Here is a 144179-nt window from a genome sequence, read left to right as displayed (position 1 = left end):
TATTTCTATCATGTCGTAGTTTTCCTTTTAAAAAGACTGTCACTGGCAGAAGGAGCTGCAATGGCACGGGGAAGGTTTCTTTAGACGCTTAAACAACAATTTGAGTGTTTTACTTGGTTCCAGCATCTGTTTAATCACTTCTGCTGCAAAGAGATGGGAATCCTATAGTATGAGATGTGTGATAGGAACTTGCTGGAGATGAAAAGGTGCCATCATTCCGCCTTGTTTCTGACACTGTTGGTACACCATTATTCCATAGACGAGCAACCCATCGTCGCTAATTGCCCCTCGCTCCTCTGCCCACATCTGGATCCCTCTGACAGCAGCTTGAAGGCTTCTCTCTGTACAAAATGAGCTCTTGGGAAATGAAGGAGAAGCAGCAGTTTATTAGCGGTTGAAGCAACCTAATAACAGGCAGATGGATTGATCTTGGGCAAATGGATGAAAATAGAGTCTTGGCTGCTCAACAAAAACTTTTATAAACAATGTATTTTGGAGGGCATCACATGTGCTTCTTTTACTTACCCCTAGTTCCAGCTCTGCCTACAAATTCTACTTAGGGTCCCCATACACTATAAGATCCGCTCGCTTGGCGATGTCGCCAAGCGAGCGGATCTTCACCCGATATCCCCACCTAAGGGTGGGTGATATCGGGTAGCAAGTAGCTAAAAAAAAAAATAATCCGATTGTTTGGCCCTGGGGCCAAACAATCGAATTACATTTGCGGCCATGGGGCAGTCGGTTCGGGGACCGCATCAACGAGCCAATGCAGTCCCCGATCCGACTGGATTTTCTAACCTTTCAGGCCAGATATCGGTCGGCCAGGCCGCTCGGTTCTGCCCATACACGGGCCGATTACTATCGGCCCGTGATCATTTCAGGTGGGTTACTAGACCTGGAGCAATCTTTGTGTATTGTTATTGCATTATGTCGTCAGTGTATGTAACCCTATGGGAGGGGGGCTTATCTGTAACCCTATCTATTGTGCCATGCCAATAACAATATTGGGACAGAATGGGAGCAGTGCAGATTTATTGACCATCCAAATAAAGATATTTACAGATATAATAGCGAGACAAATAGATTCAGTAATACAAATGTGACAGGCAAGTAATGTACAGGTATGGGACCTACTGTATTATCCAGAAAGCTTGGTGTAACTGTCCTCGGATCCTTGGAAGACTTTAAGAACATACCACTGGTACAAAAATAACTTTCTTTATTGGTAACATCATCAGGATAGGGAATCAGGAACAAAGATGATCAGTTTTATTAATATTGTTGCGATATACGTGCAGTAAGTGCGCATAGAATGCGGTAGAATGTGGTAGAAAGTGGTAGAACTAGGGGCAAACATACAAAAGAAGTATTCAGTATATTCTAACATATAATCAATAACATTGTCATTAGCAGCATTAATCAGAATACATAAACAAAGATAGCTCACCTATTTTCGCCTCATAGGATCTTACGGGCAGTTTCTTTACTCTGACATACTCTCTGAAGATTCTGTCTCTAAGATGGCTGCTGGCTGTCTGGCTAGGTTCTAGAGCTCCCAGAGTGAGGCTGGGTTCTGATTGGACTAGACTGTCAGGTGACTAGAGTACTCAGATTGACCCTGTAATGACCTGTGCTTAGCTGGCTATATTAGCTGATGCTGCTGGCTGTTACTCTACACACAAATGAACTTTAACAGCAGGACTAACTTTTCTGCTTACAATACAACAGAGCATATAAAATTATATATTGTTCTGTACTGCAAATTTGCACTAAGTTGCTATAAACTTCTCTTACATTAACAGTCACAATGAATTATGCAGCTCAAATGTTAGGTTGGCTTGGGCGGGCAGCTACACTCCCACCAAATTACCTTTAATTTATGCATTCGTTGTTGAGTTGGTTTGCATAGATTAAGGGAATTTTACTTATTATTATTATTCTCGATAAGAACAACCAGTTTTTGGATAGGACGTTCTAGGATGAGTGGAGTAGTGAGACGTTCTCCTCTCTTACTTAATTTGGAATCTCCCATCTGTAATTTCACTCTTCTTACCAATCCGTCATTGTCTTTCTGAACTTCAAGAACTTTAGCAATTCTCCATCGATTTCTGGGTATGTCCTCTTCTTTAACGATCACTATGTCGTTTATTTGAACATTTCTCCTAGGAGTATGCCATTTTTGTCTGAGAGTGAGATTAGCTAGGTACTCCCTCCTCCATCTGTTCCAAAATTGTTCGGTCAGATATTGCACACGTCGCCATCTCTTTCTGGCATACAAATCTTCCTCGAGGAACTTGCCGGGTGGTGGCTGTATGGGAGTGGACTTTAGGTGAAGCAGATGATTTGGAGTCAGAGGATCTAAACTTGTTGGGTCATTGATATTATCAACTGTCAATGGACGACTGTTCACAATGGACATAGCTTCATAAAATACAGTCCTCAGAGAAGCATCATCTATTCTTCCAGCACTCTGCTTTAGTACTGAACTCAGAACATTCCTTGCGGTTCTTATCTGACGCTCCCAAACACCTCCCGTATGGCTTGCATCTGGAACATTCATGTGAAAGTCACATTGTCTCTCTGCCAGAAACATGGTTATCCTTTCTTTGTCTACTTCTTCTAAAGCCTTTCTCAACTCATTCTTAGCTCCAACAAAGTTAGAACCTTGGTCAGATCTGATTTCTCTTACGGTGCCTCTAATGGCTATGAAGCATCGAAGAGCATTGATGAACACATCAGTTGACATATTCTCCAACATCTCTATGTGGATTGCTCTGGAGCTTAGACACGTGAAAAGTAGACCATATCTTTTGTGCTCCTTACGATCTTGCTTGGTGTAGAATGGACCAAAACAATCCATGCCACAATAAGAGAAGGGAGGCGATGGTTCTACACGATCCATGGGTAAATTTGCCATTCTTTGGTCTTCTGTCGGCCTTCGAGTCTTCCGACACAGTACACACTGTTTTATGTGTTTAGCTACAGTTTTACTGCCATTCACAATCCAGTAACCACCATCTCTCAAGTAGCTCAAGGTTAGACCTCTGCCTTGATGTGAGGACCTTGTGTGATGATGATCAATTATCAGGCTTGTAAGGGTAGAATCCTTGGGAAGAATCGCTGGATGCTTCACTCTGAAAGATAAAGGTGCATTTTCCAATCTTCCTCCCACTCTTATTATACCATCCTGTAGGATAAGATTAAGTTGATGCAAAGGGTGGTTGTTGGGGATCCTTCCAGGTTCTTGACTGAGCATCTTTAATTCTTCTTTGTAAAATTTCTGATGAATGAGTTTTATAACTGTATCCTCAGCTCTCATTCTTTCTTCAACGTTCAAGGGTTCAAACTTCCTAGTTCGTCTTGCCAGACGCTGAATTCGAGCAACTACATTTACTACTGTAGTCCAATTGGAGAATCGTGATAGTCTTTCGAGCATATCGTCCTGGCACTTGGTTGTTGTGTTTAAGGCTTGAATGACCTTCACTTCAGGATCACACATTGATAGCTCTAGGCAATTTTTGATGGGTACTATTTCCCTTTCCCATAGGAACTTTGGGCCTGTAAACCAATTTGAGTCCTTCATTTCTGAAACTTTAAGACCTCTTGAAGCATGATCAGCTGGATTCCTTTCTGACTCAATGTAGTACCACTGGTCTGGATCAGTAATTTCTCGAATTCTTTGAACTCTGTTCGCCACAAAGACATGAAATCTTCGAGCTTCATTATTTATGTAGCCTAGAACCACCTGTGAATCTGTCCAAAAGTACTCTTCATCTACCTTGAACTCTAATTCGTCTCTCAGGAACTTGCTCACTGAAGCAGAAACTACGGCAGCTGATAGTTCCAGTCTTGGTATTGTGAGGACATTGGTAGGTGCAACTCTGGTCTTGGCCATGACAAGGGAGCAATGTACCTTTTCATCTCTTATCACCCTGATGTAGGAACATTGGCCATAACCGTAACTACTAGCATCTGAGAAGTGATGCAGTTCAATTCTCTCATACTTTCCAAAATCGTGGGGTGCAAAGCCCCTTGGTATTCTGACTCCGTGCAGATGTTGTAAATCCTTGATCCAACTCTCCCACCTTGGCCTCAGTTCTTCTGGCATAGAGTCATCCCAACCTAGCTTCTGTCTGCACAGCTCTTGGAGTATTCCTTTTCCTCTGAGGATTACTGGGGCTAAGAAACCCAATGGATCATACACAGAAGCTACCGTGGAGAGAATATTGCGTCTTGTTGCTGGTTTCTCTTCAATAGAGACCTTAAAGAAGAACTCATCATTTTCAACATCCCATCTCAGGCCAAGTGCATTCTGGACTGGAAGATCATCGTAGTTGAGGTCTACGTTTTCCATTGCTGATGCACGTTCAGATTCACAAATGGATTCCAACACTTCTCTGCTGTTTGAGATGAACTTGTGAAGGCGCAGATTTCCCTTTGCGCACAACTCTTGAGTTTCTTTCACTAATTTGATTGCTGAGTCAGCTGATTGCAGGCTTACAAGTCCATCGTCAACATAAAAGTTTTTCTTAATGAAGTTTGCTGCTGATGGATAGTTTCCTTCATTTTGATTGGCAAGGTGTTTCATACCGTAATTGGCACAACCTGGGGATGATGCTGCTCCAAACAGATGAACCTTCATGCGATATTCTACAGGCTCTGTATTAGTGTTTCCATTCTCCCACCATAGGAACCTCAGGAAATCTCTATCTTCCTCTTTCACATGAAACCTGTGGAACATCTTTTCAATGTCACACATGACAGCAATGGGGTATTTCCGAAATCTACTGAGAACACCAGACAGCATATTTGTGAGGTCTGGTCCCGTTAACAGATAATCGTTCAATGCAACACCATCATACCTTGCTGAGCAGTCAAACACCACTCTTATCTTGTCTGGTTTCTTCAAGTGATAGACACCTTGATGTGGAATGTACCAAACCTTCCCCGGGTCTGGTTGATGGTCGGCTCTTTCTGCATCTCCGTCTTGTATGATGCCTTCCATAAACTTGGAATAGTCGCCTTTGAACTTTGGCTCTCTTCCCAGCTTCCTCTCTAAACGTCTTAGTCGTACTAAGGCAAGATTCCTGTTGTATGGAAGGTCAGGGCGTTTTTTGAAAGGTAAGGGCATCTCTAGATGGCCTTGTTGGTTTTGCTGAATGCCTCCTTCCAAGATGTGTAGGAAAGTTATGTCTTCTTGAGATATACTCTTTTCCTTTGAGCTGGTGTCTGCAAAGTCGGACTCAAGAATCTTGATCACTGCAGCAGGACTTGGGGTTAGTGACGTCTTGACAGATATGCGATGACATAACCCGGTTACTTGTCTTGAGCTTGCAGCCTGTTGTGGTCCTCCAATAATGCTCCATCCCAAATCAGTTTTGATCGCATATGGTTCATCATCACCTCCTGTTATTATTTGTCGTGGCATCAGTGCTTTAGAACAGTCATAACCTATCAGGAGCCCCACACGGTACTCCTTCAGAGGGGGTATTTCATGAGAGATGACTGATAGGTGCTTCCACTTTTTGGCTGTTTCACAGGTAGGTATGTGTTCACGATCAAGGGGTATGAAGTCTCTTGTATAGACCGGAGGTAGATCTATGGTGACATCTGAGCAAAGTCCCTTGACTTTTACTCCTGTGACTCTTTGACTATCTTCCAATGAGTCTTTTCCCATAATCGTTGAGAGCTTAAGCTTCACTGGCTCCATTGCCACTTGCAATTTCTCACAGACCTCTTGGTCAATAAATGTGTTACTGCTTTGTGTGTCTAGTAATGCATAAGCAAGTACCTCCTTGCCTTCTGTTCCTGGAGATGAGATACACACTGGGATGATCATTGACGTATTCTTACTCTCACTTTTAACCATACAGCAAGATAGTGTGGATATGATTTCTCCCTCAATGAGTGTACTGTGTGTTGAAGCTCTATCCCTTTTTGGGCGATCCTCATGTAATGGGGTTGGGTGACGTCCTTTACAAATGCCACAGGTGGCTCTTTTACAGTCCTTGGCACTGTGTCCCTTTCTTAGGCAACCAAAACAGAGTTGGTTATCCAGTATGAATCTTTTCTTCTCCTCTACCGACCTTTCCTTCATTTGTTGACATTTGTAGATGGAGTGGTTCTCTCCACAGAACATGCATTGAAGAGGTGTGTGACTCTCTGTCCGTGCTTTCTCTCTATTCAGTACATCAATGACCTTAGGCTTACTCTCATTGGTATCATGGTCTTTAGTCATTGTATCGACTGCAAATGAAGTGACCTTTGCACGTTTTATTTCTCTCGTTGGCTTTCCTTCCAAAGGTTTCAGAATGTGGAGAGATGACACTGGATTGCATGCTATACGTGCTTCTGAATTGACAAATGAAGAGAACTCTTCAAAACTGGTATACTCCTTTCCTTGGTCTAACTGTTTAGTTACATGACGATTCCATCTTGAGGTCACCCAATCAGGCAGCTTAAGTAACATTTTCTGATTTTCTTCACAGTCATTCAGTACTTGCAAACCCTTTATGTGAGGAATGGCGTTGCTACATGCTTGCAGGAAGTCACCATACTCTCTAAGCCTAACATACTCTTTAGAGCCTATCTTTGGCCAACTGTTAAGTCTTTCTCTAAAGGCTCGCTGTACTACAAAGGGATGACCATACCGTGTGTTCAGCTTCTCCCATGCTTGTTTAAAGGCTTCTTCATCCTTCCTGTAGAAGCTACCTTCAAGAGCACTCTTGGCTTCTCCACTAACATACTTCTGTAGGTAGAACAACTTGTCTGCTGGATTGGAGCAGCGACGTGCAATAAGTGCTTCAAAGCTTGTACTCCACTCTATGAACTTCAATGGGTCTCCTGAAAATACAGTTGGTTCAGGAGTTGGAAGTCTTGTAAGAACCATTGTCTCATGTATTGCTTGGGCAATAGCTGCAACATTTCCTTGGTCACTATGATGACTAGTGGGGATAGAAGGACAGGGATCTGTTCTCTCGGGAAGTACTGCTCTGGATCTATCACCATTTTCTTTTATTTCCTCTTCAGCATATACTTTAAGTTTAGCTTCTATGACCTCGATGTCTCTTTGGTTTTTCAACTTTTTTAATTGTTGACGTTGTGCTTCGATAACAGCTTCCATCTCAATCTCAGCTCTTTTAGCGGCAAGTTGTGCAGATGCTTCTACTCTTTTGGCTGAGGTACTGGTGCACTTAGATAAGTGGCTAGAATGTTTGCTAGAAGATGCTACTCTTGAAACTGTGGACCCATATACGGACTTTGCATAATCCCTTTTATAAAGTTCTAGTAGCCTTGTTCTCTCTGTCTCTGCGTCAAAGTCGTTTTCAATTGATCGTATTCTCATAAGCCCTAATAAATCTGCTGTTATTGCAGTGCATGTATCGATCTTCCTTTTAATGTCCTGGGAGGGTACTGTGTGAGACCTTAGCTCCTCATATGTTGTCTTCATATCTAACTCGTGTTTCTCTACAGCATCCATCATGTTGGATAATTCATCCTCTGTACACTCTTGTTTTAGCTTCATGCGAACCTCATTAGTGTGCGTTTTCCATTTTATGTACATTTGGTTGAATTTCCTTTCTCTGTGTGCAGCCTCTTGTTGCATATATTCTAGCATTTTTGGGGTAGGTCTTCTCTCACGAGATGACTGTCTCAACTGGCTTATCTGCTCTGAGACTGCTTGAGACTCCCTAAGCTCAGCTTCTAATTTCTCTATCTTAGACAGGTACTCTTTTATGTCACAATTTATCCTTTCTATCTCTTCAGGATTTATCTCTGACTTTAAGGTTTCCCTCAACTCTAATACTTTCTGCTGTAGGGAATATCTCTCACTATTTAACACTTCCCCCTCTATCAATGGCATTGAATCACTATAAACAGACATTTTGACCTGAAAGAGTTAAGGTTAAACACAAAGGAATAAATAACTTTATTCAAATTCACATAAAGTCCCTATAATGCAAATATCTCTGGATTCTTTCAAAGTTCTTATTACCTTTTAGTCAATACCTCTTAATGTGTCAAAGTCAGCACATGACCATCAATAAGGAATAAACAGGATACCTTGACCTTAATGTGAAGAGCAGGATACAGTGACTTGGCTTGCTGATTCAAATTAAGCGTCTCTCTATAGAATTTAGGAATCACTCAGGATCAGTCTTTGCAGAAGTAGATGCAAGGTAAGGGACTTTGGCTTGCTTGCAGTTGCTTACAGGATGCTGACGGTCTGTGTGTTTACTTGCAGAGATGCAGCTGTGAATGTCTGTGGCTTGCTTGAGTTACTTTCCGAATGCTGTCTGTGACTTTACTAGCCGAGATGCAGCATTCAGGATTGTTGCTCTGCTTGTGTGCGATGTCTCTAGGTGAATTGCAGCATGTGGTTGTTTCACTCTGGTCGGTAACACACTTGTCGATATGTGCGCTCTCGCTGTGGCAATGCTCTGACTCTGAAGGCCGCAGGAAAGGCATACATCTACTTGGGTGCAATACTGGGCTCTATTTGTACTTCTTCTGTGGTATTTTGTCAACTCTTTGGCCACAGAAAGGGCAGGTTAGCTTTACAGTGCTGTTTAACTTTTTAGTGCACTGTCTCTTTAAGGGCTTGAAATTACACTCTGAGGCACACTTGATATGACTTCTGCTGTAGCTCTGATGAGGTGCGTCTTCTCGCCTCCTCAGAGGGGAATAGTTCTACTGTAACTGTCCTCGGATCCTTGAAAGACTTTAAGAACATACCACTGGTACAAAAATAACTTTCTTTATTGGTAACATCATCAGGATAGGGAATCAGGAACAAAGATGATCAGTTTTATTAATATTGTTGCGATATACGTGCAGTAAGTGCGCATAGAATGCGGTAGAATGTGGTAGAAAGTGGTAGAACTAGGGGCAAACATACAAAAGAAGTATTCAGTATATTCTAACATATAATCAATAACATTGTCATTAGCAGCATTAATCAGAATACATAAACAAAGATAGCTCACCTATTTTCGCCTCATAGGATCTTACGGGCAGTTTCTTTACTCTGACATACTCTCTGAAGATTCTGTCTCTAAGATGGCTGCTGGCTGTCTGGCTAGGTTCTAGAGCTCCCAGAGTGAGGCTGGGTTCTGATTGGACTAGACTGTCAGGTGACTAGAGTACTCAGATTGACCCTGTAATGACCTGTGCTTAGCTGGCTATATTAGCTGATGCTGCTGGCTGTTACTCTACACACAAATGAACTTTAACAGCAGGACTAACTTTTCTGCTTACAATACAACAGAGCATATAAAATTATATATTGTTCTGTACTGCAAATTTGCACTAAGTTGCTATAAACTTCTCTTACATTAACAGTCACAATGAATTATGCAGCTCAAATGTTAGGTTGGCTTGGGCGGGCAGCTACACTTGGGACCTGAGGTTTTCTGGCTAAGGGGTCTTTCTGTAATTTGGATCACCATTAATTAATAATTATTTATACTAAAAAATAATTTAAACATGACATAAACCCAACAGGACTGTTCTGCCCCAATAAGGGGTAATTATATCTTAGTTGGGATCAAGTACAGGTACTGTTTTATTATTACAGAGAAAAGGGAATCATTTAACCATTAAATAAACCCAATAGGGCTGTTCTGCCCCAATAAGGGGTAATTATATCTTAGTTGGGATCAAGTACAGGTACTGTTTTATTATTACAGAGAAAAGGGAATCATTTAACCATTAAATAAACCCAATAGGGCTGTTCTGCCCCCAATAAGGGGTAATTATATCTTAGTTGGGATCAAGTACAGGTACTGTTTTATTATTACAGAGAAAAGGGAATCATTTAACCATTAAATAAACCCAATAGGGCTGTTCTGCCCCAATAAGGGGTAATTATATCTTAGTTGGGATCAAGTACAGGTACTGTTTTATTATTACAGAGAAAAGGGAATCATTTAACCATTAAATAAACCCAATAGGGCTGTTCTGCCCCCAATAAGGGGTAATTATATCTTAGTTGGGATCAAGTACAGGTACTGTTTTATTATTACAGAGAAAAGGGAATCATTTAACCATTAAATAAACCCAATAGGGCTGTTCTGCCCCCAATAAGGGGTAATTATATCTTAGTTGGGATCAAGCACAGGTACTGTTTTATTATTACAGAGAAAAGGGAATCATTTAACCATTAAATAAACCCAATAGGGCTGTTCTGCCCCCAATAAGGGGTAATTATATCTTAGTTGGGATCAAGTACAGGTACTGTTTTATTATTACAGAGAAAAGGGAATTATTTAACCATGAAATAAACCCAATAGGGCTGTTCTGCCCCCAATAAGGGGTAATTATATCTTAATTGGGATCAAGTACAGGTACTGTTTTATTATTACAGAGAAAAAGGAATCATTTTTCAATTCATTAGAATTATTTGCTTATAATGGAGTCTATGGGAGATGGCCTTTTTGTAATTTGGAACTTTCTGGATAATGGGTTTCCGGATAAGGGGTCCTATACCTGTATTAAAATGGAAAAACAACTCGGAAATTGATAAATAAATCTCCCCGACTGTCCAATATACATTATTACTTATCCTTACAAACTCCAGTCGGCTTTCATTGCTTTTAGTGCTTTTATTGCAGAATCGCTAGCAGCAGCCGCATCTGTACAAGAAGTTTGGAATGTTTTCAAAGGAAACTGTTCTGCAAAGGAACTTCCCACGTTCCATTCTGCAGCCCCCCTTGAGGTCAGACAAACAGAGAGGATCTAAGAGCTGCCTCCCCAGTACATTCTATTCCCTTCTCTCTCGGCAGCAGAGAAAGGCCTGAGCACAGCATGGGGGTACAGGGCAGCCGCGGCTTGTCAGGGGGAGAAGAAACTGAATTTTTACCTGGCTGAAATGAAAGGAATTGATTTATGTAGTTGAGGTTTGCTTGGGCTGAAATTCTTCACTTATTTCCCAAGCTATAGAGCTAAATGCAATGAGGTGTGCAGTACATGTAATGATGGTAAATGATACTTCCCAACACTGTCATTTGTATTCCATCCGAGACTGATTACAGGTAAGAAAATGAATAAATAGACAAAAGCTCTGCTGCTGGGTTACCCACAGTACAAGCCTTCCGCTGAGGTTTTACACTACGTGTGGCAAAAACGTTTTTGTGTATGTGACAAAAAGTCACTGGGGTGCATCCCTAGTGTAAACTTATGGTACTTTAGGTACTTGCAAACCATAAGATACACCAAACTTTACCCAGAATGAGAATTTTCTCTCAGACATGAGCCCTCACATAGGTTGGAGGCCTTTGTTTTGTGTAACTCACAAGTTTGGGTGCTCTAGCAGGAACTTATTTATTGAACAGACCCAAATAGGGAGTTAACATACAACAATGCAGGTTTCTTGCACATCATAGGTCAGACTTATACTCACAGTAGTTGGTCACATTGACTCTATCCCCACTGGGCAACAATAAGGTACTCTCGGCTTTCAGGTTATACTTCCCCCCAGTGGAACACAGACAATTCCCTGTTTAGTCTGTACACTGGGAACGCTATTCTGGGCAACAGTATACCCAGGGTAATAATCCGAATAACAACAATGATCCTTGTCGGAGCCAGAGCTGCTCACTAGCTAGCCCTAACTTTCTGTCACATCTAGTGCGACTTATAACAGAACTTGCCTGACCTGTCTGGGCCTACCTTGTAGCCAAGTTCCACTCTCTATCCACACCTGCCTGCTCTGGTGGAGATCTCTAACAAAATAGAGCCCATCCACATGGCTGCTAAGCCTTTTATATTGTAACATACTGCCACCTTGTGGCAAAACTACAAGGGTCATGCTTTGACCCAGGAAAAGGGACTCACTTCTCATCTAAGTTAAGGACCCCATAGGCGTCGAAATAACTAGGAGACTGCCAGTAGAAAAGGGACATCATTTACCAGTCCCCCATATGTGAGTAAGGTTGCCACCTGTCAGGTTTAGACCCGGACAGCCCGGTTTTTGGAAGGACTGCCCTTGTCAAAACCTTCTGCCCAGTTTGTCTTTTTTGTTAAAGTTTGGCTTTTCACTCTATTTCTCTCTATTTTGCACACGCACTGGGTGTGTGGAAAGAGAAGGAAGAGGATGGATCACTTGCATGTACCCCAGGCTAGTGCAGAAGAACATTTAGAACCCCCCCCCCCCCTGTAATTGCATCTCCTTTAATAGGAGCAACATTTATATCCATTTTAGCACGACTGAACTTGCAATAAGTTCTAAAATCAATTGACGTTGTACCATAAGCATTGAAGCAGTATCCTTGGAAACAGGATGTTTTGGTACATAGGTAGCTAGAATCTCCGCAGATAGGGGTGCTTAATGGAATAATATATACCAAGTGCAACAAAGCAACCCCCTAAATACAAGCACAAACAGGGGTTCAAACTAAATAACTACATTAGTGCACAAGTTAGCCCTTGTTTTATAACATCAGAGCTCCAGAGCTGTAACCCATAATAACCAATCATCTGGTTTCATTATTCTGATTGAATGAGAATAAAGGGAGTGTATGCCTGCTCAGCCGCCATTATTTTCAAGCAGAAGAATATATATAATTTAGGTTTTAATGTTTGTTTGTTTCTTAATATCTTTTCTTCCTCAGTCAGTAAGTTCTTGCCCTTCCATCCCTAGATGATACCAAAAGACGTTTTGTTCAATTATTTCAAGCATTCATTCTATCCCAGACCATTTACTACTCTATTATTAAACAAGCCATAAAATGAGCACAGCTCCCGGTTCATCTCTCGCTGGTGCCCTACAGCCAGTATGGAATCTAATCCATTCTCTAGAAACCTCTATGGGGCAAATAGGCAATATAAATACACTGAGACATACAGAGATTGTTTTCATTGCCCATTTAGGATGAAAGCACTGATTGGTACCAATCCCCATCTCTCCCGTTAATGGCTCTGAATTGAGCTCTTGTGTGATTCCAGGACGTTTGTTTCTGCCGTCGGCTGGAGTATCTCATGCATATTTTGCTTCCGGCACATTTATCACTCACGCAGCGGGCCCAAAATCCATCCACAAAAGAAATTAAATAAAAGCGGATTCATTTCCCGAACATCAAGTGAACACAATGACAATGAGTCAAATAGCTGAGCAGGTGAGTGGGTTGGTTCTGATAACCAATTACATCTGGGGCATTGTTCTAATTACTGACAGCCCAAATCTAGCAGAACATGTTGAAGCCTTTTTGACATATTCCGACAGCCAAATAAATCCCATGTATTATCCAAAAGTCCTTCTTTTGTTTCCCACTAAGCAAGCAATTCAAAATGCATCAAAAACATGCAAAATATAAAAATATCAACTAATAATGGAAAAATGTTATTTGCTGTGATAGGGAATTGCCTACTGTATTTCATACCATTGGACTGAATTCACAACATGGTACATTCAGCAGCAATATATTAAATCAGTGCGTATTTTTAGTGGAACTGCCAACCTGTGCTACATCTGAGTGATGGCTGATATTGTAGCTATGATTTAACTTTTAGAATGTCCTAGAATGGCCAGTGCTTAGCAACTTTTCAGTTGGTCTTTATTTGCTTTCCTCTTCTGACTCCTTCCAGCTTTCAAACAGGGTCACTGACCCCGGCAGGCAAAAAATTTGAGGCTACAATTTTATTGTTATTGTTACTTTTTATTACTTATCTTCCTATTCAGTCCCTCTCCTATTCATAGTCCAGTTTCTCATTCAAAAAACTGCCTCATTGCTAGGGTAATTTTGACTCTAGCAACTATGCAGCTGCTAAAATTTTAAACTGGAGAGTTACTGAATAAAAAGCTACAACAAACAGTTGACTCACTATGAGCAAAAAGTTGTGGACTGCACCCGTGGCCTTAAATGCGCCCTACTGACTGATTAAATATATTTGTTGGTTTGAAACTGCAGTTTGTACTACAATTAGGTTTGTTATTTCTCTGCAGTCCTCAAGAGATTGAGTTAACTGTTAGTATGATGTAGAGAAGGTTATTCTAAAACAATATGCAATTAGTCTTCATTTTTTATTATCTGTGGTTTTTTTCATTTATTTCACATTTTCTTTCAGCAACTCTCCATGTTAAAATTTTAGTGGTTATCTGGTTGCTATGGTACAAATTACCTTAACAACCAGGGAGTTGTTTGAATAAGAGACTGATATATGAATAGGAAAGGAACTAAGTAGAAAACTAAGTACAGGTATAGGACTCATTATCTAGAATGCACGGGACCAAGAGTATTCCGGATAAGGGGTCTTTTGTAATTTGGATCCCCATACCTTAGGGCTCTGGCACATGGGGAGATTAGTCGCCCGCGACAAAACTCCCTGTTCGCGGGCGACTAATCTCCCCGAGTTGCCTTCCCCTGCCATCCCACCGGCGACAATGAAAGTCGCCGGTGGGATGGCACATGCAGCGGCGACTTACATGTTCGCCGGTGGGATGGCGGGTCATGGCAACTCGGGGAGATTAGTCGCCCGCGAACAGGGAGTTTTGTCGCGGGCGACTAATTTCCCCGTGTGCCAGAGCCCTTAAGTCTACTAAAAAATCAATAAAACATTAATTAAACCCAATAGGATTATTTTGCATCCAGTAAGGATTAATTATATCTTAGTTGGGATCAAATACAAAGCACTGTTTTATTATTACAGAGAAAAGGGAATCATTTAACCATTAAATAAACCCAATAGGGCTGTTCTGCCCCCAATAAGGGGTAATTATATCTTAGTTGGGATCAAGTACAGGTACTGTTTTATTATTACAGAGAAAAGGGAATAATTTAACCATTAAATAAACCCAATAGGGCTGTTCTGCCCCCAATAAGGGGTAATTATATCTTAGTTGGGATCAAGTACAAGGTACTGTTTTATTATTACAGAGAAAAGGGAATCATTTAACCATTAAATAAACCCAATAGGGCTGTTCTGCCCCCAATAAGGGGTAATTATATCTTAGTTGGGATCAAGTACAGGTACTGTTTTATTATTACACAGAAAAGGGAATCATTTAACCTATTTTTTACTAAATACTTTTTACAATAGTCTGTCACTAGAGATATAAAATATGATTTTCCTATAAGCAACCTGTTTATTGTATTGTGTATTGTATTATGTACTGACATTACTGTGCTATAAATAAAGAATGAGCCTCCTTTTCACTGTTATTTCCCCTTCCTGTTTGAGGCCTATAGCAGAAAGCAAACAGTTTAGCTGAAAGGAAAGGATCGACACTCATTAGATTAGCTGCACGCAGCCCCTTCAGATGTAAAACCACTGAGCAGAAATAGAAATCATTAAACAAAAACCTGTGCCAAAAATCTTTTATTGCAATAAATGATTTAACCTGTTAAGTGTTTAATCACAGAGGCACAACCTGCATCCCTCAAGCTGCTCTTAGGGGATGCTGGGAGTTGTAATTCACCAGCTCCTTTGGCCCTTTGTAGTGCTGATTGATCAATGGGAAGAGCAATGGGCCTATTACCTGGGGAATCAATGTATATTATTTAATAGCTGAAGGAGAAGACAAGAGGCTATTCCTCTCAGTATTCCTGATCACAAGGGAGCCCAAGGCCCACACAGATCAAGCTTCCCGGAGCCCAAGTGCTAATGAAATGCTGCATAGTGTGAGCCGAGAGCTGATTATATGAGCAAGCCGGGGCAGCACCCATGTAGAGGAATACAGATGAGGGAAATATTTAAATGTGTCATTTTGGAGACGTTTTCAAACCTGACATGAGCACAGGAAAAGTTTATTAAATTGCCCGAGTTCATTTATATTAGCAGATGCCATTCTGCCCTTTCTGGGCTGCCTGAGAGCTGATCTAATCTGAGTGAATGACAACTGTATTTAAATAAGGGTTTTGTACTAAGAATTCATTTTATTGCTTCATTCATTCACAGACTGGATTTGCCTTTAGATACCAAACAGAAGATTAGGGTTTCTGAGTGGGCCCAACCACCATCTACTGACCCCTTGGTGAGGACTGGACTGAGTTGTTGTTCCTCAGACCTACATGTGTTTTGCATTTAGGGAGTCAGTGTGGCCTTGAAATTCAAATTAAGCTCTGGCATTCCAAGTAAACAGAGGCCCAAACAGCCCCCTATAGGCCCAATAAATAGTGACTGTCTATGGCATCTTACAGCAGCCCCTCTGGCATTTGCCCAAACCCACAGATTGCCAGTCCGGGCCTGGTTGCATCCTAAGCACGAGCTTCTTCTGCCTACCCTTAGTTCCGGCCCTGTTTATCGATGAAAGTGAAGTGTCCAAAGGGCAGTTAAGATGCAATTTGTCATGTTTATTACCCACAATGCAGCATTGCCCCTATAATTCTAATATAACCATGGCCTCAAAGGAAGTTGCACCTGACACATTACAATAAAGGCAATTTGGCTTGGATTTTGATGCAAAATTGGATGAAAGTTTTAGCTAAAATGTTCATAATGGGGACTAAGTCACTTTTGACATGTTTAAACATTGTTAGATTGTGATTCTTTGGGAGTAAGTTTGCAGCCCCTATTGATACAGCACCCTGGGTGTAACCATGGAATTACCTCCATAGTGAAGGTGGCAGTAGCTCTATGGTTCTACACTTGCACTTGCAACTATACAGAGGTGCAAGGAGTATGTTTGGATGCAATTTCAGCTATAGGACCTGCTATCCAGAATGCTTGGGACCTGGGGTTTTCCCCCAGGGATCTTTCTGTAATTTGTATATGGAGCTTTCTGCATAACAGGATTCCCAGATAACAGAACCCATATCCATTAGTTACTTCAATATGTGGAACAACTTGTCTCCATTTTAGCACAACTGCATTATATACTGCACAGTATCTAATTGCTAAATTCATATGAGAATGGAAATAAATACCATTTCACATAAAAAAATAAAGCGTTAAACAATTTTTGCATAAAGAATTAGAGAAAACTATTTTTACTGGGTTATTCTGCATAATCTATTTGCTTTTGCTAAATTACATTTGTAAGCGGTGCATCATGCAATATATATTTGTTACGCTTGCCATTTGTAGAACAAAACTCATTATGTTATTAGATTTTGTAATTTGCAGTAAAATGAAATAAACTAAGGCAAATCCCTAAAGGACTCTTTCTACTGAAATAAAATCAGTGCTTTTAGAGTTCTGTAGCCGCGTGCAGTACATTTTCCCCTCAACTAGGATTTCATTGGTTCTGGTCAGGCCTGTGGGGGCTGGGATGTAGTCCCAGGGAGTCCTGCAGCGGGCCGGGTACCTGCTGGTCACCCACAAAATAAAAAAGCAGGTACCCCGCGGGTTGCAGGTAGGATTTTCGGATGCAGGTATAGATGCGGGTGGGTGGGTCGGGTAGGGTTGCAAATCTTATCCATATTTCTTATATTATATTACCTATATTATCTATATTTTACTCCATTAAAAACTTTTTTTAAATATTTTTTTCTTTCCCCCGCCCTTTTTTTGATGATGTCATTTCTGGTTTGCAGCAACAACACTTCCTGTTTAATGGTGCAGATAAGGCAGCTGTGGGTTGGGGCGGGTAGCAGGTCAAAGCAAGTTAAAATGTGGGATGTGGATCCAGGTCTCAAAAATCGGTTCCACGCAGGACTCTTATACAGGGTGCATGTATGTATGTTGCTCTGCAACTTCAGGATGCCGTCACATCCCTCCACAATATATAGATTTGAAAAAGATGCGCCACACAGATTATTTGCAAAAAAGTGTATTAAATGTGATGTGATTCTTTTTAATACACTTTTTTGCATATAATCCGTGTTCAGCATCTTTTTCAAATCTATATATATATATACACACCCATACATACACCCTGTATATTGAGAAAGGTCCCAATGGGGACCAAAACGTTATCTTGGCTGTTCATGCTACTTTAAATATACATTTTCACAAGAAATCCCGCTGTTGCTGGTCTTTTTTTTAACTATATACAGGTATGGGATCCCTTATCCTCCTCTCTGTGCCTTTGGTAAAATGATCCCTTCCCTACACGGCACCAGATGGAGAGGGAAATGATCCCTGTGAGTTCTGCATATTCGGTCATTTTCTTTATCTCGGGGGAGTGAAGCTGCCATGTAGGATTATTCTGAGGATCCCACACTAATACAAATCTGTAGCAATCTGCTATAGGGTGAGTTAAACAAGCCTGGGTGGGGGGGTGAAATGTGTTTTATACAGAGAAGCAACTCATTGGCTGCCTGACCTGCCCCCATATTGGCTACCTGGTCAGATCCTGAGAGTCCGATGGGACGATGCTCTCTTCTGAATGACATTATCTGCATTTGTTAAGGCAAACACAATGAGATTGCAATAAACAGCCTCAAACAAGGAAAGGGTAAGTAATTGTCAGGGACAGGGGTTTGTAAGAAGGATATATCTCTGTCCCCGGCGGTGCCTTAGTGATGCACGGCAAGTGTTTTCTTTTAATAAAATCACTAATAATTTGTATCTTCTCCCTGATGGACACAAAGTGAAGCACATTCTGATACAGAGAGACAGGCCGCGCGCAATGATGGATGCACTGCTGCCTCTCGGATCAATTTTTGGGCTCAAAAGCCAAGCAAGAAGGTCCTTTATTCTATCCTTTGTTATGCCATGTAAAAATCATTTGTAGTACTGGGACACTGGCAGGCAAAATTGGTGAATTTATTGTTAATCATGGTTTTATTTGGAGCTCAGTTAAAGACATGTGATTTGGGAATGGAGAAGTTACATAAAATGTACAATATATATTATAATTCTGGGGGGGTTTCATTTAATTCATGTATTTATTTCCTCTGTTTGTGATTGAGGGGGGCTAATTCAAAACATATAAAACAAAAACATTCATTGAATGAAAATGAAACCTGTATGTAAATTCACACTGCATACACCACGTTTACCAGTGTAAAGACATCAACATTAGTTTAAAGGACAACTAAAACTTAACAAAGAGTGCTATACATTATGCTTTGGGATTCTTTACCAGCCCTAAGTGACCACAGCCCTTTAGCACATGTTCTGGGCTGCTGTCAGTTACCTGGGCTTAGGGGCACAATAAAAGGCTGATTTTCCAACAACCCCTTAGCTTACACTTAACTCACCCAGAGCAGACGGAGCATGTGCAGTGCCACTGACACTCAAAGATGGCCTAGCAAGATCCAAGATGGTGAGCTCCTATGAACAACTTTGGATCATGTTTGTCATAACGATGCTGAGCCTCTCTGCTTTTATAGTAAGTTCAGTGTGTAAAATACAGCATTTCTAGTCATTTATTTATTTAGTACAAGGAAGTGGGCACTAAAGTCAGCATGGGTTTTAAAAATCATAGGCTGCTGTATATTTTAACTTATCTGGAAACATTACCCCTTTCTACATTAGATATTAAGCCAATTGCATGAACAACAGCGGAGGTCAGCAGCTTAAATCATAGTTGGAAATGCCCAGCTAATGTGATGCATAAACTACTGCAGCCATAAAATACCCATTGTGCCAACTGCCTAACTGCCTGCTGTGCTGTTACTCGGGGGAACCAGAGCCAGAAGAGAAATTTAAGATGAGACATAAGACACCATGTTCCCTGGGGAGTCAAAGTCGTGGTTTATTCTGGGCACTTTATTTTATCCCTTTCACTATGGAGATTCTATACCCTCAGTTTTTATTTCTTTTACTACGTACAGGGGGTTTCACACTGGGTTACACCTACTGTAATGGAAACAGCTCCTAATGATTTGAATTTCTAAGACTAACACTATGATCAAACAAAATACATTTGTCTATATTGTACTTGTTGAAAGAACAGGTTTTAGGGTTGGGCAGGGAGAACTGTGGCCTTTCCATCTGTGTTACCTTCTTGCCTGTTAAAAGTATCAGCATTTTATCAGTACTCAGATTCTGCTGAAATTATTATACTTTTTGTGATATATGAATTTATAGCCTTTATTTCTGTTAGAAGCAGGGCAAGTACCATTGCATGACTAAGCTGATGCACCATTAGGCTAGGGCACAGTTGGACTGGGCCGCCGGGACACCAGGAAAAAAACCCAGTGGGCCCGGCGGCACAGACCTAATCCCCCTCCTGCCTCCCCCGATGCACTGACTGCAGGGGGTATGAAAGGCTGTGGTGGGGGCCATTGGGGGGTGCTGGGGCCCCAGAGGCAGAAGCCCTGGTGGGCTATCTACCCCCCACTCCAACCCTGGGCTAGGGGCCTAGAAGGGTTGGGTTTGAAAAAAATGTAATACAAGGCAGCAGCCTGACAGACCTGACTTGCTGGAGGAGACTGACCTTTGCAACATCGTTTAAAATGTAACAACCAGGAATTCAGCAAATGCTGCTTTCAATAGTAAATACATTTACAAATAAATAATAATAATAATAATAATTTGAAAGCACTAAAAATTGTCAATAAATTCACATTGGAAAGTTGCTTGAAATTATGTTTCTTTTATTAGGCCAAAAATTATTTTGGGGGTTGACATGTCCTTTACACCTTCTAATTACTGAACCCAATGTAAGGTGGAAATACCAATAAAGAATAATGATAAATGGATTATATCACATCCAGTGATGATGGTTGAACAACTATAATCCACACATACAAAGATGAATGATATATGGTGAATGGGAAATAGCCAGACACTAATTCAACCCATTCAATACACTGGATTATAAGTGACACACAGGGTTCTTTATTGCCTGAAGAAGAAATCTCCTCTCCTGTGGGCAATGAAGCTCCTGACAATACTTTCTCCTTCATTTTCAATCACTGCATGTCAAACACATTACATTACATGCAGTGATCCCCAGTAATTGCCCTAAAATGCAGAATGATCACCACATATAGGGGCACATTTACTGAAAGTATTATTAAAACTCGAAAAATTCGATTTTAAAGAGACATTCGTTTCCACGAATCCTTTTTAGTTTTCCCAAGCAGGAATTACTCCAGCAGCCATTTGAGGAGCATTGGCACTCATTCTTGGAAAACAATAATGTGTTTAAGTTTCACTTGAAACTGGGTAAAATAGAAAATAATGAGGGGATTAACTTCCCTTTGAAAATGTGTGAAATAGAAAACAACGAGGGGGATAAACTTCTCCTTAAAAATGTGTCAAGGGCAGGCAGTCACAGATCAAACCTGTTGATTTTTTTTTTTTACAAAACATTAATAAATCACTAATTATTGGAGTTATTTTGAAAAACTGCAATTTTTCAGGTTTTTCGAGAAACAATATCAGAACTGGCAAAAAACCATTTGTCAATCTTGAAAATATCTAGAAGTAAAAAAAAAATTTGACTTTTTCTCATAACGGCTTAGTAGTGATGAGCGAATTTTTTTGGCTGGCATAGATGCGTAGCGAATTTCCACATTTCACCATGGGCGAATAGTTTTGCGAAACTTCTGAGAAAATTCCCCACCAAAGAATTCGTCTAAATAGGTGCGTAAAAAAACCACGGGCGCATCAGAATTGCTGCAGGTGACAAAAAAAGACACGGCAACAAAAAAATATTGCGTGGCAACCCTGTTTCGTAATTTTTTTGCCATTTCGCGAATTTTGCTGTCGTTTTGCGAATTTTTCGGCGAAGTGAAATGGGACAGATTCACTTATCACTATTGCTTAGTAAATGTGCCCCATAATGTTTTAAATGTGGACATGCAGCCATTGAAACCATATTGAAAGTGAAGTATTGCCGAGCACATCATCGCCCATGGGAGAGGAGATTTCCTGTTGAGCAATGAAGTGCCCTATGTGTAGATTGTAAGCTCTTTTGGGCAGGGCTCTCCTCACCTCTTGTATCGGTTATTGATTGCTTTATATGTTACTCTGTATGTCCAATGTATGAAACCCACTTATTGTACAGCGCTGCGGGATATGTTGGCACTTTATAAATAAATGTTAATAATAATAATGTGCCTGCAGCCTAGGGACCAAATCCACTCACTGTAAACAAAACAGGATATGAAATCCATTGTGACAGTTCACAAAGTCTATTATACAAGTCTGTAGCCCTTACAATACAGAACTTCTTCATCTGTATAATGGGGATACTGTAAAGGGCTGAACTGGATGGGTGTGTGTAGTTCGTCCACCCCATCCACTGTCTTTATTATGTACAGAAGGACAATGTCAAACACAAAGACTGAGAGCCCAAATAACTTCTCAAGCGTTTAGACATTTGCTACCTTTTGTGTACTTAAGGTATCTATAGCCTTTATAACTAGCCCCGGTATAGGCTTCTTCTTCTAGAACAGGAAACTAATGGCTATTCCACCATCCAACCAATAGCTGATGGTTAATGGGGATTGCTGAAAGTTGTCAGATGCATTTGGTAGATTGCCTGTTACCCATAATGCCAAAGATGATTTTATTCACTTCAGATGAATCGCACATGGATAGAGTCCATGAATTTACATTCATTGAGTTTTACACTATATGGAATTAGGGAATTGTGCCTATAAAATGATTGAATTATTGCACAATAAATCTGCAGTTCACCAAATGGAATGCTAAAACTGAGATGCCATGGCCAGTTATTGGCATGAAAGGCATCTCAGGCTCATAAAATAGTGGACAGATAGACATATCTTAGCTGGAAGCCTAGTGTTCCAGGAGATTTCCATACCGATATTTATGAGAGGCCATTAAACATAAAGTCATAAATCATGAATCATAAAGTCACTGTGCCATTATGGGGCTGAATGATGATGATTACATTAGGGAGGCTGTGTGTGATCTATGTGTTAGAAACAGGCACATTCAGGATATCCCCTCAGCAGAGCTGTCTTTAAGGGGTACAAACAGCACTGAGCACCCTGGGCCCCAGTCTTTAAGGGGCAAAGCCGCAGGGTTGGTTTAGGACAGGGCAGTAAGTGCATTTGCCTTGAGTCCCTACCATTACAAGGTAGTGGGGGGTGTAGATAAAAGCAAAAAGGTTTGATTGTTCATCCTGCAGCCCTCCAGCTTCTAACCTAGAGCTCCGAGTAGTTACCAAAACTGCCACCAGGTAGGTATCAGTGGGATGCAGGCTTTTGGGGTCCCATTTAGTGATGAGCGAATCTGTCCCGTTTCGCTTTGCCATAAAATTTGCGAAACGGCGAAAACCCATTTGTTGCGAGATTTTTTTGTCGCCTGCGTCTATTATGGTCGCCCGCGTCTTTTTTTGACGCTTGCACTTTTTTGACGCATCCATGGTTTTTGTTGACGCACCTGCGCCCTTTTTTGACACAACCGCACCCATTTTTGACGCAACTGTGCTCATTTTGACACTACCGTGCCCAATTTGATGCGTTACTACATTTTTTGAAGTGCAACAAATTTTTCAGTGGTGAATTTTCACTGAAGTTTTGCGAAACAATTCGCCAATGTCGAAATACGGAAATTGTATTTGAATCTTAATTGCCAGTGCCTCCTACTTCTCTAACACTGGCCCTAGTGGTACGGAATAGGCAAGTAATGTTCCTTTGTGTCCCGGTGAATCTGCCTGTAGGATAGTGGGTATAGTAATGGTGGTCCCAAAAACATTAATCCCTGATCTGCAGCCTCCAACTGTATACATTGTACAAATCCCAGCATGCATAGCGGATCCCTCACAGTATCACTGAGTTAATGAACACTGTAAAGGACAGAGCACCTTTTTATATACAAATAGCTGGGGTCTTGGGTAACTGTTGTCCTGAATAGGATATTCCCATTCGTGGCTGAAATTAATTTTACACTAATTGTGTTACTGTCCCTACCCAGGAGATCCACCCTCTCGCTGTGTCATGGGGCACGTAGCAATAATATTCATTATAGGCCGTGTGGATAATGTATTTATATTCGCCAGGTGCGCAGGAAACACTTTCATGAGGAATTACGGTCGGCAGGTACTTAGATAATAAAATATTTATGAACACAGTTATATCTGCATTAAATACCCCAATTACTCCCAGTGCTGCCTCTCATTCGCCTCATCTGGTTCATTTTAGGATCGAGTAATGAACGTGTCCAAAACTGCACAGGGGGTCATAATTCTCTGAATCATTTTGCCATTATTACCTTTATATAAAGTGTTCATTACCTTCTGTATAATCCTCCCACCTTGCCTGCTTCATTAATCAGCACATTCAGTAATAGTAATATCGTTTTGTTTTTTTTATCGGTATCTCTTACTCTCGATCCCTCTCTCTTTTATCCCCCCTCTATCTCTCATTATCCCCCTCTCTACCTCTTTCTACCCCTCGTTGCTTGCTTCAATTAAAGCTAACTTTTAATATGATGTAAAGTGTAATATTCTGAGACAATTTGCAGTTGGTCTTCATTTTTTATTATTTGTAGTTTTTTTTAATTATTTCAATTTTTGTTCAGCAGCTATCAGGTTGCTAGGGTTTAATTACCTTAGCATCCAGGGAGTGGTTTGAATAAGAGACTGGTATATAAATAGGAGAGGACCTAAAAAAGTAATAAAAAGTAACAATAACAATAAAACTGTAGTCTCACAGAGCAATTGCTTTTTGGTTGCTGGGGTCAATGACCCCAATCTTGAAGTTGAAGAGAGTTAAAAGAAGGCAAATGATTCAAAAACTATAAAAAAATAAATTATGAAGACCAGTTAAAGTTGCATAGAGCAGGCCATTCTATTACATACTAAAAGTTAACATAAAGGTGAACCACCTCTTTATGGATTAGTTTAATCTTAGTTGGGATCAAGTACAGGTACTGTTTCATTATTACAGAGAAAAGGGAATCATTTAACCATTAAATAAACCCAATAGGACTGTTCTGCCCCCAATAAGGGGTAATTATATCTTAGTTGGGATCAAGTACAGGTACTGTTTTATTATTACAAAGAAAAGGGAATCATTTAACCATTAAATAAACCCAATAGGACTGTTCTGCCCCCAATAAGGGGTAATTATATCTTAGTTGGGATCAAGTACAAGTACTGTTTTATTATTACAGAGAAAAGGGAATCATTTAACCATTAAATAAACCCAATAGGGCTGTTCTGCCCCCAATAAGGAGTAATTATATCCTAGTTGGGATCAAGTACAGGTACTGGTTCCCATATTTTGGGAACTTTATGGAAAACATGTTTCCGGATAACTGGTCCCATACCTGTATAGGGCTTGGTCCAGATCCCAGACTTTTTATATAAACTGACCAGTATCTGCAAGGAGTCTGTATATAGAGGCTAAGGATATCAGTTGTATGTGGCAGGACTGCCTATGCAAAGGGGCAATATCTCATCAGTGAGACATCTCCTTGTATTTGTCGCTCTTTGATATGGAAGTGACAGATACAAGGAGATGACACAGTTTCCCAGGCAAATAATCAAAGGACCAAAGCTGACCAAAGAGAAACATGTCGAAATCTATAGCAGCCCCGACATTATTAATCTATGTCAGAATGGCCACGACGTCAAGAAAAAGAAGCAAAGGGAATTTTTAACTACTTTTGCTGAAGAATAATGGAGGTTGCATAGCAACCATGTTCCGGATGCACTTGTTGGGACTGAGAAGGCTCTTGGCACAGCTTCAAGGCCTGGGAAACCTAATGCCCTCAAGTTTTCCCTTCAATTAAATCATAAACTGTTCAGCAGAAGCCTGGCAAGGGGGCCCCGCATCATTAGGGAAACTGCCATCAGTGTCACAGCAGACGGAATATTGTCGGAATACTTTCAGAATAAGGCAAGAACATGAAGTCTTACAGCTGGAATGTTCTAGCTTTCTGTCTTTATTAGAAAACCTGGCGTTACCATTGTGCGGGATTTCACCCATTATTCTTCTCTTTAATGGAGTCTAACATTACATGACAAGTGGGACTGTCCCAGTTTTCTTCTCCCAGAAAAAAATCCCTCCATATTAGATTGTTTTCCATACTTTCTATGGGGGACTAACATAAAGGGGCAATATAGGGATGACCCCTACCCATTTGGAGTAATTTAATATAACAGGCTCCAAGTTTGGTCCTGGTCTAGTAACCCATAGCAACTAATTGCCACATTACGTTTATAACTCCCCTTAAAAATGTATATATTTTTGCAACAACCACAAACAGTTACACAAAGCTATTGGTACAGTCATGGGCAGAGATTCCTAGTAAATTGATACGCACTGGGCCATGACACCTTCTAATAAGAACTTATAATAAAATATGAAGGCAATGGGAGATTATATGGAAGGTTCTGGCCAGATATCTAGCAAACAATGGCATCTTTTACCAGACTGAAACTGAAAGGCCTTCACAGACCCTAAAGACAAGCAAAACCAGACATTATTATTAATAATTTACCCCTTAATATCTGATTAGACAAAGGAAATTAATTGGAAGAGGAGTTTTACATAATAACAATTATACACAGTCAGAACAAACAATGCAAGGTACTGCCTTATCTATGGCAATTACAAATGCAAATAACTTTTCAATTTATCTGTAAATAATATTAATTATAAAGCTGCTTAGAATTACATTTGTTTTCTTGATGTTTTATTTTATTTATTATTTTTATTTTACATCACCTTTAAGGTATATCAAATCAAATCAAATCACTTTTATTGTCACATCACGTTACTGGTACACAGATACAGTACATATGAGTGAAATTCTTATGTGCAAGCTACACAAGCAATAGTGGTGAACAATTTTAAGAAAAAAAATATGTATGTGAATAATACAGTAGTATTAGCTTGAGCAAGTATTAAAAAATACTTAGTGACTATAAGTGACCGTGTAATGTCTATGAGACCTATTGGTCAGAGTTCAGCAGTCTAATGGCCTGATGATAGAAGCTGTCCCTCAGCCTGCTGGTTCGGGACTGGATACTTCCATACCTCCTGCCTGACGGGAGCAGTTTAAATAGTATGTTACTGGGATGACTGGAGTCTTTTATGATCCTCCTCGCTTTCCTCAGGCACCGATTCCTGTAGGTGTCATGGAGGGAGGGAAGTTCACCTCCAATTATTATCTCGGCACACCGCACCACTCTTTGCAGAGCTTTGCGGTTGTAGACGGTGCTGTTGCCGTACCAGGTTGTGATGGATCCAGTGAGGATGCTCTCGATGGCACAGCGGTAGAAGGACCTAAGGATGCGGGGGCTCATGCCAAATCTCTTCAGTCTCCTGAGAAAGAAGAGTCGCTGCTGCGCCTTCTTCACTGTTTTGTCAATATGAACTGACCATGCGAGATCATCTGCGATGTGAACACCCAGGAAACGGAAGCTGTTCACTCTCTCCACAGCAGCACCGTTGATGATGATGGGGGAATGTGCACCCCTACACCTCCGGAAGTCCACTATCAACTCTTTGGTTTTTCCGACATTGAGGGAGAGATGATTATCCTGGCACCAATGTGTCAGGGCATTGACCTCCTCCCTGTATCACCGTTGGTGATGAGACCCACCACTGTTGTGTCATCCGCAAACTTCACAACAATGTTGGAGCTGTTAGTGGCCGTGCAGTCATATGTGTAAAGTGAGTACAGTAGAGGGCTTAGTACGCACCCCTGTGGAGCACCAGTGTTCATTATGACGGAGGATGAGGTGATGTTGCCCAGTCTGACCATCTGGCGTCTATCGGACAGGAAGTTGAGAATCCAGCTGCAGAGAGAGTTGCTCAATCCTAGATCTTGTAGTTTCCTGTCCAGTTTCGAGGGAACGATGGTATTGAATGCAGAGCTATAGCAGCATTCTCACATACGTATCCTTCTTCTCCAGGTGGGTGAGGGCCGTATGTAGAGTCAGGGCAATGGCATCATCTGTGGACCTGTTGTGGCGGTATGCAAATTGTAGAGGGTCCAGTGAGTCCAGTGAGTATATTGGCCTTAGTGTATCTGCTTGCAATACAATCTAATACCACCCTAGCACAACTGCAGCAAAGTTGCAAGTGCAGCTAAGTTTGTTTTGAAGGTTTTGGTAGCATCTTGTGAGAATATACTGCGGGTTGTAGTTCAACAACTTCTGATAGGGTTCCAGTTATTAGGGCTCATTTACTAATGCAGCCACGGTAAAATGGATCCAAATGTTGCACTTATTGGTGCCAATCATTAATGGTACTTGCCTCCAAACACACTCGTTAGTTGCCATCCTAAATCCTATTTTCTTTTAGGCAATAACTCACAATTTACTGGCTTTTTTTGTGTTTATAATCACATCAACCCTTATATAGTGAGGGTATTTATGGTCAAATATCGCCCTTTTGTGACCCGGGCCATAGTGGATATAGTGGCCGCATATTTTCTCACAGAACTCCATTGTTGACTCTATTTCTTATATAAGTATTATCCTTCCCCCTGATATCATGCAGAAAGTGTTTCATACCTTTGTAAATTTATGTTAAGTAGCTTGCCGGCAAAGCAGAATTACAAACACTGTGCTAATAAAACCGGGTGCCTTTCAGCTCAAAGGTGCCTTTGAAACACACCATGAGAAGCAATGTTTAATATCCCAGTAGGGAGCCGGAATTCAAGTTTTACATCAAAACTCCTAGAAAAGAACTGCTCATAAATGATGTTTTTCTACTGCAAATAACTCCATAACAAACAGCATGATGTAAGATGGCTGCCTAAACTATGATGATTCCACTGCTTGTCTTCCCACTCCATTACTCCATTACTCTATTACTCCATTACCATTTCTAATATCTACAGTTAGTATTAATGTTTGTGTATATAGTTTATGTATGTGAGTGTATAGATTGGTCAGTATAGGCTGTGGGTGCTGGGTTTACTTGGATGGGTTGAACTTGATGGACTCTGGTCTTTTTTCAACCCTATGTAACTATTTGTAACTCTTTCTGTACAATTCATGCTCAAGCCAAAGTCTTAGGGGCCCAACCATGAGACCTCAAACCAAGGTTAGGGCTGGGCTGCCGGACCTGATCCCCTGGGTGTTTCCTGATCCCCATTTTCCTTGTTTAGCTCAAGAAATAATGAAAAAGAATGGTTTTTGGTTATTATAACAAAAAGTATGCCCTCTTCATTGAATGCTTGTTGAACAAAAGGGTATACTGTCCCTTTAAAATTCATGGATCAATAATCAGTGGGCACTGTTGAGAAGCTGAGCTTTATTCCTTGTATCAACAAGCAGAAAATGAGGTCCTTACAGGGTGGGACTGGGGGGTGCAGGGCCCACTGGCGGCTGTGTCCCCTAACCCCCCCCCACAGGGTCCTCCACCTAACGTCTTCCCCTGAGCATTTGTAAATTTAACGCGTCAGAAAAGGAACATTTAGGCAGGGGGAGCGCTGGCAAGGGTTGAGTCTGGGCCGCCGTGGCCCACTAGGGAGGCAACAGGGCTGATTAATACATTCTGATGAAAATTGTGCTGGTTTCTGAGCTGCCAAAATATGAAAATCTGAATTAACTAATAATTAGCCTTTTATATATATATACAGTATAGTGTGAGTGGGCCCCTAAGCTCAAGTGACAACAGCACAGAGCGGGGAATCAGCAGAAAAGAAGATGGGGGGCTACTGGGGCATCTTTGGGGGCACAGATCTTCCCCGCTAAAGGGCTGTGGGTGCCTTGGGCTTGCGTAGACCCCCATAACATAATGAGCAGCATTTGTATCCTACTTGTTTGTTTTGCTTTAGTTTGCCTTTAAGCCAAATTTTCAGTTCTACAGTATTGTTCATGGCTGAGCAGTTACAGTGTGGAGTCTCTGGGGGAGCAGGATATAAACAGCCCATCGTATAAACACTTCATTACAGCCTCCTCAACCATCCACTCTACCAGAAATATTTATGCAATTATCTACTCAGTTTTGGATAAGGGTGGCACATAAAGATCTCATTAAGCGGCTGAGTGACATCCTCTCTATGACTTCTGCCTAAAGCCCATACTGAGTAATATTCCTGCAGCAGGAAATGTCCCATACACATCTCCGGAACAAAAACAACTCCTCCAGATAATGTTTGCAAATTCCTTTCTGGGGGCACAGCACTTGGGAACAAGATGGCCGCCTGCAGACGTAAGTGAGGATTACCATTAACTCCAGAAAGGGCCATTTTAGGCATATTATAAATGCTCATTAATATAATGAGCACTGTTAGCAAATTGTACTTCTATTTTGGTTGCACAGGGGGTGCATCATCCATATTATGTATAATTATTACATGGTACAGGATGAGTCAGAAACAACCCACTGTTAAAGGAATAATATATAACCAAGTGCAGGTTGGTAGGCCCAGTCAGGAGAGAGAAAGAGGGCTGGTGGGCCCAGTCAGGAGAGAGAAAGAGGGCTGGTGGGCCTGGTTAGGAGAGAGAAAGAGGGCTGGTGGGCCTGGTCAGGAGAGAGAAAGAGGGCTGGTGGGCCTGGTCAGGAGAGAGAAAGAGGGCTGGTGGGCCTGGTTAGGAGAGAGAAAGAGGGCTGGTGAGCCTGGTTAGGAGAGAGAAAGAGGGCTGGTGGGCCTGGTCAGGAGAGAGAAAGAGGGCTGGTGGGCCTGGTCAGGAGAGAGAAAGAGGGCTGGTGAGCCTGGTTAGGAGAGAGAAAGAGGGCTGGTGGGCCTGGTCAGGAGAGAGAAAGAGGGCTGGTGGGCCCAGTCAGGAGAGAGAAAGTGGGCTGGGGGGCCTGGTCAGGAGAGAGAAAGAGGGCTGGTGGGCCTGGTCAGGAGAGAGAAAGTGGGCTGGTGGGCCTGGTCAGGAGAGAGAAAGAGGGCTGGTAAGCCCAGTCAGGAGAGAGAAAGAGGGCTGGTGGGCCTGGTCAGGAGAGAGAAAGAGGGCTGGTAAGCCCAGTCAGGAGAGAGAAAGAGGGCTGGTGGGCCCAGTCAGGAGAGAGAAAGTGGGCTGGTGGGCCCGTCCAGGAGAGAGAGGGCTGGTGGGCCGGGTCAGGAGAGAGAAAGAGGGCTGGTAAGCCCAGTCAGGAGAGAGAAAGAGGGCTGGTAGGCCCAGTCAGGAGAGAGAAAGAGGGCTGGTGGGCCTGGTCAGGAGAGAGAAAGAGGGCTGGTGGGCCTGGTCAGGAGAGAGAAAGAGGGCTGGTGGGCCCAGTCAGGAGAGAGAAAGAGGGCTGGTAGGCAGGCCCGGATTTGTGGAGAGGCCACAAAGGCCCGGGCCTAGGGCGGCAGAGAGGCTGGTGGGCCTGGTCAGGAGAGAGAAAGAGGGCTGGTGAGCCTGGTTAGGAGAGAGAAAGAGGGCTGGTGGGCCTGGTCAGGAGAGAGAAAGAGGGCTGGTGGGCCCAGTCAGGAGAGAGAAAGTGGGCTGGGGGGCCTGGTCAGGAGAGAGAAAGAGGGCTGGTGGGCCTGGTCAGGAGAGAGAAAGTGGGCTGGTGGGCCTGGTCAGGAGAGAGAAAGAGGGCTGGTGGGCCCAGTCAGGAGAGAGAAAGTGGGCTGGTGGGCCCGTCCAGGAGAGAGAGGGCTGGTGGGCCGGGTCAGGAGAGAGAAAGAGGGCTGGTAAGCCCAGTCAGGAGAGAGAAAGATGGCTGGTGGGCCCAGTCAGGAGAGAGAAAGAGGGCTGGTGGGCCTGGTCAGGAGAGAGAAAGAGGGCTGGTGGGCCTGGTCAGGAGAGAGAAAGAGGGCTGGTGGGCCTGGTCAGGAGAGAGAAAGAGGGCTGGTGGGCCTGGTCAGGAGAGAGAAAGAGGGCTGGTGGGCCCGGTCAGGAGAGAGAAAGAGGGCTGGTGGGCCCGGTCAGGAGAGAGAAAGAGGGCTGGTGGGCCCAGTCAGGAGAGAGAAAGAGGGCTGGTGGGCCTGGTCAGGAGAGAGAAAGAGGGCTGGTGGGCCCAGTCAGGAGAGAGAAAGAGGGCTGGTAAGCCCAGTCAGGAGAGAGAAAGAGGGCTGGTGGGCCTGGTCAGGAGAGAGAAAGAGGGCTGGTGGGCCTGGTCAGGAGAGAGAAAGATGGCTGGTAGGCCCAGTCAGGAGAGAGAAAGAGGGCTGGTAGGCCTGGTCAGGAGTGAGAAAGAGGGCTGGTGGGCCTGGTCAGGAGAGAGAAAGAGGGCTGGTGGGCCTGGTCAGGAGAGAGAAAGAGGGCTGGTGGGCCTGGTCAGGAGAGAGAAAGAGGGCTGGTGGGCCTGGTCAGGAGAGAGAAAGAGGGCTGGTGGGCCTGGTCAGGAGAGAGAAAGAGGGCTGGTGGGCCTGGTTAGGAGAGAGAAAGAGGGCTGGTGGGCCTGGTTAGGAGAGAGAAAGAGGGCTGGTGGGCCTGGTTAGGAGAGAGAAAGAGGGCTGGTGGGCCTGGTTAGGAGAGAGAAAGAGGGCTGGTGGGCCTGGTTAGGAGAGAGAAAGAGTACAAGTAAATGGCTTGTGTGCAGACACATTGGCTTGAGCGAATCCTTCGTCTTAATTGTCTGCTTGTCTCTCCTGTACTGCTGCTGGCCCCGACAGCTCTAAACTTCACATTAACTTTTTCACTCCTTAACCTTTCCAGCAGCCACCACCTCTTTGTTCGCCTGACTGCTTTCCGGCAGCCTTCGACTGTGCAAAAGAAATGAACATTGTCAGATGAGAGAGAAAAAAATAACTGAGCAGTAAACCCTTTCCCAAATTCTAAGAAAGAGAAAGATAAAGTTGCACTTTGTTATAGTTGTTTTCCATTATCAACACCAACAAATACAGATACAAATACTGGGCAAGTCTGTCCACCCAACTTATTAATCTATTCTACAGTACATTTGTTTTCATTGTGCTCATTTTAGCGACCCTGAGCAATCTCTATTTCAGGCTAATGGTCTAATGAATGGGAAGCAGCTACAGGTAGGTAAGGGTGCTTTACTGCTCGAGTTCTCCCTGAGAGGACTGAGGCCCTTAAATGCACAATGTGCCATAAATGGGTAAAGATAAGCTGCATACTTGACCCCTTAGGACCTAGTCAGTTGCTTAGTGGCACATGTATGGGGCCAAACTGGCTGCCTGCCTAATAAATAACTGCCCGAAAATCAGCAGGCTGTCTATCAAGCTTCTGATGCAGAGACCCCCATTATGATCTGATCAATAGCCCAGCAACCAAAAAATCAGATTAGCTCAATTTGGCCCTGCACATGAATGTCCAGATAGCAGAAAGGTCCAATTGTTGGGCAACCTTGCCAAAGCAGCTGATCTTTATCTTGACACCCAGCTTTAAGGTGGCCATATACGTTTAGATTTCAGTCTTCGTTCGACGGATATCAGTTGTACATTAAAATGGAATGATCTGAAACTAACATTCAGACTGAAATTGTAGGATAAAGCACCAGAAAACCTTAGCCCATAGGCCCTCTCTCCAAACTATTTTTCCTCCTTTCCTCACTCAACCACTTTATTCTCCAAGTCTCTTTTATTTTCATGCTAGCATCTATCCTTTCATCTATTTCTCCTCTTTGTTCAGAAATAGGGAATGACCATGACATAGGCCAAATGGCTAGGGTCAGGAGGGCCCACTGACCCTTGAGCCCACCTGGAATTTTCCTGGTGGCCAGTCTATGGCTACATTTGGCAAGAATAACGATTTGGTCTCCTAGATACACCTGAAAGCCCAGTGTGAAGACCTTCTATGGCTACATTTGGCAAAAATGATCATTTGGTCTCTTAGATACACCTGAAGGCCCAGCATGAAGACCTTCTCTGGCTACATTTGGCAAGAATAACGATTTGGTCTCCTAGATACACCTGAAAGCCCAGCATGATGACCTTCTATGGCTACATTTGGCAAAAATGATCATTTGGTCTCTTAGATACACCTGAAGGCCCAGCGTGAAGACCTTCTATGGCTACATGGCAAGAATGCCAATATGGTCTTCTCGATACACCTTAAGGCACACTGTAAAGACCTTCTATGGCTACATTTGGCAAAAATAACAATTTGGTCTCTTAGATACACCTGAAGGCATCGTGAAGACCTTCTATGGCTACATTTGGCAAAAATGACAATTTGGTCTCTTAGATACACCTGAAGGCCCAGTGTAAAGACCTATGGCTACATTTGGCAAGAATAACGATTTGGTCTCCTAGATACACCTGAAAGCCCAGTGTGAAGACCTTCTATGGCTACATTTGGCAAAAATGATCATTTGGTCTCTTAGATACACCTGAAGGCCCAGCATGAAGACCTTCTCTGGCTACATTTGGCAAAAATTATGATTAGGTCTCCTAGATAAACCTGAAGTCCCAGCGTGAAGACCTTCTATGGCTACATTTGGCAAGAATGATGATTTGATTGGCAGACACCAGTCGTATAAAAATGACTTCCATTGTAGGTCCCCAAGGATATTGCACGATACACAATACATTTGCAGATTTTTTCATTAGCCGACAGAAATTGTCTAACCTGGCTGATTGACTAAACGACCAATCACCATGGTACGAAAACTATCAGGGTGATAATTAGGAGCCCACTCATGGGCCGAAAATAGGTTTCGTATGATTTTATCAGTACGTGTATGGCCAGCTTAAGCCACAATAGAATTACATGACTGACAAGGGAACTCATTATCAAATACTTTTTATCTTTAAGGAGAACTAGACCCCAAAATGAAATGGTGTAGAAATGCTGTATTATATATACTACACTTGCTCCACCAGCCTAACGTTTTAGAATCTCAGTATCAGTAGTGATTCAGCCATTCAAAGTTGTATACTGGAGGTCACCACCTTGGATTTTTTTTAGGAGTGTCAGTGTCACCACACATGCTCAGCGCTGCTCTGTTGGGAGGCTACTTGGGGGTTGCAGCAAATCATCAAGCAAAAAGTTAGGTTCACATGTCATAGAAGCTGATGCTTCAGGGCTGATTATTAAATGCTGATGCAGACTGCACTGATTTATGAGCTACAATGTAGAGAATCTGAATTAAAAATGAATCAGGCTTATATTGTGACATTCTTTATATGTAGTGTATTGTGTGTCAGTCCCTTAGCTCAGGTAACGGAAAGCAGCACAGAGCATCAGCAGGAAAGAAGATGGAGAGCTACTGGGGCATATTTGTATTTACAAATCACTGCTAAAAGGCTGTGGGTGCCTTGGGCTGATACATAAGCCCAAAACATAACGTGCAGTATTTCTATCATACTTTTTCTTTAACTGATAATATCAGTAACCACAACATCTGCCAATGAACAGTGCACAGAAGCAGGACATTGTGAGCCTGGGATCTATATGTACAGTACACACACATATACATCCTATATGCAGTACAGTATCATAATGTCATTATACAAGGACTGCATGCGTGGAAAATGCCAGAAGGTAATCAAGTTAACTGAATATAGAGATGAGTTTTCTCTGAAGTAATCCTCCTAAGAGGGCATACTTCACTCTGTAACTAGAGGTTTGCATAGGAACAGATGGCTCGGAGAAAACATTTTGGCTGCCCCTCCTGCTGTATGTTGTGCTGAACTCCATTAATGAAGCCTAAGGATTCCTTGTGAGTGATCACGGGACAATTAAATTCTCCTCTGCACAAAATAATTAAGCAGTCATTCTGTCGAGATATTGGACTGTGCTATTTACAAACACGGAAAAAAAATCCTGATGTGCGCTTAACACAGTAAAGAGATCAGCCATGCATTATATTATCTTATTGATTGGAGGAAGGGTACAGCTACTTTAAGCCATCACATTGCTGGCCTCTTGCAAATAAATTCTACTCTCAGCTCTTTATAAAACTGAAGCTTTAGAAATGAGGTGCTTTAGATGTGATTCTGGAACATCCAACATTGGCTGATGGTTGATGGGTTTCTCTTTCATGGCCATCCTATGTAATGACTAGTCTAATGGCCAATTAGGGTGTTGTATTAGAAGTTCATGCAACTATAGCAACGTGATCATTATATTAATTGAGGTAATAATAACAAATACCAAAATCTCTGAGAGGCAGGTTGTTTGCTTTCATGTAACCTATAGTAATGGGCAATGGGATTAAAATCAAGTGGAAAGGTGTAGTCGGAGGTACAGGATAAAGGCATGAGAGGGCAGAGTGCTATTAACAGGAATAAGTTATGGTCTTTGGATGTAAGAAGAAGGATTTTGCATTAGAAAGGGACATCTTGACTGGTGGCTTTTAGAAAGTTTTTCAAAATGTTTCCCAATACTAAAGGCATAAGAGAGAGAATGGCCTGTGATGTTAATAAGAGATATCTAGGAACTTGAGAAATGATCAGGCTTATAAATATGGCAGTAGAACTAAATGATGTGCTTTGAAGAAAAGAAGGGGATATATTGGATGTTGGGTTTTAGAGAATTTTTAGACATGTTCCCCAAAATACTGAAGGAAAAAGTAATCCCAAGCAATGTGTTTAGTCTGTGGAAGATTGGAAACAGGTGTCTTATACCAGTTGGTTGAAGTTTACAGTAGCCCAGATGGTTCAGTAATAGGTTTAAGTTAGTATAAGAGCTATAAGACAATGGTATCTTAATTAATCAGCTTGGCACTCTGGCCTGTGTGTGCCATACTCTGCCTGCCCTACCCTGCCTGTTTGCCATACTCTGCCTGTCCTGTACTGCCGGTGTGTGCCATATTCTGCCTGCCCTATGCTGCCTGTGTGTGCCATACTCTGCCTGCCCTATGTTGCTTGTGTGTGCCATACTCTTCCTGCCCTATGCTGCCTGTATGTGCCATACTCTGCCTGCCCTATGCTACCTGTGTGCCATACTCTTCCTGCCCTTTGCTGCCGGTGTATGCCATACTCTGCCTGCCTTATGCTGCCTGTGTGTACCATACTCTGCCTGCCCTACCCTGTCTCTGTGTGCCATACTCTGCCTGCCCTTTGCTGCCTGTGTGTGTCATACTCTGCCTGCCCTATGCTGCCTGTGTGTGCCATACTCTGCCTGCCCTATGCTGCCTGTGTGTGCCATACTCTGCCTGTCCTATGCTGCCTGTGTGTGCGATAATCTGCCTGCCCTTTGCTGCCTGTGTGTGTCATACCCTGCCTGCCCTTTGCTGCCTGTGTGTGCCATACTCTGCCTGTCCTATGCTGCCTGTGTGTGCCATACTCTGCCTGCTCTTTTCTGCCTGTGTGTGCCATACTCTGCCTGCCCTTTGCTGCCTGTGTGTGTCATATTCTGCCTGCCCTATGCTGCCTGTGTGTGCCATACTCTTCCTGCCCTATGCTGCCTGTGCGTGCCATACTCTGCCTGCCCTATGCTGCCTGTGTGTGCCATACTCTGCCTGCACTTTTCTGCCTGTGTGTGCCATACTCTGCCTGCCTTATGCTGCCTGTGTGTGCCATACTCTACCTGCCCTACCCTGTCTCTGTGTGCCATACTCTGAAAGCATCAGGGAATGGAGTGGAACACTCCCTAGGCTTTCCTGTAAATAAATCTGCCCATGTTTGGGACACAAAGCTCTTGTGTAAGACACCAAGTTGCCAGGCTCAGTAATTTACTTGCAGGGTAAAGCACCTCCACATATGGATTTGTTCCTCCTGTTATAAATGAGCCCCCACATTTGTGAATGATCACTGTCAGATACCAGCACATCAGGCCTATATTTATCCATGGCGCCCAAACATTACAGCACAGAACGGCATTCATATTGTTAACTCAGGGCTCACTATTTTTCTCTGCCGCAATAAAAACACACACATCTGGGCTTTCATCTTTGTTTTTATTTTCCCAGCCTAACTTTCATCATGTCACATTTGATTGACTTCTTTGCGCATTCCCTGCAATGATATAATAAACCATATTTTTTTTTATTTCATTGTACAAAGGCACAGACAGAATGCACTGGGGAATTAAAGGCACCAGACAGATTCAAGGGAGGCTGAAGGAGAGTCAAAAGGCTAAAACAAGCGGAGATTATTTACTGGATCTGCTACACGGCTAGCCGGGAAGCACTTGTTGACAAAACAGAATTTGTAAGGTTTGCTGAGGCTATGGAAACAAACTAAAGGTTTCTCACTTTCCTTGAAGAACATCATCATTAAAAAAGATACTACTATACAGATAAAAAGATTGTATAGGGAAATAGAAAGAAAGGAACAGCAAATGTTGCTTTAGCTATAATATAGATATAATACACAAGATCCACAAATATCCTGTAAAATAGATCTTTATCAATGATTCTTAGTGATGTCATTAGTTATATATCATAGCTTAGTGATGTCCTCTGTGTCACATGAATAAAGGCAAATCTCCTTGGAGTTCCATGACCTTTAAAAAAAGGACTCAGTCTTCTACCTTTTGGCTTGATATGGTCATGGACCTTTATGGCCCCCAGTCTGCTCAAGGGCCCCACAGACTTCATTGTATGACATCTTCACTTTAATATAACATTAGGGATGAGCAATAACTGTCCCACTACATGTAATAAGTTGGATGCTTTTGAGAGTTTCTTGATATAAGTAAAAGGATTCTTAACAAGTGTGCTCAGATTCTGTGCATCAGAATAGCCATCAGAGTACTGGCAGATCAACAGTAGGAGCTGCAGTCCTTAATAGGGCCTCAAAAATAAATGTTATTATTGTGCATAGGGGTCCCTAAATGATAGTAGCATAGGGCTTCTATGCAGTAACACATGCTTCTTCAGTTATACTCCCCTATTCTGTGGCAGAACTACAATACTGTATAGTAGTATCCCCAACCCCTATGCTGCCTTAAATTTTGCAACCTACCACACCAGGCGTAAGCGGTGCACACCAGGCTACCCTAAAGATTTTTTTGCAGGGGGGCCCTGCGCTTTCAAGTTACACCACTGCCCCCCACTCTCCCTCTGTGTTCCTCCTACATTGTGTCCTCCATTAAAGGTGGCCATACACTGGGAGATTGGCAATTGGCCAAATGATAAAATTACAACTGCGGGCATAGGTGCTGACCAAAACAACAATCCAATGTGGTCCCCAATCCAACGGAAAATCAAGCCTGCCCCATCGAGATCTGACCAATTTTAGGCCAGATCTCGGTCGGGTAGGCCTGTCAGGGGTGGCCATACATAAGCAGATAAGCTGCTCAAATCTGCCGTGTATGGCCTCCTTAATCCTAGAATGTGGTGACACAGCTTGCCCCAGGGACCTACCTGCACCATCCCTCATTTCAATGGTACCCCCACCTATGGCCGCATACTCTTCGTTGTTGAGCTACATGTGTATTTGTATGGGATCTTTATTAAAATAGACAAGAAGTCATTTGCATTAAAGAAACATGCAGTTGCCACTAACTTTATCCCAAAATGTCTTGGAGCACAACTTAGGAGATATCTGCAACAACAATTAACTGGGAAAGGCATAGCCTGGGATACCACTGTAGGATAAATAAGGCTATCTATATACCATGCTGGTGCATACCCCTATCTTTTAGTCATATGTTTAACTCAAAGTCACTTTGGTGTTCATCGACATTATGTATGCCACTGTGGGACACGCTGGTTTCTTTAAAGCCAAAGCTGAGTTGCCCTCTTACCCCCAATCTCTGGCTGTCTCTGTTAATATGGAAGTGATGTTTAATGTCAAACACCAAGAAAATGTACAATTCATACAGCCCAGTAATGATCAGTGTATAAATATGCAGTGTGTGTTTCAGGCAAATTTAATTTAGTTCTTTGGCCCTAAATCACAAATCTGTGTCAAACACCATGTCATACGGTCAGGCGCTTTGTGTGCATTCATTAGAGGTTTAATTAACAGCACGTAAATGGCGCATGATAGATTAACCATTACTTGCTTGGAGTTTGAAAATCATACTGGGATAAATACAGAGCCTTTGGACAAACTCTCTTTTGATCAGTTAGAACAGGGGATGGAACCCTTGTTTCTCTAGCTGTTTATGTCAGGATTTGCTGGGAGTTGAGGTTTAACTGCTAAAGGAAGGGCTGAAGATCCCTCAAACAGAATAACATTTACATTTTATTCTACTGCTGCACCTGTGAACTACAATTCCCATCATTCTTAGCCAGTCCAACTCTGCCTAATGGATCAGATAAATTTATTTTCTACTGTCATTTCTCCTTCTGAATCTTACCGTGGTCTTTGCTATTTGTCTTCATTTCACATATATTATTGCAAATGTTGGAGAGCCATAGCGTTAACTTTCCCTTACTTCTTAAGGAGTCTCGGTCAGACACCTATGCCCTGTGGGAGGGAAGTATTCCTCATTCGCCCAAGGGTTTTACATCAGTTCCTGGTCTCCTAGTCTATACAAGGGAATGGGGGAACATGTAATCGCTCTCTCTGGACTCCAGAATAGCAAGAGGTGGATCTGCCTGAGGTGGAAGTAGGCCTCAGTATGGGAGTCCAAGTCCTAAGGTAACTAGGCTTCTGGGCTAGCTCCTGTGCACCCCAGGCATGTAAGATAGTCAGGGTCAGTGAACCAAAGCAGTCATGTGCTCCACCAAGGATAAATAACATGGGGTTAATATTCCCCAGGCAACACCTACCTTAGTGTAGGGACCACACTGGAAAGAGACTTGGGCTATCACTTAAGAGGACTTACTAGAGGAAATCCATTTCACTGAGATGTCCATCTTGTTTAGTGAAACTACACCTTCTTCCTATTCTATCTCCTATATCCTTTTTTATCACTTAGTGCCCCTATCACTTTCCGTTCTGGAGACCTAAGGTGCCTAAGTCTAACATTAAAATCAATACTGCGTGTCAGTGTGGAAAATCACGAATCCAGCTGAATACAGAACTGGCCTGGAAACATTTAAACAAATATTACTGAGTGCAAGAAATCATTTGGTCAAATAAGTACAAAGAGTTCTTTGCCTACAGGCTGCTGGCAGTTAGATAAGTAGTTATTTTGTGTACTTTGCTTTTGCTTTATTGGACGGGTTTTTATGAATTCCTCTTGAGTATAGCCCCACCAGGTGGAACAAATTGGATTAGCACATAAGAAGTACAGCAGGCTTTGTACCAGCACATTTAGGGTAATGTCATTTCCCATAGTTGGAAGTGTTCCTCTGGGGTTATGCTTTGTGAAGTAATCATTGTAATGCTGGCTGATAGATGGGTTTACAATTGGCCCAGCTATCTTGGGGCAAAATACCTTGCACAGACCCAGTTATTTATAATCTAACCTGTAGCTTTCTAACTGATATTTAACTGCAATAATAATAGGTATTGTAGCTCAATAACAGATGGAGTCTGCAACTTGGACAGCCCTGAAGTAATGCATCATGAGCACCATCTTGCCTTACTATACACACAATCCCACCGTTTCAGCCCCGTCACAGAATGCGGTACGCACTGGAATGTATTTATTTCCTTCTGTATCAAACTGCTGCTTTGTAGGACGGCACAAACACATGATAGCTGCTCCTGCTAAAGGCAATAGTGCTATGTAGATGCTGCACTTACTGCTGTATGTAAATAGCTTAATCCTGTATTTTGTAAGAGTCTGCAAGTTATTACTTTGTTCCTTATTGTTCCTTTATTTTGTTTCCCGTGTCAGATGTTGGCACACAAGGATTGATGCCCAGTTGGGTTATTTAATAAACTTGCCACACAGATTTATTAAGTGCCATTATTCAGACCTGTCAGAACTAATGGAATGTGTTTCAAGCTGTAATTTTATTTATAAATGTCCCCCGTGGGCAGTTTGTGCACACAAATGGCACAGAATTTGTATCCATATCCCCACAACATGTCTGCCAATGCTTAGAGCAGGTATGATGATCATATTTTCCCCTCTTTTTGTTTACCCACTAGGGCAGCCCCACCCCTTCCTGCTCCACTGCTGCCCACAATGTTATGGCTGCCACACTTCCTGCCTTTTATCAGCTTCCTGTTCCTCTAACTTCTAAAACTACAATTTCTATTAAGCCCTTACCCAACTTATGCTTTATTCATCCCAAAAAGTAATGCCCTGTTCTTGTACCCTCTCCCAGCTTTGAGGGCCCCCTATCTTGTTGATAAGACTGGGCAAATGTGCCAGAGGCAGAGGCGCTGCCGCCATGAAGTGAGCTGAGAAACTCGCCCCAGCTGGCAGCGCCTGGCATATTACCAGGGGTGGCAAAAAGCCGCACCAGGTTACCGTAAAGACTTTTGGCTCTTCTAGTGCAAAGAGAGCTACTGCGCTTTCTGCACTAGAGATGCGGCTCCCCCTCACCCCCTCTGACGCTAAAAAGCTAAACGCAGGGGGAACAAGGGTGGCGGCATCAACTTGGCCATCTCAGTGGGCTAGGACCCTTAAGGGGGCGCTGGCTAGAGGGCAGTAACCCATGGCAACCAATCACTTTGTAGCATTCGTTGTTCTACCTGCAGCTGGATAATAAAAGCCAATCACTGATTGGTTGCTATGGGTTACTGCCCAGGTGCAAATTTGGCCAGTGTTGATAAATAAGCACCAGTTACTATAGTAATTCTGCAGAATCCAGAGACAGGAAAAAGCTACCTGGTGATTAGGGGTAGGTGAGCTCACATTTAAATCAGTTCATAACTCTGCCCCACCCTACATCTCTGTACTTATCACTAGATACCAACCAACCTGCTTGTTACGCTCCTCGACTGACCTACTTCTCAACTCCTCATTACCTCCTTACACATTCCCAATCAAGACTTTGCAAGAGCTGCACCCCTTCTCTGGAATTCATCCCACAATCTCTCAGACTTTCTCCCAATCTTCCTGCCTTCAAAAGATCATTAAAGGAGACATATTAGATAAATGAAAAAAAAAAACCCTTTTGTAGGAAATTATGAATAATATATGGTGCTGATTTCACATTGGTCTAAAACTGAATACAGTCTGTAAAAGTGACCCCTTTATTGGAGCTCCCTATAGATCCTTTTAGGTCTCTGTCTGTGTTTGAAATGAAGGGTGGGCGTGTCCTAATGGTCCCAGACAGAAGCACAGTAGGAGGGGGAGAGCCAATCACAGCCCTGCACTCACACAAGCAAAGACAGGCTTCAGTTCCCTATCAGGTCAGCCTAGCTGCTGATTGGTTCCTATCCTACAGTGCAGTGTACTGAGTGTCTCCGGATCCCCAGCATATCCAGTGCATTCATCCAACAGGAAGTGGAACAGATGGGCGGGACAAGTGGGGTTTTGGTGGAATTTCTCAATAAATCAGTCCAAAACACAACTTTTTTTAAGCACAATCCTTCTATATTTAGAGGAGTATAATTCACTAGTACATACATAATTTTTATATGATATGTCTCCTTGAAAAACACATTTATTTAGAGAAACTTACCCTCATTTAGTTTAACATAACCTTAGTGTGCTACTAAAAACAATACCCTGTGCCACACCTCTCACATTGCTTAATTCTGATCCTGCCCATTCCCACACCTTGTGTCGCAACCCTTTCTCTGAAGAGACTGAAGCTACTCCATGTTTGGTCTTCACAAGGTAGATAATTAGATTTCCAGTGCACAGGTAATCACCCTGCTAACAAAACAGCCACAACAAAGGGGGAAGAATTGTACACTGGTAATCTGTTTATCTACATCGCAAGGACCAAGCATAGAGTATCTTCAGTTTCCCAGTTTGCCCTGTTTAGCTCAAGAAATAACAAAAACCATAGACTTTTTCCTGATTCAAACATTAGGCAAAAAGAATGTTTGGCAAAAGATCCATTCATTGCGCTCACGTTGAACGAGGGGGGGTATACTGCTCCTTTTAGGGAAATGAAAGAGGGATCGGGAAAAGGGATTTAAGTTGAATCAGAGACTGATGAAGGGCAAATTGACTCATTTTGCAGAGATAAAAGCAGTGAGATCCGGCATTTGAGCTTATAGTGCAAAAGAATGAGTGGATTAAAAAAGGACCCCCTAAATAAAGTGTAACCCATAGTCAGTCTTGCTGCCCTCTATGTACTGGTGGTTTGTAACAGCTAAGGGGCTCCAATTTTGGAATCTCTCTAGGTAAGAAAAGTTCCTTGGGGAATAAAGCATACTGGCAGATTCAGCGGAAAGGTGTCATTACAGTGGAGAACTCATATCATTTATTCATTGCAGGAAATCATTGTATTCCAGAGGCAGCGTGCCTGGCGTCTGCTGGGAATTCCCTCGGAGCAGTATTGTACTGATGGGAATCCTACAGTATAACATGGCATTGTTACAAGCCAGCCATGGAGACCTTCCAGAGTTATTTTAATTCAGGGCAACGTGCAGCCCTCCCAGCTACAAATCCCAGCATTCCCTGACAGCCAAAGCTGTACGCCATGACAATGGCCATACTGTGCCTCAACATTTGTTTTTTTTTTGCAGAAAAGCAACCCTAGCCTGTACACATGCAGTTGCAATATACCCTACCATGGGCATCTCTTGCAATTGCTATTACCCTTGCAGTCTGTGTGTGCCGGAGAATGCTCTGCTTTAGAGAACAGAGACTGCTGGAAGGGTGGGGGGCTGCACTGGAGGACACAGAGGACTGCTCTAGGGAAACCAAAAGACCAGTAAGGGGGTTTGAGAAACTACACAAGGCAGCAGGTAAAAGACAGTATGGATGGAGACAAAGACCCAAGGGGATGTTGCAGGGCTGGGATTGACTAAAAGGGGTATAAGAGGAGAACAAGGCTGCCCTGTTGCGTAGGGGTTAGAGCTAGATGGGGCAGTTAAGAGGAGGAGGGAGAAAATACACTTAACACTTGCCCCTTCTTTTGGCTCTTTATGGATAGAACTTTCCCAAAACCAACTGTTGCTCTTCCCATAGAGAGAGTAGCAGAGCTCTGGGCAGACACAGAGACACTGGGCAGAGTGCCAGAAAATCAGCAGGGCAGCCCCCACTCCCCAAGCACACACCCCATAATAACCATAACAACATAACCATGTGTTAAAGTTTGAACAATGACACAGAGACATTTCTGTGGCCAGATATATAAAGGCCAAAGGCTTTATTAAATTGACAAACACATAATATTGCTGCTCTATAATAACCATTACAGTGATACTGACACCAACAATATGTTTTATATTTATATGTTCTTATTAATTTCAGTTTAAAACTATTTGCCTCACCTGAAAAATAATTAACAGCATGTTCCACTATGATCCTGTCTGAAGGGGCTGCCATGTTTGTATCTCTGTAGTTTGCTGCTGTCTCTGATCACTATCTGTGTGCGCGGCACTTTTTCTACATTCTACATTCACCTCAAAGCCATGTTACACCAGCTGTGGATATTAGCCATTTGTTCAGCAGCTCGAGTTTGGTATTTCAGCAGCTATCTGGTTGCTAGGGTTATTTACCTTAGTGACCAGACATTGGTATGAATTAGAGATTGCAAAAAGGCAGAAGAGGAAGGTAAATAATTTAAAAACTACATGAAATAAAGAATGAAGACCATTTGCAAAGTTGCTAGGAATAGGGGCCTCTAAGCAAAAATAATGTAATTATCTCGCCACTTACAGTGGCACTACAGGTACTGCAGACCCTGCGGCTGTCAGGTCCCAGAGGGAGAGGATCGCATTGTGCAAAAAAGCCCCAATGGGCCCCCACCAATTGCAGAGCTCCCCGCAAGTGTTAAGGTGCAAGCAAGAATCAGAGGGGTGGGGGAATCACAATCATTTAGCCTATTTATTTGAAATAGAGTTATTGCCCTTTGAATATTGAGTTACATACATAATATAAATAGCTGTGTCAGCTACAGGTCTCAGACCCCTTATCCAGAAACCCATTATCCAGAAAGTTCCGAATTATGGAAAGGCCATCTCCCATAGACTCCATTGTAATGACATAATTCACATTTTTAAAAATTATTTCATTTTTCTCTCTAATAATAAAACAGTACCTGTACTTGATCCCATCTAAGCTATAATTAATCCTTATTGGGGGCAAAACAATCCTATTGGGTTTATTTAATGTTTAAATAATTTCATTAGCAGACGTAAGGTAGGAGATCCGAATTACGGAAAGACCCCTTATCCGGAAAACCCCAGGTCCCGAGCATTCTGGATAACGGGTCCCATACCTGTACTATAGGGTTATTGTATCTCTGGTGTCTTAAAGCAATACTGACACCCTATATTAGAAATATAACTGGACTGGATGTACTGGGGCTGCACAACTGTACCTATGGAATTGGGGCAGCCCAGATACACAGCCTCACACTCACTGTCAGAAGTCACAGCTTTCTATGGGACAACCTGGCATCTAGTGCTATATAAAGTGACAGGACTTGGTTTTTACTGTTGAGAGGAGACTGTGGAACTAAACAAAACCTTAGCATTAGTTGTTGTTCGGTTGCCTTTCCTTGGAATTAATAGCCTTTTCCCCCATTTGGTAGCCCCCAGCCCTGTTGCAGTATGAGAGGTGAGGCATTGGCTTCCCAGCCATATTGGCGGGCTTGAGTGAAACTTCCCGGTGCCGCCGGGGCCCCCCTGTCCCTGTCACCCAGAGCTGCTACTCGGTCCCTCCGTGTCTGTGAGGGAACAGCAGCGATTTGTTCCGGGGAAGCTTTACCCACAGAGAGCCGGGGATTCTGCCTATTCTTTTCCCACTCCCCCTTACCTACTCTCCACCCTCCAGCCCCTCCGCACTTACCGGCACAGCCTTCCTCTCCTCTCCCAGGGCTCCCCAAGCAGTCTCTCCCAAGCAGTCTCTCCCAAGCAGTCTCCCCTAGCAGTCTCTCCTAAGCAGTCTCTCCTAAGCAGTCTCTCCCAGCCCTGCAACGTCTCTCTGCCTCAGGATTTGTGTGCTGTTCCTATTCCCACCCCATGCTGTCTCTTCCCTGCCTCCTTGTGCAGTCTCTCAGCCCTGCAACATCTCACCCTGAGTCGGCGAAGTCTCTCAGCCCCCCTACATCTGTGTGTCCCCCAGAGCCGTCATTCTGCCCCCAAGTGCCCCCCTACCTGTCTCTCTGTGCCCAGAGCAGCCCATTTCCACAAAACTCTTCTTTCATTTTTTCCTGCTGCTGCTGCCGCCAGTGAAGTCTGTGCCAGTACCAAGGTGGCAGTGAGTGGCAAGGTGGCAGTCAGTGGCGGTGCCAAGGTGCCAGTCAGTGGAGGTGCCAGTCTGATGCCGGGGCACCATGAGGGCTGTACTAGAGGAGCTGGGCATCCGGCTGCTGCTGTTCGGGGTGTTTGTGTAAGTACCTGGGGGCCCCCCCATTCCATATGTTTGTCTGACAGCTGCCTTTCCTTATTCAACTTTTATTCTTATTTTATCCAGTGATGTACAACCTGTGCCCTACAGATATTGCTGAACTACAACTCCCATCCTCACTCTGCTTTGGACTATCAGGGAGTGATGGGGGTTCTATTTCAGCATTAACTGGTGGGCCACAGGTTTTAGGGTGAAGACACATGTAGTTAGTAGTAGCAGCTACTTGTCACCGCTACTAAAAGAGACAATGCTGATCATTTACTGATAACAGTCTCAACATGTGTTTTAGCAGAGGCAATTCGCAGTATTGTCTATGGCAGGGGGTTTTTTGGTGTTTAGTAGCTGTGAAAAAGTAGCTGCTACTAGTAGCTCTGTGTGTCTTCACCCTTAGAGAGAAGACACACAGAGCTACTAGTAGCAGCTACTTGTCACGGCTACAAAAATAGACAGTGCTGATCATTTACAGATAATTGTCGCTATATGTGTTAAAGCAGAGGCAATTCTCAGTATTGTCTATGGCAGGGGATTTTCTGTTGTTTAGTAGCTGCTACTAAGTAGCTCCGTGTGTCTTCCCCCTTATGTTTGTATTAGCTCTCTGCCCTCTTTTTACTCGTGTCTTTACCTTGAATGATCCCTGTGTTGCCGGGGTACCGCTAATGTAGTTAATCGCTATTTATTTATGTATATGAGCACAAATGGCAGAGCAAAGGGAAGCTGAATTGGAGCAAAGTGGCACCAAGTGTCTCACACCACTAACTGCATTTCCAGTGTGTCGTGTTCTGATTCTGCATCGCACCTGTGGGAAATTACCGAGCAAGTGGCATTTTATTAAAGTTATATTATTGCCCCCAGAATATTTGTTGTGATGGTTCCGGATTCACTTTATTCATTTCTAATTAGATCCAGACAATTTTCTGCTAATCACTTTAGAGAGATTTCCAAAGGAATTAAGAAGAACTATTTACTGTAACTGCAGTGCAGATATTGGCTTTGTGTGCTGAGTCTCCCCCTTTTAGTCACTCGCTGAAGGGTTCCCAGTCCTGCACTTGTGCAAATGCCGGCTCTGTATAGCAGATCTGAGTACATAAAACACACATGGCATGTTCTCTGCTGCCATTTTCTGCCAGTGGTGACAGGTGGTTCATTTAATGCACATGATAGGCAGGATGTTTGGGTTCTTCTCTGGCAGCTGAAAAAAATCCACCAAAGAATATGCCACTTGTGCCCTGAGCCTAAGGGTTAAGGCACACATTAGGGCTCACTTACAAATGCAAGTGTATGGCATTAAAGGGATGCAAAATGATTCGCTCCAAGTCATTTTGATCCAATACACTTTGCAGAAAGCACTGAAAGTACAAAGTACAGGTAGGGGATGCATTAGCCGGAAACCCATTACCCAGAAAGCTCCAAATTATGGGAAGGCCATCTCCTATAGGCTCCAATTTTTTAAAAATGATTTCCCTTTTCTCTGTAATAATAAAACTGTTCATTGTACAGGTATGGTACCCATTATCCAGAATGCTCGGGACCTGGAGTTTTTCGGATAAGGGGTCTTTCCTTACCTATCTATAAGTCTAATAAAAAAATGATTTTTTAATAAGTAATTAAACCCAATAGGACTGTTCTGCCCCCAATAAGGGGTAATTATATCTTAGTTGGGATTCTCCGAACCCCAAATACTTAGTGAAGATTCGTCCGAATACCGAAACAAATCCTTTGAATTAGGTTATGAAAGGGCCAAAGAGAACCACTGTGTGTGCAGTGTGTGGTGATAAAGGTTCAACTTCTGTGTTTATGTGACAAAAAGTCACATGATTTTAAGGATTTGGATTCAGCCAGGAGCGTGGATTTGGGCGAATCCAAATCCTGCTTAAAAAAGCTGTATCTTGGCTGAACCAAATCCTGTCTTTGGTGCATCCCTACCTGGAATTAACACCTGCCTTGAAGAGATGATAGTTTGGGGGTCACATTAGCAAGTGGCAGATAACAGTGAAGACACACAGCTACTTAGTAGCAGCTGCTTTTTCATGGCTACTAAACACCAGAAAATCCCCTGCCATAGACAATACTGAGAATTGCCTCTGCTAAAGCACACGTAGAGACAATTATCAGTAAATGATCAGCATTGTATATGTTAGTAGCCACACCAAGTAGCTGCTACTAGTTGCTCCAAGTGTCTTCACCCTAAACGTCTTCTTAGGCAAGCAATCTAGTCATGCTATAAGCTGAATGCACCGTCCCTATTATGAGTAGGTTTGCTTGTTAGACTCTCTGCACTGATAGGATTTGGATTGTGTATATGGCTGACAAGTTATCTAATCTCCTGTGTCTTTGAGCTGGGGAATTATTATTTGCTAAGCCTCTTAGCCCTTGTCTTTCCATTCTGCATGGTTATTCTTAAATTGAAATAATTTTGCTGTTCTGTATAAGAGCAGATATATTATATATAGAATAGATAAAGTATATGTGCTGTGATGCGTTTGTAGGAGGCTGTACAGCCTCTGTGGGAGTCAGTGAAACTGGGAGTTGTACTACGATAATAGCTGAAAGTCCGAAATAAAGGTGGCCTTATACATGCTGACCCATTCTCTGAATGGGGGATGGAGAACATATGAGGGGCTTTACACATGTATGTCCACATTTGTATCGTGCCCTTCCATCAGGGCAACAATGGATAAGTGGTACAGAACACTGTTCATGTAATAGAGACTCATCCAGGGCTGCCATACACACTATGATGGATTTAAGGGTGAAGACACACAGAGCTACTTAGTAGCAGAAACTAAAGGCCAGAAAATACCCTGCCATAGACAATACTGAGAATTGCCTCTGCTAAAACACATGTAGGGGCAATTATCAGTAAATGATCAGCATTGTCTATTTTAGTAGTCATGACAAGTAGCTGCTACTAGTAGCTCTGTGTGTCTTCACCCTAATAGAAAAGATTCACTTACAGAATAGCATTCTGGCAGAACAAAGTGTTGTGCCTTTGGGCGCTAAGGGCTCTGGCACACGGGGAGATTAGTCGCCCGCGACAAAACTCCCTGTTCGCGGGCGACTAATCTCTCCGAGTTGCCTTCACCTGCCATCCCACCGGCGAAAATGTAAGTCGCCGGTGGGATGGCACACGCGGCGGCGCGATTTCGCGCAAATTGCCAAAAAAGTCTCGCGAGGCAACTTCGCGATTAGCGCGAAATCGCGCCGCCGCATGTGCCATCCCACCGGCGACTTACATTTTCGCCTGTGGGATGGCAGCTGAAGGCAACTCGGGGAGATTAGTCGCCCGCGAACAGGGAGTTTTGTCGCGGGCGACTAATCTCCCCGTGTGCCAGAGCCCTAAAAGCTAAAGGAATTGGCGCAAAATGCATAAACATGGTGCTTTGTGTCAGTTTTTTTCACTTTATGCCATGCCCCGTTTATGTAAAAGAGGCCTTTTTCTGAAATTTAGTAAATTAGTGAAATAATGTCAGTTTCGTTCTGACCTTTGTTCATGGTGTGGTTACCTCTTGCCACATTTCTGCCACAGTGATGCCCTATGCCCACCTGGCTCCAACAAGCAGCCTCCTCTGTGCAGGATAAGTATAAGCCCCCACTAGTCATTTTGCACTCAGAATGCTCTTGGCATGCATTTTTAGATACACTTTGAAGTAGTTTCCTCTGCCCCCAACACCCCCTACCCCACGTGCCTTTTGTGGTGACAGTCACAATTCAATGGCAGAAGGGGCTAGAGAGTATGAGTTCCATACAGCACACCCCACAGCCCCTCACAGCCCAGGTCCCCCACCGCAGTCACAGGCTGTATGCTAGGTATGCCACTAGCTGTGTTGGAGTCACTTATTCTTGATTTGTGCACTGAAAAACACAGGGCCACAAACTGCGAACACATAAGAGGATACAAACAGTTGGAAACAGCCCCAGGGATTATTTCCCAAGAGCATAGTGGGAATACCAATACTAGCTATACATGGACTGATACATACAATTCCATTATTTATGTATGATTACTATATTTAGGTCACATACAGTAATAATGTAGTTGCCCAGAATGCCATTATTATACTGCCAGCCTATTTAGAAGCACTTGACAGACAATGTAAAATCATTTCCATCAGTCTGTGCCCCAGTGGAGCTCACGTTATAGTTTCCATATCTGGGTTACACACAAGTCAGCAGTAATAAGAAGTGGGCCACTATGCTGGTGCTTCTGGCCCAGGTATGGCTTTATTAGCCAATCAATGCAATTAATCTTATGCTAAACCAGGTGGGGGGAATACCTGGGTGTTCATCATCTGCACATTTGCTGATCACTGAGAAGAGGGGAGAAGCTCATATCCAATGCGTAGGGCATCAAAAGACCTAAATACAGTCATGTGTGTGCCCAAATTCTACAGTATCTGCCAATCAGCTCACAGGCTGATGAATTGGATAGTCTGTTTGTATGTATTTATGTATATTGCACCACAATTTATAAGGCATAGACACAAACAGGGGTACAGATATAATAAATTAGACAGTGAGAATAAATAAATCAGTACTTAGGTGATTTCAATAAATGCAGGGTCAGACTGGGGTGTGCAGAGCCCACCGGGGCTGCTACCCCAGGGGTTCCCACACCCGCTCTGAGGGAGAGATGGGGGAGGGCAGCTATGGATCTGGGTTGACGGTCCCACAAAGGCTGGGGCCCACCAGGTTTTTTCCCAGTCCCTGTCTGCCCAATCTGACCCTAAATATACAGCTCAAATGATGTCCCTGCCTGAAGAGCTTACAGTCTATTAGAAAGAGTAGACAGAAACAAAATTAGGTGGGCAACAAGTGCATAGGTGTGTGATCCACCTTAAGGCAAACTGTGGGGCTGGGCACTCTGGCAGTGGCAAGAAGGGCTCAGTCTGAAGGCTTTTTTGTGTGAGATTTAGGAAGAATGGCTATTTGCACCCCTACTGAAGGCCCAGCTAGGAGTTCATTTGGGGTCAGATTTGGGATGAGAATTTATATTTATTGAGGCGGCTCCAAGTTGCCTGTCAATCAGTAAAACAGTTGCAAACAAAATACCTTTGTGCATGGGAGCCACTCGCTCTGCTGTCAGTCTGACAGTAATACAAGGGAAATTGCCTATAGGAGACCGATGAGACAGCTCCCGCATCATCAAGTGATCAGTGGGTCTATAAGAATGTTTATAGATCTGTCATTTTATGGCTTGCAGTTTATACTGTGCCCGTTTATCACTATCACTTTATCACATAAACAAATACTGGGCCAGCTTTTAGTCAGCAGAAAGGATTAAGGTCAGTCCTGGCGGTGCCAAGGGTACGTGTGGCCTCACAATTCCATATACACCTGCACTGCCCAACCTGCAGCCATACAGGTGCTATTTAGCCACAACTCCCAGCATCCCCTGTGGACCTAAGTTTAATAACACTTTGATCAAATCTTCTATGAAAGGCTGAACTTGAAAGGCAGATGTCAGTGTCACTGTCAATCACTATAGCGCAGTTGTGCCAAAGCATAGTTTGCACGGCAAACAGCAGAAATGCCATTAACCAGAATTTTCAGTGCAGTTGTGCCCAATTATTCTCCAAGTACAACTGTGTTAGATGCATTGCCCACAGTTTTGCTAGGTACTGTACATCTCCCTGTGGCTGCCACAGAGAAGCTGGAATTATAGGGACAGCTGTGTTGTAGAAAAAAAACCCATGGCAATTGTGCTTGAAATTGCACCCACTGCACCACAAAATAGAAAAGTGTATATTTTTTATGCCTTGTTTTGCCAAAAATGTGACGCTGTACAATAGAAGGGTGTGTACATGTAATATACAGATTGCATACAAACGCTGGCCGGTACAAATGGTACAGAGGGCCCAGAGCGGCTGAACTCCCCGGGCACCTTACATTGTGCCAGCGGGTACATCATTTCTCTCTGTTATTCCCTGCTGGTTCTGAGACCTTGTTCCTGTGGCAGTTCAGTGATACACAGGGTGCTTGTCTATCCTCCCTAAGCCAGTGTGACTCAATCATTTCTCCTTATAGAGACTCCCAAACTGGCCTGCCAAGGCAGCACCCACGCGCTTACACTCACTACAAGGCTTTCCTTGTTAGCAGTAGTAGAAGGGGTGCATCTGGGTAGAGCTGGCAGTGCCAAATGGCACTGGGAAAAAAAACCATGTAACAATATCTCATCACCATTACAAGACAAATAGACTTTAATAGCAGTGACATCACCATTTAATGATTAGGTGGTGGCATGAATATGAGATGTGAATATGCCCCCCTCTGTCTCTGTCCATGTAACGCTAATTGGCACATTTCTAATGCTTTGAGGCAGAGATCCGTCAAAGACTGTTCCTCCTTTTCTATAACCATTTTATTACTCCCCCTGGTCTCTATATTAGGTACCTGCATATCAGGGGGCCCCATAGTACTCCTACAGATAACCTGCCCCCCCCCGGATGGTGTGCCCTGCCAAAAAGTAGAATTGAGCTCCAGTAAATTTCAGCAGATATCTGGTTGCTAGGGTACAAATTACCCTGGGAAACAGGCAGTGGTTTTGAGACACTGGAATATGAATGGGAGAGGGGCTAAATAGAAATATAAGTAGTAATAAATAACACTAACATTAGAATTGTAGACTCATAGATCATTAGTTTTTTGGCTGTCAGGGTCAGTGACCCCAATTTTGAAGCTGGAAAGTCTTAAGAAGGAAAAAGAAGACCAATTGAAAAGTTGCTAAGAACTTGCCATTTTATAACTTAAATTTGAACGACCCCTTTTAGATAAACAGAAATTGGTAGCAGGGACACTATCAGGGAGTACAGAGGGTTCTGCAGTCAGGGGCCTCGTGGCAGAGAAGGGCCCTGAAATGCAAGGGTGGGATTTGTGGGTTGCAATGGGGGCAGGGCTTGAGGTGAGTGGGGAATCATGGGCAGAGTTTTGGCATGATTAAGGAATGGCCTGGATGGATTAGGGGGCATGCTGTGCATTTTAAAGGGCAGTTGTTTAACTTGAAGGTGAACTATCCCTTTAAGAAATGAAAGCAGAGCAGGCAGTAACGCTTCCAACACTTCCCTTCACACTACCTTGTGTGTGCCTATATATATTAGACACCTATCTAATGGCATAAGTCTCTTATATCAATAGCGGAATTGAGAGCAGGGCAGGAACTAATCCTCCAACACTTCTGTGTTTGTCCTTATATGCACCTATCTAGCCGTACCAATGCTATACCTGGCAGGGGGGATCACCATTGTAATTGAGGCAACTGTACTTGAGGGCTTACTATATAAAGGAACGTTTAATACAGAGCATGCTTTATTCTCTATGAAATGTAGCATCCATAGGGCTGATAGAAAGGAGGTGTTAGCTGCTAGGGGGCAAGTAGGGAAGCCCATGTTGGTAGCCTCAATCCCTGGCCCTGTCTGCCGCAGTGAGAGAGCCCCCGTGCCAGCCTTTACATTACCGTGCCACTTTCCTTATCACACAAACGAGCAATTCCCATCAATCAACCCGTAGCACCTCCTGACTCGCTTTCCACTTTTGTGATTCTTGTATTAAATTATTGGAGCCTGCTGCTGTTTTATACATGATCATGTGTTTCTGCGGTGAGATGATGCATTTCTGTAGCAAAAATCTAATTCGGATATTGTAAAATATTTTTTTTCATTACATTGTTACAGAGCTCTGAGATTTGCAAAAATCTATGTTATCATATTTTTGTCTGTGATTATGCATTGTACCTGGGGTTTGGGTATGATGGGTAATTATATTAGAGAGTCTTAGCATTCATTTTAGGAAGACTCCTGAGTGGGGAAGAGTTAGGATTTTACAGTACGTGCTGTGCAAGAGAATTGTGGATATAAAGAAGAGTGAAACCCCTTCGTATCACTTCAGTCCCCTGCAGAGGCCTCACTCTCCCTACCACCCATGTACCCCAACAGGGCCCTGTTCCCCCATAGCTTATGATAAAAGACAGGGTAGTGTAGTGGGGTTGCTGGCCACCAAAGCTGACCGCTAGACTTTTTCCCTGGCTTTGTGGGACCTAGACGCATGTGAAACCAAGACCACCCCAGGGTCCCTCTGATGCAGGCCTGGACTAATTACAAATTGTTTTAGAATATTACACTCTACATCACACTAAAAGTTAATTTAAATGTGAACTACCCCTTTTAAGGGTGAGTAGATGCTATCCACATGATTTACCAGCACTTTCAAGGCATTTTGTGCCTGTGCACAACTCATGCCGAGCATAATTCTCTCTTAACGCGTTTTTGTGCGCGTGCGCACTTAATCATAGGCTGGGTATTATTACAGGACATGAGTATTATTACAGAGAGTGGTTGTTATTACAGAGAGTGGGTATTATTACAGAGAGTGGGTATTATTACAGAACGTAAGTATTATTACAGAGAGTGGGTATTATTACAGAGAGTGGGTATTATTACAGAGAGTGAGTATTAATACAGAGAGTTGGTATTATTACAGAGAGTGGGTATTATTACAGAGAGTGGGTATTATTACAGAACGTAGGTATTATTACAGAGAGTGGGTATTATTACAGAGTGGGTATTATTACAGAGTGGGTATTTTTACAGAACGTGGGTATTATTACAGAGAGTGGGTATTATTACAGAGAGTGGGTATTATTATAGAACGTAGGTATTATTACAGAGAGTGGGTATTATTGCACAGCAGTTCTGTAAAAACGCCACATTGGAGAAACAGAGAAACCCTTTGCACCCAGACCCCATTAAGAAACAAACCCCACAAGCTTTGCCATCCACCCACCACCAAAACAATCAGAGAGCATAAAACTTTGTGGCAGTGGCACAGCACTTGCCCATTACCATTAAAGGAGAATAAGGAGCCTTATATTGGGAATTTGCCCCATTTTATAGAGGTTAACAAATAAACACTTGACAGAGGCAGTGTCAATTTTATAGGTCAATTTGTTTACGATAGCAGCTGCCATTTTAGCTTGGTCTAACTTCACTTCCTTTCTGCACCTCTGTGCTCAAATTACAGCATAGAGGGGAGGGGGAGAAGCAAGGGGGAGAGAGGATAGAGGAGCAAACTGAGCAGGCTCATGCCTTGCCCTGAAGAATTTTGATGATAGAAGGAAGTCTGACACAGAAGACTATGGGGCACATTTACTAAGCCACGAACGTCCAAAAAGCGTCCAAATGCGTTTTTTTCGAAATGATCGGTATTTTGCGACTTTTTCGTCACCGTCACGACTTTTTTGCGAATTTCCGCAAATTTTGCGAGCGCTCAATACGAAAAAGTCGCAGCAATTCGCGAAAGTCGTATGAAAAAGTGGCGACGACAATTCACGAAAGTCGTAATGGCTATGAAAAAGCTGCGACAATTCACGAAAGTCGTAGGGCGCAACGATTGAGGGGCGCCAGGCAGGAGCCTCTCCTGCCTACCCCATGTGCTACTTTGTCATTGCCTCCGCCGCTTAACATTAGCGGCGGAGGCAATGACCGATCTTGGCCGGTGGGCGGAGTTGGCTGACCGGGTTGCCTAGGGCACCCGGTCGGCTTGGCCCGCCCCTGTTGTAATGGCTATGAAAAAGTCGCGAAAATTCGCTCAAGTCATAACGGCTATGAAAAAGTCACGACAATTCAGGAAAAAGTTGCGGCGGTGATGAAAAAAATTGCAGAAAATACGAAAAAGTCGCAAAATGTTCGTTTCCAATCTGATTTTTTTCCATTCGGGATTCGGATTCGTGGATTAGTAAATCAGCCCCTATGTGTAAAAAATAGAAGGAAATACAAGCGGTGTTTCTATTAACTGAGGACTCAGAGCAGCAGTTCATGGCTGTATTTACATAGATCTTCTGATAAAGCTTACTTATATTTTACCTTTCCTTTTCCTTCAAATTTACATAAATAACAACCAACATATATTGACATTAGTTAAGTTTAACTCTTTTACTGCCAAGCACGTATGGCATACGTGCTGGCAGTAAAAGGGCTTAAACGCCAACGACGTGTCTCATACGTCGTTGGCGTTTAAGCGCTGCCCTCTGCAGCGGCGGCATGTGCCGCCGCTGCAGAGGGCTTCTAACAATGACAGCCCCCCTGGGCAATGTGCCAGGGGGGCTGTCATCAGGGTCCTGCGAGCCGATCGCTCGCAGGACCCTCCAGGAAGCAGCAGACGCGATCGCATCGCATCTGCTGCTTCCTGCTTCCTCCCTCTCCCCCAGCGCCGGCCCAAATGAGGAAGGAGGCGATCGGTCTTCAGGAACAGGTAAGGAGTTTTTTTTTTTATTGCATTTACACACTTTTACACACTTATACACACATTTACATACATTTATACACACTTACATACATTTACACACACTTACAGTACACATTTTAGCATTTTTTTTTATTTTTTTATTTTTTTATTTTTTTCATTTTTCACACTTTTATACACTTATTTACACTCATATACACACTTACACACTATCACACAACTTTTACACATGTACACACATGTATACACAAACACTTTGGGTTTTTTTTGTTTTGCTTTTTTTTTTTTTTTTTTTTTCATTTTACCACTTTGTTTTTATTTTCTTTTACCTAAAAACTGTTTATTTTGACAGCGTAACTATTGGATCAGATATTCTGGCCACTAATTACACTGTCATGTGACTTATTTTGTTGTTTCACTGATTTGCACAATTTTTGTGGTTTTATCACATTTTATCCCTATATAAGTGTTCCTGATCTGTTTTTAGCGTAGCTTTGCCAGGTGTAACTTTGGTGTACAAAAATAACTTTACCTATTTTGAATTCATCAGAATGTGTACTTTCCAAAAATATATGGTTTTCTGGGGGTCACTGTATAGTTAGGGGGGGTTACTGCACATAATACACTGACAGGGGGCTCTGTGTGCAAAAGCTGAGTTGGCAGGCGAGAAATCCTTATGCGCTATTTTCATTTTGGGTTCAGTACATACCGCAGACTTTGGTATATCTATGCATATTGGGCATCAAACTGTTCAGTAGGCCTCTGGTGTTCCTATTTGGGGTGAGCTGCCTTTGTACGCAAGAAATTGTGTGAGATAAATGCGGCAAATTGCAACATTTTTAGGCGATTTTCTGAAATGTCATAAAAACCGATAACTTTAGGAAAGCTTTGCGGCTTGGTACTTTGGTGTAGAAAGGACTCTTTACCCTTGTTGGATTTGTCAGAATGTGTACTTTCCAAAAATATATGGTTTTGTGGGGGTCTCTGTATAGTTAGGGGAAGTTTTGGCACATAATACACTGACAGGGGGCTCTGTGTGCAAAAGCTGAGCTGGCAGGCGAGAAATCCTTATGCGCTATTTTCATTTAGGGTTCAGTACATACCGCAGACTTTGGTATATCTATGCATATTGGGCATCAAACTGTTCAGTAGGCCTCTGGTGTTCCTATTTGGGGTGACTTGCCTTTGTACGCAAGAAATTGTGTGAGATAAATGCGGCAAATTGCAACATTTTTAGGCGATTTTCTGAAATGTCATAAAAACCGATAACTTTAGGAAAGCTTTGCGGCTTGGTACTTTGGTGTAGAAAGGACTCTTTACCCTTGTTGGATTTGTCAGAATGTGTACTTTCCAAAAATATATGGTTTTGTGGGGATCTCTGTATAGTTAGGGGAAGTTTTGGCACATAATACACTGACAGGGGGCTCTGTGTGCAAAAGCTGAGCTGGCAGGCGAGAAATCCTTATGCGCTATTTTCATTTAGGGTTCAGTACATACCGCAGACTTTGGTATATCTATGCATATTGGGCATCAAACTGTTCAGTAGGCCTCTGGTGTTCCTATTTGGGGTGACTTGCCTTTGTACGCAAGAAATTGTGTGAGATAAATGCGGCAAATTGCAACATTTTTAGGCGATTTTCTGAAATGTCATAAAAACCGATAACTTTAGGAAAGCTTTGCGGCTTGGTACTTTGGTGTAGAAAGGACTCTTTACCCTTGTTGGATTTGTCAGAATGTGTACTTTCCAAAAATATATGGTTTTGTGGTGGTCTCTGTATAGTTAGGGGAAGTTTTGGCACATAATACACTGACAGGGGGCTCTGTGTGCAAAAGCTGAGCTGGCAGGCGAGAAATCCTTATGCGCTATTTTCATTTAGGGTTCAGTACATACCGCAGACTTTGGTATATCTATGCATATTGGGCATCAAACTGTTCAGTAGGCCTCTGGTGTTCCTATTTGGGGTGACTTGCCTTTGTACGCAAGAAATTGTGTGAGATAAATGCGGCAAATTGCAACATTTTTAGGCGATTTTCTGAAATGTCATAAAAACCGATAACTTTAGGAAAGCTTTGCGGCTTGGTACTTTGGTGTAGAAAGGACTCTTTACCCTTGTTGGATTTGTCAGAATGTGTACTTTCCAAAAATATATGGTTTTGTGGTGGTCTCTGTATAGTTAGGGGAAGTTTTGGCACATAATACACTGACAGGGGGCTCTGTGTGCAAAAGCTGAGCTGGCAGGCGAGAAATCCTTATGCGCTATTTTCATTTAGGGTTCAGTAACATACTGCAGACTTTGGTATATCTATGCATATTGGGCATCAAACTGTTCAGTAGGCCTCTGGTGTTCCTATTTGGGGTGACTTGCCTTTGTACGCAAGAAATTGTGTGAGATAAATGCGACAAATTGCAACATTTTTAGGCGATTTTCTGAAATGTCATAAAAACCGATAACTTTAGGAAAGCTCTGCAGATTGGTACTTTGGTGTAGAAAGGACTCTTTACCCTTGTTGGATTTGTCAGAATGTGTACTTTCCAAAAATATATGGTTTTGTGGGGGATCTGTATAGTTAGGGGAAGTTTTGGCACATAATACACTGACAGGGGGCTCTGTGTGCAAAAGCTGAGCTGGCAGGCGAGAAATCCTTATGCGCTATTTTCATTTAGGGTTCAGTACATACCGCAGACTTTGGTATATCTATGCATATTGGGCATCAAACTGTTCAGTAGGCCTCTGGTGTTCCTATTTGGGGTGACTTGCCTTTGTACGCAAGAAATTGTGTGAGATAAATGCGACAAATTGCAACATTTTTAGGCGATTTTCTGAAATGTCATAAAAACCAATAACTTTAGGAAAGCTCTACAGATTGGTACTTTGGTGTAGAAAGGACTCTTTACCCTTGTTGGATCTGTCAGAATGTGTACTTTCCAAAAATATATGGTTTTGTGGGGGTCACTGTATGGTTAGGGGAAGTTTTGGCACATAATACACTGACAGGGGGCTCTGTGTGCAAAAGCTGAGCTGGCAGGCGAGAAATCCTTATGCGCTATTTTCATTTTGGGTTCAGTACATACTGCAGACTTTGGTATATCTATGCATATTGGGCATCAAACTGTTCAGTAGACCTCTGGTGTTCCTTTTTGGGGTGATTTGTCTTTATCTGATCTTTATCAAGAAATTGTGAGAGATAAATGCGGCAAATTGCAACATTTTTATGCGATTTTCGAAATGTCATATAAATCTGCAAACTTAGGAAAGCTTTACAGCTTGGTACTTTGTAGCAATAAGAAATATTTACCCATTATAGATTCGGGGGGATGTGTATTTTCCAAAAATATATGGCTTTCTGGGGTGAATGTACTTTTTTTGTAGCATTATCCCACATAAAGGATGTAAATGTGTTGATTTTGCAGGAGCTGAAATGATAGATCATATGGGGGTATGTTCCCATTGGGGCCCCTACATGCCACATACTTAGGTAAACCTATACATATTGGGCATCAAACTGTTCAGTGGACCCCTGGCGTTCAAATTTAGGGTGTTTTATCTTGGTACCTAATGCTATGTGGGAGATAAGATGCTGCAAAGTGGAAGCTTTGAGGGGATTTTTGGAAATGTCATCAAAATTGCTAACTTTAGAAAAGCTGTGCGGCTTGGTACTTTGGAGTAGAAAGACATGGGTACCCATTTTAGATTCGGGGGAATGTGTACTTTCCAAAAATATATGACTTTCTGGGGTGAGCGTACTTTTTTGTAGCTTTATCCCACATATAATGATGTAAATGTGTTGATTTTGCATGAGCTGAAATGACAGAAATGACAGTATATATGGGGGTATGTTCACATTGGGGCCCCTACATGCCACATACTTAGGTAAACCTATACATATTGGGCATCAAACTGTTCAGTGGACCCCTGGCGTTCAAATTCAGAGTGTTTTATCTTGGTACCTAATGCTATGTGGGAGATAAGATGCTTCAAAATGGAAGCTTTGAGGGGATTTTTGGAAATGTCATCAAAATTGCTAACTTTAGAAAAGCTGTGCGGCTTGGTACTTTGGAGTAGAAAGACATGGGTACCCATTTTAGATTCGGGGGAATGTGTACTTTCCAAAAATATATGGCTTTCTGGGGTGAGCGTACTTTTTTGTAGCTTTATCTCACATATAATGATGTAAATGTGTTGATTTTGCAGGAGCTGAAATGACAGTATATATGGGGGTATGTTCACATTCGGGCCCCTACATGCCACATACTTGGGTAAACCTATACATATTGGGCATCAAACTGTTCAGTGGACCCCTGGTGTTCAAATTCAGGGTGTTTTATCTTGGTACCTAATGCTATGTGGGAGATAAGATGCTGCAAAGTGGAAGCTTTGAGGGGATTTTTGGAAATGTCATCAAAATTGCTAACTTTAGAAAAGCTGTGCGGCTTGGTACTTTGGAGTAGAAAGACATGGGTACCCATTTTAGATTCGGGGGAATGTGTACTTTCCAAAAATATATGACTTTCTGGGGTGAGCGTACTTTTTTGTAGCTTTATCCCACATATAATGATGTAAATGTGTTGATTTTGCAGGAGCTGAAATGACAGAAATGACAGTATATATGGGGGTATGTTCACATTGGGGCCCCTACATGCCACATACTTAGGTAAACCTATACATATTGGGCATCAAACTGTTCAGTGGACCCCTGGCGTTCAAATTCAGGGTGTTTTATCTTGGTACCTAATGCTATGTGGGAGATAAGATGCTTCAAAATGGAAGCTTTGAGGGGATTTTTGGAAATGTCATCAAAATTGCTAACTTTAGAAAAGCTGTGCGGCTTGGTACTTTGGAGTAGAAAGACATGGGTACCCATTTTAGATTCGGGGGAATGTGTACTTTCCAAAAATATATGGCTTTCTGGGGTGAGCGTACTTTTTTGTAGCTTTATCTCACATATAATGATGTAAATGTGTTGATTTTGCAGGAGCTGAAATGACAGAAATGACAGTATATATGGGGGTATGTTCACATTCGGGCCCCTACATGCCACATACTTGGGTAAACCTATACATATTGGGCATCAAACTGTTCAGTGGACCCCTGGTGTTCAAATTCAGGGTGTTTTATCTTGGTACCTAATGCTATGTGGGAGATAAGATGCTGCAAAGTGGAAGCTTTGAGGGGATTTTTGGAAATGTCATCAAAATTGCTAACTTTAGAAAAGCTGTGCGGCTTGGTACTTTGGAGTAGAAAGACATGGGTACCCATTTTAGATTCGGGGGAATGTGTACTTTCCAAAAATATATGACTTTCTGGGGTGAGCGTACTTTTTTGTAGCTTTATCCCACATATAATAATGTAAATGTGTTGATTCTGCAGGAGCTGAAATGACAGAAATGACAGTTCATATGGGGGTATGTTCACATTGGGGCCCCTACATGCCACATACTTAGGTAAACCTATACATATTGGGCATCAAACTGTTCAGTGGACCCCTGGCGTTCAAATTCAGGGTGTTTTATCTTGGTACCTAATGCTATGTGGGAGATAAGATGCTTCAAAGTGGAAGCTTTGAGGGGATTTTTGGAAATGTCATCAAAATTGCTAACTTTAGAAAAGCTGTGCGGCTTGATACTTTGGAGTAGAAAGACATGGGTACCCATTTTAGATTCGGGGGAATGTGTACTTTCCAAAAATATATGACTTTCTGGGGTGAGCGTACTTTTTACTAGCTTCATCCCACATATAATGATGTAAATGTGTTGATTTTGCAGAAGCTGAAATGACAGAAATGACAGTTCATATGGGGTATGTTCACATTGGGGCCCCTACATGCCACATACTTAGGTAAACCTATACATATTGGGCATCAAACTGTTCAGTGGACCCCTGGCGTTCAAATTCAGGGTGTTTTATCTTGGTACCTAATGCTATGTGGGAGATAAGATGCTTCAAAGTGGAAGCTTTGAGGGGATTTTTGGAAATGTCATCAAAATTGCTAACTTTAGAAAAGCTGTGCGGCTTGGTACTTTGGAGTAGAAAGACATGGGTACCCATTTTAGATTCGGGGGAATGTGTACTTTCCAAAAATATATGACTTTCTGGGGTGAGCGTACTTTTTACTAGCTTCATCCCACATATAATGATGTAAATGTGTTGATTTTGCAGAAGCTGAAATGACAGAAATGACAGTTAATATGGGGTATGTTCACATTGGGGCCCCTACATGCCACATACTTAGGTAAACCTATACATATTGGGCATCAAACTGTTCAGTGGACCCCTGGCGTTCAAATTCAGGGTGTTTTATCTTGGTACCTAATGCTATGTGGGAGATAAGATGCTTCAAAGTGGAAGCTTTGAGGGGATTTTTGGAAATGTCATCAAAATTGCTAACTTTAGAAAAGCTGTGCGGCTTGGTACTTTGGAGTAGAAAGACATGGGTACCCATTTTAGATTCGGGGGAATGTGTACTTTCCAAAAATATATGACTTTCTGGGGTGAGCATACTTTTTACTAGCTTTATCCCACATATAATGATGTAAATGTGTTGATTTTGCAGGAGCTGAAATGACAGAAATGACAGTTCATATGGGGTATGTTCACATTGGGGCCCCTACATGCCACATACTTAGGTAAACCTATACATATTGGGCATCAAACTGTTCAGTGGACCCCAGGCATTCATATTTAGGGTGTTTTATTTGGTTACTTTATGACCTGTAGGAGATAAGATACTATAGACTGGAAGCTTTGAAGCGATTTTTAAAAAAAATCACAAATTTTGATAAAAACCAATAACTTTAGGAAAGCATTGCGACTTGATAGTTTGGAGTAGACAGACAGTTGTGCCTATTCTGTATTCCCCAGAATCTGTTCTTTCCAAAAATGTACAATTTTCTGGGATAAACCTTCTGTTAGTGGAATTTTGGCCTTGAAATCCAAAGTATGCAGTTTTTTTGGAGCAGTGCTTTGGGAATTTGGTAGTGTACTGCTGGGAGTTTTTGACCTATACAAGTGAGAAATCTCCATAAAACTATATATATTTGGTATTGGCACGTTCAGGAGACATGGGACTTTCCAAATCAGTTGTATATTCGTGCATAAAATAATTTTTGTTTCTAGTATGTGTGATTATATTATGGAAAATTTGTTTTTTTTTGCATTTTTAGACATTTAGAAGCCTATATCTTGTTACAGAATTGGAATTACACAAAAATTCTACCATATTTTGAAAGCTTAGGTTGTTCTGAAAAAAACGATATATTGTTTTCCTTGGTAAACTAAAAGTCCCCCCGAGGAAAGGCCCCTAAAGTGAAACAGTGCAAAATGTTCAAAAACTGTCTGGCAATACAAGTTCCGCTTTGACCAAAATGGCTGGCAGTTAAAGGGTTAAGGCCAATGTAAACAATGACATTTTTATAATATTTAATAATTAAGTTTCTTGTAACCTCCAATAGCCGCTGAGTAAGGGTCCCACCTGTTGTCACTCCTAGACGTGGCTATCCTCCATATCTCACTCCCCTTTCCCCAGGCCCCTTCAGTCACTTTGGCCCCAGGCCTAACCCCTGTTACACCCTACACATCATACCCTGATCCCCAGCTCTCAGTAGGGGAGCCCCTCCCACTGGGACTCTACACTAATGCCACCCCCTTACTCTGCTACCACCTTGCTCTGGGGAAGGTAAAAGAGAACGCCCATTCACTTCCTTCCTCCTTTAACCCCTCATGTCTCTACCAACCCAATCAACTACAACCCAATCAACTGCAACTCATAACTCCCAACATAAACAGCTTCAGTTCCCTACTTCCCAGCCCTGTTGTTCCCCAGTTCCCGGCTCACTCCCCACGGGCATTCTTTATATTATAGTATATTCTTTATAGTAAGAGCTTGGTTTGTGTTTATACCATTGTGTCATTGTCAGCTGTGGTAATGAGAGCCCATGTGTGCAGCAGGAGTTCTTGAAAGCACTGCCTCTCATTATCATTGTAGGGAATAACAGCTATGCAAAAGGCGAGAAGGTATTTTCATAGCTTAGCGTGTTTGCCTGCAATAAACAGAACACCCAGCTCTGTACTGTGCGTACTCATTTAGCCAGCAGATACCTGGATATGTTTCAGCAAAGTAATATCAATCTAAAGAGCCGGCTGCATGGGAATGTATTGCAAGTACCTTCCGATAGTGCCAAATGGGAGCCCAAAGTGAATGCATCAGGATCATATCTGAGCTCCCTCTGACTAGAGAAATGCAATTAAATATGAATTTGGTTTCACTTCCACTGTCAGATAAGGTATCTATAAGTGCCCCAGGCTAGAAATGTAAAGAGCAGCAGGGAAAAGAATCAAATTTGCTGCAGTTTCTAATTCAGATGCGCTAATGTTTATTCTGCACTTTACTGCTGTGTTCTGCATTGTAGCACAGCCATATGGTACTTGGGCTTTATATTGCCATATTACCATGTATTGTTATTGTGCTTTATTTTATATAGTGCAAGCATATTCCGAAGTGTTTTATAGAGATTATATATCATTTATATCATTCCCTGCCCCAGGGAGCTTACAGTCCAAGGTCCCAATCACACAAGAAATAAAAAAAGAAAACCAATGAATACCTGTCTATGCCATACTAAAACTTAGTTTAAAAGTGAACAACCCCTTTAAGAGTAAAAAGGAATCAATTAAAGGTCAGGCATAAAAGAACAGTGGGGGTTCAGTTATATGTAATGATCTGTGTCAATACGTGGACCTATCTCTGTCTGAGGTATAGTATATCCAGTGGCCCCTATCTCATCATATTATTTGATGTTTTTTTAAATAATATTTAGGGGCTGATTTACTAATCCACGAATCCGAATCCCGAATGGGAAAAAAATTGGATTGGAAACGAACATTTTGCGACTTTTTCATATTTTTGCGATTTTTTTCGTCGCCGTCGCGACTTTTTTGTAAATTGTCGCAACTTTTTCGTAGCCGTTACGACTTGCGCGTATTGTCACGACTTTTTCGTAGCCGTTACGACTTGCGCGTATTGTCACGACTTTTTCGTAGCTGCTACGAGTTGCGCGAATTGTCGCGACTTTTTCGTATTGAGCGCTAGTAAACGGGGCGGGCAAACCTTTCCGATTTTTTCGCGATGGCTACGAAAAAGTCGCGACAATTCGCGCAAGTCGTAACGGCTACGAAAAAGTCGCGACGGCGATGAAAAAATCGCAAAATACCGATCATTACAAAAAAAACGCATTCGGACGCTTAAGATCCGTTCGTGGATTAGTAAATCGGCCCCTTAGTCTTTTTTTTCTTCATTCATAGACTTTAATCCAACCCTTCATATATATATATTTATAAATATATTTATCAATATGCTGATTTCTGCATTCTGCTACTAGGGGCTCAAGCAATGGAAACTAACAGCAGAAAACACTGCTGCCATGCTTGGAATATGGCATTGCTGCAAAGAATCCAGCTATAAATAGAGAAATGCTTATCTCTTCCTATTAGGTAAGCTCCAATAGCTTGGAGAACATTGCCTCCATAGTCTGAACCTGACCTGAAGGAGACTGTGGTGGGAGAAGATAAGAGACACCTGGCTGCTGTGTTTGCAGATAACATTCAAGCAATAGAAATACAGGTTAAGGGCAATGGCACGGGGGATATCTCAGGTGTATTGCCCCTCGCATTGCTTCCCTTACTAAAAATGCAGCATCAAAATGCCATGTGTCATGTGAATAGCCCTAGGGAACTAATGTATATACTCACTCTGATAATTAACCTGTAACACCGAAGTAACTGGAATGGCATTACAGCTAGTCTTTATTTTCTGTTGTTGGAGTTTTATAATTAGTTGTCTTTCTATTGTCTTAGCACTGACCTTGTTAGTAATGCATTTGAATACTGCTGATATATATATATATATATATATATATATATAGTTATTGTCTACATGTTTATGTGTGTATGGCAAAAGTATTGTGCCACAAACTCTTAAATGTTCTTGGTTGAAACCATTGAGAATAACAGGGTTTTTATAGGTGAGAATCCGGACTCTTTGAGATTGATGTGTTGATCCACGCCCCCACAACGTCATATAGTCCAGCCCATATGACATCACTGTCCTGCCCAGTGACATCACGCCGACCCCCTGCTTGGAGTTAGCCACCGCAAAATGTTGCAACCCTAGCAGTTGCACTTGTACTTAGGAGTACAATTGTGTTGAAGTTGTCCATGTCCAGTTGGGCCATTTCTGGTGAGAGATTCTTTAACCGCATTGATGCAGGGCACTGAGGGAACCCTGAAGCTACTGCCTGGTCCAAAGATGGTGGTAGTTCCAGGGTTTCCCTTCATTAATAGACACACTTCACATGTTTTGGAACAGGTGCACATTTTGAGGACCAGACTGGGTTGGCAAATGCCAGGAAAACACTACCTGACTGAATGCATAGTGCCAGCTGTTTATTGAAGGAGGAATAATGATCTGGGGCTGATATTTATTGTTTGGGCTAGGGCCTCTGGTTCCACTGAAAGCAATTGTACAGTGTATAATGAGTGTCATTCCTGACATCCATGCTTTTTTTTTTGTGGCAACAGTTTGGGGAAGACCTATTCCTGTTTCAGCACAATAATGGCCCATACACAAAGTAAGGTCCATACAGACTGGGTTTGTAGAGATGGGAGTGGAAGAACTTTACTCGCCTGCACAGAGTCCTGACCCAAACCCAACTGTCGGATGAACTGCAATAGCTAAAAACCTCAATGAAAGGAATACAGTTCCACCAAAAACCTTCCCAGAGCAGTAGAGGCTGTTATAGTAGCAAAGGGAGGACCAACTTCATATTAATCCCCTTGGTTTGGGAATAAGATCCGAATTGTGGGTTGGATCTCCCATAGACTCTCTTTAATTAAATAATTCAATTTTTTAATGGATTTCCTTTTTTTCTGTAGTAATAAGATAGTACTTTGTACTTTATCCCAACTAAGATATAATGAATCCTCAGTGGAGGCAAAACAATCCTATTGGGTTTGTTTAATGTTTAAATTATTTTTTAGTCGACTTGAAGTATGGAGATCCAAATTACGGAAAGATCCCTTATCCAGAGAACCCCGGGTCCCAAGCATGCTAGCTAACAGGTCTAATACCTATATATATATATACATAACGCAAGGATATTAGATGTCACAAAGCAGCTCCATACCCATAGAAAGTTCTGTTGAGAATATCTCTTTTTTGATAAATAGTAATAATGTTTCTCTGCTCATCAATTCCTCGTTTGATAGTTCTGTTCCCCTTTGGCCTCCTGGTTTGTTGATATGCATGAATGTTTCCTTTCTCAGCCTCTATCACAAAGACCTTCTTCTGAGGCGGCATAAGTGAACTCCCTGACACAGACTCCAATTAGATGCTTGTTTTATAGTTGCTTTTCTTTAGAAGAAAAATAAATCTCAGCTGCTCTTATTGATTACCCTTTTTATTTTAGGGAATGCAATAAACCACATCTAGTCTATCATGTCTGGTGCCGCACGTGGAATACAGACATCTCACCTTCATCTGGAGAGTGAATTATACAGACCGCAAAAATCAAATGGCTTATGTCTTTGATAAAAGATGTTCTCTGAAGTTGCCTTTTCAGTTTGAAGTTTTCAACTGAAACCTATGGTTGCCTTCTAGTGGGAAATAGCCAAGTAAGGCATTGGTCTAGCCCCCCTCAGGGGTAACAGGGGGTAGCAGTGGTGTATTTATTGAGCCTGGAGGCAACTCCTAGTTGGGCCCTGGCTAAGGGGGGAAAACTCATGTTGGATAACAAATATGAGCTTGAAGCCATTACCTCCAAAGACCTCCACTTTAAAGTACAAAACCTCCACCTCCAAGTACAGGTATGGAATCTATTATATGTTATTATGATATGGACAGAGAGCCGCACACACAAGGACTTAACAATAAAGTGAAAAAATGTATTAAAAAAAAATCCAACGTTTCGAGTACTGACTGTACTCTTCCTCAGGGAAGGGAATTATTATAAACCCATTATCCAGAAAGCTCCGAATTACGGAAAGCCTGTCTCCCATAGACCCCATTTTAATCAAATAATTCAAGATTTTTAAAATTGATTTCCCTTTTCTTTGTAAAAATTAAACAGTACCTTTTAATTAATCCCAACTAAGGTATAATTACCCCTTATTGGGGGCAGAACAGCCCTATTGGGTTTAATTAATGGTTAAATGATTCCCTTTTCTCTGTAATAATAAAACAGTACCTGTACTTGATCCCAACTAAGGTATAATTACCCCTTATTGGGGGCAGAACAGTCCTATTGGGTTTAATTAATGGTTAAATTATTCCCTTTTCTCTGTAATAATAAAACAGTAATTGTACTTGATCCCAACTAAGATATAATTACCCCTTATTGGGGGCAGAACAGCCCTATTGGGTTTATTTAATGGTTAAATGATTCCCTTTTCTCTGTAATAATAAAACAGTACCTGTACTTGATCCCAACTAAGATATAATTACCCCTTATTGGGGGCAGAACAGCCCTATTGGGTTTATTTAATGGTTAAATGATTCCCTTTTCTCTGTAATAATAAAACAGTACCTGTACTTGATCCCAACTAAGATATAATTACCCCTTATTGGGGCAGAACAGTCCTATTGGGTTTATTTCATGGTTAAATGATTCCCTCTTCTCTGTAATAATAAAACAGTACCTGTACTTGATCCCAACTAAGATATAATTACCCCTTATTGGGGGCAGAACAGCCCTATTGGGTTTATTTAATGGTTAAATGATTCCCTTTTCTCTGTAATAATAAAACAGTACCTGTACTTGATCCCAACTAAGATATAATTACCCCTTATTGGGGCAGAACAGTCCTATTGGGTTTATTTCATGGTTAAATGATTCCCTCTTCTCTGTAATAATAAAACAGTACCTGTACTTGATCCCAACTAAGATATAATTACCCCTTATTGGGGGCAGAACAGCCCTATTGGGTTTATTTAATGGTTAAAAGATTCCCTTTTTCTCTGTAATAATAAAACAGTACCTGTACTTGATCCCAACTAAGATATAATTACCCCTTATTGGGGGCAGAACAATCCTATTGGGTTTAATTAATGTTTTATTGTTTTTTTAGTAGACTTAAGGTATGAAGATCCAAATTATGGAAAGACCCCTTCATCCGGAATACCCTTGGTTCCGAGCATTCTGGATAACGGGTCCTATACCTGTACAAACCCTTCTTCAAAAAGAAAAAAATAGGAATGGCAAGTCTGTTGCCTACAGATAAAATATTATTGGTTGTAGTTAAATCCGTACACAATTCTCTTCAAGCTTTTTATGTATCATTATATCCGGAAGATAAGTCTGATCCAAACTTGTTTCACACCTGAATGGTTTTTATTTCAATTATTTCATTTGGAAATTAGGGATTTTAGGAAGAAAATAATAAGTCTTGATTGTAGATGGAGCAGTTCTTCACATTATTCAGATGATGGTGGGTAATAGGACCACTATTGTTCTGAAACATTCAGGTAGATTTGTTATGGGGAGGTTATGGGAAGCGCTAAAGCAGGGAACCCCAACCTATTTTTTCTTGTGAGCCCCACTCCCAATGTGTTGCTGAGCCACACAAGCTTAAAGATAATTCTTGGGGGATGTCAAATAAGGGCTGTGATTGGCTATTGTAGCCTGCTGGCCTGCAGGAGGCTCTGCTTGGAGTAATACTGTGTCTATATGCCTCCAAAACTTGCCTCCAAGCCAACAATTAAAAAAACATCAAGGGAGGTGGTGAGCGACATGTTACTCACGAGCCACAGGTTGGGGATCACTGCCCTGTCTCTGGTATAAACCACTCCCTGTGCTTAATGACCTTGTGTCTACTGGGCTGCACGCCGACTTATTTTAGTAAGATTATAAACACAATAGGAGCCCTGCTTCAGTTAATAAGCTTATGGTCAGCCTGCCAATAAGGCAATAACTTAGTAGACATGGGTAAAACTGCAAGCTGAGCCAGTAACGCTTGGGGAAATACAGCAAATAGAAGTAAAATAAAGTTCATTTTAGTTCATCTTGAAGGAGAACTAAAGCTTAACAAAGAAGTAGGCCAGAAATGTTTCACATTAAGGGGCAGATTCAGTTCAGTTGAAAAAAAGGTTTATCATGGAGGAGATTCCATTTGAGATTCAATTCAGAGAAACTTATTGTCACGATCAGTATCCCAAAACCCAGAACAGACTCCAAGGACCCGGTCTCGGCTCACGCTTCTGCCTATAACCGCCGCCTTTCACGTCGGGAGGAGCCCTTCGCTACTCGGATGCCGCCAGGACTTGTTGTGAGAGACCCGAGGAGAGAGTTCTGAGCAGGCACGGGAACTAATTGTATGACAGGAAGGTGGGGGAACACAAGCGTAGTCAGGACGGGCCGGGGTCAGCAACAATCGGGCAAAGCGGTACAAAGTCAGGATCCAGTAGAATAGTCGGTCAGGCAAAGGTAGGTCCAGGCAGCAGGCAAGAATAATCAGGAACAGGCAAGGTCAAATACAGGCAGCAAACAAGAGAAAGTCGGGTACAGGCTAAGGTCAAACACAGCAGGAACACCAGAGAAACACACCCAGGAACTTACAGGAAGCAGAACCTACGTTGGGCAATGATTTCAAGCTAGAAGCACCTTAAATATTTGAATTTGGCGCCATCGTGACGTCATATGCGCGCGCCGAACGTAGACGCGCGTGCGCATGCGTAGAGGCGCCGGACGCGAGCGCGCATGCGCACAAGGCAGAAGCCTTAAAGGGCCGCACGTCGCGCGCGCCCGCGCCTAGAGAGAATCGGCGGGCGTCCCCGCAACGGAGGAGGCGGCGGGCGTCCCCGCCGCCCCACTAGACCACCAGGTACCCTTACACTTATCTCACGGTTTATCATGTGAAGACTCTAAAAAAGTCTGGAAATACCGAAACTAAATTAAAGGGTATATCAGTCCCTTGGACCTATTCGGCAGCTTATCGGCCCGTGTAGGGGCAGGAACGAGGGGCATGCCCGACTGACATCTGGTCTGAAATTGGGCAGATATCGATCAGGCAGGTTAAAAGATTCAGTCGGATCGGGGACCGCATCGGCTCGTTGATGCGGTCCCCGAACTGACTGCCCCATTGCCGCCTATATAATTTGATCGTTTGGCTCAATATTGCCACCCGTAGGTGGGATATCGGGTGAAGATCAGCTCGCCAAGCAAGCGAATCTTAACGTGTATGGGGATCTTAAGACGTGAATTGAATCTCTCCATATCTACCTATATTTGGTTTTAGGATTTGGTTCTGCTTTAATATTTCCATTTAGGGAAATAAAAACATGAAAGTATAATGGCCCTTTAACATCATAGTAGTTTTTTGAGTAACATTGCTTTCGGAATCATTGTGTGTCCTTGTGTTGTCTCACTGCCCTATATGTCTCTATCGCTTTGGGCCAAATCACTCAGGTTCTGCATTTATCAGAGGCTTTAATCCCATCATGCCATTCTGTCTTTCTGTGAGAGTTTCCTTTATCCTGGGTGAGATTAATCTTTGTAAAGAAGAAAAGTAAGCGGATTCTTCCTTACAAAACAAATGCCAAGATCTTGTGATTCAAGTAAACAAAGTAGGTTCATCAGTGTTAGAGGAGAAACTTTGAATCACATTTCTTTGAGGACAATTATATCAACACATTTTTGTGATTTATTAAATGTAAAACCAGGGAGAAGACAGAGGGGGCGATTAGTCAACTAACCCCCCCCGCTAAAGTAGCTGCAACTTCCACAGCAACTAATCCCCCCGCTAAAGTAGCTGCAACTTCCGCAGCAACTAATCCCCCCGCTAAAGTAGCTGCAACTTCCGCAGCAACTAATCCCCCCGCTAAAGTAGCCGCAACTTCCGCAGCAACTAATCCCCTCGCTAAAGTTGCCGCAACTTCCGCAGCAACTAATCCCCTAGCTTAAGTAGCTGCAACTTCCGCAGGAACTAATCCCCCCGCTAAAGTAGCCACAACTTCCGCGGCAACTAATTCCCCAGTTAAAGTAGCCACAACTTCTGCAGCAACTAATCCCCCCGCTAAAGTAGCCGCAACTTCCGCAGCAACTAATCCTCCCGCTAAAGTAGCCGCAACTTCCGCAGCAACTAATCCCCCACCTTAAGTAGCCGCAACTTCTGCGGCAACTAATTCCCCCGCTAAAGTAGCCGCAACTTCCCCAACAACAAATCCCCCTGCTAAAGTAGCCACAACTTCCGCGGCAACTAATCCCCCCCCCCCGCTAAAGTAGCCGCAACTTCCGCAGCATCTAATCCCCCCCGCTTAAGTAGCCACAACTTCCGCGGCGACTAATCCCCCCCGCTAAAGTAGTCGCAACTTCCAGGGCAACTATTCCCCCCCACTAAAGTAGCCGCAACTTCCGCGGCAACTAATCCCCCCGCTAAAGTAGGCGCAACTTGTACCTTGTGGGTACCTTTGCACGTGGCAACTTGCATGTTTGAGAAAAGAGGTAGCATCGGGGCAATTAGTCACCACGACTGGATAATTAGTCGCGGCAACTAATAGCCTCGTCTGTCTTCACCTTACAAAACTTTACATACAAAACTTGGCCATCTAAAAGCTGTTCAGATCATGTAGAAATCAATGGGAGCTGGATTGTAACAATCTTTATTCAATTTCTACTTTTAGAGGTTTTTTTTTAATACTATACTGCCCCAATACATACAGCTGAGAGCTATATGCCTTACAACAGTGATCCTCAACCAGTGGCTCTGAGGCAACATGTTGCTCCCCAACCCCTTGGATGTTGCTCTCAGTGCCCCCAAACCAGGGAGTTATTTTTGAATTCCTGACTTGGAGGCAAGTTTTGGTTGAATAAAAACAAGATTTCCTACCAAATAAAGCCCCTGTAAGCTGATAGGGTGCATAGAGGCCCCTAATAGCCAATCACAGCCCTTATTTGGCTCCTCCATGAACTTTTATGGTGCTTGTGTTGCTCTCCAAGTCTTTTTACATTTGACTGTGGCTCACGAGTAAGAAAGGTTGGGGAACCCTGAATTACAAGGTATCTTGTACAATCTATTGTTTTTTCACTAGAGTTGTAACAAAAGGGGCTAAGGTCCCCAAAGACCAGTACTATTAAGATCAAATATGGCCAACTAACATCAGATATGTTCCTCCATGGGATTTGTATTACCCCAATCTATTAAGGGCTCCATCTGCTTCATATTACACAATCATTTAAATATAATATGGCCCCTTTTTAAGGAAAACTATACCCCCAGAATGAATACTTAACCAACAGATAGTTTACATTATATTAAGTGACCTATTAACGTTGTTGTATTGTTATAGAGACCTACACTGTTTGGGGGCTATAGTTCCACTTTATTATGCAACATGGCAAGTAACAGGCCCACTAGCTGTGAGTAGCTGAATAACTCAGTAATAAAAATCTTTTACATAAAAAAATGGATATATTTTTTTTCTTTAATTTACACTGCTTTAACAACAGAAAATTAGCTTTGCATAAAAATATAATTATACTGTAGAGTAATGTTTGAAGGAAGCATGGAAAGCATCAGCAATGACTGGGAATCTATGGATAAAACTTGCAAATATCATAGAGTAAAATGTGAGAATAGAGATTGTACTGCAGAGAAATAGCAGCCTGTTATTCAGTCAATACCAGTCAGAATGGGGGCAAAAGCTTGGTCAGGGTCTCATTAAAAGCGGATAGAGATGTTATATTTAGGGCAGCATAAGCAGGGTCACCGTCGGGGGTACTGGGGTAAGGGGCCCGGTAGCAGTGATAATGAAATAAATGGGGCATGACCAGGTCAGATCAGCGGCACCATCAGCAATAAATGGGACCCCATGTTACTTGTTTTTACAGCCAATTAGGTGACATGACCCCATAATTATTGATGGTAGATTGGCCACATTAGTGCCACCTACAAGGCTATATTTATTCTGCAGAAAGCTTTACCATACCTGAGCAAACAGCCCTAGAAGCTCCCTCCGTTTGATTAAGATTGCAGCTGCCATTTTAGCTTGGTCTCAGTAGCTTCCATGCTGTAGCTTTTGGTAGCTAAGATCACTCATTGTGATGAGAGGGGGTGTGAATTATTATGAATTCTTATGGGAGGGGGAGAAGGGAGAGGGGTGTGCAGACTGGGCTGTGAATTTAAGGATTTTTCTGAGAGAGGAAGTCTGATATGGAAGAACATGTTTGCACAAAGGAAGACAATAAATCCTGTGTTTCTTTTGATAGAGGACTCAGTGCAGCGTTTCTGTGAGTGCTTATGGCTGTATTTACATAGACCTGTCTGATAAAGCTTACTTAGTTTTTTCCTTCTCCTTTAAACCTAAACATAAATGTGTTTGCCCTCTAGATTAGGTCCCTCCTTATCTCTGGTTCCTTTTACTTCCACAATGCCCTATCCACTGACCAAGAAGGAGAATTAGACTGATGCCACACGTGGCGTTTTTACGCTGCGTATTTTCTCAGCCTAAAAACGCCGCACAAGCCACACAGCCCCTGACTATGGCGTTTTTCAGCCTAGTACTGGTGACGTAGCAAATCCCGTTTCCATGGTGCTAATAGTGAGAAATAGTAAAAAACGCAGCGTATTTCCGCTAGGTCTGCCAGCTGCCTTTGTATATACATAGGAATAACTTGCTTTGCAAATAACGGCGTATTTCGGCAAACGCTTGAAAAATCCGTGCTAAGGCGTTTTCTAGCGTAAATACGCATTGTGTGGTTTGCTTCGAGTCTTTTTAAGTTATTTCTATGGATGATGATATCGTGCGTTTTTCAGCCGCCGAGAGAATTAGAAAATATGCAGCGTAAAAACGCCACGTGTGGCATCAGCCTAAGCAACTGCCCAGGCCAACAAGATGGTATGACAAACTGGCCAGGGTAGCCGTAAATGCCCATACGGCTGATCAGTAAGGGTGAAACTGACCAAACCACCTCTTTATAAGTGAATATTTGTATGATTTGGATAATATATTTATATATATGTATGTATAATATATTTGGATAATATTTTTACACATGAATAAGAGCAGGTTTCCAGCACAGAAGAAAATCTTTTCTAAAATCAGATGCCAGTGTCAGCTGCCAGTCTTCATGCCAATGATAGGTACAAATACACAACATTAATGTGGTATTTGCTCAACAAAACGCATGCAACGGCGCCATAAACAGCTCACAGAGTGCTTTTAGAGTTTATGTCCTTGTCACCTGAAGCTCTCGCTGTAATTATAACCTTTTAAATCACTTATAGTTATCATTAAGTCTAAAGTGTAACAAGGCCGCCTTCGCTTCTTTGGGAAAATAAAACATGCAAATTCTTTATAATGGCGTAAAATGATGGGGAATAATTATTCAGGCTCAGTGCCATTAGCAGCTGTGTTACATTTCACAATAAACAATTTCTTTAGAAGCCAATAGAAGTCTGCAACTTGCTAGTGGAAATTAAACTTTTGAACAGGCTTCTCTGTTTCCCCTAAGATATATTATACATATGAGAGTGAAAGCAGCTATTTCCAGCTAACAGCATGTGTATATATTGTTCTAGGGGTTGTTTGTGGGAGTGCCAGGGAGCGCGGATAATGATACTGCAGGGCAGCTTTGTAGCCGGAATGCCTGCGATGTGAAATGACTGGCTGTAAGTGCTACAGATTAGACTGTCATTTTATAGAGTGTCACAGTGGGACTGATTGGAAGTTCTTTGTTAAATAACAAACAGGAAGAACCAAACTGAGTGATCAAGAAGTTACGAAGGAATAAGAAACTGGATTTGGGTTTAAATGATATAAAAGCCGGGACATTTGAAATATATGAATATCCTGTAAATTATATCATTATAAATGGTGATTAGTGATCATCAGTCATCGGTCTAATTTCACATGACTCACTGAAACTTGTATTATAATAAATAATTTACCCCCTGTTGTAAAATACGAGGATATTAGAAGTCACCTCGGAGCTCCAGGAGTACAGGAGTGCAGGAGTACAGAAATCCGGCGCTTCCTACAACACTCCCCTGGGCACAAGTGCGCTTAGAAGGGGCGAGCTCTTGCTCCCAATAATACACTTGCACCCAGGGGCTATAAAGGAGCGGAGGAGGGATGGAGGACAAAGGGAATGGGGTGCACAGAGGGTGGAGGCGGAGGATGGAGGACAAAGGGAATAGGGGTGCACACAGGGTGGAGGCGGAGGATGGAGGAAAAAGGGAATAGGGGTGCACACAGGGTGGAGGCGGAGGATGGAGGACAAAGGGAATAGGGGTGCACACAGGGTGGAGGCGGAGGATGGAGGACAAAGGGAATAGGGGTGCACACAGGGTGGAGGCGGAGGATGGAGGACAAAGGGAATAGGGGTGCACACAGGGTGGAGGCAGAGGGATGGAGGACAAAGGGGATAGGGGTGAACACAGGGTGGAGGCGGAGGATGGAGGACAAAGGGAATAGGGGTGCACACAGGGTGGAGGCGGAGGATGGAGGACAAAGGGAATAGGGGTGCACACAGGGTGGAGGCGGAGGATGGAGGACAAAGGGAATAGGGGTGCACACAGGGTGGAGGCGGAGGGATGGAGGACAAAGGGAATAGGGGTGCACACAGGGTGGAGGCGGAGGATGGAGGACAAAGGGAATAGGGGTGCACACAGGGTGGAGGCAGAGGGATGGAGGACAAAGGGGATAGGGGTGAACACAGGGTGGAGGCGGAGGATGGAGGACAAAGGGAATAGGGGTGCACACAGGGTGGAGGCGGAGGGATGGAGGACAAAGGGAATAGGGGTGCACACAGGGTGGAGGCGGAGGATGGAGGACAAAGGGAATAGGGGTGCACACAGGGTGGAAGCGGAGGATGGAGGACAAAGGGAATAGGGGTGCACACAGGGTGGAGGCGGAGGATGGAGGACAAAGGGAATAGGGGTGCACACAGGGTGGAGGCAGAGGGATGGAGGACAAAGGGGATAGGGGTGAACACAGGGTGGAGGCGGAGGATGGAGGACAAAGGGAATAGGGGTGCACACAGGGTGGAGGCGGAGGGATGGAGGACAAAGGGAATAGGGGTGCACACAGGGTGGAGGCGGAGGATGGAGGACAAAGGGAATAGGGGTGCACACAGGGTGGAGGCGGAGGATGGAGGACAAAGGGAATAGGGGTGCACACAGGGTGGAGGCGGAGGATGGAGGACAAAGGGAATAGGGGTGCACACAGGGTGGAGGCGGAGGATGGAGGAAAAAGGGAATAGGGGTGCACACAGGGTGGAGGCGGAGGATGGAGGAAAAAGGGAAAAGGGACGCAGATGCACACAGGGTGGAGGCGGCATTAGAAGGAAAGTGATAAGAATATTCCCTTCAATGGGGTAACGTGATTTAACGTCAGTTAAACTTGTGTTCCTTGTATAAAAATGTTGTTCCTGTATAAAAGCACTCAGCCTGGAGCTTTTATATGGTACTGAAACTCCTCAGTGGCTTCTAATATCCTTACATTTTACAATAGGGGGTTACATTATTGATTGCATAAGCAGTGCTTAGTGATGTCATTTTGTGCCACTTGAATTTCATTTTGTGTATTTTGTATATAAAAAATAAGGCACTACCTCGTACCTAGAAACTTTGGGCAACTTGGAGCGACACATTTGGTTTCCCGCTGGCAGTTTACATTATTATGTATAATACATTTGCAGGGGATTAGCCACCCCCTCGGTAGAGTAGATTTATCTCAGGCAACTAATCTTCTGGTGTGCCATCGCCTTACGAGTGAGAAGTGGTGACAGGGCAGGTTAATTGGCTCCTGATAAAACCCCAGTGTGTGTGTATGTGATAGGGCCCTTAGATTGTAAGCTCCACTGTATAAATAAAGAATAACAACAGGATTCAAGGAGAGATGAGAAGGGAGGGGGCATCTAGACTGGCATAATGATACACAATGTCTGTGTGTTCTAATAAGATACAAAAGGAGCTGTTTTGGCAGCTCTAACAAACGTGCAATAGCAATACCTGTCGCTTTTAACCTCTGCCTGTCTAGCTGTGTGCTGAAGGGCAGCTGTGTTGTCTGAATCTCTATTTCCTAATCAGCCATCAGGAAATAGCTTCCCCTTTAGTGTCAGGATTAAACTTGACGCCCTCCATGCTCCATGTGTACTCTGTTTCTCGCTCTCTCTGTCTCCCTCTTTCTTATTTGCAGGCCATGTCTGCAAAATCAGGGTCAGACTGGGGGGTGAAGGGCCCACCGGGGCTCCCATCTCAGGGCCCCCACACTCCCCCAAGGGCCCCCGCTGCTCGCCTCACTCCCCTCTGAGCGTGCCTACTTTAGTCTTACCTTAGGTGTGACAGGGGAGGGAGCGCCACGGGATCGGGTCTGACCAGGGTCGGACTGGGCCACCGGGACACCTGGAAAAAAACCTGGTGGGCCCCGGTGGCCCAGACCCGACCCTTGCCGGGGCACCCCTGGCCGACTGTTCCTCCCTTGACGCATTAAACTTATGTGCGCTCAGGGTAGGACTTTGGGTGGAGGACCCTGCGGGGGGTAAGGGAGGCTCAGCGGGGGACCTGCGGGGGGTAAGGGAGGCTCAGCGGGGGACCTGCGGGGGGTAAGGGAGGCTCAGCGGGGGAACCTGCGGGGGTTAGAGAGGCTCAGTGGGGGCCTTTGCGGGGGGCAAGGGAAGGTCAGTGGGGGCCCCTGCGGGGAGTTAGGGGATGTGGGGTCTCAGCCGCGGGGGGCATCTGCAGGGCCCCTGGGGCGGCACCCCCCAGTGCAAAATATATACAATGTTTTTCTGAGCATAAGTAGGCTCTTGATGGAGGCTGGAGGTGCAAATTGAATAGTGCACTAAACTCTGTGGCTCTCCATGATGTTGGTTTGTTGTCTGTTTGACTGACTGATTGTTTGACTGACTGACTGACAAGCAGGCATCCGACACTTAAGAGGAGGCATGGCGCCTCAAAGGGTTGGTCACCTTTAAGTTAACTTTTAGAGAGTAATAATAATATGTAGAGAGTAATAATCTGACATGATTTGCAATTGGTCTTCATTTTTTATTATTTGTGGTTTTTTAGTTGTTTCACTTTTTGTTCAGCACTTCTCCAGTTTGGAGTTTCAGCAGCTATCAGGTTGCTAGGGTCCAAATTACCTTAGCAGCCAGGGAGCAGTTTGAATGAGAGGCTGGTATATGAATAGGAGTGGGACTGAATATAAAAAAAATTCAAAAAAGTAACAATAAAACTGCAGCCTCACTGAGCAATCGTTTTTGGCTGCTGAGGTCAGTGACCCCCATTTGAAAAGGATCTGGTTTGAAAATAAATCCCTCCTCCCCAGCTGCTCTACTACCTGTGGGCAGGGAATGGGGGACACCAGGGACAAGGGCATGTGATGCGGGCAGGGGCAGGTAGTGGGCTGGTGGGGGCCAGACAGGAGTCTGTGTACTGGGCACAAACACCTGATCCTTTAGGCCAGTGCAATTAGTTCAGTATATAAAATATGACATATTGCCATATTTGTTGTTAGGGTTAAGTTCTCCTTTAACTGTTCTATTGCACAGAATATGGGTCAGTTACAGGTGTAACATATAGGCCTCCCTTACAGCTGTGCACTGTACCTTGTGTCTGACTTACAAATCAACCAGGTAAATGAAAAAAAAAATCACAGAAAAAAACATTCCCCCTCCCTAACTATGAATTTACCCACCATTCAGGCCATGACCCTAGTATTCCCTATGGTCATTCCCTATTTCTGAATGAGAACAAAGAGAAATAGGAGGAAAGGAGGAAATATAGTTTGGAGAGTGGGCCTAGGGTCTAAGGTTTTCTGGTGGCCCCTGGGGTCCCAGTCCAACACTGATGGGGGGGGGGATTTTCATTAGCCCCAAAATCACTGTTCGTGCCCAAAATACAGTATCCGGAGGGACACGTTCCTCTAACTTTTCAAACCTCTAATTTCAAATTAATGATGTTGGCAGTCTCCTTGCCAAGAGGGTTCATACACATTGTTCTATAAAGTGACATGTTTTGAGAACACAATATAATGTGCCGAGTCCCTCTCCCATCCATTCCCTCTCTGAATGCTGTCGATGGCCTATGTTTCATTTTTTTGTAGGGCTCGCAGCCAAGTGTCCCAGCTATGGTTTGGCAACAGCCTCGATTACTAAATCAGGACAGGCTGACAGTTTGATGCTGGAAGGTGATGACTGATAAAACAAATTACGGCGCTACCCGGTGAGCCTTAATGCACAGCTGGTTCTCCCTAAGAAAAGCCAGTCTGTTTCATTCAGCGACAGAGCCCAGCCTGTAAGTGACACTGCAATCATTGCTGTGAGAAAGATCCTTAGCTCGGATGTATAAAACCATCATAAAGCTGTCGGCACAGATCTCCTTTTTCCTCCCACACGTTTCCTTCACCAAATTTTTTTCCCAACCGAAATCCGAGTCCCTTATCAGCGTTTGATTTGAGCAGCTTCCATCTCTGATGCTTTTTATCTGCCCACAGACGGCGGGGTCATTAGTGCAGTTGTGCCCACACAGGCAACGGGCAAATAAATTGCAAGTAATGGAATCTGCTCAAATTGGCGGCTAGTAACGTCACTAGTCTTATTAAACAAAGAGTAAAAAAGGGAAAATCCGCGGAAAATCCGCTTGTGGGGGAACCGCTAAACTCCTTGCAAAAAGAGTTTCATAGACACGCCATAAACATATTGATACTTTGCAATAGGGATGTTAAAGGAACAGTAACACCAGCAAATGGAAATGTATCAAAGTAACTAGAATATAATTACAGTTGCCCGATACTGTAGTGATGTGTGGGTTGACCCCAACAGCCAAAGACAGAAGCTTGACATAGTAAGGTCACGGGCAGGGTGGGTGTAGTGTAAAGTTCAGGCCCTAACGCAGCGGTGGGCAAACTACGGCCCGCGGGCCACATCAGGCCCATTGGTTTTTTTAATCCAGCCCGCCGACTCCGCAAGTCTCATCACTCGAGACTTGGTGTCTGGGCACTGATGAGCGGAAACGCCTTAACGCCCATCTGTAAGTCAATGTAGCCCCTGAGCCAAAGATTTGCCCACCCCTTCCCTAACGTGACCGCAAAAAGTTGTGTAGATGCTGGCCCAGACCCACCAGACCTGCAGGTAAACCCACAGTAAAGGTTGTGTGCTTGCTGTGAGTTGATATAAACAAACTGTGTAGCCAAGGGGCAGCCATTTCAATTTAAATAGGGCTAAAGGGCACAGCTTGTATAGTAGATAACAAATAAGCTCTGTAAAACACCATCATACTGTATTCTACAGAGCTTATCTGTTATCTGCTATGTAACCTGTGCCATTTAACCCCATTTAAATGGCTGCACACAGGGTCGGACTGGGCCGCTGGGGCACTGGTAAAAAACCCGGTGGGCCCCGGCGACCCTGACCTGATCCTTGTCAGCACGCCCCCGGCCGCCAGTGTCTTTTCCCTGACGCGTTGAAAGTAAGTTTCACTTACGTGCTCTCGGGGGAGGACATTGAGCAGGTGGCGGGGGACACATCAGGGGGGGTGCAGGACCCCTGGGGCGGCACCCCCCGGTGGGCCCTGCACCCCCCATTTCGACCATGGCTACACAGCAGCTTTGCTTTTATATACTATAGTAGTCTTTCTGAAGCAAACACACAACTTTATTAGTGCATTATATAGCACATTATTTTATTTATATAATTACTATAAATCACTTTTATATTTTGGTGTTACTGTTCCTTTGAATACTGGGCTACGTGGGAGCAGCAAACAAAGGTGTAGATGAGACCTACACTGCTCATCCGTCACAAATGTAAAGTGTATGGTGTGTGTCAGGAACACGCCACTCTCAAACGCACATGACATCGGGACGGGGAACCAAGGGGTTACACTCAGTCACCTTTCACACAGGTTAGACTAACATCAGGCACCCCCAAACACACCACCGCCCCAAATAACTATTCACTGCCACCATCTATCATTAACAGGCGATAGAAACCTAATACACCACTGTAGCACACACTGTCTCTCACTGTAGTTGGGGTTACAGTCAAACACACTCTCCTGCTAGCAGCCAACTAGTTAATTAGCATTTACACAGAACTTGCCCTTCACAGTTACAGACATGAGGTTATAACATTCTAGGCCCAAACATTTATACCAGGTAAGTGAGTCTTAGAGCCAAAGGACATAACTTATTAAATTTTATTTTTAATATTACAAGGATTAACAGTGCATTTAAAAAGATTTTACAAAAAGAGACATACACATACAAACAGTAAATAAAATAAAAGGAAATAAAACACAGAGAAACCCTATGTACGTTACCGAGTAAACGGAGTGTCCTCCTGGAGGTAAGAGTTTGAAGGCCTCAGCCCACACCCCAACGGAAATTGGGACCTCCAAAATATGAGCTAACGGGTACCTGGGTCTGTTGCCTTTTTATTCCCAGCTGGGACCCTCCCTTATTACCGTATGCATGAGGGGGGAGTGTCCAGGAACTTGTCCCTTGGGACCCCCTGTAGAGAGCTGTACTTCTCATGCCAGTTTCTTGTCATATAATATTGGTACTTGCCAGTATCCAATATTATTATGAAAATATGGGCTTGTTTTAACCCATATGTGGGCGATCAAAATGAAACCAAAATGAGGGGTGTCTCTTGTTCCAGTCCCCCAGAAACTATCCCTAACTGGTGGGTATAGGCAGCCCCTGTTTGGTATCATTGGGAAGCATGGGGCCTCCTCATAACCAATATGTGATTTATGAGGATGTGAACCATAAAGCAAAGGAGATATGGACCCCTTTCTATAATCCAAATTTTCTCCTAGCTGCACCCTCTGCTGTTCTTAGGTCCACAATTGCCTTTCTTTGATCAACAGATCAAAGAAACCAATGGTCCCAAGCTCCCCTGCCCCAAATGGCTGGCCCCGCATTGTCTGATGTTGCCAGGTTTAGCCCTTTACAATGGCAGGGCACTACTGCTGGCATGACAGTGTGCTAAAAGGCTCAAATACACACATAAGCACATCACAGCTTACATCTGTCAGCCCGTAAATGAGCCCTACTATATTATACCTGTCTAATGAGCAATGTTACAATGCAAAATGCTCTTAATTCTTAATTTTGGTAATTTGTATTTCTGTTACATTCTCCAATCTGTATCTAAGTTCCACCTTCCAAGAAAACGCCAGTTATCCAGCAGTACACATGAGTTATGATTCTGTAGATCCAGACAAGAAATGGCTGCTCACAAACATCACATCCATCATTAGGTGCTAATTTAATTGTAACAGTGTACATTATTTTTCCTGTTTGATGGGAAACTGAGCCCTAATTATAAAGTGTCAAAGTATAAGGGGCTTTTGCGCCTTGATCTGGCTTTTGCGCCTTGATCTTGCATTTGCCCCCAGGGATCATGGTATATGACCCCTTTTAAAACCTATTCTGATCAAAATATTGATAAGATAGACACTGGTGCTGGAAGCCTAAAGGACACAAATGGCACCCCTTAGTACCCATCCACCAGTATCTGTGGCTGCAGTTTGTCTGGCCAGGTGGTAAGTACAGAGCGCCATAGCACCTAGCACCCATTGGTGGTCCCTAGCCAATCAGCACCTCATGAATACAGTGCTGCTGAACCTCAGCAGTGTTGTGTTTATAAGAAAGGCAAAGACCTTTGTGTTCATTGCCAGGCAGAAAAAAACCCGACAATCCCGACAATCCCTTTTCTTTCCCATTTGTTCAAGTTGCCGCTTGTAAAACATATTCCATGCAGCAATTTGAATGAATGCAGAGGGGCAGGTATTGCCTATCTGCCAGCACCCTAAGGGCGCAACTGTCAGGGCAGTTTGTAAAGAAGCCCCTTGGAGAAATCTAATTTGTTCTTGCTGGTGGATGAAGAACTACATTTTTGGCAAAATAAGAATTGTATTACTCGTGACTGGGCAAAACATCTTTGCTCAGACTCAGGCTTTTTCTCATTTCATCACATTGCTGAGGGTGGGCAACAAAGAGAAAAGCCTTTAAAAAATTTCTAGAGTCACATTAGAGCTGCTGTTACACCTACTACTACTACTAATAAAATAGTTCCGGACCATTTATAGCAGGTCTTTATTGTTCTGCTGGGCCAATATCCAGTTTGAAAATCTTACCTGCTGATGTACCATATCTGCTAATGTATGGTGTATTGGCAGATAAGGAGAAGAAGAGGAGCCGCAGCAACCACAGATTGTCTGCCCAAACAATGAAAAGATAGCCATACAGTTGGCTGACCAGTTGGATGCCAAAAATGTCTAAAGGTGGCCATACACAGGCAGATTTTAGCTGCCGATTTTGGTCCTTTAGAGACTGATTAGGCAGCTTATCTGCCTGTGTATGGGCACCCCAGACAGGCCTACCGGACCGAGATCTTGCCTAATACTAGCCAGATCTTAATCGGGCAGGTATGATTTTACATTGGATCGGGGACATTGCCTATGCTCCCCGGTTTAATTCAACTAACTTGATCGAATTAGCCCAATATCACCCACCGTAGCATATGGAGAGAAGATGCGCTCATTTGCGGACCTCGTCAAACATGCAGATCTTACCATGTATGGCCACCGTAAGAGCCCTTCCTTTGTCTTTCCCATCCCCAAGACCTCAGCAAGCAATGTGGCCGATAAATGCAATCTGATATGGTTGCGGAATCACTCATGTCGGCCAAAAGTGGTCTGGCAAGTGTAAAGCACTGATATGGCTAGGATAATGTGCTGTCATGTTATAAAGGAAAACACTGTCACACTTTTCATATTGTATAAAGATTCCCAAGACCCTCCTATAGCAAAGGACCCTAAAGTAATGCTGTGCTAATAACCCCCAAATATTTAGGCAGTTTGAGAAGAACCGCAAGCAATCCTAGTGCTTATGTACGCCCTCTAGTGGTCCCTAATGCTATTCTATTTCATGGGTAGCTGGGGAATGATGATCACAGTGTCATTATTCAAATCAAACACTGCAAGGCCACATTGGCTGCAACTCGCTCTCCAAACTGAATATAATCTCACGCCATTTAAGTCCGACTGAAGACTTATCTTTTCTATGGTTTCCTTTGTCCCATGTGTCCCTCCGGCTACAAGTTATTCTTGATATTTATATGTTTTATGGTTTCCTTTTTCTTCCCCCTTTTCCATTGTGCAGTTCTCCTCTCATGCTATTTCCCCTGGAGTGGAACGCTGCCTCTGTTTGAAATTAATTTTCCTTTGCTTCACGGCTATGAATTATGCAGCATAGAACAAAAAAAAAAAAAAGTTTATTTCCACAAAGTTTAATTTTGGCGTAGCCAGAGAGCAGGTGCCGGAGCTCAGCGCATACAGATGAAGGGCTCTCAAAAAGCAAATAATTGCATCTTGTATAATTGTGTTCGGGGGAAAGATGAAAACAAATTGCAGAAGGGTTTTTTTCCCCTGGCATTTAGAGAGCAGAAAGATAGAAAACCTCCTTATTCCCCCCGTCTGTTCCTGAAGGCAAAGCTCTTTTTATACGCAGGGAGCTGCCGACAGAGCAGTTCAGAAGAGTTGAGTCCATTTTAAAAGTTAAACCCAATGGACTGAAGTGGCAAAAAGCTATAGGGCTACCGGCACACCGTAGGGCTCATTTATCAAGTAGTAGTGCAAAAATGGGCGCAAAGTTTCCGATGTTGTTCTTGGTCCCAAGCCGAGGCGGAGAATCAGGAAATGCTACTCAGCATCTAATAGCAGTTTGCCCTTTTAAATAGCAGTTTGTATTTATTTAACAAGTGTCTGACTGTCACTGCGCAAGCCAATTATCACAAAAAACACTTCTGACTGATACTAGAGAGAAATCTGCGGACATAATCATAGTTTATCATTTCAGCAAATATCCTGAATTGTGCATGGAAGGTGATTATGCACGTGTATGGCCCCTTATATGGGGTACATCTATTCAGCCCACAGGTTGATCGGTTCGATTCTGTGATGGATTCTGTGATGGATGGCCTAGTGTATGCCCACCTTAAGACACTTATCTATAGTCTCATATCGTCTTCAGTTACTGTACTTGAGTTCCAATAACAGCTCTCATAGTGGACATCCATAGCAGAGTGCCAGGAAAAAAACACCTTAAGGTGGCCATACACAGGCAGATTTAAGATTCTGATTTGGGTCCGTCAGACCAATTCAGCAGCTTGTTTGCCCATGTATGGGGCCCTCTGTCAGGCCTCCCTGATCCGAATCATCCTCATAGGTTCATTGATGTGGTCCTGGCCCAGACGGCTCGTATCCCCTTCACTGAAATGCAATTGTTTGGTCCTGAGGTATCGTCCAAGGTGAGAAAGATCCACTCGTTTGGAGATCTTGCCAAACAAGCGGTTCTTATAGTGTATGGCCACCTTAAGTTTACACATTTAAATCCCTAAAAGGGTACATTTAACCCTAAACTAAATTCCATGGAGCCAAAGCTGTTTACTAAATTACTTGCAAGTTCTATCTCTCCACAAGCTAGTTTTGTTTCCTTAATTTGTCCAATACTTTGTGGGAAAGTAGGGCAACATCATTTCTGCCATCCCAGGTGGCAATGAAGACAGAAGCTCCACCATTCTGAGGTCTATTTCCTTGGGGTTCCCCAATCTCTGTAGCCTCTAAGCTGTGGACCATATGCTCCTTCTTGCACTGAAGGGTTCTTAGAAAAAGAAGTTGACTCTTCCCCTCCATTTCATGACTGTGGGACCATGTCCAAGCTCTCCCAGCCTTCTATACTATCCTGACCCGTGGTTCTATAATATTCTCTTTATGTGGAAGGAACAGACGGGCACATATATTACATATATTTTTCAGGATAACACATAATGTGGTTTTGGCCTTATGGAATATGGCTGGTTGGGCAGCCAGCCATTATATAGAGAAATTGATTTGTTCTTTGGCCATGACCCTTTGATAGTTGATTGGATGGGGCTGTTCTATGTGCGCTCTTTATAATGCTGCTAAGCCCACGGTATGGAGACTTATGAAAAGCTGAATCTGCAGCCTGAGTCAGTTACACCTTCATTGAAGCCATAAGGAAAACAAACCAAGGGGGGGGGGGGGAATATTTATAATTTCATCTATTCTTTTGCATAAATACAAAGGGAAAACAAAGCTGAAGGTAAAAGTACCATCTCCTTCCCTCAGAGATCTTATCATGTAAATTGGTTTCCTGGATGAATAAGTTTGTTAATGCAGATTGGCATTTCTAGAAAGCTGTTTTGCTGATGGTTCAAGTAAAAGAAGAAAAGACTTCATGAATCTTGTGTTTTTTTCAGCCAGGACCAAAGTGCAGAGGCAAAGCTTACAATTTATGCTCCTAGCTGGATATTGCCTTGATGGATTATGGGAAGAAGGTGCAGTCTCCGCAGTATATCAGAGCCATGTGCTCACAAGCCGCCAAGACACAGCAGGAGGCTATTTTCTAATCTATTGATTTCCCATCATTGTTTAAGTGTGCAGTAATGCTGAAAATTGACAGCGGGCAACCCTAAATAATATGATCTTTACAGCATAAATGGCAATACTGGAAAGAAACACAAATGAAAGTAAGAAGTGCTAGTCCGAAGGTCAGCTGGATACCCTTGCACAAGCCCAGATAATGATGGGCTATTGATATAACGGGATGGTGACTGAGCTTGTGTTATAGATGTATGGGCCCTAGGCTGCATGAAAGCTGGAGCCCCTATCTAAAGGGATTCAGGGGTGTCCAACATGCAGCCCTCCAGCCATTTGTTAACTACAGCCTATGGACATCCTAACTGGCAATAATGAGTAGGGGGATGAAGATATCACATTGCAGTGTGACATATGGATACATGGATGGAGGTGATGTCAGGTTGACAGTACACTTGCATAGCTGTGAACGTACCATAGCTGAAGTGTTAATATTATTATAGGTGTTAATACAGTTCTATTAATGGAGATGATATCAGCAGGCTGAGGTACATGCTGTGAAGAGGCCCTATATTTGGCCACTGCCTGGCGATGAACATGTGGGATACTGAGGAACAGACAGGGTGATGGGGAAAAGGAGGAGTAAATACATATGGTGGCATTGAGAGGATTGTGTAAAATGGTTTAAGGACAAATTGAGCCAGGAGAGAAAGTGAAAGAGAGGCTGAGGTTAGAATGGTGGAGCTGAGGTGCTGGTAGGCAGTGCTGTACAACTAATTACAGGTAGTAGGCCGATTATTGCTCATATGGTGCATTCGAGGGCAGGGTTAAATTAAAATGATAATGTCATATAATTAAGTCTGTGGAGCCTTTTAGCAGACTGAGGGCCATAGAAATTCCTTTGGAGGGCTGCATCCAGCCCATGGGCCTCCAGTTGGACAGCCCTGCTGTAGGGCATAGGGAAATAGTGAGCTGGGAGAGAGAACTAAAGAGAGGTAGAGAAAGGTTACAGCAGGGGAAATATCTGGGGGAGAATAAAGGAGAGACTGGGGAGATATAAGGGGGTGTTGGGATGCAGAGCGAGATGGAATAGAGGGAAAGATGAATTGTAATTAGTGAGATGTGGAAAATAATAAGGTTTGGAGATAAAATAATTAAGTTTAGAGCTGAGTTTTAGCAAATTGTATATTAGCAATGTGCATTTCACAGAGATTAAAAGAGAAGTAAAGTCTTATAAAATAAATGTACATACTGAATTTACTGTACCAGCCCAAAGTTTTAACAGCCCAATAGTAGTAATGATCCAGGCCTTCAAAGTGTTTACAACAGCGCCCCCTCTTGGATCTTGTTAGGCCATCTTTTGTGTCAGTGGCACTGCACATGCTCAGTGTGCTCTGGGCTGCCGCTGCTGAGAAGCTAAGCTTAAAGGGAAACGAAAGGTAAAGTCACTTGGGGGTGCCAAAATGTTAGGCACCCCCAAGTGACTTTAACCGCTTACCTCGTACCCCGGGCTGGTGCCCCTGTTGGGAGAAAACAGCACCAGCCCGGGGCACCTGGAGCGCAGCGCTTCCGTGTTCTGGCTTCCTCTTCCTGAATGCCAGCGGTGGGCGCATGCGCAGTAGAGTGAAAAGCCGACTTTAATGTTTAAGTTCGGCTTTTCACTCTACTGCGCATGCGCGCGCAGCGAAACAAGAGGAAGGAAGCGCCGGCAGCTACCCCGGGCTGGTGCTGTTCCCTCCTCACAGGGGCACCAGCCCGGGGTAAAAGGTAGGTGGTCAAAGTCACTTGGGGGTGCCTAACATTTTGGCACCCCCAAGTGACTTTGACTTTCTTTTCCCTTTAAGGGTTGCTGGAAATCAACAAGACACCCCCACATGTAATAGGTGAGCAGTAAATGTTTTCTGCTGATTGGTTGCTGTGGGCTACTGCTCCTGGGCAGACTCTTGGGTATTTTATAACATAACCCCCAATGAGAAAGTACAGTTGGAGCCGAGCAGTACAATTGTGTGTAGCAGGCCAACTCCATATGCCCCATTAAGGGGCAGATTTACTAAGACAAGAACGCTCAGAGTGTTCATTCAAATGCTCCGAGCGTGTTTTCGCTGAATTTTTCGTACGCGTGCGGAAAGGTTTTCTCGCTGTTTACAGTCGTTCGATAAGAAAATTTTGTGACTTTCGGATCGCCGATACGATATTATCGTGACTAATACGATTTTTTCATAAGCATTTTCGTGATATTTGCGATCTTCAGAAATTTTTGTATCCAATCCGAATTTATCCCATTCGGGATTCGAACTTGTGTTTTCTTGAATCTGCCCCTTAGTGTACTGGTACCTCAGCCCAGATCTGCAGATTAACCCATTCCTGTGTCTCTCTCCCCAGATTTACAGAGTTCTTAGATCCTTTCCAACGCGTCATCCAACCGGAGGAGATCTGGCTGTATAAGAACCCCTTGGTGCAATCAGACAATATACCTACTCGACTGATGTTTGTAAGTAAGAAACAAGCAACGGATACAAGATATTAATGGAATAAAATAATAATGCAGTGATATATCCCTTTACAGCATACTCTATCCAGAATTAAATATTTGATGGAATTGCACTGTGGCTGAAAGAGAGAAACCACCTCCTAAGCAATATTAAAGAGAGACCCTTCCTGTAATACACACACACACACGTGGAATTCCAATAAAATTGATTCATGTTTGTGGCTGTAATGTGACAAAATGTGGAAAAGTTCAAGGGGGCCGAATACTTTTGCAAGTTACTGTATATATATGTGTGTATATATATTTTTGGAAATACATTCATATATATATATAAGGTTTTCTCTGATTGACTAGTGGCTGGCACATTAAGCTTTTTATTGCAATATACAGTATTATTGCTGAACATGTACATTGCAAAATTTAGGGTGAAATTGCTTTGGAAAAGAGCTTTTTATTAAACAAAGAGTGTGCCAAATCAAGGCAGAAAGGATGCAGTCGCTACACAGCATTTACAGTGTTTGTGGTAAAGGGGTTAGAGCAGGGGTGGGCAAACTATAGCCCTCGGGTCCCATCTGGCCCCTTGGTGTGTTTAATCCGGTCTGCCAACTCTGCAAGTCTCCTCACGCAAGACTTGGCATCTGGGGACTGATGAGCAGAAACGGTGCAAACGGCGTAACGTTGGCCCGGCCCGACAGTAAGTCAATGTGGCCCCTGAGCCAAAAAGTTTGCCCAACCTTGGGTTAGAGGAAAGCTATACCCCCAGAATGAATACTTAACCAACAGACAGTTTATATCATATTAAACTGCCTATTAAAAATCTCAACAAACTGGAATATATATATCAGTAAATATTGCCCTTTTACATCTTTTCCATTGAGGCGCCATTTAGTGATGGGCTTTGTGCTCCCTCAGAGATCAGCTGACAGGAAATAATGCAGCTCTAACTGTAACAGGAAGTAGTGTGGGAGCAAAAGGCAGAACTCTGTCCATTCATTGGCTGATGTGACCTTGCATGTACGTGTGCCCTTGGTTTATTTGTGCATCGTATGATCCCAAGGTGCGGCATATTTGTATGAAAATGGTTTATTTGGGCGAAGCATGGTTTTACAAATGAGCTGGTTTATCCTATATATTTTCCTTTAACGCAAAAAGGGCCAAAATGGAAATTTGAATGCTAGTGGGTGCCCCCTAGCAGAGAAAAGTGGAATTAGTATGTTTCGTGAAACAGTGGCCCAAACAGGATAATGCTAGGTCGGCTTGGTGGCCAAATAAGCACAGATTTGCTATAACAGATGATATGGATGGACTGAGTGGCTAGAGAATTATGGAAGCTGAATGTACAGAGGACAATCTAACATTCTCCATTTGCTCTGTTTTACCCACAGGCCATCTCCTTTCTGACTCCCCTTGCTGTGATTTTCGTGGTGAAAATCATCCTGCGCACGGACAGAACGGAGGTGAAAGAAGCCTGTTTGGGTAAGCGCCGGTCCCTTCCGAAAGTCGTGAGGGGAAATCAGAGCATCCCTGACAGCAGCAGTTTTGCCTAGTGCAGCTCTCAGTACCAGTGTTCTACTGGAACATTCATTCACCCCAAGGCAATGAGAGAACTGGGACCTGCGAGAAAATCATTTGCTCAATAAAGAAAGCCTTGAGCATTGTGCAAATAGCTTGCAAGCAGTAACATGTAGCTCTTGTGCCAATACTAGCGATTTATTGCTATATACCCTCTCAACGCACACATGTACCCAAAGGCTTTTGTTATACAACATGCAGTAGACATCTCCCATAATAACCCGCTGCATTGCATGTTAGCCGGTACTGATTTATTGATAGAAAGCCAGCAACACAATGGGCGAGAAATAATTTACCCTAAATGAAATCATCTATAAATAAAGACCTATTGATGCATTTGCAGTAAGAATAAAAGGTCGTGTTAGACAAATATATAGATTTCTGTATGTACAGGGATAGATCCTGTCTCACATGTATAATAAGGTTTGTTATACAGAACCATGGAATTGTACAAGTACCTGCCAAATGTTAACCCAAAGGTCTTCATTCACCGCAACCCCATTATTGAGTCCTTCTCTGTGACACTTGATGTCATTGCCTGTTCAGGCCCTAACTTAAGGAGAGAGGAATTCTGTTCACCTATTTTGCATTGTTGAATGAGTACCCATACAGCTCAGGAGAGGGGCATGCACTTTATTTTACTCTAGCTTTAGATGGTGATCTCTTCCAATCTTTAAACCTACTTTTCCACACAAATCATGCCTGCCAAAGTTACTTTAACAATCACCCCTTTCTCTTCTTAAAGCCATTTTATCCATGATTGTATCCTAGCTTTATTGGGTAGAAAATTGGGACCACATCATCTAAAAGCACCTTCTCTCAGGGTACTTTGCTCTTGTGTTCCCTTTACTGTGATAATTATATAGTGGAACAGTCCAAACTTGGAGCCCTATGGTACAACAAAAAGGGACCAGTTTCATATTGTGCACTGGGCCCTGTCACAATGGTTCTGCTGCCCCTTTTGATTTCAGGGCATTTTGATCCAATGTGGTAGTATTTCCACAGTTGGCCTAGGGTTGCCACCTCTAGTAGCTTAGTCACTTTTTGGTCATTGCTTTAACACAGTGACACAAGTAAAGAAGCCATGGTAACCCCTCCCAGCATTGGTGACCAAATGTTGGTTAGAACTTTAGAGCTTTCAGTTGGACCAGGCCATGCTGTGGTTGCTACTCTTACCACCCAAGTATTTACACAAAAGTTGATCAGAGGACAGACCTTTAGAGGCCCTTTTGCAGTTTAGGTGGAACTAGATGTTGTTGGTTGACACTGGGGAGTGATCTGGACAGAACAGGGCATGGTTGGGGCAGAATGGGGCATGGGCAAAATCACCCGTATTGGGGAAAATGATGTTCTTGGAATAATGCAATAGGGGTTCATGCTGTATACACCTATGTACATGGTACACAAACAGTAGTCTATGCCTGATACAGGACCTGGTACGCAGGCATATAGATGAATAGCATAAGGAATGGATAGTTAATCTTCAGCATTCTATCTGTTACGGAATTCTAGCTCTCTAAACTGCCCTTGGAATTTTGGGAGCTGTAGTTCTGCCACAGCCAGGAAGCTCTATGTTCAGCCTTGGCTAAGTTAGTTGTCCATAGTAAGACTCAAACACTAATAATATTGGATAATTCTGCTAACTGCTTACTTGTGATCTCCCATGCAGCTGTCTCCTTGGCATTGGCTCTGAATGGAGTTTGCACAAATACCATCAAACTCATAGTGGGAAGGTAAGTTACCTGTTCTCTTCTCCATCCCTACCCCCCCCCCCCAAATACCAGAATGCAAAGGGGCTTAAGATTGCTTTGTGCCATCCAGACTGCTCAGCCACCCTAAACCCATTGCTGCAGAGTGCACCAGTGCCACCCTGATATTATTGCTGAGCAGTACCAACCTAAATCAATTGCATGACAGTGCCATTCTGGCTCCTTTGCAGCACAGAGCCACAGAAACGTCATTGCTTTGTAGTTTCACTCTGACTTCAGTGCTGCACAGTCTTGACTTGTGTTTGTTGCTGCACCCTTATTATGTATGTATGTACGTATAACTTTATTTATAAAGTGCCACAAGGGTACGCAGCACTGTACAATCTTACAGAATACAAGATTACACTCAGGGGTGACAAGGGATATAATAAATAAATACAATAAATATATATATATATAAGTGCCATGTGGTATGAGGCACAGTAGGAAGGAGGTCCCTGCCCCGTAGAGCTTACAATCTAAGTGGTTGGGTAACATACAGGCACAAACTGTATTTGTTACAGTCCCACCCCGATGAATTTGTGCTCACTGCCACTTATGGCTGGCACTTGAAAGCATTTTGTTTGCATTCCGCATTGACTGAACATGGTCTTTTGCTGGGATGACTTGTATTGCACGTGGCTCCTTTTGGGTGACTATGTACCGTGCATTTGGCCTGGGATGATCAAACAGATTCCAGAGTGTTGGTAACCTGCAGGCCTGGATTTCTGGAAAGGCCACAAAGGCCCGGGCCTAGGGTGGCTAGTTTTTAGGGGAGCTGCACTGGGGACAACACTACTCGTATTCTTCTTGTATCATAATGTGCATGTGTGGTTCAGGGGAGGGTCCTTAGAGAAGAAAAGACTCTGCTCCTGTGCTGGTCAGAAGGTCATGGTGGTGGGTAGTGGTAGGGTTGCGGTGGTGGGTGGGCGGTGAGGGGCGGCCTGGCCTTGGGGTGCAAAGATTTTAAATCCAGCCCTGGTAATCTAGTAACCTCCAGGAGATGAACAGTTTCATTTCTTTCAGACCTCGTCCTGATTTCTTCTACCGCTGCTTTCCTGATGGAGTATCCAATGAGGAGATGCATTGTACTGGAGATGCCAGCTTGGTGTCTGAAGGCAGAAAAAGCTTCCCAAGCATTCACTCCTCCTGTAAGTACTTTCAGGTAATCCAGATTCTGTTATTTGCCAGTTGCAGTGCAATGTGGGACATTAAGCTATGGAACTTTAAAAAAAACAAGTAACAAAAAAATGTTTCCTTAATTTTATGTAGTATGTGCAGTTAAAAGGGTAACGTCACCGTATATTTTTTAGTACAAGAACTGTCCGGCATACATTAATTATATATGAGACGGTGTTCAATTGAGTAGCATTCCCAGCGGTGACAAAAGGGGCAAAGGGGCGTGCCGATGCCATTTGGGGTGCGACCCGTGATGTCTGGGGCGGAACCAATGATGTTAGGGTTGGGCTCATTGGGTTTTGGGGCGTGGTTAAGACATATTGGGGTGGGGATATGACATCATGGGCAGGGTTACTGCACCGCTTGGGCACGATTAGGTGGCAACCCTATTATGATGGCAACTACAGTGTGAAAAGTGCAGTTCCCATAATGGTTTTTTTTCCGTAGTTTTATTCCCAGTAATGGAATTTATGGCACTCGATGTTAAATTGACAATTGCATGTGATTCCTTAGCAATAAGCCTTCTGTGACTATTGTAGTATGCTATAGTAGGGCCCTGGAATTACTGCAAGGTGGCAGTGGCTACAGAATTCATCTGGGTCATTAGGGGATCACTTGTGCAATTCAGATAAACCCCATGTGATGCTACCCCTAAAATGAAAATGGCTAAAAATGTCATATTTTATATACTGAACTTACTGCACCAGCAGAAAATGCCAGCATCTTAATAGCAGCAATGATCCAGGGCTTTACAGTTGTCACAGGGACTCCCCATCTTGGAAAGTGTCAGTGACACTCACGTGCTCAGTGGGCTCTGGGCAGCTGTTGAGAAACTGAGCTTAGGGGCTGTCGCCAAATATCAGCAGAAAATTAGGTTAACCTGTAGTAGAAGCTGATGTTACAGGGCTGATTATTAAATTCTGATGCTAATTGCACTGGTTTCAGAGCTGCCATGTAATGTGAATCTGAATAAATTTCTTATCTGTCACATCTCATGACATTTTAATTTTGTATATACAGTATATTGTGCCATTTATATTCTATATATACAGTATAGTGTGCCATTTATATTCTATATATACAGTATATTGTGCCATTTATATTCTGTATATACAGTATATTGTGCCATTTATATTCTATATATAGAGTATAGTGTGCCATTTATACTCTATATATACAGTATATTGTGACATTTATATTCTATATATACAGTATAGTGTGCCATTTATATTCTATATATACAGTATATTGTGCCATTTATATTCTATATATAGAGTATAGTGTGCCATTTATACTCTATATATACAGTATATTGTGACATTTATATTCTATATATACAGTATAGTGTGCCATTTATATTCTATATATACAGTATATTGTGCCATTTATATTCTATATATAGAGTATAGTGTGCCATTTATATTCTATATATACAGTATATTGTGCCATTTATATTCTATATATACAGTATAGTGAGCCATTTATATTCTATATATACAGTATAGTGTGCCATTTATATTCTATATATACAGTATAGTGTGCCATTTATATTCTATATATACAGTATAGTGTGCCATTTATATTCTATATATACAGTATATTGTTCCATTTATATTCTATATACACAGTATAGTGTGCCATTTATATTCTATATATACAGTATAGTGAGCCATTTATATTCTAAATATACAGTATAGTGTGCCATTTATATTTTATATATACAGTATAGTGTGACATTTATATTCTATATATACAGTATAGTGTGTCATTTATATAGAATATAAATGGCACACTATACTGTATATATAGAATATAAATGGCACAATATACTGTATATATAGAATATAAATGGCACAATATACTGTTTGTGCCATTTATATTCTATATATACAGTATATTGTGCCATTTATATTCTATATATACAGTTTAGTGTGCCATTTATATTTTATATATACAGTATATTGTGCCATTTATATTCTATATATACAGTATAGTGTGCCATTTATATTCTATATATACAGTATATTGTGCCATTTATATTCTATATATACAGTATATTGTTCTATTTATATTCTATATATACAGTATAGTGTGCCATTTATATTCTATATATACAGTATAGTGTGCCATTTATATTCTATATATACAGGATAGTGTGCCATTTATATTCTATATATACAGTATAGTGTGCCATTTATATTTTATATATACAGTATATTGTGCCATTTATATTCTATATATACAGTATAGTGTGCCATTTATATTCTATATATACAGTATATTGTGCCATTTATATTCTATATATACAGTATATTGTTCTATTTATATTCTATATATACAGTATAGTGTGCCATTTATATTCAATATATACAGTATAGTGTGCCATTTATATTCTATATATACAGTATAGTGTGCCATTTATATTCTATATATACAGTATAGTGTGCCATTTATATTCTATATATACAGTATATAGTGAGTGGGCCCCTAAGCTCAGGTAAGTGACAGCAGCACAGAGTATGTGCAGGAATCAGCAGAAAAGAAGATGGGGGGCTACTGGGGCATCTTTGGGGGGCACAGATCTTCCCTGCTAAAGGGCTGTGGGGGCCTTGGGCTGGTACAGAATCCACAAACATTATGAACTTGGCATTCATGTACAAGTTTATTTAATTTGAGGAGTCAGCTTTTGATTCCCCCCTCCCTGTAGGAATGTTCTAGTTACTAGTTTCCAGGTACTGTGAGAGCTGGCCTGAATAGCCTGCTTATATTGTGCCTGTACACAGCACTTTGGGAAGGACAGAGTGACATTAGAAGCGCAAGCTTTCTGTACATCACTTGTTGCTCCCACATCCAATCACATAAAACAGGTACAAAAGGCTCCTTGCTTCTCTTTTTTTTTAATGTCAGTTAATTGGTAAGATTTTTCTTTCTTATTTCCATGAAACTGGTGGTGCGTGGCACCCTGTGCGTCCTGACATAAAGCGCTGGCAGTATCGGAATATTTCAGATTTCTAAGTGCTCTTCACGCAGTCATGCATGGCTAAAGTTCTGCCATTGAAGCCTGTGCCTGGAAACTTCAGCTGCCAAGAGAAAAACAGCTTTTATCTCTCACCCGCTCCTCCTTTGTCTCCTTTGTTGGCTTTTATTTCCATCAGCAACTTAGAAAAGATGCCGCTCCGCGTGATTTCATGACCAACTGTGACTTATATTTATACTGCACCGTAACATAAGAACATTGGTTTTTATATGTTTTTAGGACAGTACAGAATGTACTATCTGCACATTTTAACAGCTACGTGGCCATAAACATGAATATAGGGAAGCAAAATGAATTCTAAGAATTTTTCCAATATACATTAAAACTTAAATATCCAATTTTAACAAGGTATTGCTGTTGCAGTTGCCCTTTGTAATTCTCTGCACTGTTGGTCCTGACTACATGTACAACATTGCAGTAGTCAGCTCCCCAGCAGGTAAGATTTTACTTCCCATGATTCCTATTTTTGTTGGAAGTCTTTTGTTACCCATATGCAACCCAATACTTATATAATTTCATCTAAAAAAACTAATTGGTGCTCATTATCAGAGACCCTGGGGGCAATTGCAACAGCACTAAGGGGTGCTGGGTCTGATTGTGCTCTGCATGAGGGGCAGAACAGGCACTCCCTAGGAGAGCAAACAGGGAGCAGGGATTTATAGGCAAATGGGCAGCGGAATGCATCAGGTTTAGGACGCGTCAGGGCGGGGGGCCGAGTGAGTTTGCTACTCTGCACCGGGCCTTTCTGAAGATTTTTCTGCAGGGGCACTGGCACAGAATAGTTACGCCACTGGGTCTCTGTGCTCTGTTTGGAGCACAGAGCCCTGCAAAAACTTTTCAAGGCAGTGTTGTAACAATGGAAGAAACAGCCCCCCACCCTGGGGACATGGGGGCCTTCCTTTTCCATTATTGCACATAAATCCCCGCTTCCCACAGCCTCTCAAGTAGGAGAGGCGGGCCGGGAGACGCATCCGGACAGGGGGAAGGGAAGTGGGTGAGTTTGCTACTCTGTGCTGTGCCCCTCCAAACATTTTTTTGCAGGGGAGCTGGGGCAAAGTGGAGAAAACATAGTGGATTGCCCCCATTTTTGCACTCTGGCCTGTACATGATAAATGACCACTATTGCATGATGCCTTACAGTGTTCTGCCTTGGATTGCAGATGAGGGACACAAAAGCCAAAGGCGATTGTCACCCCCTACACGTATTTTGCCAGCTAACAGCTGCCTACGCCACGAACAAACCCCCTTCAAGCTGATATGAATATCTCAATGTCACTATTATTGTGTCATGGGATCTGCCTCATGTATTGCCCTCCTGTCACACTAAGGGGGGAATACATTTTCCTGCAGATCTTGTCATTCTAGTTCAGACATGAATCTAATTGGCTTAGCAGTGATTAAATCAAACTAATTGATGCAGTATAACATAATTAGTGCTCACACTTTTTGCATCCAATATGGCAGTTAGTGTTCAGCACATTGTTTACAAGGCAGTCTAGAGCGTCACCCCCTGAGACCTTCCGGCGAGGGCTGAGAGCAGAATGCGGTTCTTGGAAGGACCATATCTTGGCTTTGTAATTAGAGCTGAAACCTTTTCAGTAGAGTTTCTATAGGCAATAAATATCTTTTAGCCTTTTGAGATTTTACCAAAGGCACATCCTTAACAATAAATATGTTGTTTTTACTTTTGTTTAAACAAGTCTAAATATATATTGTATGGCATGAATTCTAATGACTAGTATCCTAATACTGACATATATTTACTGCATTTATATCTCGATATCAGCTCGGGGTTTTCAGATTGTATATTATCACTGCATTTATTACACTGTGGTTGAGATTTTTTGCTCTTTTTGGCCACCCTAACCTCACTTGATCTTCAGTATAGTTACTCTCCAAGTCCTACGCCTTGAGAAGCCATGTTCCAGTATCTTCCCCTATAGACTCATCAAGATCATAACAGGCTGCCTGAATCTTCGGCTGTATCTGTGCTACTTAACCCTGGGTTCTTAATATATAGTTGGCGGCAAGGACATAATGCATTCAATTCTGCTACAACAGTGGCCCTGGATAGTACGGACCTACGATCAGTAGGGGATTCCATGGGGTTGTGGGCAGAGTCGGACTGGGCCGAGGGGACACCGGGAAAAATCCCGGTGGGCCCCGGCGGCCCAGACCCTACCCTTACTTGCGCTCCCCCTGTCCGACCGCTCCTGCCCCGACGCATTAAATTACGCGCATTCCGGGGAGGACATCGGGTGAGGGGCCCTGCGAGGGGGGTCAGGGGGGCCCCTGCAAGGGGGGGAGGAGGGAATTAGGGGACACAGCTGGCAGGGGCACCTGCAGGGCCCCTGGGGCGGAAGCCCCGGTGGGCCCTTCACCCCCCAGTCCGACCCTGGTTGTGGGGGCATTGGGGGATTACAAGTCAGGTGGGAAGAGCAGATTGCAGCATTATTGGGTGCAGGCCAGGCTTGTCCTTACCAATACCTACATACAGTGCTGACAAACAATAGAATATCCCATGCAGTTTTGGTCTCTAGTGTTCAAACCAGATATTATTAAATTAGAGAGAGTCCAAAGAAGGGCAACTAAGCTGGTAAAGGCATGGAAAGTCTCAGTAATAAAGAAAGACTGGGGTTGTTTACACTGGAGTTTTGGTGCTTATGGGAGGATGTGATAACTATGGATAAATATATAAGGGGATCATATAATAACCTCTCTAATGCTTTATTTACCAGTAGGTCATTCCAGCAGACATGCGGCCACCCATTCTGGAGGTGTTGGATGACTTTTTAGCAAATGAGTAAATACAGGGTTATTGAAAATAGCTATTATTACAAGATGACCCAGGGAGCATAATTGTGTGTGTTATTTTATTACCCCAAGTAGAGTTGGTGAGACATTAGCTGGAAGTATTTGTTCTACAACCAATCATCCATGGAAATACACCATCATCGAACCCCTGGATCAATGGCCAAATTGGCCTTAGGCATTTTGGGTCAAATGAAAGGTTAGTCATGAAATGGGAATTTCAAGCATGCCTGCTGATGGGCCTTTGATTGTCAATTGATTGTGATGATGATGTCTGAAGACATGGACCTTAACAGGCCAATTTGTTCAAAATCAAATACAAAACAGTGTAGGTCTTTGGTTAACTTTGCAAAGAGCTAAAGTACTGCATAGAAATTAAAGATTTACTTACTGGATAGTTTGTCTTTCATAGAGGGCACCTATTTGTCACCCAACTCCTAAAGTGCATTGCCGCATAAATCCCCCCCCCCCCCCCCCCCCATCTGCAAGGATAATTTGTAGCACCAGATCCAGCTAAGATTAGTAATCGGATCGCCACTCTGGGAACTGTATAAATCCCGCTCTCCTTTTTATGAGATGCCTGGGAGCTGTAGGAACTACGAGATTAATGAGTCGCTACATTGTCTGCTGCGGTCGATGTCACGGGAGATGGAGTAATCTACTCGGAATTTAGCTGTTCCAACAAACACAAGATGAATAGGATCCTCTTCCCACCGCTTCTTGTTCTAATTCATCTCCTTTATATGCTGGGCAAGGTGCATTTGTCACCTGAAATCTCTGCTACATTAAAAGAATATTAACCATACTAAAAACTGGTAATAAAAAACATATATTTAGAAATACAGACTATGACTGTGCCATCCATATTGAGCAGGTATATGCATATACTATATATATTTTTCCAGTTTTCTTTTAATATTCTATAATTGACAGCCCCATGAAACCACCGTTAACTCGAATTACCTTTTGTTTCTGTATCGGAGCCGGATTCAGTGAAAGTTTTAAGGTGACTATGTGACTGAACAACTCTTGTATCGGTCACTTTTGACAGAATTGGTAGACACTCATCTCATAAAAGGGACCATTATAGTCGGGTTTCCATTGGTTCTCCATCTGAGGTTTGTTCATGCAGGTGGAAAGTCCCATTGTCAAAAGAGTAGGTAATTGCCATTGTGGGCAATAGGGGACTTAAGGGGTGATTTGACACCACACCCTGGGCTATTATATGTAGTGGGCAACATTGCCCCGTAAGCCATTGCCCTTAAGTGCCAAGCTATCAGCACGTGTCCTATATAACTCAGGGGCACTAAAGAGCCTGAAGCCACTAGGCAGTCTTCAAATTACAGCAACGTCTGGAAAAAAATAACTTTTCCCATGGCTACCTTTGGTACCAGGGTATAATGGTAGGAGCACAAATGATTCTGCATTGTTGGGCGCTTTATCGATATCCTTGTGCTTTTACGGCCACCGAATTTCAGTTTTATGCGCGCTGCTTGTCAAAAAGTTAAATTAAATTCCTTTATCTTGGATTTGCTCTGCAAAGCAAAAACCAATGCTTCTTATACACAAATCACACCCTACAGCGAACGCCACAAACATACACTTGATATTCCAGGAGAGTAGGTGGGATTAACAGAGATACAGAAATGATGTTAGAGATGTTTGTTTTGTTTTTAATGAAAGCCTTTTGGCATACTCTGGGCACAACAAAGGAGACAACAGACCTATTATCTGCTGTGGGAAGAGGGGGGCAGAAGTATTGCCTTGTCTTGAAGGGATACTGACTGATGTAGAGATTTAATACATGTTTGCAAGACAGATCATTTCCCCCATTGCAGCCTTTGGCTGTCAGCGGCACGCTGAGATTCGCAGTTTAACATCAGCAGGAAGGCTGCAAATTGGGCAAGGCTGATATATCCTGAAAGCAACTAACAACTGTTAGGGTAATGTCCCATGGAGAGATTAGTCGGCCGTGATAGATCTCTTCTACCGCAGGCAACTCATACTTCAAAATGCCTTTCCACCAGCAACAAAGGGAATCGCCGGTGGAAAGGCCTACGCCTTGCTTCAGTTTTCTGAAGTCCTCCTGCAGGCAACTTTGCGTGACTTTGGAAAACTAAGCGCTTTAGGGCCCTTAAGGTGGCCATACACATGCCGATAAAAATTGCCAACGGTCTGAGTTGCGCTGTGTATAGGGTCCGCAGACTAGCCTGTCCGACAGATATCTGGCTGAAAATCGTATAAGTTATGTTTGGGCAGGTTTCAGAGTCCTATCAGGGTGAGTAGCGCATCGGCTCGTTGATGCAGTCCTCGTCCTGACAGCCCAACAATCGTATCAGTCTGATATTGCCAACCTCAAGATGGGCATATCAAGGAAAGATCCGCTGATTTGGTAACCTCTCCAAACGAGCATATCTTTCAGTGTTTGGCCAGCTTATACATGGGTGGTTACGCTTCCCATTCCCATTGGGTGGCATTTAAGACACGACATAGTACTTCTCACCTGTGTTTGTTGATTCAGCGCGGTGCCATGGATAAAGGCAACATAGGATAGAATCAGGTCTGGTATGGGATTCAAAATAGGCTGTGGTATTTCCTGTACAAGAGACCCGAACATCCCCCCCCAGCCCAATAACTAGTGACTGCCTATGGCACCTTACTGCAGCCCCTCTGGCATTTGCCAGAACCCACAGTTTGCCAGTCTGGGCTTGGGTAGAATGTGCTCTGTTAACTCATGTATTCCTGTGCAGTGGAACACAACAAAGAACTCCCCACCCAGGAACATGAGAGTAAAGGTTGTGTGCAGGGGCCATTAAAGTGACATAACGATAAGGGTTTGGATTCAGTTCAGATGATGGCGTTAGCACCCTAAACAATGTATATTCACATTAAGGTAAAGCTGGGTGTGAATTTTCCTCCTTTAAGGTTCCCTCTGCAGTCGCAGCACGGCAGTGACAAGGACGGATTGCTGCACGCCCTGAGAACAGCTATTAGGAAGGTTTCAGCTTGGCTGCCTAAAAGGCTAACGTGTTGCATGGATAAATGGGTAGCCACAGCCGCTGTGACTGTCAGCACATTTATCTCGCAGTCGGATCATGTTTCTTGTTGTTATGAAAATATGACTAATTTCCAGAAGACGACAGGACAATTTATGTCATTCTGTAGCGCCAGGAGCTGTGTTGTCGCGGCCAGTCTCCGGACTCTTACTCTTCACTATATTTGGCTGACAAATACCGGGAGCAGATTTTGATCTTCTTTACTAGTGATTAAAGACTTTCTTGACTGTCACTTATATTTCAGGTATATTTGTAAAATGGCAGCTCACTTGGGAGCTCAGATCCTGGCCATCCATCTCTTGCAAATGGCACCTCCCTGCTTCCCGAGTCAGCGTCTGGCTACTGGAGGATGTTGGGAGTTGGGCCGATCCACTTATAGCACTACCAGCACTCACTGGCAATTAGGGGACCACTTTCAAGTCCAACAGGGGCATGTTTTCTTAGTGGCACTGCCCACACACATGTTTCTCTTTAGTAGAAAGATCATAACAGAATTTTTTAATTGTCATTGATCTAGGGTCAAAGGACTTATTATGCAGAATGCTTGGGGCCTAGAGTTTTTTGGATAATCTGGATCTCCATATACGTCTGCTAAATATCATTTAAACATGAAATAAATCCAATAGGATTGTTTTGCCACCAATATGGATTCATGCAGCTTAGTTACCATCAAGTACAAGCTACTGTTTTATTGTTACAGAGAAAAAGGAAATCATTTAACCATTAAATAAACCCAATAGGGCTGTTCTGCCCCCAATAAGGGATAATTATATCTTAGTTGGGATCAAGTACAGGTACTGTTTTATTATTACAGAGGAAAGGGAATCATTTAACCATTAAATAAACCCAATAGGGCTGTTCTGCCCCCAATAAGGGGTAATTATATCTTAGTTGGGATCAAGTACAGGTACTGTTTTATTATTACAGAGAAAAGGGAATCATTTAACCATGAAATAAACCCAATAGGGCTGTTCTGCCCCCAATAAGGGGTAATTATATCTTAGTTGGGATCAAGTACAGGTACTGTTTTATTATTACAGAGAAAAGGGAATCATTTAACCATTAAATAAACCCAATAGGGCTGTTCTGCCCCCAATAAGGGGTAATTATATCTTAGTTGGGATCAAGTACAGGTACTGTTTTATTATTACAGAGAAAAGGGAATCATTTTTTTTTTTTTGCTTTCAATAATATCTTTATTGAACATTGGAGTAGACAGTCAAAACAAGACAAACAAGGAAAAAGACATTTGTATAAATGAGTGCCGGTACTAAAGAGATTTCAAGTCCTGAGGGTTTTGTATGGTCAAGATCTTTGGGGGGTTTACTGAGGGGCGATGGCTAGAGAGGGGGGATCATCCGGGGCGAAGGGGACTGGGGGGCCAAGGCAGTCTGTCCAGTGTCTCCAGGTTTGTATGAAGGTGAGTATTTTCCCTCTTTTATCCAGGATTGTCCGTTCTTGTCCATGTTGCTAGAGCGAGCAGGTTGGGGGGTGAGGGCCCTTGTCAGCTTGTAGTGCGTTAACCACTGCGCAGGTGGAAGGTGCCTGCTGTTGCACAGTTGTTGAAGGGGTATAACTTGGTTGTCGGCCCAGACATTCCCAATTGTGATAAGGTTGAGCGTATACCAAATTCTGGGGGGGTTATGTGGTGCCAGCAAGGGGAACTCTAGATTGTGCCAGAGGGGGGTTTGGGGTGGGTATTGCTCCATTTTCACTAACTTGTGTCCAGCTCGTAGTATTCTGTTTTGGAGTACCAGTATAGGGGAGGCATTCTTAGGTAATTTCTTGGTCAGTAGCGGGGGCCAGGGAGACTCCTGATTACTAGATACCAAAGCCCACAGTTGGTATAGTGGGGGGGAGATGTCTGGGTGAACCATAGGAGAGATATGTGCTTATTGGGCAGCCACATAATAGATGTACATGTCTGGGAGTGCCAGTCCCCCCCCATCCATAGGTTTCATAAGTGTGGTTAGGCGTAGACGGGGCCTGGAAGTGCCCCATATAAATCTGCTGAGGAGTGTATTTAGTTGGGTGAATACCTTCTTTGGGATATATACTGGGGAGTGCCAAAGCGCATAGAGAACCTTTGGTAGCAAAAACATTTTGATTAGTTGGATTCTCCCTGCTGGACCTACTGGCAAGGCTTCCCAGGTTCTAAATTTGTGTTGCGCCCACTGGAAAAGGGTCTCTATATTGAGGTTATGGTATTGTGAGATCGGAAGGGCTATCTGTATGCCCAGGTATGTGAACTTGTTAGAAATCTGCAGTGGGCAAAGATCAAGGGGTTCGTTGGGTTGTTGTTTGTCCACTAAGAACAGTACCGATTTAGTGGCGCTTGTTTGCAGCCCTGAGATCTTTCCAAACCCTTGGGTTAGTTCAATCAGTGCCTTCAGAGAGGGACCTCTATCCCCTAAGTATACTAGAGTATCATCGGCATATAATTGTACTTTTTCAGTAAAGCCTGGGTATTCAAAGCCCTTGATCTGGGGGTGTGCCCGTACTGCCTGCGCAAAGGGCTCTATGGCTATGGCAAAAAGGAGGGGCGACAGCGGGCATCCTTGCCTTGTCCCCCTAGTTAGGGCAAAGGCAGGGGTAGTAAGGGAGTTAATGCGGATGCTGGCCGTGGGGTATTTGTAAAGGAGTTGTATCATTTGGATAAATTTTGCACCAAACCCAAAGTGAGTGAGCACTTGCCATAGGTAGGGCCATTCAACGGTGTCGAATGCCTTGGTGATGTCCAGGGCTGCAATGGCCCTGTTTCCCGGACCTGTGGGGGAGTGAGCTAAGTTTAGGTACAGCCGTCTGGTATTCAGAGCTGCAGTTTTTGCCGGAATAAATCCTATCTGATCGGGGTGAATTATTTTAGTGATCACTTTACTCAGTCTACGGGCTAATACTTTGGCGAAAATTTTTACGTCAGCTGTGAGAAGAGAGATTGGCCTGAAGGATTCGCACAGCTGTGGATCTTTGCCCTGTTTGGGGAGGAGAACAATTGCCGCTTCATACAGAGATTCAGGAAATTGGCCCAGTTGGAGTGCTTCTTTGAATAGCTTAAGCAGTAATGGGGTTAGTATCTTAGAGTGCCTCTTGTATATTTCTATAGGGAGACCATCTGCCCCCGCGGCTTTACCCAGTGGGAAGGAATTTACGGCCTCTTGTACCTCTATCTCGGTGAGTTCAGAATCTAAGTACTCGCTGTACTCTTGGGACAGTGTCGGGAGAGCGAGTGGGGCAAGGAAGGAGTTAATTTCAGGCTCCAGGGCTGTCAGTTTGGTTTTGTATAGGTCCGTGTAGAACGAGACCAGCATATCTTGGACCGCCTGGGGGTCTGTGTGTAGGTTGCCTGAGGGGTCTCTAAGTACTGGGACTGGGGGGGGAGTAGTGTGAGCTTTGGCCAGGTGGGCGAGCATTCTCCCTGCCCTCTCGCCCTGCTCATATATATTTGTTTTGGTAAAGTATAGCTTATTCAGTGCTTTTTGCTTGATAGTTTGTGTGTAGTTAATTTGTGCTTCATTAAGAAGTTTAAGGTTCTCCGGAGAGGGGGAGGCAGCAGCTACTGCGTCTAGGTGTGAAAGTTGAGACTCGAGGGCTTGTGTGGCTTTTTGTGCCTGACTTTTGTAAGCCACTATTTCGGCATATATAGCACTCCTTATGTAGGATTTCAAGGAGTCCCAGAAGGGGAGTATGCAGTCCGCTGTTTGGTTCAATGTTGTAAAGTCATTTATGTAGTCATCTACTGTTTTGGAGTTGTCTAGGATGTTTAGCCATACTGGGTTTATGGAGGGGCGTGGGCGTTTAATCTTGTGTGGGAGCACAAGTTTGAGCTGGAGTGGGGCATGGTCCGAGATACCACGGGGGAGGTAGTTTGTTTCGACCACATATGGAATTGCGGTTGTGTTAATAAAGGCCATGTCTATTCTGGATAACGCTAAGCGGGCAGAGGTAAAGCATGAATACTGAAGTACCCTGGGGTGAGTTTCTCTCCATGGGTCTATTAAGGCTAAAGAGGTCATTAGTCTAGAGAGCTGGGTGCTCTTGGGGGGAGCCCTTGTAGGGTGCTTCCAGAGTCTGTCCAGTTCAGGGAGCAGGACTTCATTGAAGTCTCCGGCTATCAACGTTAGTGCTCTCGGGTACAGGGCTAACTGGTCCGCCAAGGCTTGAATTACCTCTCCGTCAAACGGAGGGGGAATGTAAATGTTGGCTAGGAGTATTTCACAAGAATAAAAGTAGCAATGTAGAAATATAAATCTGCCTTTAGGGTCAGTCCTGACATTGTCGAACCTGAAGGGGACAGATTTGCCTATGAGGATGGACACCCCCGAGGAATGTGTGGAGTAGGTGGCATGGTATGCCCATCCCACCCACGGGCGCTTAAGAGCTAAAATTTTGGAGCCTGTCAGGTGCGTTTCCTGGAGGAAGGCTATTGAGGTAGAGTGTCTTTTGAGGAAGTCTAATACTAATCTACGCTTGATTGGACAGTTGAGGCCTCTCACATTCCAGCTTGTCAGCCTAATCGCCATGATTTAGGGTTAGGTAGGTAATTAAGGGTATCCCTACTTACATACACTGCATAATACCATAGATAGAAATGCATATTGACATTATACCGACATTCATATTGAGAATTAACACATAAGGTAAATTTTCCCATAAACTTGCCCCCCTCCCCTTCCACCCGGTTCCCAACTTTGGGTAGAACTTGTCCCATAACTAACACTTTAACTCTGATCAGTATTGGGGTGGGTCAAGCCACTCCGTTAAGCTTTAAGTAAAAGAAACTAGTGTGGTAAAGCTTAAAGCAACTGCTTAAGCAAAATGCAAACAGTTAGGCTCGCTGTGCCCTTACTATGGCCGGGTGTGTAACCCGCTTTATATGACAACCTGGTCCGGCGCAGGGTTGAGAGGTGAACCTCAGCAGGGGTGTCGTTGGGCCGATCGTTCAAGGGCCATTAGGGATGCACTCCTCTAGCATCCAGCCATGTGCTGAGCTCCTGTGGCGTTGTAAAGAAGGTAAAGCGGCCTTCAGCTTGCACCCGGAGTCGGGCAGGGTAGAGCATCGCATAGGGGAGACCGGCCTCTCGCAGTCTGGCCTTGCAGCTTTGGAAACCTGCTCGTTGTCTCTGGACTTCCATGGAGTAGTCGGCAAAGATGGAGATGGTGGACGCTTGAAGGCGTAAAGGGCCTTGCGTTCTGGCCAAAGAGAGGATCTTGTCGCGGTCCCGGGCGTTTAGTAGTTTGGCGATTAAGGGTCTCGGGGGCGCCCCTGGAGGTGATTGCCTGGTTGGGACTCTGTGTGCCCGTTCAATGGAGAACATACTTGAGAGTTGCGCAGCGCCAAAGGTATCCTTAAGCCAGGTTTCCAGGAACAGTTCTGGGGTGTTGCCCTCCGCTCGCTCGGGAATGCCCACAAACCGCAGGTTGCTGCGCCTCAGCCGGTTCTCGAGATCATCATTTTTGGTCAGACAGTCTGCGAGTTGTTTCTGTAGGTTCCTATACTGGTTAGGCAGGTCTCTGCATGTGTCCTCCAGGTTGCTGACACGGGACTCCACTGCAGTGGTGCGTTCGCGCAGCTTTTGCAGGTCTGCTTTTATGATAGAGAGGTCTATTTTGATCTCGTCTGTTTTAGCATTTATAAGCGATGTGCAGGAGCTGTTGGCGGCTCTTATTTCTGACATTATATCGTGCAGAGTGGGCTCCGCGCTGTGCGAGGTTGCCCCAGGTGTGCTGTTTGTGCGTGCAGGTGTAGCGCCCTCAGCGGTACTCACGGCTTGGTCGGAGCTGTTTGCGGCCTGTTCCGAGTCGGCGCCATTTTGGTTTGTTTCCCGGGCATATTTCTCAAGTCGGGCGGCTGCCTCTGAGGCTCGCTTGTGTGCCTTGTGTTGCCCCATCTGCACTCTCTGGGGTAACGGCTGCTTCTCGAGAGGTTCTGACTCCGTTGCGAAGGGTTATTAGCGGGTTATGTCAGGATATTTGCAGGGTCTAGTGCGGAGCTCTAACAAGTACGTGCGCTCACATCGGTGGTCAGGCCACGCCCCCCAAAAGGGAATCATTTAACCATTAAATAAACCCAATAGGATTGTTCTGCCCCAATAAGGATTCATTATATCTTAGTTGGGATCAAGTACAGGTACTGTTTTATTATTACAGAGAAAAGGGAATCATTTAACCATGAAATAAACCCAATAGGGCTGTTCTGCCCCCAATAAGGGGTAATTATATCTTAGTTGGGATCAAGTACAGGTACAGTTTTATTATTACAGAGAAAAGGGAATCATTTAACCATTAAATAAACCCAATAGGGCTGTTCTGCCCCCAATAAGGGGTAATTATATCTTAGTTGGGATCAAGTACAGGTACTGTTTTATTATTACAGAGAAAAGGGAATCATTTAACCATTAAATAAACCCAATAGGGCTGTTCTGCCCCAATAAGGGGTAATTATATCTTAGTTGGGATCAAGTACAGGTACTGTTTTATTTTTACAGAGAAAAAGGAAATCATTTTTAAAAAAAGTTGAGTTATTTGCTTGAAATAGACTGTATGGGTGATGGCCATCCTGTAATTCAGAACTTTCTGGATATCAGGTTTCTAGATAAGAGACTCCATACCTTGGCAATAATTTGAAACTCTTTCTGAGTCTAACTGCTTGAGTCCCTCCCTACATTGAAAGGTGAACCCCAGAATACTAACCCTTGCAGCCTCTGGCTGCTATAACTACCCCGCTCCCCTGGCACTAACAACCCCCTCCAGCAAGTGGGGACCCACAGAAAAAGAGTGAGCACGTTGTGACTTCTCTTTTAAATAAGATGGAACAGTACAATCACTTGAGGGGGTGCAAATGAACCACTTTAAAGTCAAAATGGAAACATCTTCCCCTTCCAATTATATAACAGTACCAACCTTATGGGGACTGCCTGAAGTAAAAGTTATTAAAACCATAAGCCTCTATTTGGGGTTACTCATACTCTATGTACAACTCACCTTCTTCTATTTATGGGCAGAATTTATTTGTGTTAACTCACATTAGGATCTTTGTTTATGGTTTCTAACTTGTTGGTGATTGTTCAAATCTAATTGCTGATTGGTTGCTACGGGTAACATAACCAGTGATATTTATCTCTATATCACTAAGTATGTACAGCAAACCTTACCCTTTACTGGGCAGAGTAAATCTTTGGTTTCTCATACAGTATTTTCCCCTTACCTTGCCCTGTGTGTGGCAGGGTACATCTGTGGTTGCTCATTCTCTGGCATTAGCTGTCCTTCTAAGTGAGTGCATGAAGCTAATACTTATTTTCCAGTCCCCTTGCTACGCCCGCTATAATAAGCATTGGTCGGAGGTATGATGCCAGTATCCTTTACATAATAATCATGTACAGACGCCTGAGATCTATTATAAGCTGGCCGACACGGGCAGGTCTCTAATGTCCCACAAACATGAATCTGTTCTCCTGACTCCTACGTCTTTGTGACTCATGATATTCGCTCATTGTGTGCCCTTGGCGCAAGGTGAGTTTCAGATTCAGCGCATACCCGACTCTATCAGACTGAGCTCAGAACCTTTCATTGGGTTTGTGCTGTAGGCATCCTCTTACTTACTGACTTACCGATACATGACTTTTATACTGTATATTTATATATATATATAAGGGAACATACTGTATTGTGTAGGAAACAATATTGTGCCAATGCATTGTACTCATCTAAATATAGAAGGAAAGTGTTTTAAAAAGTAGCATTTCAGGCTGATTTATTGAAAATTTCAATTTGAAAGTCCCCACTAGTCCCGCCCATCTGTTCCACTTCCTGCTGCCTCCTTTCCCAGGCTGTGTGGTTGGGCCGGCAGCTAGTGATGTGCGGGTCAAGATATCCTCAACCCGCACTCTACCCTATCCTGCCCGCTCCCAACCCGAACCCTGTACGACCCGGCTTCCTTCCTCTATTTATAGACCTGTCCCGCCCCGCAGTGACATCACAAAAGGGGTGGGGCTTCCGGGCACGCACCTATAAATAGAGAAGCCGGCAGTGTAAGGTTGCAGGCGGGGAGGGCGAGCAGAAGAGTCAGCCGAACCAGCCTGCAACACACAGGTGATGTGCCGAGGTCGGCCCAAACCCGCAGGTCCTACGGGTATCGGGCTGACCCGCACATCACTACCGGGAGCACTCGGCGCTGTAGTATAGGAACCAATCACAGCTAGGCTGTCCTGATAAGGATCTGAAGCCTGTCTTTGCTTGTTTGACTGCAGGGCTCTGATTGGCTGCTTCCCTCCTACTGTGCTTCTGGCAGGGACCCTTAGGACACACCCACCCCTCAGTTGAAACACTACTGGGACCTGAGAGGATCTATAGGGAGCTCCAATATCCATTTTACAGATAGGATTAATGTTCAGCCCAAAGTGAAACCAACACCATATATTATTCATAACTTTCCTATATGTCTCCTTTAAGTTTCTACTTTTCTATTTTCTGAGCGTCTGATCCAGAGGATGATTTCACACCGTACACTGATACATAAATCATCCATTCATTACCCGGAGTTGATTTAAGGATTATGTGACGCTGCTGCTGGGGTTATTGGAGTAAATATTAGATTTCCTGCAGCTCATATTAATGGCCTTCCTCAGGCGCCTGACACATATTTATTTACAGGATAAAGCGGGGAATCTTCTCTCCAGCCCGGGATGTTATTGCAATAGGCAAACTCACACTTATTGTCCTACAGGGGAGGGAATGGTTTCAAAGAGAAGGGAATTATTTAGCAGTTTTTTCAGTTTGTGAATTGAAGAGTTTTTTTTTTCTAACTTGAATAAACTCGGAATGTTTGCTTAACGATTAAAAAAATTGAATCTAAATATGAAAAAGTTGAATAAAAAATGTGAAAACTTAAAAAAAATTGAATACTTCAAATGTCCGAGTTTAGAAACTCAAAAAAACCATGAAAATCCAGTTTGATTTTGCCTGGGCAACTCCCATTGGCTGCTCCATAAACTCACAGGCTTTTAGATGCGGAAGTTTGAGTTTTTAAGTTTAAGTTTTTCAACCATAAATCGAAAATTGTGAGTTTTAGTGAATTGTGGAAAAAATTCTAATTCAGACATTGATAAATCACCCCCTAGGTGTTGCAAATCACAAATTGTACATAAAGAGTCGACACAGAAGTCCCAAAATGTCATTGATTCTATAGAAACAACAGTGGGTGGGGCTCATAGCGGGACATTCCTTGTGCAACCCTCCCCCCCCCCCGTTTCATATGAGGGCTCCGGCTCCCAATATTGCCCCCGGCTCCCAGTATTGCCCCCGGCTCCCAGTATTGCCCTCGGCTCCCAGTATTGCCCCTGGCTCCCAGTATTGCCCCTGGCTCCCAGTATTGCCCTCGGCTCCCAGTATTGCCCTCAGCTCCCAGTATTGCCCCCGGCTCCCAGTATTGCCCCCGGCTCCCAGTATTGCCCCCGGCTCCCAGTATTGCCCCCGGCTCCCAGTATTGCCCCCGGCTCCCAGTATTGCCCTCGGCTCCCAGTATTGCCCCTGGCTCCCAGTATTGCCCTCGGCTTCCAGTATTGCCCCAGGCTCCCAGTATTGCCCCTGGCTCCCAGTATTGCCCCTGGCTCCCAGTATTGCCCCTGGCTCCCAGTATTGCCCCTGGCTCCCAGTATTGCCCCTGGCTCCCAGTATTGCCCTCGGCTCCCAGTATTGCCCCTGGCTCCCAGTATTGCCCCCGGCACCCAATATTGCCCTTTGCCTCTCTCCATCCCTGTATCTTGGTCCTTATTCCATCTCGGTAGAATTTCTCCGGTGAGGCCGCCCCAAAATCAATCTTTTATTGCTCAAACCTTCGCACATTCATCATTTTTAGCAGCAATGCTTATTTTATTGATTCTCCCAGAAATAGTCTGTCCTTTCCTTTATCCCATAACCTTTCCTGCCATGCCTACAGTGTGCGTCTCACTGCGCAACCTTTCTTAGGCTTTGTACTCTCATTATTCTTAGCATCTTCCATTCATAGCCTTTGCCTAAATCACCTCTCAGTACAGGTATGGGACCTGTTATCCAGAATGCTAAGGAGTCTTTCCATAATTTGGATCTCCATACCTTAAGTCCACTAAAAAAAATCATTTAAACATTAAATAAACCCAACAGGACTGTTCTGGGGTAATTACTGGGGTAATTATATCTTAGTTGGGATCAAGTTCAGGTACTGTTTTATTATTACAGAGAAAAGGGGATCATTTAACCATTAAATAAACCCAATAGGGCTGTTCTGCCCCCAATAAGGGGTAATTATATCTTAGTTGGGATCAAGTACAGGTACTGTTTTATTATTACAGAGAAAAGGGAATCATTTAACCATGAAATAAACCCAATAGGGCTGTTCTGCCCCCAATAAGGGGTAATTATATCTTAGTTGGGATCAAGTACAGGTACTGTTTTATTATTACAGAGAAAAGGGAATCATTTAACCATGAAATAAACCCAATAGGGCTGTTCTGCCCCCAATAAGGGGTAATTATATCTTAGTTGGGATCAAGTACAGGTACTGTTTTATTATTACAGAGAAAAGGGAATCATTTAACCATGAAATAAACCCAATAGGGCTGTTCTGCCCCCAATAAGGGTTAATTATATCTTAGTTGGGATCAAGTACAGGTACTGTTTTATTATTATAGAGAAAAAGGAAATCATTTTTATAAATTTGAATTACTTGGTTATAATGGAGTCTATGGGATGTGCCCTTCCCGTAATTCAGATCTTTCTGGATAACAGGTTTCCGAATAAAGGGTTCTATACCTGTATCAACTGCACTGCTTTTTTACACAGCCCCCCCCCCCCCCCGTGTGGTTTTTAGGGTACAGCAGCGAAGGAGATTCCCTGGGACCCCTATATCAGAGGGGCTTATTTGGGGAGATTGCAGATACAAATACAATGAATATATTGTATTATTTAATAGCTGTTAGACATTTCCATTATATTCGCCAGGGATATTGGTGGGAGCAGCTGGATGAGTGTGGCTTGGAGATTGCTAAATTCTGCACACTGAGAAAGGGGGTGTGACACCCCTGAAATATCTGCGCTGATGACCAGCTCCGGCAGTAAAGTGGTAGCAGCTGTGGTGGGAAAGCTGTGGGGTGACGCCATATCTTTTTGAATTGTGTGTAATTTGCTGAAGAGCAGAGGATAATATGGTACATTGCCTTAGCCCTGTCTGCACCCCATAAGGCAGCCCTGTATGGACGGATCAAGTTTTCCTTTATATCATAAAATCCACTGTGTGACATAAAGCAGAGCCGGCTGGGCAGATCATTAGGTGACAGAATGTCACTTTGCAGCAGTTCCGTCTCTCGCGGGGGAAATCGCAGCAGCACATTTACGGAAAATATTTAACATTTGTTTGCCTTTGGGGTGAAATCTGTTTACTGGAAGAGCGTAAACATCTCGCCCGTGCCAACGCGTTGACATCATTTCCCAAACGTATGCCTGATGGATTGCAAGCTCTGCAGATTATTACTGGTGTACGTGGCAGACTTGTCAAAGTCAAGCAGTTTGAGGAATGAATATTCACATTGCTTGAAATTCTGCTTTTTTTTTTCCTTCTGGAAACACATTCAGTTGTCTCCCCACCAAAATCATTGCTATAACGCAAATAGCTTAAAGGGCCACGGTCAGAGGGAACAGGCTGTAAAATGGCCACAATACGTAGAACAGCCGCGTCGTACAATAATCTTAGCGGAGGGCAATGCGATCGCTTCTTCTTTTCTAAGTTTTAAAGGAGAAGGAAATGTTTGATCACTTGGGGTTCCCAACGTTAGCCCCACCCCCCCAGTGACTGTAATCACTTACCTGATACCCCGGGCTACTTCTCCTGTTAGCAGAAAACTGCCCCAGCCCCAGGCAGATTTAATTTCAGTGCAAGGGTGCAGAATCAGCTTTCTCCACCAGTCCCATGGGTGCAAGGGCTCTGTTAATTGGCTCTAAGAAGCTCAGTTTCTTAGGACTCCGGCACTTGCACCCACGGGGTTAATAAATGAGCCTCCCTGACTCAAAAAGCTTACAAGTGAACTGGAAGGTGCTCTGTTTGCAGTGTTTTAAATGGGGTGGTTCACCTTCAAAGTGTTATAAAATGACCTATTCTTAGCAACTTTTCAATTGGTCTTAATTTTTTTTTTTTTTATAGTTTTTGAATTATTTTCCTTCTTCTTCTGACTCTTTCCAGTTATTAAACTGCTCTGTGAGGCTACAATTTTATTGTTATTGTAACTGTTTATTAATTATCTTTCTATTTAGGCCCTCTTCTTGTCTCTCTTTCAAACCACTGCCTGGTTTCTAGGTTAAATTGTACCCTAGCAACCAGATAGCTGCTAAAATTCCAAACCAAAGAGCTGCTGCACAAAAAGCTATATAATTAAAAAAAAACAAATAATAAAAAAAATTAAGACAAGTTACAATTTGAGTCACAATATCATTGTCTACATCCCCAAAAAGTTCATTTAAAGGTAAACAACCCCTTTAATCCCCTCATTACTTGGGCAGCTTATAATCCATTTGCTGTATTTACTCTTTATTATTCTTTCTCCTTTCAACAGTTGCCTTCGCAGGCCTGGGGTTCACCTCCTTCTATCTAGCAGGGAAGCTGCACTGTTTCACTGAGCTTGGGCAAGGGAAGAGCTGGCGACTCTGTGCTGCCATCTTGCCGCTGTATTGTGCCATGATGATTGCTTTGTCGCGCATGTGTGACTACAAACACCACTGGCAGGGTAAGTACTCCGGGATGAGCCCCTAGACACAGAAACACACAGGGTGCAACCAGCCTTGATGTAGGCAAGCTTATATGCTGACAGTGGCCAGGTCCAGCGTTGGACTGGGGCACTGGGAAAAAAAGCCTGGTGGGCCCCGGCGGCCCATACCCAAACCCCCCAGGGCGCTGCTGCAATCCGCCGGTCTCCCTCCCCCGATGCACAGCAGTTGAGTATCATTTAGGCGCGCTCAGGGTAGGGGGTTGGGAGCTCCTGCGGCGGGGGGGGGGTGAAGGCAGCAGGAGCCATTGGGGGGTCCAGGGGCCCCTGAGGTAGAAGCCCAGTGGGCCCTGCACCCCTCAGGCCAACCCTGGCCAGGTCCCCTCGCCCCTTTTTTGAATTGAGACACCCCATAGGCCTAAACTTCCAGGGATGGGCCACACCCAGCTGCTTTTTAGGAGGCCCTGTGGGGGTCATTTATTGGCGCAGAATTATTGGCACAGTAAACATATTTGCCCATGTTTATGTTATATAAGACTGGTGCATTTACATATGGCATATTCACAAATTGCAAATATATATGGGCACACTCTGCATCCCAGTTTAGCCACAACTTTGGTGGCGCAAAAAATATTCACTAAACTGATTTAGTAAATTCCTAATTCATATTTGCAAAGTGAAAATTGGCGCTATATTTGTGCACAATAAAAACGCACAAAGGGCATACTCATACAAACCGCAATCCCATTTGCAAAAAAAGCAGTGTAAATGTTAAACATGCACAAAACAACCATTTGCGAAAAAAATGTGCGCTGCGCAAACTTTCTAACTGGCCCCCTGTGTGTGTTCTACAGCTGTTAGAGCTGCCATATAAATACGAAGATACTTTATTGATGCATCTGGTACAAACAAGCCACCCTGCATTTCAATAAAAAGAAGTGTGTGCCAAACGCTTCAGGTAGCCCTGGTCCATCACTAGGTAGCCACAGTACAATATAGACAAATAACGTGAACTAATAACACTCAGTCTGTCCTTGTTCCTATATTTTCCTTTGTCTCAGATTCCTTCGTGGGTGGGGTGATTGGCCTGATTCTAGCCTACCTATGTTATCGGCAGCACTACCCTCCCCTGACGCACTTGTCCTGCCACCGCCCGGCTGTGTGCCTGCGCCAAGTGGGCCCCCAGAAAAAGGAGGAACCGACGCCGACAGAGAACACTGAGGGCCTGATGCACGAGGGCCTGACCGAGGGACCAGTATGACCAGCAGTTGCTCCCATCTGACTTGTAGATGCAACCCTAACCTCAGCAAGGGGCTTATCCCTGCACTGTGTATATGGGGCCACGCACTTCCATCCAGTGTGACTGGCGCCTACAGTGACCGGACGCCACGAGGGCTGAACCCCCTATCACTATCCTTATTGATCTTCATTGCTCATATCACAACTTTCATTACTGCCCTTTCTTTATCTCCGCCATGAACTGCTAATACTATAACAATTCTTCTACCCAGCTTTAATAACGCATTTCTGCTGTCAAAACCTTCGATTGTATCCATCTTGTATCTGTGCAGCCTGGACTTCATAAATCCATTAGTGCCATTCAGGCGGCTCACAATACCGTGGCGTTGAGTAAAGTGTGGGATCTGTCGGGCCCCCCGGTGGGTCGGCCAGTCATTATTAGGGCCTGTGCTTGGATAGAGCTTCTGATAACAAACTACAGGCACTATTTTATATGAATCTCCCCTTTTCTCTTACACCTTTTCCTAAACTCTGATGGACCAACTATAGGTGTAAAGGTGCTATAGGTGTAACCGCCTCAGCTTGATAGATTCTCAGCCCCCTATTAGCATGAACTGCAGCTCCCAGGGTTTTTAGCCAACTCACAACAATGTTTAAGGGTCTAAAATCTTTACTTTTTTCAAGTTCTGAAAGCTTTTTCCATCCTTTATAGCAGGGCTGTCCCATTGGCGGTCTGCAGGCCCTCGAGAGGGTTTTTATAGCCCCCAGTTTGCTCCAAGGCTCCTTAGAATTCACTTTATTACATCATCATTTTAATATAATCTGGCCCTTGAATGTGCCTCTACATGTAATAAGATGGACAGCACTGCTTTAAAGGATAAGTAAACCTTTAAAATAAGTTGATGTAAAATTCCAAGATATTAAGGGTTTGAAGTACTGTTAATATGAATGCATTTTGTTATAACAGCGCCACCTGCTGGTCACTTTCTGAACATGAAGTAGTCAAGAACGGGGAAAGAAAGAAAGCGGGGTTGATGTTCTTCATGTTAGGAAAAACATTAGAAACCTCAGATAACTTTTGTCACGTCTTTCCTAACCAGAAGAACATCAGCCCCGCCCTCTTTCTTTCTCCTGACAACGCCCTCGAAAATGACCAGCAGGTGGCGATGTTGTTACAAAATGTTACATCAGTACTTTCAACCCTTAATATCTTGGAATAAAAAATTACATAAAACAATTTCCAGAAACAAAAAAGCTGCTTTTTTTTCCTTCCCTTTTGGGGGTTGTTTATACAGGAGCCTGACTGCCTGGTCTCACTTACCTGCATTCTTCTGCCGTAGCTTGCAGTTCTGACCATAAGCAGTCTATGGAGGCAGTCATACGGAGGCGGCGTTTGGTGTAAGCTCCTCCTTGTAACAAAAAGCAGAATCCATTGACAGTATGGGTTTGTTTAAAAATATTAAAAGGCAGTTTCTACAGACTCCCCCACAGAGGGTTTTTGTACCAGCATGGAGGAACAGCTGCAACAGATATGGAGCTCTAATATTGTCCTACAGAGCACCAAGAACGTCACGTCTGTTCCACTGGGCACAGTCCCCGGCCCTGAGCATTTGTCATTTTATTTTAGATTTTTTTGTGACCCAATATTTAATTTTTTTTTGCTACATTCACAAATGGATCATTACATTTATTTACCCTGAACTACTTTTGATTGACTTCCCCACAAGCTTTTCTACTTTGTTTTCAGCCATTTCTAGGCTTACAGAAGCTCAAAGAAGTGCCCTTCATCATGATCAAGCTGCTTGTGCGTGGGTAGATGCGTTGAGTTGATCTTTTGGTAAAGAACCCTCAAAGCAATGCCCAATTTGCTTACCCCACTGGTGGTAGAAATCAGGACAATCACATGGCGTCCAAACCAATGATGATGTCCCATAGGGAAACCTGTACAGACCCTTCAAAAGAGGACAATCTCCCCCAGCCTAATGGTCTTCATTCAACAAGATTTCCAGGCTTCCAGATTTATATCTGAGTAAACCCAAGAGCCCATGCACTGGCTAATAAGATGTTAAAGAGTGGCCAAGCTGGCAGCCAGTATATACCAGCCTTCTGATAGCTTCAACACAGTCCTTTACAGAGACCCTACATCATTCCCTGCTCCAGTGGTCTCATTTACAAACACAGCCAATAAACCAAACTCCTTTTCCAAGCTGGAATCAAACTTACGACCATGGGTCTGCAAGGCTACCTACAGAGCCACCGTACATACATATATATTTACAAATGTTACTAATCACTTTCACAATATGCAATTTTATTTAGGTTTAGTGTTTCTCCGACCAAGCAATGCCCATATGCTCAACTGCCTCCTAGCAGAGCTGAGAGTAGAAGATAGAAAGATAATTCTGCCTCATTGCTGGGATTTACCATCTGCTGGGATGGTGAAGCCTTCTCAGATATCCCATAGCACAAGGATTGGTTCTACATGGACCTCCATGGATTTTTATGGCCCCAGCTTGGACAAGGGCCTCCATAAATCCATCACTGTCCAGCCTACAAACCTGGGGCATATTGGATTACAGACCCAGTACATGGAAAAGGCTGGTTAGCACCACCATTGAACATCTGTTTGGAATCCTGGTGTAGAACTATTCTAACCTTTGTCTCAGTTTACAGCATTTTTATCCCTGTTTCCTGTGTAAAGAAAAGAAGTCACCAGTCATACGTTCTACAGAACTTAATGCATGAAGTGTCATGGGTGTCACTTGCAAGGGTCCGTGTGTTGTCCCATTGGGGTTGGTGAGCCGCACGTACACAACTTGTGCAATGGTGTCTTTTCATGTGATCTCAGAAGATTGTATGTTGCACTTGCAGCCTGGTGACTGTCCAATGAGGAATGCTTTTATAACTTGCAGATGAATGCATGCTGCACACAGTGTTTCTATGTTCCAGGTTTGTGTTGCGTCCTATTGTCGTCCGTATATTGTTGGTGGTAGATAAAGGCCACCTTCCTTATCCAGACAGTGAGTTTGTCAAATTCTGAAACTATAGCTGGCCATACACAAAGGGTCAGCCCGGGGTGTGTGAAGCCTACTGCAACTGCACCACCAACTGCCCACACACCCAATGCCTGCCCCCCCATGCATACCTGTAAACAAGGGGTGGGTGGGGAGAAGCAGTGGGAAGTGGCAGGTGTGGATCAGTTCTGGGTCAGCAGGGCCCACCCGGCTTTTTACTGGCACCCTGCCAGCCCAATCCGACCCTTCATACGCAGTAAGGTCCACTTGCTTGGTGACCACATGCTTGTCCCCCAAGCCAATGATTGGATCATACAGTTGGAAACCTGGCAAGGCTGGCACCAGTGTCTCAATATTGTTTTTGACCAACAGGATTTGCTAACATATCTGATAGATATCTGCCTCATTTTTGCCCATATATCAGTTGGGCAGGCCAGTCAGTGGGCCCCTTACCCAACCAATAAGCTGCTGACGTAGTCTTTTATAAGCCCATGTACGGCCCTTATTTGCTTGCCCCTACAGTGTGACTATGCCAATAGGTTTAGAAGTAGCACATACTAGGAACTGATGTGTGTCTGTAGCCCAGAGATGGATAAACTGTGGCCCTCTACCTGATGCTGAGCTTAATAGATGAGCACTATCTGGTGGTCCGCAGTCTGGCTATTGCTAAAGAATCCTACTCATTCTTTTGTTTAGGTTGTGTCTAGAATATTTACTGTGCAGTTTTCTCCAAACAGGAGCACCCCCAGTGATTTAGCCTTTCTTTCTCCTTTAAAATGCTGCCTAGTTGTCAGGGTCACTGACCCCTGCTACCAGAAAGCAAGCTAAACTGATTTTTTATTCCGAATGTTCATCCAGACCCTCTCCTATTCATCTTTCATTCTGTCAATTAAACCACTGCCCGGTTGCTATAAGAAGTGGGACTACCAATCACATAACAATTTATGTGTAACTTATATTTGTTTTATTTTTCAGTTGTATAGAAAACAAAGTACATTGCAATAAGAAAGCATATATCAAGTTTCAATCGTCAGGGGAGAAACAGAACATTGCTTCCAATGATAAGTCGTTTGTATTGTATCTTCTTTATCTGTAGAAATCAAAGCGTGGGAATGAGTATATAACATCAAATTATGAGATATATAGGTACGTTATGAGCTAACGAGAGCAAAGGGTCAACAATATAGCAATATAGGCAGTGGATTGCTGATGGGAGTCCCCAATATAGGCTTAATTAGGTGGCCGAGCCTGGAATTCCCAGAGATCCCAAACTTTCAGATATTGGGGATATTGTTGTCTTCTATCTATATTCGAATTGAGACCTGAGGAGTATTTTAGAAAAATAAAGCAGCGATCAGGTACAGGCAAGGGAGGCCTTCTGTTTAGTATGGTAAGAAACAGACCATTTTCCTTGTCCTTTACAGTACAAAATGGAGAATTGCAGAACAAAAATGTTAAATATTTCAGAAACTAAAATAAAAAAGGATCAGTCCCAGTTTTCTTTAGACTGTCCCCTGTCTATAACATATACAGTTAATTTCAAGGTCAGCCAACCCCTTTATTATTTCCATCAGACAAACAAAGAGGGCAAATTAAAAAGACAATGGGTCATTTAATAGCACAAAGGGAATCTGATTAATTTATAATATTTTTTGGTGTAACAAACACTCATTACAAGGACAATGAAATATGAAATGAATAGCATCTGGTTTTGATCAGAGTATTACTTTTATTTATATTGTTATAAAAGATATGTTTATACAATGGTGTAACTATAGAGGGGGGGGCAGACCCTTTGACTGCAAGGGGTCCCACTCCTGCTTTTTAATACAATAATGATGCACAAAGGGGGGCAGTGGCCTGTGGGTGGCAGGGGGGTGAACCATAGGCCCCCAAGTTAGGGCCACCTGCGTTATACCCGCATACTATTTCCTATAAGGGGAACTTTTATAGTATTTAAGGTATAATCTCCCTACATACATCACCAATGGCTGTTTTATCTCTATGAGAGAGGCAGCATAGGGGCAATAATATGGGGGCCTCAGTCATTTCTGGGATCATGGGTTCCAGTACTTAGTGCTATTCAATATGGCATGTTGTCCCCAAGTCTTACACATGTGTTGGCCATGTCTGTAGATCACCAGTACATTACCACCTGTATTAACGTCTGGCTCCGCCCTAGGCACTGGGGCCACACCCCTCAGCTGGGGAAGTTTTTATTTACCATATAAGCACCCAGACTCTGCCCCCCTAAAGCTCTCGACCAAGGCATGGGCCTAGGGTTGCCACCTCTCAGGCTTCTTCTTACTGGCCAGGGCAGGTCAATGGGGGATCGGGTCCATAACATCAGGGGCAAACCGCTGGCATTAAGAGGGGTGGGGCCTAAAGTCAGTGGGCTACATTCATGGGGAAATAGTTTGAGGGCTGGCTAGAAAGGGAGCTGTAAGAGGGGATAGGAGGCGGGCTGGAGGCAGATCAGAGTTGGGCTGGGGGCGAAGGGCAAGGTGTTACAATTACCTGGCTGGTATTTTACCTGCTAGGTCAGTGAAATACTGGAAAGGTGGCAAACCTACATGGGCCCATGGGTGCCTGGTAAATGTGGCCCTACTTGTGACTCTTCATCTGTTACAGGGATACAACTCTCAGCCTCAGATCCTAGTGGTAGTTCTGCCAGTGCTATTGATTGACTGGTCGCTTCTTTATTTTCATATTATTAACCTGAAGGCAAACTTCCCCTTGTTATCATTATTGTAATATTCCCTTCTTTTATCTGCTTGTTCCAATGTGATGGTTACCATAAAATCCATGATTATCAGCAATAACAAGTTGTATATTCTGTGCCGCTGTTAGTAAGTAAGGGAGGGTTCTGTACGGAACGTAAATATTCCAAGGGAAGAACTTTGTCTTAAACTCATGCCTTCCTTATGGGAACTCCATGAGCATTTATACAGATCTATAAAAGAAAATTCTAACAGCGAGAAGCCTGGTTCCTGTGCCCGGCATATGGGCAACATGTACAGTAGAGCTAAATAGAGGATAATCAAGGAACATCAGGAAACACTTCATGGCACAGAAAGCTTTAAAGGATAAGTAAACCTTATATTAATATTAACTATTAAGTTGAGAGTGCTATTATAAGCACTTGTGTAATTTACATTTATTTTTATGCCAATATATTAAGGGTTAAAAGTACTGTTCATATGATTACACTCTGTGCCTGGTCGCAGCAGGCAAAAGAATGTGCTGCCAGGGACGTTTAACCCAACCGGACCTGATGTTCAGAGCAATTTTCCAACCCCCAACAGCAGGTTTAGGGCCCCCTTCGCATCTTTAGTCTGAAGCCATTAACCCTTTGGGCGCCTGTTAATATTTGTGCCAATTCACTAATAATTTTGAGCCAATTGAGTAACGTTTCAGACAATGGCCACAGAACTATAATGGGCCCTTCTATGTATCTATGTTGCCCCAGTTTTGTTTGCACCCAAGAACATGCTGAAGTGTTAGGGGGAAGCAATGTACTCTGGGTAAAAACTACAACAAACGATGCCAACATTTGCCTTTCTGCACTTTACACTGTTAGTAAACGAGCCATGTGGGTTTGGAGGACGACCAAACGGTAACATCATGCAGCATTACTGTACATAAAGGGTGATGAAGGCAGATTTATGGCAAATTTATGAACCCACTAACTTATAAATTACTCAGCCACAGCACTGGCCCCACAACCCTACTACGTGGCACCGGCCCAATATGGTTCCCTTAAGTCACAATCAGGAGATCTTCGCTTTGGAAATGCTTTTCTGTGCATAATGGGAATTTCCTGCCAATGGTTTCTGAGTGCTGATACTGTATTTTGCTGATATCGGGATGTTTCAGTGAATGGGAAAATATTAGATATTACCGTGCATAAACCGCTGGAACTGCTCACTAAACGAGCCCATAGAGTGCTATAAGCACACCGAGCAACTAATGGAATGTTATAGCCAACTGCATGGAGTTGCCAAACGTAATGTCACGCCGCGCTTCTCCTGTAGGTAACTGCTGACTTTCTCCTTCATTACTCGGCATACATTGCCCGTACGTTTTATATCCACCCCCCCAGCATTTATACTGATTATTTTTTACAGATTCTGTTGCTTCTGTAAGAATAATTTAGTATAAGTTACACCTCAAGAGAAAGACAATTTACATATAGGGGCTGATTTACTAATCCACGAATCCGAATGGGAAAAATTCGGATTGGAAAACTAACATTTTGCGACTTTTTCGTATTTTTTTCGACTTTTTCGTAGCCGTTACGACTTGCGCGAATTGTCGCGACCTTTTCATAGCAAGTATGACTTTCACGAATTGTCGCGACTTTTCCATAGCCATTATGACTTTCGTGAATTGTCGCGACTCTTTTATTGCCATTACTAATTTCGTGAATTGTCGCAACTTTTTCATAGCCAGTATGACTTTCGCGAATTGCCGCGACTTTCGTATTGAGCGCTCGAAAAAGTCGCAAAATACCGATCATTACGAAAAAAAACAAATTCGGACGCTTTTCGGACGTTCGTGGATTAGTAAATGTGCCCCATAGACTACAGCAATATTAGCTAGCAATACAGTAAGCCTGCTTTTAAGACCAACCTTGGGAGTGGCACGTAGGTGCCCCCCTTCTTGGTCCCTAAGGTGCCCATACACTGAAAGATCTGCTTCTGATGGATCTGATGGTGTAGCCCAGTGGTTCTCAACCTTCCTAATGCCGCAACCTTTTAATACAGTTCCTCATGTTGTGGTGACCCCCAACCATAACATTTTGTCACTACTTCATATGTCTGCATAAGTACATTATGGTGCCAACCCTGTCACATACACCTGTATTTGTATGGGGTGTATGTGATGGGGTTTGCGCGATGATGTCATTACGCCGGGTACTCGTATGTGGGCGTATCTGTATGTGGGCAGACCCACCTGGAGACGGATAGAGGAGCAGTGAGACCATCAAAAATATGTGTTTTCCTGTGAAAGGGTTGTTCGACCCACAAAGGGTCCCGACCCACAGATTGAGAACCGCTGATTTAGCCCGAAGCTAATGCGCTCCTTGCCCCAGAATTTTTAAACCTGCACAATCAACATCCGAGCGATTTTCACCCTGCTGTCAGTTGGTTGGGCCCATATAAAAGCCACATACACCAGCTGGTAAGCTGCCAACTGACAGCTTTTATTGGCCCATGTATGGCTAACTTTACACATCTGTTCACCAGGTTAAAATTTCTCCAGTGTGTGTGTGTGTGAGGCTTCGAATTTTTGCCAATTAATTAAAAGAGCAAGATAGATTTTCCGCCAAGATGAATTTCACTAGGTTTAGGCTGGCAAGCTACCATTATAAAGATCAGCAGCCAGGCCTGAATCTTATTATCCAAGGGGCACCTTTATGATTGCTCGAGCCTTTGCATAGAATAGCTACATCTTCAAGGAATTATAAATCTGCCCCAAAGTCATGCTATTATCCCACACCATTTCTTTATGCCATAAATTCTTTGGTTAGAAGGAAGGCTTTGTAGACTATGAAAAACCCATGTAGAGATCTGTCCCAGTAATAGAAACACCTGCCTTTGCTTGAGGAGGGCAAGAAGGATCTTTTTTAAAAGAAAATCAATGTTGTGTTATTCTAAAATAGATGTGGGACCATCAGTAAGATAATGGTCTTGAATACCAGCTGAAAATATGGCAAAATTCTCAGTAAAAAGAGGTCATGGGTGTTTGTATTTAGTACTGAAAAAATAACGGATTGGTGTGGCCTTTGAATACCTGCTTGTCAGAGGGTTTATCCAAACACAATAATAACTACAGCGGAAAGCAGACCTGGCAACTGATTGGGGCCGAGTGGGGCACTCATTGATAACCACTGGTAATCACTATTTATATTTATATAAAACCGATTTGCTTTTTCTCTGTAATAATAAAACAGTACCTGTACTTGATCCCAACTAAGATATAATTACCCCTTATTGGGGGCAGAACAGCCCTATTGGGTTTATTTCATGTTTAAATGATTCCCTTTTCTCTGTAATAATAAAACAGTACCTTGTACTTGATCCCAACTAAGATATAATTACCCCTTATTGGGGGCAGAACAGCCCTATTGGGTTTATTTAATGGTTAAATGATTCCCTTTTCTCTGTAATAATAAAACAGTACCTGTACTTGATCCCAACTAAGATATAATTACCCCTTATTGGGGGCAGAACAGCCCTATTGGGTTTATTTCATGGTTAAATGATTCCCTTTTCTCTGTAATAATAAAACAGTACCTGTACTTGATCCCAACTAAGATGTAATTAATCCTTATTGGGGGCAAAACTACCCTATCAAGTTAATTAAATGTTTAAATGATTTTTTCGTAGACAAAGTATGAGATCCAAATTATGGAAAGATCCCTTATCTGGAAACCCTCCGGTCCTGAACATTTTGAATAACAGGTCCCATACCTGTATGTGTATGGGGTGTATGTGATGGGGTTTGCGCGATGATGTCATTACGCCGGGTACTCGTATGTGGGCGTATCTGTATGTGGGCAGACCCACCTGGAGACGGATAGAGGAGCAGTGAGACCATCAAAAATATGTGTTTTCCTGTGAAAGGGTTGTTCGACCCACAAAGGGTCCCGACCCACAGATTGAGAACCGCTGATTTAGCCCGAAGCTAATGCGCTCCTTGCCCCAGAATTTTTAAACCTGCACAATCAACATCCGAGCGATTTTCACCCTGCTGTCAGTTGGTTGGGCCCATATAAAAGCCACATACACCAGCTGGTAAGCTGCCAACTGACAGCTTTTATTGGCCCATGTATGGCTAACTTTACACATCTGTTCACCAGGTTAAAATTTCTCCAGTGTGTGTGTGTGTGAGGCTTCGAATTTTTGCCAATTAATTAAAAGAGCAAGATAGATTTTCCGCCAAGATGAATTTCACTAGGTTTAGGCTGGCAAGCTACCATTATAAAGATCAGCAGCCAGGCCTGAATCTTATTATCCAAGGGGCACCTTTATGATTGCTCGAGCCTTTGCATAGAATAGCTACATCTTCAAGGAATTATAAATCTGCCCCAAAGTCATGCTATTATCCCACACCATTTCTTTATGCCATAAATTCTTTGGTTAGAAGGAAGGCTTTGTAGACTATGAAAAACCCATGTAGAGATCTGTCCCAGTAATAGAAACACCTGCCTTTGCTTGAGGAGGGCAAGAAGGATCTTTTTTAAAAGAAAATCAATGTTGTGTTATTCTAAAATAGATGTGGGACCATCAGTAAGATAATGGTCTTGAATACCAGCTGAAAATATGGCAAAATTCTCAGTAAAAAGAGGTCATGGGTGTTTGTATTTAGTACTGAAAAAATAACGGATTGGTGTGGCCTTTGAATACCTGCTTGTCAGAGGGTTTATCCAAACACAATAATAACTACAGCGGAAAGCAGACCTGGCAACTGATTGGGGCCGAGTGGGGCACTCATTGATAACCACTGGTAATCACTATTTATATTTATATAAAACCGATTTGCTTTTTCTCTGTAATAATAAAACAGTACCTGTACTTGATCCCAACTAAGATATAATTACCCCTTATTGGGGGCAGAACAGCCCTATTGGGTTTATTTCATGTTTAAATGATTCCCTTTTCTCTGTAATAATAAAACAGTACCTTGTACTTGATCCCAACTAAGATATAATTACCCCTTATTGGGGGCAGAACAGCCCTATTGGGTTTATTTAATGGTTAAATGATTCCCTTTTCTCTGTAATAATAAAACAGTACCTGTACTTGATCCCAACTAAGATATAATTACCCCTTATTGGGGGCAGAACAGCCCTATTGGGTTTATTTCATGGTTAAATGATTCCCTTTTCTCTGTAATAATAAAACAGTACCTGTACTTGATCCCAACTAAGATGTAATTAATCCTTATTGGGGGCAAAACTACCCTATCAAGTTAATTAAATGTTTAAATGATTTTTTCGTAGACAAAGTATGAGATCCAAATTATGGAAAGATCCCTTATCTGGAAACCCTCCGGTCCTGAACATTTTGAATAACAGGTCCCATACCTGTATGTGTGAGTTGGAGTTTCAACAAATCCCAAATTGTTTGTGCAACAAACTCACTGTCTGTCTTCCTTCTAAAACTACACGGACAGTTTGAAGGTAAGGTGGGGTGAAGAAGGCCTTTTTCCCTGGGTCATTGGCCCCAGTGGGTCCCCTAATAAATAAAGCTGGCTATACACAAGTTGATATCAGCTGCCACCTCATCCACTCAAAACTGGGTTAGTAACTTAATTACCTTTGTATGGGGCCAGAATGATGGTCTCTCTCACGCATTCCTGGCCAGGAATTTGGCCGATGGAATTCTATCAGACTGCTTTAAACGTCCCATTTACAGCAACGGGCAACTGATGTATCCTTCACCTAATAATCTACATAGACTTGATCATTGGCCTGAGAGCCAAATGATTGGATCAGCTTGATATGACCCAACACCTGGTGGCCAATTTGGGCAAAGATTCACTTGTTTGATGCCCTCACCAAAGGAGTGTCCCTAACCCCAATTACCTTCCAGGTTCTACTTGCTCCTAGCAGTCAGCCTCGCACAAGCAAAGATAAGAACTTGGCCAAATGTTACCCTCACTTTACTGAATGAAAATGTACAGCATTAAAAAAGGCCTTCAGATGCTCCGACACCTTGAAACTTTTCGTATTAATATGATCTGAAGTCTTGTCTGTGTTTTCTGTATTTTTATGCTGTTTTTTAATGTCAGTAAAAATGTTGCAAGGCACTAATAAAAATGCAACAACAAAACAAGTGTGAGTGTAAGTTTTTGATACCTGGAGATCAATTAAATGTCTGACTTTAGGTAGCCATACACTGTAAGAGTTGCTCATTTGCCATGGTTCCCAAACGAGGGAATCTTTCCCCGATATACCCACCTTGGGTTGGTGATATTGTGCTAATCTGGTTATTTGGTTATTTAGCCCTAGGGTCAAACGATAGCATTACAATGAAGGGGATAAGAAAAGTTGGAGCAATGACCACATCATTGAGCCGACAGACAACTGCCCAGTTTTTGGCCACATATTGGTTGGGGAGGCCTGTCCGAGGGCCCCATACACATAAGCTGCCAAATCAGTCTGAAGGACCCAAATTGGTAACTTAAATCTGCCCATGTATGGCCGCCATTACAGTGTGTTTTGTGCATAAAGGATGTAAGTCCAACACTTGTTTACATAAAGTAGGATCTAAAAATCAGTAAAACTTTCTATATGGAATAGAACTTGTGGCCATTGTTCCAAAATTGTCTTAATGATGTACTTGGAGACTTGGAGAGCAACACAAGCACCATAAAAGTTCATGGAGGAGCCAAATAAGGGCTAAAGGTGGCCATACACCTACGGGTGAGCGATATTGGGAGAAGCAAGGCTAGTTCGGTCATTTGGCCCTGGGGCCAAACAATCGAATTATAACGACGGGCAAAGTTAAAGTCGGTCCGGGGAACACATTAATGAGCCGATGCAGTCCCTGATCCGACTAGATTTTTTAACCTGCCCGATCGAGATCTGGCCGATTTCAGGCCAGATATCGGTCGGGCAGGCCCGTTGGTAGTGCCCATACATGGCCAAAAAATGGCCGAATCGTTCTAAGGGACCCATATCAGCAGCTAGAATTGCCCCGTTTATGGGGACCTTTACTCAGGAAAAGAGAAAAGAGATGTAAAAGTAAACAAAGTTACAGGATCGGATGGTATTCACCCCAGAGTGCTCAACTCTGTGACTGCCAAACCTTTTTACTTAATCTTTCAGGATTCCTTGAGGTTTGGCATGGTGCCGAGAGATTGGTGAACTGCTAATATTGTGCTATTATTTCAAAAGGGATCCCACTCTCTGTGGTAGGAAAGGGTTTTCAGGATATAATAAGGGATAAGAAACTGGAATACATTGCAAATCACAATACTATAAGTATGGTTTTACGTAATAAATCTTGCCACACAAATGTATTCATCTTGTATGAGGAGGTGAGCAGAAGCCTAGTGTCTGGAATGGCAGTGGATGTCATCTACTTAGACTTTGCTAAGGCATTTGACACTTTGTGCCTTTAACGGAGAAGGGAAGTAATTTTGGCATTTTACTGCCAATGGATTTGCCACATTAGTGCCACCTAGAACAATATATTTATTCTGCGCAAACCATTACCATACCTGAGTAAACAGCTTTAGAAGCTTTCTGCTTTTGCTTAAGATAGCTGCCATTTTAGGTAGCTTCCTTCCGGCAGTCTCTAGCCATTATAGCTGAGATCACACATTCCTAAGGGTGGGGGGAGGGAGTTCTTAGCATTCTAGTGGGAGGGAGGAGCAGAAGAGGGGAGAGAGGAGAGAACTGCGCAGACTCTGGTCCCGGAAATTTAGGCTGTTTCTGAAAGAGGAAGTTAGACCAGTGCCTGACCTTCTCTCAGAAACAGCCTAAATCATGTTTACATCATGTTTACAAAAAAAGAGACAAGAAATCCCGTGTTTCTTTTGATAGAGGACTGTGAGTGCTTATGGCTGTATTTACATAGACCTTTCTGATAAAGCTTACTTAGTTTTTACCTTTCCTTCTCTTTTAAGACTGGCTTAGGTGACATCTTAAACAAAAAGAATATATTAAGCCTACAATGATCTTAAGGTCTTCAGCATAGGTATATATGTATAGGTCTGTATAGAAGAGTATAAATATATTTTATATACTGTATATGTAAGTGTGTTGAAAGGTCTGTATAGTTGTGTCTATAGGAGTATATAGTGTGGGTAAATAGGCACTAAAGGTTGTTGAACTTGATAGACTTTTGTTTTTTTCCAATCCAAATGAACTATAATTATGTAACTGAGCACTTCCTATATGGCAAGAACATATGCCCGCAAGTGAAAGAACTAATACTGCAGTATTATAAGAGGATGGATATAAAAAGTAACTACTATCAAACTAGCATCAAGTAAATTCAAGTAAAGTGCCCAGTCTAGTGCAGAAAGGGTGAAGTTGCCTGCAGGAGGATACTCCAGATTGCACTGAGGGATCGGAGAGAACAGATAGGAGCCATTACTGCTGCCGTATGCGCTACAAAAGCCTCTCACAATGAATGAAGCATTTCAATTCTGCCTTTTTAATCTCCCAGAGAGCGAGTACCCTGTGAAGTGCATTCTGGGACACGGAGCCATCAACTCTCAGCCTGAATTCATCTCTCTGGCCTGGCACTCAGCCACTTCTGCTGAAAGCCTGGGCACTCTGCTACTTGGCAAAGCTTTATTTATTGTTCTGATTAACAATTTACACATTTTTGAGAGATACAATTGAAAAATACAGGGCTGAGACGGTGATTTGCCGATAGCTGAATCAATTTCCAAACTAGGAAAACCGGGAAGGCAGTTTTGACCCAGACGGCCCTTCTGAAAACCGCGCTGTGGGGGTCAAAACCAGACGGGTGCAACCCTACCTACCTCTAATGAACACAAAGAATGACAGAGCTAAAAGGGAAAGTGTCTGGTCTGCAGTGAGCTAAACAAGCACCAAAGAAACAAACTACACTCCCTAGTTCTGATGGTACCAGTTTAGCGGTATCACTTTAAGGGTAATTGCACATGGTCCTGTTTTGGGTTGCAGTAATTCCAGGGTCCCTAAGACAGCAGCTGCCATTTTAGGTAGCTTCCTTCTTGCAGTCTCTAGCCCAGGGGTCCTCAAACTTTTGAAACAAGGGGCCGTATCAAGGGCCCCTCAGACTGTTGGGGGGCCGGACCGCCATCACCCCCCCCCCCATCGTCGTCAAACTGTGGCCCAAACTGGTCGCATTCCCCCCCCAACCCCTCCCCCCCATGTACTCCGTTCATCCGTCCGTCCGTCCACCCTCCTGCTGAATCCTACCTGTTTCAGTTCCCCCCGGTCTGCCATTCTCTCTCCGCTGCCAGGGGTGAGGACGCAGCGGGGGGCCAGATCCGGCCTGCGGCCCGTAGTTTGAGGACCGTTGCTCTAGCCATTATAGCTGAGATCACACTTTCCTAAGGGAGGGGGGAGGGAGTTCTTAGCATTCTGGTGGGAGGGGGAGCAGGAGAGGGGAGAGAGAAAAGAACTGCCCAGTCTCTGGCCATGGGAATTAAGGTTGTTTCTGAGAGAGGAAGTCAGACACTGGAACATCATGTTTAGAAAAGAAAATACAAGAAATTCTGTGTTTCTTTTGATAGAGGACTCAGTGCAGCATTTCTGTAAGTGCTTTGAGCATTGTTGAGTTTGTTTCGAAACACATCAAACACAGCTGTACCAAATGCAAATCTGGGTGGATGCAATGACGCTGGAATTATGCATTATGGGTAAAAATCACGTTAAATTGCGTCCAAAATTGCACTATGCACACTGCACTTGTGATGGTAAATGGGATCTCATCTGTTAAATACCTACATTCCGTCCCTTATACTGATGTATATACAGTAGGATTATAGAGAGAAAATGACACACCTTACCTTATTCAAGATTTGGCTTTATTATTTCACCGAATCCCAGTACTTTCTGATCCCCTACAGTCATGTGACTTTATTGCTCTTGAGAACTTAAACATCAACAATTTCTTCCTCAAATTCAAGTGTTCAAATTAGATTTTGGATTTGGCTCTGTACCCGGCCAAACTGATTATGAGAGATTCAGTATTTGGTAGGCTAGCCACCTTTCAATAGGAATAATACCAGCCAAGGAATTGGGGGTGTAACACTGCCCCCGGCCTTGGCTGGAACTTTACCGGCTAGGCTAGTAAATACCTGCTCGGTGGCAACCCTAGTATTTGGCAAAATCCAAAAATGATAGATTTCATTTCTATAAACTTATCCTGCACAAAAAAATGAACTTTGAAAAGAAACCGCGGCAGCAGCGCAGGGAACGCCTGATGCATTGTGCTTCCATTCGTGCATTCAGCTCCCCTCATCCCCTGGCAATATTCTGCAAGAAACCCAATAACACTGCGCTTTGTTTAATTATTGAACATCTTGTTTGGCAGCTCAAACTGCCGGCTCCCTGGGAAAGGCTTTGTAGCAGCGAGAGAGAGAGAGATTCTGAATGGACAGCACACAATGCAGATCATAAATATATATCCTCAATATTTACATTTCCGTCAGAAGGCAAGTGTTTGTGTGGGATTGGCTCTCAGGTGTATTCCCCTCTGCTCTCTGTTTGTTGTTATTATCTCTCAGCATTTTAGCTCCGTGCCCTGATAGGCTTTGTCTGTATCCTCTTTAATAATTCACCTCAGGCAAAACTGCTTGGCTTGTACTGCCTATATAAGTATGGCTGCTTGTGCTAAAGGCAAGGGAAACCGAGCCATCCATGGACAATGGCCCTTTTATTATTATGACCATTTTTTATCTTTTACAATTTAGTAACATTGTTGGGCACTTTGTATGGCCTTTTTCTCTCTTGATAAGTGAAGGAATGATCAGGGCCAGAGGCAAATAAGAGGGGCCCCAAGCAAGGCAGGAAGGCCAGGGTCTGTTGCACTAAACAGGTTGCCCAGTGAAGGATTCTGGGAAGTTTGTAGTGCTTCTGTAGCTCCGGGCAGGGGGGCGGGACATTCCATCACTAGACGAGGCAGTGACATCATGTGACACGGGTGGTGATGCCACATGAGGGAACTATGATTTGGTGATTGGCCAATCAGCATGTCAATCAGTGGCGGAACTTGGTCATGTCGGGCTTCCCTGCAAACAAATATTCTAAGGGGGCCCGGTATGAACAGTCCCTCCTGTCACCCAGGCCCCCCCCATGACCACGGGGTCTGTTGTATAACTAGTTTCACCACTGGCGTCAATCTCGAAGAGTCTGAATTTGAAACACCGGGCAGGCAGTTTTGACCCGGACAACCCTTCCAAAAACCAGTGGACAGGACAGGTGGCAAAGTGGAGACAAAAGCTGGAAGGTCCAAGAGTTGTTTCCCCAGAAAAAAGAAATGTATCACTTGATACTGACACATACCCTCCCCTGCTTTTTAAAACATACAGAAATTGCCCATTACACCAATTTCAAGCATTTAACAAAACAGCTTAAGGCACGTTACCCGGCAGATTAAAAAACAACAATCAGCGCATTGTTACCAAACAGCTGCGGATAAATAACCGTACGAGCAGTTATTATCTTGTGCCGACTGCATGATAATTGTATCCTGTGCGCTCGCCCTGAGCTGCAAGTGCCCACCGGCATGAATTCCATCTTCTGCACGTAAAGGGAAACTAAACCCCCCAACAATGTAGGTCTCTATAAAAATACTGTATATTGCATTCAACACCTCGTATGTAAAGCCCTGCTTCATCTAAATAAACCATTTTCATAAAAATATACTCTTTTAGTAGTATGTTCCATGGGGTAATCCTAAATAGAAAACTACCATTTTAAGTACAAAGGGCCCCTCCTGGGATCACAGGATTCATGGTGCACACAAACTCTAGGGCCAAACAATCAAGTTAGTAGATATCCCCAACCTTAGGTGGGCACATTGGGCGAAAATCCACTCGTTTGGGGACTTCACCGTATCTTAATGTGTATGGCCACCTTAACACAACCTGCTCAGTTATATGGTAATACCCTGTCTATGGACATGGGGTAAATCAGGTTGAAGCTCTTCACTAAAAAGTAACGTTTCAATATAGGCAGCAGTTAAGCAACCTTGCCTGAAACCCAAGACACAACCACAATTAAAGTAAATTTTTTTGAGCATTGCTATGTGTAGATCTGCTGATTATGGTAGAGCGGCCGGCGGGCAGGATGTAACCTGCCATATCGCTTGCATTACCATCTGCTCAGAGCTGGTAATTAGAAAGCTGCGGGCTGCTCATTACTGTATGCGTCTCATCTAAACGACTTTGTGCTCAGGTCAAGTAGGCAGCAAGATGTGAGCGAAACTTCTCTGTACTGTGTTATAAGAAGCACCGGCAACTGTAAAGGAATGCATGATATCTATAAATATTATTCAAGCACATCGATTGGGGCAGGCCTCGAATGGGATTCAAAATAGGTTGAGGCAAGTACACAGAGGCCCAAACAGCCCAATAAATAGTGAGTGTCTATGGCATCTTACAGCAGCCCCTCTGGTATTTGCCAGAACCCACAGATTGCCAGTCCGGGCCTGATTTGGGGGTAAGTGATGAGGATGAGCTTACAGTATAGTCTGCTATTGACCTCTATGGCTAAAAACTTATGCACCTCTCAGTATACTGCCAGACAGGGGCTACAGAGTGGAACCATTGTGTATCCAAGGGCTCTCAGATGGTACAGTTGCTGTGTATATGGCAGAGGGGGAGAACAATGCACAGAATTCACATAAATGTTTTATTTGAACAGGATCCAAAAAATATACAACAAAATCTTCAAAGATAGGCCAGATGCCCCCTCACCTAAAGGTGGCCATACACGGGATGATTGCAGCTGCCGATGTGGGTCTCTTGGACCGATTCGGCAGCTTATCGGCCCCTGTAGGGCAGGAACGAGGGGCCTGCCCAACTGATATCTGGCCTGAAATTGGGCAGATATCGATCGGGCAGGTTAAAAGATTTAGTCGGATCGGGGACCGCATCGGCTCATTGATGCGGTCCCCGAACTGACTGCCACATTGCCGCTATTATAATTCGATCGTTTGGCCCCAGGGCCAAATGATCGAATTAGCCTACATGTTCCCCGATATCGCCCACCCATAGGTGAGGATATCGGGAGAAGATCCGCTCGCTTGGCGACCTTGCCAAGCGAGTGGATCTTCATGTGTATGGGGACCTTAACTCTCAGATGCCTGCTCCAGTGCCACTAACCCTATCATCACTCCTCGTTGGGACTCAAGGATAACAAGATAGCTAGCCCTCTCTAACTTGATGGGAGGCTACTGGGGCATCTTTGGGGGCACAGATCTTCCCTGCTAAAGGGCTGTAGGTGCCTTGGGCTGGTGCAACAGTTCTGCCCTACTTCTTTAGTTGGGCTTTAGTTTGCCTTTAAAGAGTGAGACTCTGCATGGGAGTGACTGTACAGTGCACATGCCAAAATCTCATTATTTCCAGGCCATGCTAAAAACAATCTTTTGGATATACCCACTTGGGCACAAATCATTCAGTCACTTGCAGTGATAGATCTGTACTCAAAAAGGCAGATTTGAAGACTTTGTCTTATAACCTAGAGAGTCAGACAGAAGAGATGGAGATCCCAGTGCACATAATCTGATCTTCTGCTGTCAGAGTGATTGCATTTAGGTATCAGTCCATGCTGTTGTGGTTGCCATGGCAATCTATTCATTGCTACAGTCCACATATTTATGTAAGTTGCAGTTACAAAGATATCAGGTAAACATAAGGCGTCGTATTCACTTCCAAAAATATATATTTCATTACTACCTACTGTAGGAGAACATAGGTTAGACTTGTGTGATGTAGCAGACAGATAATAAATGCATTAAGCTACAGGTTTCTCTGTTAGGGATCTTACCCCACATATCTCTGAAGTCCCCCATATTAATATATGAAATTAGGCCTGCTCTTGGAACTTCCTTTTAAGGAACAATTAGTATTTCAATTTCCACTTTAAACTCCTTTTAAGGTCCCGTTCTACTAACTTAAGACCCAGTGACATAAAGCCCAGTCCCTTGGTCACTAGGGCTCCCCGCTTTATCTCTTGTCAGGGTACTATATCATAATAGAATGGCTATGGCAGGTGATGAAAGAAAGAAAGAAAGAAAGACCAGACCTACAAACTGGAGGAGCAATGTGAACCTTACAATCTGCCTATGGAAAGTTGGAAGGGGCACCCCTTGTATAAAGTCTGCTCCATAGTGTAGTGATGGTAATTGAGCTAGAATGAACCTGAAAGGCTTACAGGCTGGGTACAGTCATCTAGGGACAGGTGTAGGATCATCTGGGGGTTGGAAGTAGGACCACCAGATACCTAAGGCTCTGCCAATGGGTCTTTAGCAGTCATTACTGCTGCTGTTTGGGAAACACGTAGGCTGGGTTCCTCCTGCCCTTGGCATCCAGTAGTCTTTGTTACTGTCTCCTGTTGTACTTGCTTAGGCCTTGGCCAGATATCTGGCAGGCAGCTGATTGTAACATAGTGACAAGTTATGGCACAAAAATAGAAAATGAAGGTGATAAATTGCAGGGGGTTCCCATGACTCCTTTGGCTGCCATGAAAACTTGCTTTGCTTTTGTACTAGGAACATCTGAATTTATGTGTATACATTCCTAGTGGTCGTACATCCAACCTCTGAACCCAGAGCACAAAAACGATCCTTCTTTAATTACTCCTGGCTGCAGACAATAAATGGGCTGTCTGGTTAAACACTATTGGCAATGCATCCTAAGCATCAGAATGAATATATCTTCCTCCTTCCTCACCTGCGGTGTCATTACACTCCCTGACAGAAGATAAAGGAAATCACTTCTAGACGCGGATTTGGCCCCATTCACATGGATGATATATTGGCTTTCTCAGGCTTTAATGCAGCCTCTCAGATAATATAAAGCACAGCTTTTATTATTTTTAGAGCCTTGGCGTTCTACAGGGAAATTAAGAATTCTCATCCCTGGAAAAACAGAATGTGAAAATAATTAATGAAAGCGAGAGATAAATGTTGTAAAATGTGAAATGCTGAAATGTTGTGAAATGTTCCACAGTGGTGCGACTTGTGGCCAAATACAAGCAATCACTTCATCCTTGTCTTCAGGCCTCCCTTCCTAATTGCACCGGAGCAGACTGAGCATGCTCAATAACTGCCTTGCCTTCCACTTTCAGCACTTTCCAAGCAAGTACTAGACTGACTTGAACTTGAATCCCTTTTCTACAAAATGCCATTAATCCCTCATTAATCCTAATGAATAGGGAATTAGTGAATATAAAGAACTCTAAATCAGTGATCCCCAACCAGTGGCTCGGGGCAACATGTTGCTCCCCAACCCCTTGGATGTTGCTCTCAGTGCCCCCAAACCAGGGAGTTATTTTTGAATTCCTGACTTGGGGGCAAGTTTTGGTTGAATAAAAACAAGATTTCCTACCAAATAAAGCCCCTGTAAGCTGATAGGGTGCATAGAGGCCCCTAATAGCCAATCTTAAGGTGCCCATACACGGGCCGATTCTAGCTGCCGATATGGGTCCCTTAGACCGATTCAGCAGCTAATCGGCCCGTGTATGGGCACTACCAACGGGCCTGCCTGACCGATATCTGGCCTGAAATTGCCCAGATATCGATCAGGCAGGTTAAAAAATTTTGTCCGATCGGGGACCACATCAGCTCATTGATGCAGCCCCCGAACCGACTTTGCCTATACCCGTTGTTATAATTCGATGGTTTGGCAGCCTGGATTCTCCCGATATCGCCCACCCGTAGGTGTATGGCCACCTTTAGCCTTATTTGGCTCCTCCATGAACTTTTATGGTGCTTGTGTTGCTCTCCAAGTCTTTTTACATTTGACTGAGGCTCACGAGTAAGAAAGTTAAGGATCCCTGCTCTAATGTGTCCTCCACCTACACACTCATTGATTGGGCTGTATTTGTTTATTTGTTTCTGTTCTTTGGGTCTGAATCAAATTCGAACTTGAGTTTTAAAAGCTCAGATTTTCCTGATTCATCAATCAAAAACTGGAAAAAAAACTTGGCATCTAAATGCTGGTGACTTCATGTAGGTGTCAATGGGAGTTGTATTTCCACTATTCATGTCAATTCCTAGAATTCATATTAAAGTTGGGGTTAAAGAGGTTCTCCACCTATTGAGCTGAGTTTTTACTGCAATTCAAGTTATTTTTTTTGGTGCTAAAATGGCGAATTAGAATTTGAGTTTCGAAAGCGAAATCTTTGGGATTTGTCAAAAACTGGGAAAAAAAATTGCCATCTGACGAACAGCTAAAAACTTGCTGTCAGGACATGTATTTCATACTGAATATGCTCCCCCTCCCCCTTTTGCTTTCTATACCCCCTCCCCCAGTGCTGGATTTTTAATGAAGGCTCCTAAAGGCCGCCCTTATTACCCACCCCCATCCCCCCTCTGGATCGTGCATAGCGTTGATTTATTGCACCAACCGAGCACCGGTGACAGGACGCGTCCTCCGTATGTGAGCAACGTGTATGTGCGGCTGGGCCTCGCCACAAATCCAGACCTGCCCTCCCCTGTTTATTTTGCAAAATAAAGATAAATAACCTATACAAAAAAAATGCCATCTAAAAGCTGGTGACTTCATGTAGGTGTCAATGGGAGTTGTATTTTCAAATTTTCTCCATTCATGTTAATTCCGAGGGGTTCAAATTAAAGTTGGAGTTAAAGAGCTCCTCCACCAATTCAGTTGCATTTTTACAATTCAAGGTTTTTTTTTGGCAGGAAAAAAAACTTTATATTGGAATTTGAGTTTCGAAACCTCCAATTTCTGTGATTTCTGTGACTGATCAAGCAAAAACTGGAATTAAAAAAAATGTGCCATCTAAAAGCTGTCGGCATCATGTAGAAGCAGAATGGGAGTTGCCATTTTTCAATTTGATTTTTTGTTGTTTTTTTCATGTTTTCTTGTGACTACATTTGTATTTCCAGTCATTGATATCATTGTCTCTAAAGCTGGCCATACACGCACCGATAATATCGTATGAAACCCCGTTTCGTACGATGTTCGGTGCGTGTATGGCAAGTCGGCGAGTCGACCGATATCGCAGGAAGCTGCTGATATCAGTCAACTTGCCAATCGGCCAGTTAAAAGATTTTGATCGGGAGCCATAGAAGGCGCCTGACAAAAATCTGCCTTCAGCGCTGAATCAGCAGAAGGAGGTAGAAATCCTATTGTTTCTACCTCCTTATCTGCCGTTTCAGCCCTGAAGGTTAGTGGCGGATCTGACGATCTTTCATGCGACATTGCCACGTGTGTGGCCACCTTAAGGGCATGGCCATTGTTTCCCTTGATGTAAAATGATTATATAAATATACATTAGATACATACAGTACATATGTGCCTATTGACACTGCCGAACCCTGGAGCTTTTGCCACCTCCTCTAGCTTCAGGGTTCCCACAAAGACCAGTGTTAAATTTGTGCCTAAAATCATTTGCAAAGATCATTTTGATACCGGAGACTGGAAATGATGCAATGACATTCAGTTCTCATTGGACGCTATTGTATGTATGTATGTATATATGTATCTTTATTTATAAAGCACTACTTATGTACGTAGCGCTGTACAGTAGAATACATTGATACAAACAGGGTTATTAAGATAATAGATAAATACAAGTAAATAAAAATAAATACAAGATACAGTTGCAATAAGTTAAGAGTCAAAGACACAAGGATGGAGGTCCGTGCCCCGTAGAGCTTACAATCTATATGGGGTATGAGAGACATCTCCCAATCAAGGCTTCTGTGGGAAGTGCCATATTATAACCAAACCTTGTCCCTGTTTCTGTTGTAACAATAAAAGAACTGACTTCTTTAATGCAATAAAAAATGACACTGGGGCAATTAAGGAAAAGAAAGGTATCATTCAGCCGCACATGGTTTAATATGAATGCTTTGCCTTTAATTCCAGAGACAAGGGACGGAACAAGAGCGCAGGCAGAGCCGGTGCCGCTGTTTCAGCAGGGTTTTTATTGACAATATACTATGGACTTCCCATACACAAAGATTTATTCAGGACTGAGAAACAGAATGAAAACTGATTACAAATGAACCGTGTCAGCGAATGCAGGCAAATGAGAATCTGTCCCCTTGTGTCTTCACGCTAGTTTATAGCTTTGCCTGAGTTTTCTATTACCAGACTGTCACCCCACTGGGCATCTAGACATGTCTTTTCTCTCACTTATCCACTGAACCAAAAAAACGTAGCACTTTCGCCTCCCTCGTGCTGCAAAGACCTGCGATGGACAGTGAAATCCAGTAAATTATATGTAACCCTTTGGCTGACTGGGTATTGTAAATCCGTGTTTCATTCGCTCAACTACAGTAATGATAATAAATCACATTAAACAAGGTGGGTGTATAATCCCTCATTCTCTCATATAATACCTTTAAACTGCCCTAGCCCTACTGACGTGAGTGCTTCAACACCAGGGGGCACACCACTCTGCCTCTGCCTCACATAAAGTAACATGCTCCCTGATATAATTACCCAGAAGCACACCTTTCATTTAAACTGGCAAAGACATTTACACTTTGAACTTCTGATTGACACTTGAGCACTTGTTTCTCCTACTGGCTGGCCATACACTATAAGATCCGCTTGTTTGGCAAGGTCTCCAAACAAGCAGATCTTTCCCCCAATACTAATCCAATCGCATTACAATAAAGGGTATAGGAGCCATTGACTACATCAACGAGCCAATGCGGTCCTTGATCAAACGGGAAAATCGAGCCTGTCCAATCGACATCTGGTAGACTTTCTGCCGATATTGGTCTGAGAGGCTTGTTGGAAAGCCCCATACACTGGCAAATAAGCTGCCAAATTGTATGTATGTATAACTTTATTTGTAAAGCGCCACAAGGGTACGCAGCGCTGGGAGTCTGGGAGGCCAGTTAGTAGTAGATTGCAGTAATCTAAGCGGGAAAGGATAAGGACATGAATTTGTGTTTTAGCTGTTACTTGTGAAAGAAAGGGGCGTATCTTGGCAATATTGCGGAGGAAAAAACGGCAGGTTTTGGCAGTGTTATTAATATGGTTAGAGAGGGACTGGTCAAAGATAACCCCAAATTGGTCTGAAGGGCCCAAATCGGCAGCATAAATCTGCCTGTGTATGGCCACCTTAAGCAGCTGCAATCTTTATAAACTGCACATGGTACATATGGATTACGCACTTATAAAGTGGCCATACACGTTCAGATTTTAGATTTTCCTCACACACAGAGGAGTAGGCAAGAAGGGAAGATGGTAAGAGAGCAGGAGAGAATGGCTCATGAATAAAATAAGAATGAAAGATCGGTCTATACAGACAGTTATAAATTGATCAAAAAGGAAAATAGACAAACCAATGAGCTCAGGGATAAAGAGAAGCATGAGAAAGCTAGACAGAAGTTGGAGAAAAAGAGGATTTGCACAACAGCAAGTGACTGAAGGAGCAGAAGCCAAGATACTGTAGCTGCAGTAATAAATGGAAAACAAGATGATTTCTTTGAATAGGTTTTCCACCTCTGTGACAATTCATGTAAATGGAAGAAGAACAGTTTAAAAGTTTTGCCTTGAATGCCATGCCTAGGTCTTGTACTGGGAGCTCCAAACTGGGGCAACGTTTTGTACCAGAAACCAGTGGGACGGGGGTTTGTACGAATTAATAAACAATGTACATTTGGCCCAACTTGTGCCCCCCCCAGGGCATGGGGACACAGGTCCATGTCATTCACCTGGTGCACAATGCTCAAAATGAGAATGACAGGAGGCCCACAGGTACACTGACTCTAGGCACACATAAGATGGTATTTTATATACAGCAGCTACAATGCTCCTCCCGTATTACTGACTAGAGTTGTGCTAAGAAACACCACAGTAGATCCTTGATTTAAAGGAATCGATGCACCTGGACTCTGGAATAATTGCGAGCCTGGTGCCCAAGTGCCTTTGGGAGTTCCACTACATGGACAACAGTCTTTCTTTTCATTACAGGAGCTGCCTATACTATTGCACTGATTAAAGCCATCAATATGTCATTGTTACCATCAAGCACTCTTGTCTAAATGCCAAAATTCTCTATATATTGTCTCATAATTAGGTTTTTTGGACAAATTCACCCAATAAAATACATTTATTCAGAGGACTTTTTGTTTAGAGCTTGCCTCATTATGGAGCTGCTCCAGACAGCAACTAA

The 144179-nt window shown here is 43.2% G+C and overlaps 2 protein-coding genes across 2 annotated transcripts; one reads left to right on the top strand and one right to left on the bottom strand.

Moving 5' to 3' along the window:
- Window positions 1-1202: 1202 nt before the first annotated feature.
- On the bottom strand, window positions 1203-9389 carry LOC101733728. The gene is made up of 3 exons (XM_031906411.1): window positions 8988-9389; window positions 1448-8883; window positions 1203-1343 (listed from the first exon to the last, which is right to left on the bottom strand). The coding sequence occupies exon 2, from the start codon at window positions 7883-7885 to the stop codon at window positions 1922-1924; it is 5964 nt and encodes a 1987-aa protein (XP_031762271.1). The 5' UTR covers window positions 7886-8883; window positions 8988-9389; the 3' UTR covers window positions 1203-1343; window positions 1448-1921.
- A 36786-nt stretch (window positions 9390-46175) lies between these two features.
- On the top strand, window positions 46176-124158 carry plpp4 (phospholipid phosphatase 4). Its single transcript, XM_002937808.4, has 7 exons — window positions 46176-46813; window positions 90844-90952; window positions 92338-92428; window positions 94194-94257; window positions 95299-95423; window positions 116934-117104; window positions 118145-124158. Exons 1-7 carry the CDS (start codon window positions 46758-46760, stop codon window positions 118342-118344), a joined length of 816 nt encoding a protein of 271 aa, XP_002937854.2. The 5' UTR covers window positions 46176-46757; the 3' UTR covers window positions 118345-124158.
- The last annotated feature ends 20021 nt before the right edge of the window (window positions 124159-144179 follow it).

Source organism: Xenopus tropicalis, chromosome 7 (assembly GCF_000004195.4).
Source record: "Xenopus tropicalis strain Nigerian chromosome 7, UCB_Xtro_10.0, whole genome shotgun sequence".
In the NCBI taxonomy this organism is placed as follows: Eukaryota; Metazoa; Chordata; class Amphibia; order Anura; family Pipidae; genus Xenopus; species Xenopus tropicalis.
The sequence above is the reverse complement of the archived record's forward strand: the minus strand, read 5'-3'. Positions and strand labels throughout refer to the sequence as shown.

Coding starts and splice junctions, on each gene's coding strand:
- LOC101733728 (XM_031906411.1), bottom strand. CDS start 7,885: ATGTCTGTTTATAGTGATTCAATGCCATTGATAGAGGGGGAAGTGTTA.
- plpp4 (XM_002937808.4), top strand. CDS start 46,758: ATGAGGGCTGTACTAGAGGAGCTGGGCATCCGGCTGCTGCTGTTCGGG. Junction 95,424..116,933: donor CCCAAGCATTCACTCCTCCT/GTAAGTACTTTC, acceptor TCCTTTCAACAG/TTGCCTTCGCAGGCCTGGGG. Junction 117,105..118,144: donor CTACAAACACCACTGGCAGG/GTAAGTACTCCG, acceptor CCTTTGTCTCAG/ATTCCTTCGTGGGTGGGGTG.